Here is a 121,696-nt window from a genome sequence, read left to right as displayed (position 1 = left end):
AGATAAGGCACTCCATTAGGATACTACTTTTTATGTCTTGGACTGAGTTGAAAAGGAAAGTTTTGAAACAAACCAAGGGAAAAGCATTTCGTCCAAATTAGAAAAACCCAGGGAAAAGCGTTCTAATATACGAGAGCAAGAGGGATACGTAGACTAGGCCTAATGGGGTTTATTTAGGATCACACTTGGGCTTGAAACACCAATAATCGACCACAGACAAATAAAATAAAATATGCAAATTTTAAAAAGATTTTTTAGGTTTTAGACATAAAAAAATTTTCACTTTTGAAAAAAGCCAAAGCTTTTTCAAAAAAGACAAAAAAACCACTCAACTTTCAAATCAAAGACATGCAAATGTATTGGATTCCTTAGAAATCTAAAAATAAATAATGGCATTTTTGTCCATTTTTGCTTCTTTTAAAATTTTTCTCTCTCCTTTTGCTTTTTCCAAAATGTCCCAATTTTAAAGAACTTGGGCAAATAGCCCACAACTGTTGAGGAACAGTGGAATAACCACTAACAAAAGGAAAGGAAATGAAATATATTTAGAAACGTTTAGACGGTACTTGCACATTGCATGAAACCTAGCTGTGTGAAGACTTGTATCTCCAGTCCAATACTTAACCACATCCATTATAACAGCAAAGAAAAAGTCACTCCTTTGAACCTGTTAACTGGGAACTTCAGATTAAACGAACTCATAACCTTGCAATTTGTTACACGAGCCTTAACCACTAATTAAACATACCACTAAAACAGAGTCAGACAAAACAATCCTGATAACCATAATACAGCCCTACAACCATGCTCCATACAAATGGTTGAAAAAGATACACATTCTAAACGCCGCACAATTTGTGCAATTTGCTATACGAGCATTGACCACTAAATAAAACTACCACGAAAACAGAGTCAAACAAAACAATCCTGGTGACCATGAAACAGCCCTACAACCGTGCTCCACACAAATGGTTGAAAGAGATATGCATTCTAAACACCATACAGGCCTAGCAAAATTAAGAGCACAAATGTACCCAATTTGAATGAAATAGATCATTCAAATCCTTTCAGACACATAAGAGGTAACTGAACATTATATCAGGCAGGGAACATGAAATTTTCACAAGCACTGAAAGTCAAAACCTATGACAGTAAACAAGCATGTTATAGATAACAAAGCGAAAGGGCAGGAAAACACTTCAAGAATAATATCTAATTTGAAGATGTAAATGATATCTGATAATGTCAAACAGCAAACTCAATTAAAGCAGAATCAAAACGCAGCACTGTCATACTAAGTTCAGAACGATCCTAACAAAATTAAACATTTAAAACCAAACCTAGATAACTTGACAATAACAACAGCACCCATTTCTTTTCTTCCATGAAATCAACCTTCAAAGGCTCTCTTGTAGATAAACTAATAAGAGTCAAAAGTGTTCTGGGCAGAGCATCAGTCCCCCTTCCTCCTGAAAGAGCAACCCTCGGTGAGCCTGGCACGCCCACCAGTAGGCTGGCACAACACTGTCTGGCAGTTACCACACACCACAACCGTTTGCGAGTGACTGAACACAGTGGTTCTGCAAAAACAAATTTCAATTGTTTCACCTCCAAACAACAACAAAAATTCTTCCTTATATTTCAAATTCAAAGCATATATATATATATATATATATATATATATATATAGTGATAATAGTTCAATGAAAACAACACAAGGAGCTAAAACTTACATGTTAAAGCACCCCTGGCACTTGACGTCCTATGCAAGTTTAAAACAATCAAAATTAGCATTATCCCACTATAAAATGAAAATTAATTTAAACAAATAGGTAGTCCAAAAATATATTAGTATTTATACCATGAAGAAAGAGTTGGGAGACTGCACAAGCCTCTTGAGCTTGTGCTTCCTCTTCTCGAGCTCAGCTGGTGGATGAAGCAAATCGATATCGTTCTGAAGCACCTGTTAACAACCAGCAACCAACATCGATTACAACAAAACCCATTTTCTGAAATGGTTAACTTATTTCTGTTATCTCTATTTTCAGAGATTCATTTCATTAACACAGAATGAATGGCTAACAGAAAAGTGCGTTATCTTCCAGTTTCTGGGGAAGCAAACAGTGCATCTGAACCCTAAACAACGTTTTGGACCGACCCAGAAGAAAACGAACAGCGTTACAATTCGCTAGCCCTATATATTTCCATTGCCTTCTTGTTCCAAGAGTATTTAAACATATATAGCTAGCTGTCTTCTACGCTAACGCAAATGATGAAAACGATAGAGAATTACAGATCAGAACAAAGGAAGGTCTGTTGGGCTTACCATCTTGATTGATAAAGAAGATCGTAAAAAGCAAACGGCGACCGCGGAAGAGACTCTAGCGAGAGAGAGAGTACGCGCAACGATGGCTGGTGAGAGGGGATTTAGGGTTTATAATTAAGGGTGAATATAAACGAATGGTTCAAAGATTCTGGCCGTTGGATTTAGAAGTTCAGATCTCAGCCTTTCACCTCATTTAGGGGTATTCTCGTCCGTGTATTCTAAGTCTTATATTTCGTCTTTGGCCTTTGCGGTATTATACTTTTATTATTGTCACATTTGCACCAAATGGTCCAAATCAGCCTTCGCTCTTTGTTGTTGTAAATATTGATTTATGAGCTTAGTAAATTACTAAAACCTCGTCTTCATAGGTGTTCTCTTGAAAGACAAAAAATAGGTGTTCAATAATAAACTTTTTTTGTTTAGCAGAAGTAAAAAAAGGAGCTAAGTTCTTTTTCTTTTATACAAAGGAGCTAAGTTCGAAATTATAGCTTTGAGTTACAAGTTATGAGAAGTAGTCCATGAACGTGGCGGATTCATTATTTGGGGAGCTTTAGTTTTAAAACACAATATAGTTTACTAATTTGGAAGATAAGAATACAATTTCATCTAATTAGCATAAGGCCAAAGACCAAATGCAGCACCTAATTTTACAAAAATATCAAAATTACATACAATGCCACTCCTTCTAAGGTAAGCATATTATGCCACATGTCCATATCTAGCTAACCACCACCGCCCACCTGTCGTCGGCCACCACCGTCGGAATCCCGCCCCCGCCACCACTGCTAGAATCCCGCCGCCACCACCGAATTCGCCGCCAACACCACCCGCCGCCACCACTGCCACCACCGCCGCCCGTCACCGGCCTGCCACCGTCTACAAGGGACCAACTCCATTGCCCTTTATTCACCTTAAAAAAAAAAAGGATTTTATGTCATTGAATGGACTTGAACCTTGACCCTCAAAGGAGGAAGGCTCACTCACAAACCACTACACCAAACTTGATTTTGTAATATTTATTCAGTTATACAGTATTTATATAAACAATCAACGGTTTTAAAAAAAAAATCATTTCAACACTTGTTCACACAAAAACTACAAATAAAAACAGAAACTGCAACAAAAATACAATGTAGATATCAATTATATTTAAAAAAACAAAAACAAAAACAAAAACATCTACAAAAATAATTGTAATTAAATGAAAACTGCAATGCAGTTTCCAGTTTCCAAAAGTCCAATTTTGAGTTCCTTTGCTCTTGGGTAGTTCTTGCCCACCAAATTCCTCATTTGGGTTGCCTATACTCTTCAAATTGGTGAGGTTGAAGGCTAAGGAAATAACAAAAATCAAATTGTAACTAAATGAAAACTGCAATGCAGTTTCCAATTTCCAAAAGACCAATTTTGAGTTCCCTTGCTCTTGGGTAGTTCTACTTTTCTCTTGCCCACCCATTTCCTCATATGGGTAGCCTCTACTCTTCAAATTGGTGAGGTTGAAGGCCGAGGAAAGAACAAAAATCAAATTGTAATTAAATGAAAACTGCAATGCAGTTTCCAGTTTCCAAAAGTCCAATTTTGAGTTCCCTTGCTCTTAGGTAGTTCTATTCTTCTCTTGCCCACCCAATTCCTCATATGGGTAGCCTATACTCTTCAAATTGGTGAGGTTGAAGGCCAAGGAAAGAGCAAAAATCCAATTGTAATTAAATGAAAACTGCAATGCAGTTTCCAAAAGTCCAATTTTGAGTTCTCTTGCTCTTAGGTAGTTCTACTCCTCTTGCCCACCAAATTCCTCATATGGGTAGCCTCTACTCTTCACATTGGTGAGGTTGAAGGCCAAGGAAAGAACAAAAATCTAATTGTAATTACCAAAACTGCAATGCAGTTTCTGAAACTGCAATGTAGTTTGTGCAAAACTACAATGCAGAACCTGTATAAAATTTCATTGAACTGAAGCTTAAATGGTATTGCAAGATATTATATGACAGTGATGGCATCAACCATTTCCAAATCAAGACAAATGCATAGTAAGTGAGCTTTAGTTGCAGCTAAATTAGATCATTGCCTGACCTAATTATGTGCTATATAAAACGACGTTTGTGCTATATAAAATAAGACCAAATTATGTACAACGAACAACGATCATAGAATAAGATGCGTCAACCTCCAAACTTGAGTGATGAGTACATGGCCTAAATAAAAGGAGAAAATATATTTGAAATAAGCAAAGGGCAAGTGGCAATCCTTGTATTAGAGTTGTATCAAATTGATTTAATAAAAAAGAATTATAGCTACGTTCTTTGTCACTTGCCTGCCCAGCTGGATTACTAGTAACACTAAGCATGCTCATTGAAAAGACATTGGAACGTGCAATGGAAACATATCAAGGTAACAAAAGTTCCTTCCATTTTCTGCGTTGCAATTTCTAATCAAGTTGCAACCACACTAACAAAAAAAACAAACCAAAAGGCAAAGCCATCATGAAAACAAGCAACTAAACAAAGTCAAAAAGACATATTCATTGATGACAATTGTATAATTTCCATTAACTTCAAAAATCATACCAATATCCAATGATAAAACAATTTAGCCAAATGTAATTAAATGGAAACTGCAATGCAGTTTCTGTTTTCTGCATTGCAATCAAAACAAATTACCACCAACAATCCTACCAGCACAACTCAAATATATGATTTTAAAAGACAAAAACCAACATAAACAAACAATTACACAAGAACACAAAAATCCAGTGCAGTGCAAAAATGTTGAAAATGCATCAGAGAGATTCCAATTAGACTGAGTCATCACCCTCCAAGAGTTCAGATGTCCCTGTCTGCTTTATCATCACTTGTAATCAAAATCGCAATGCAGTTTCCAGTTTTCAAAAGTCCAATTTTGAGTTCCCTTGCTCTTGGATAGTTCTACTCTTCTCTTACCCACCCAATTCCTCATCTGGGTAGCCTCTACTCTTCAAATTGGTGAGGTTGAAGGCCAAGCAAAGAACAAAAATCAAATTGTAATTAAATGAAATCTGCAATGCAGTTTCCAGTTTCCAAAAGACCAATTTTGAATTCCCTTGCTCCTGGGTAGTTCTCTCTTCTCTTGCCTATCCAATTCCTCATCTGGGTAGCCTCTACTCTTCAAATTGGTGAGGTTGAAGGCCAAGGAAAGAACAAAAATCAAATTGTAATTAAATGAAAATTGCAATGCAATTTCCAAAAGTCCAATTTTGAGTTCTCTTACTCTTGGGTAGTTCTACTCCTCTTGCCCACCAAATTCCTCATATGGGTAGCCTCTACTCTTCACATTGGTGAGGTTGAAGGCCAAGGAAAGAACAAAAATCTAATTGTAATTACCAAAACTGCAATGTAGTTTGTGCAAAACTACAATGCAGAACCTGTATAAAATTTCACTGAACTGAAGCTTAAATGGTATTGCAAGATATTATATGACAGTGATGGCATCAACCATTTCCAAAGTAGCTAGATGAAATTGAATTTGATTCTTCAAAGCAGCTTCTTTTTTCTCAAGTATTTTGATTTTCACAAAATTGACCAAAAACATAATCACTTGTATCAAAAAGAAAAAAAGAGAGGCAATTATACAGCAAAATTGATCCAACAACACCAAGCCATCTTTTCAAACAAACAAACAAACAAAAAAGAAAAATAAAAACCTATAAAATCGTAAGGATTAACAATATTTTCAAACCCCCAATTCCAAATACAAGCAAATGCATTAAAAGAGAATGAAAAAGAAAGAGACTCTCACAGGTGGAGGAGAGTCGATCTCCTTGAAATACCCAAGCATCCTACACACACACACAAAAGAAAAAACTGAACCAAGTATCAATTGACTGCTTCAAATAGCCTTATTAATCAAAAAATAGTAATCTTCTTCGTGGAGTAGGTCTCATCCCAAATGGGAAACAAATAGAAATTGTTAGTTGGGAAGAATAGCATCTTTCAATAGATAAATAAAAAATTAATAAATAACAAAGAAGTGCAAATAAAATAAAATATCATAAAATCGTAAAAGATAAAACATAGGAAAGAGCAAAATGAAATGGTGTCCAGGGTGGGGGTTTGATATTTTCCTAAGTTTACACAAAACAAGAATTCCTTTCAAGTCTTTTGACAAACTCAAAAGAAATTATTTCCATACCTAGACCATGAGCAGCAACATCTGTTGCAGTCATTAGCTTTAAACTTAGAGAGGACCCAATCCCTTTCTACTTGACTTTTGTCTCCTTGAATTGAGAGAGCAGGCCAACCATTCATGCGGAGCTGTCTAGTGATCTGATCACATCCTTTCTTAGTATCCATGAATATCAGTATTCTGATGTCATCCATGATATCCTCAAGCAACTTTACTAGTCTGTTAAATTGAAAGAAATCAGATATATAACCTGTAGAAAATAGCTCAAGTCTAACCGTATGAAAGTTAGAAACCATAACAGCATAGACTGTACCCTACTTGTTACCAGTCGTCATCGCAGGTGGCCTAAGAAGCCATGATCTGAGGCAGTCGCTGTGCTGCGTCTGTCTAAGAGAGAGAAAGAAATGGTGAGATCTGATTTTGGAAGGGTTTTAAACAAAAAGGGTACAAATGTATTTTACCTTTATAAATTTGATAGGCCCAATGAATCTGGGCCTCCTCTTTGGCCTAATCCAAAATAACAATTCTTTTTTAGGTATTAAAACCCAAACAAAAATGCCCAATGTCTCAAATACTAATTAGTAAAGTTAATTATGTCTAATATCTAATTTTTCTTTAAAAAAAATACACATAGAGGGAACAAAAAATAAATGAGAGAATCATAACCAAAGATTCTTGTTGGATAAGTAGTAAATTAATCAAGACATATATGCACACCTATAATTTACATATCATATTTCCCTTTGAGTTTTGTTTTTTATGTTCTCATTTGCTGTGTTTTTTTCTTCTTGTATGTGTTTGTACTTTCAAAAAATAATATGACTATCAAATCATTATTGAAAAAATAAAATCTCAAGAAGAGAAAAAAAAAAAAAATTAGAGTTGTAATGCACAAAGGGTAACTATATAAAAGAGGAAACTATAAGAAGACTATTGTATGCTATTAAACTTTCCCAGCATTAAAAAAAAAAATATATATATATATATATACTATTTTATTGCCTTAGAGCATTTCCAGCAAGGGGCCCAAGGGGAGGGCTAGAGGGGGCAAACCCAAAATGGCGTTTCCAACAACAAAAGTCTGTCATGGCAAGGAGTGGGGCCTAGCGAACTAGGCTGGCCCGAGCTCCACCTGCCGGCCGACATCGTGTTTCTGTTTAAATATTTTTAACGCTGGCGCGTGCCAACGTTAAAAATTTGACACGCCGCTCCCAACGGCTCTCTTCCACGTGGCTCTGGGCTCGTCGATCCCATTTTTCCAGCAATCCAATCGCAGCCAATTTTTTCCCAATTAAAAATCGGAAAAAGTTTATAAAGCTACAGTGCCCCCAACGGCTCTCTTCCACGTGGCTCGGCTCTCCGATCCTCTTTTTCAACAATCCAACAAGAGCCAATTTTTTCCCAATAAAAATTGGAAATAATTTTAAAAAACCGCTCATAAAGGCCCCAACATGCTCTCTTCCACGTGGCTCTGGGCTCTCCGATCCCCTTTTTCAAAGAATCCAACAAAGCTAATTTTTTCCCAATAAAAAAAAATATAAAAAAATACCCAAAAAATACTGAATTTTTTTTCTATAAATACCAACCCATACTCTTCACTTTTAACACCAACTCCTCATACATTTTCTTCTCATACTACTATTATTCACTTTCTACTCAATATTTTTTTAGTTTCAAGTTTTTTTTTTTTTTTTTTGGTATCATATTATGGGTTCTTCTAGTGAAACCGGAGGGGCATGGAGCATGATGGAAGATGTTAGCTTGTGTGAGTCTTGGCTCCAAATTAGTCATTGTCCCGTAACGGGCAATGAGATGAAATTCTGTCATATGTGAAAAAAAATTCATTAGGATTTTTGTGAAAGGGTAATTGGTTCGACCTGTACGGATCAAGCATTATCTAGTATGTGGAAAATTCTTAGTAAAAAGTTGGCGAAATGGAGAGATGCCTTGGCAAAAGCGATGAACAACCATAGAAGTGGGGAAAACCTTAGCAATGAGGTAAATTATTTGTAATTTTCGTTTTATTAATTTCTATGTCATATTAATTTTTATTTAAATGTTTCTTACAATTTATATATTTTGTTAATATTTCTTGTATTTCCAATATTAATATGAATGTTTCTTGCAATATTTATATTTTGTTTTGCATTTCTAATAAATTGTTAAAGTTTCTTGCATTTCCATTTTTTTTTAATACTTGTTGTATTGCCAATATTTTTTAAAGTTTCTTGCATTTCCATTGTTTTTTTTTTATATACTTATTGCGTTGCCAATATTTTTTAAAGTTTCTTGCATTTCCAAATTTTTTTTATAGATTATGCAAGCACAAATGTGGTTTGGTGCTATTGGGCAAAGCAAAAAAGTTTCAACCATACCCTATGTTGGGAGGTGGTGAAGAATTGTAAGAGATTCTAAATTATTCCAACGGGTCAGATGATAGTCTTGAACGAGACGCCACTCCATGAGACACCGGCATCAGATTCACCTACGGATTCCTCAACGAGTCAAGACTCACCTATCGAAAATATTCCAAGGCCTATTGGGAGGAAGGCGGCGAAGGTAAAGAGAGGGAGTAATTCTACCAAGAATGCATCTAAATTTTTGGAGGAACTTTCACAGATGCAAGCCATGAGAATTGAAATGGACATGAAACAACAAGAGCACGATAGGGCAATTGAAGTAGAATATGCAAAAGAAAGGGAGTATGTACGCCAAGAAAAGATTGAAAAAAAGGATCGGGAAACAATGGCCATGGATACAAGCCATATGTCCCCTGAAACAAAACAATTTTGGAAGCTAGAACAAAAGGATGTTATGAGACGAAGACTTTTTTGTGATGATGGACCTAGCAACACGGATTGGTTAAATGATCAAAACCATTAAGTTAGTTTGCTTGCCTTTCATTTCATTGTACCATTAAGTTAGTTTGCTTGCTTTTCATTTCATTGTATTTTTTATTTTGTTTGAAAAATTAGTTTCATGTATTTTATTTTATGAGTTGTATTGGTTTTCTTTTAGTGAATAAAGAAAATATTCAACAAAATTCTTTTTTATTCAAAACATTCCATACATAAAAAGCAAACCATAACCAAAGCATAAAAAATAAACAAACCACAACTAAAGCATAAAAAAACAACAAAGCATAACTAAAAATACAACATAAACATAATACATTAAAAAAACATCTTCACTTCACTTCATTCACCTTCATTGCCTTTCACCGCCCACAAATGCTCCATCAAGTCAACTTGATGGTGTTCATGAATATACGACGATTGCATCTCCATGTAGCGCTCAATCATACGAGGTATGAAACTACCGTCTCTAACCAACGGATCATGCTACACTGGTTCTTCGTTTGGCTCCATGGGTTTTTCATAAATTCGTGTTAAGGCCGTCTTCATGGGATCTGGTTCATACACTTCATCAGCATTGTGATCATACTCATCTTCCATAATCATGTTGTGGAGGATGATACAAGTCATCATTATACTCATAAGCACATTCTCGTCAAATAGACGTGCCGCGCCCCTAATAATAGCCCACTGGGATTGAAGGATACCAAAGCACCTCTCCACATCTTTTATGTACCCCTCTTAATAGGTAGCAAAAAAAATTTCCTTATGGGATCGGGGATGTGGAATTGATTTCAGAAATGTTGTCCACCTCAAGTAGATACCATTAGCTAGATAATACCCGTTTTGGTTGACGGTATTATTGATTTGATATGTGATATTTGGGCCTTCATCTTTTAGAACATCATTGAACACCGAAGATTGACCCATGACATTCAAATCGTTTTGAGAGCAGACAACTCCAAAGAAGGCGTGCCAAACCTATGTATTAAAACCAGTCTTCGAGGATGATGCTTTTCTGCCCTTTCCGATTGCCATAATCCCCTTGCCAAGCAGTTGGACAATTTTTCCATTGCCAGTGCATGCAGTCAATGCTATCAATCATTCTAGGAAACCCACGAGACTCACTTTTTGTAGAAGCCGTTGCAGTCCTCGTGGGTAGGTCTACGCAGTAGTCTCTGGTGTGAGTTTTCACTGCATCACAAAATTGCACCAAGCTCTCCAAAATAGTGGACTTCCCCATCCTGGCAATCTCATCCACCTGATCAGCAGATGACCCATACGCCAACATTCATATCACAGCTGTGAACTTTTGCTCGGGAAGAAGCACCAAATTTCCAGCACAATTTTTCTTTTGAACAAAGTATTCATCATAATTACAAATATTATGCATGACTTTATTGAACAAATGAGGTTGCATTCTATATCTCGCTCGAAAATGAACATCAGAGTACAGAGAATGTGGGATAAAATAATCTTCTAGAAGATTCTTACTCCAAGAATGTCTATATTTGTTCACATTCGGGGCACAGTCTTCTCGTGAACCACGGCAGCTCTGGTTTTCTTCCTCCAGCAAAGCAACGGCCATGCCAAGTTGCTCATCTAGTTCTCTCTGCTTCCTTTTGCTTGCAGCTCGTCGACACATTCTTTCTCTCCTTTATCGCTCTTGCCTCTCCAAAACCTCTTGCATATCTGCCATTGAAAATGGAGAATGAAATCTAAAATATGAGAAATGGAAATGTAAAGAAGATCTAGTGTATGAGGTATGAGCTGAACCTTTAGTTTTATAGAAAAATTTAGACAGATAGATATGACACGTGGCGCAATCTTAGAGGGTGAAAATCTTATCAGAATTTTGAAATTTGAAATTTATCTGAAATTTGAATTTCGAAATGTATCTTAAATTTGACATTTTGAATTTATCTGAAATTTGAATTTTGAAATGTATTTGAAATTTGAAACCGAAAATCTTATCCGATATGAATAGTATTGATACGTAGGAACCCAAAAATCTTATCCGAAAATATTATTCAAATTAATTGTTTAAGTAAACAAAGTTGTAAAAAAACAAAAAAATGAATAGTATTTGTCATGACAAGCCTAAACTGCTGGAAAAACACTTTGCTGGGAGGGTTAGGGCAGCCACTATTCAAGTGAATAGTAGCTATCCTAGGGCTCCTCTTGTCATAGCAAGGGGCTAACTGGTGGAAATGCTCTAAAAGTAGTGTATGTACTCGTGTCATCAAGTAAGTACACTACCTTGATAAACTGACCTAACTTATATATGTTGCACGTATTCATCCTTTATGATGGTTTGCGGATTTGCATGTCATGTACATATCGTAGGCTGGAATAACTAGTCTCATGCGCTTGGGATGTGATGTAATCATGCAACCACCTCCAAAGAAAATGCTTTAATTTGGCTAACAATACCCGCATGGATGCGTGACCTTTCTGGGTTATATAGACACGCCAAAAAAATCAAATGTTTTACATTATATATAGAAAAGGACCTTTCAACCAACAAGGTTTATGCTACTTTTTAGTTTGCATATTAATGCGTTTGTCAGTGAGGTCGAGTGTGCCTTTTAGAGCATCTCCAGCGCCCAACCCAAACTGGGTGAAAGGCTGCCAGAGAGAGCCCGAGGAAGCTCCAGCAGGCCCGTGGTTTTGTGGTGGGTCCCACGAGCCCGAGGAAGCCCAAGGGCAAGTCTTGCTGGTGGCCCGAGTTTGGTGACGCTGGCGGTAAAAATTTGACTTCCGTCGCTGGCCGACGCCACCACCGACAGCCTCAATGGGCGTTTGCCACATGACGGGACTCTCGGATGGCTTTTTCCAGAAATCCGACGGTCCTCGCTTTTTGGCTAAAAATTGCAAAAAATCGAAAAATTCTGAAATTTTTTAAAAAATACCCAAAAATTCTGTATTTTTTCTCTACATATACCTAACAATTTTATTTACTTTCCACACTAAATCTTCATACAATTTCTTCTCCATCCAATATTTTTTACTCTTTACTCACATTATTCACTTTCCACACCAATTCTTCATACAAACTTTTCTCCTTCCAATATTTTTTATCTCCACTCACATTTTCACTTCCACACCAATTCTCCACACAAACTCTTCTCCTTCCATTTTTTACTCTCCACTCACATTTTTCTACTACTTTTCATTTGTATAAAAAAAACGAATGACATCTTCTATTGAAGTCGAAGGCTCGTGGTCAACGAATGAAGATATTGCGTTGTGTCAATCTTGGGTGAACATTAGTCATGACCCCATCACGGGCAATGAGATGAAGTTTCATCACATGTGGAGCAAAAGTCATGGAGAATTTTGTCAAAGATCGGGTTCTATTCGGACCGAAATGGCGTTGTCTAGTAGATGGAAACTTCTGAATAAAGAGTTAGGAAAATGGAGAAATGCCTTGACAAAAGCAAAGGCGAACATTCAAAGCGGTCAAAATTTGACCGATGAGGTAAAATATTTATAATTGCCATTTTAATCAATTCAATGTCACTTTTTTTATTGCATATTCTATTTGTTTTTCTTGCATAATTTTTTTCTTGGTGCACCTTTAATTTGTCTATATTTTCTTGCATAATCAATTTTATTTTTGCATTTCAAAATAGTTTATATTTTCTTGCATAATAATTTTTGTTTCTTGCACTTCCAATTATTTATTTTTAATAGATGATACAAGTACAAATGTGGTTCGGTGCCATGGGGCAAGGCAAAAAAAGTTTCGTGCATTTTCATTGTTGGGAAATTGTGAAGGATTGTTCGAGATTCAAAATTATTCCCACCGGTCCACCGGTTGTGATGAATGAGACGCCACTCCACGATTCTCCATCAACCGATTCTTCATTGGACTCCCCAATGGAAACGGAGTCACCATTTGTGCCACGTCCGCCAAGACCTATTGGGAGAAAGGCGGCAAAGGCCAAGAGAGGGGGCACTTCGACCAATGAATGTGTACAATTATTGGAGCAAATAGCTAAGAGCACCTCACTAAGAATGGAGAGAGACTTGAAAAGAGATGAAATGGACATGGCACGAGAGGAAGCATTTGTTCTGCAACAACAAATGGCACAAGAAAAAGACATAGAGGATAGAGAGATGAAAATCATGGCCATGGATACGAGCCATATGTCTCCCGAAACAAAGGCCTATTGGACGCTACGACGAAGAGATGTGATGAGAAAAAAACTTTTCCATGACGACGGACCTAGCAATACGGATTGGTTAAATGATGAAAACCATTAGGTTGTATTGAAACATCTTTGCCATATGTTGTATTGTTGTATTATCCTTTAATTTGTTGTATTGTTTCCTTTTTATTCAATAAAAAAACATTAAATAAAATGACTATTTATTAAAAACATTTGAGCATCAAAACAAATATTAATTAAAAAAAACCTTCATTTATTGCAAACAACACACAAAACAAACCATACATAAAAGCATAATAATAAAAAGCATAATTCCAAAAAAAAACCATACACAAAATAAAGCATAATTAAAAACAAAGCATAATTCCAAACAAAGCACTAATCTTGACTTCATCCATTGTGATTGTCTTTCATCTCCCACAAGTGCTCGACCAAGTCACCTTGACGTATCTCGTGAACATATGAAGATTGCATTTCTTGATACCGATCAATCATGGGGTTGTTGAATTGACCATCCCGAAGTAAGGGTTCGGGCTCCAGTGGTAGTCCATTTGGTTCAATCGGCCTTTCATATATTCTTGTCAACGATGTGTTCATTGGATCGGGTTCAAACACCTCTTGAGCATCATAGTCATACTCATCCTCCAGAATCATGTTGTGAAGGATGATGCAAGTCATCATAATACTCCGCAACACCTCTTCATCTAGCATCCGAGCAGCACCTCTTCATCTAGCATCCGAGCAGCACCTCTAATAATTTCCCAACGAGCTTGCAAGATACCGAAACACCTCTTCACGTCTTTCCTGTAACCTTCTTGAAAGGAAGCAAAGTTTCTTTCCTTCTCGGATTGGGGATTCGGAATTGTTTTCACGAATGTCGTCCACCTAGGATAAATTCCGTCGGCAAGGTAGTACGCACCAGAGTAAACGGTTATTGTTGATTTGGTACGTGACCTGGGGGGAATGACCTCGCAATACCTCGTCGAACACCGGGGATTGACCAAGGACATTGAGGTCATTCTGAGATCCGGCAACCCCGAAGAAGGCATGCCAAACCCAACAATCGAATGAAGCTACGGCCTCCAAAATTATACTTTTTTGGCCCTTTCGATTCCCGTACTCCCCTTGCCAAGCAGTAGGATAGTTCTTCCACTGTCAGTGCATGCAATCGATGCTTCCAATCATTCTTGGGAAACCTTGAGCCTCGCCTTTTTGTAGAAGCCGTTGCAGGTCTCTTGGCGTGGGTTTGCGAAGGTACTCCCTCGTGTACAAATTTTCCACTGCATCACAGAATCTCACCAAGCACTCTAGGACAGTAGATTTTCTCATCCTTGCAATCTCATCCACCTGCTCTGCAGATGCCCCATAAGCAAGCATCCGCAAAGCAGCTGTAAGTTTTTGCTCCGGGATAAGACCTAAAGCTCCAACAGCATCATGCTTTTGAATGAAGTATGTGTCGTAATTACAAATATCATGCATGATTTTTTGGAACAAATATGGTTGCATTCTATATCTTTCTCGAAACTTAGAAGCAGGATATAACGAATTTGGGATAAAATAATCCTCCATGAGATTCTTACCCCGAGACTCCCTACGTCTGTCCACATTCGGGGCACGACGACGACGGTGTTGCCTTGATTGATCCATCATACACACCGCTGCTGCAAGCAGTTATTCCTCTTCTTCATCGGCGTCCCAATCTTCTTGAGCACGTCTAGACCGGATTTCTTCTCTTTGTTTCTGTTGCCTCTCCAACACCCTCGACAAGTTTGACATTGAGAGTAGAATGTGTTTTCTAAAATCTGAGAAATGAAGGAATAGATAAGAGATGGTGTGAGAGGTATGAGTTGATGGTGTAGTTTTATAGAGGGATTTAAAAGATAAAGATGACACGTGGCACAATTTTAGAGGATGAAAATCTTATCTAAAATATGAGATTATAATTTTTTAAAAATATCTGAAAATCTTATCTGACATTTGACACGTGGCACAATTGTAGATGGTGAAAATCTTATCTGAAATATGAGATTATAATTTTTTAAAAATATCTGAAAATTTTATCTGAAATCTGATATTATAATTTTTTTTTTCAATATCTGAAAATCGTATCTGACATGGGACAAGTGGTACAATTTTAGAGGGTGAAAATCTTATCCGAAAATTTAATTACAAAAGATTATCAAAATTAATAGTTTAAAGTATAAAAAAATAAGAAATAAAGTACGATGAATAGTAATTGCCTTGCCCTAGACTTTGCCCTTGTGGGTGGAACCACAAATGCAAAGGCTGACACTATTCACGTGAATAGTGGCAGCCCTTGCTTGCCATTTCCTTAGACTTAGCCCTTGTGGGTGGAGATGCTCTCATAGTTGCCCTTGTGCCGATGCTCTTGCTAGCATGGCCTGCAGCACAAGAAGTTGTCCATGGTCAAGAGGCCTTGGGGCAATGCCTCACAGTTTGCTTCCAAGAAATGACTTCATGCATGGATTGGTGTTCCGACAAAAGCCAAGCACCAGATGCGGAGGAAAATTGCTATAATGAATGCATCGATTATAACAACGGGTGCATGGACAATTGTACTGGCTGATCATTATCCTCTACTCCACATCCATGATAATGAATTGATGTAAGATTGTGTCGCATTATTACTCTAAATTATGTCACACATCAAATAAAACGAAGGTTGCATGTCCCAAGCTTTCATCAAAGTATGGTCAAATAAAACTATCAACTATCTAGCTCTTGATATGGTGATATTTATATTTTTCAATTATTAACATATGTCACGGATCACATTGTTTGATTATGGATTTTTAGATTTATGTGGAAGTTCAAAAAGCCTTGTGAACTGTGAGTCTTACATGTATTGTTTTGGATTTGGGTCGTGAGTGTTGTTGTGTAGGGTTTGTGTGCTGGTGGGCTATCAGAGTTGGCTTCCTGTTTGAAACCAATTGTGGGCTACATTAGAATAAAGGTTTGGACCCATGAAGTACATCCATACGAGTCAACCAAAACCAATTGTGGGCTACATTAGAATAAAGGTTTGGACCCATGAAGTACATCCATACGAGTCAACCAAAACCAATTGTTTGACCCCAAAAAAGGAACCCAATTGAGATTTTTCCTAATCCTTTTTGTTTTTGTTTTTTTTTGTTTTTCTGAAAACATAATGAGAAAAACTTACTATATCTTTTCCCATAGAATGCAAATATGGTGGCGAAAAAGGGGCTTTAAAGAATCAATCCAACGTTATTTTTAATATTTTAGCATAAAGGAAATCCCACGGCCAATCTCAAAGCAAATATTTTATATTTCAATCCCATGGCCATGCAAGTAGAAAGCCAATCAACTAATACTTTAGCTTTATTGGTCACCCTTTCATCCCAATGAAAGGGCTTCCAGTCCCATGGCCAATGCGCCACTTCCACTCTTAGAAAAAAAGACCTTTTGTTATTTGACAAGTGATAATACACTACTTTAATGTATGAGAAGAGGGATTGAACTCAAGTACAAAGAAATATGCACTCACAAAAGAGAATTTAACCATTTGTTTGAATAAAGGAATTGAAAATTATATAGAATTCTAAAATGACGAATTTATATTTCCATCATTTCGATTTTTGGCAATTGAAAATTTCAGTGTTTGGATTTATTTATATCGAATTTTGTAAATGACACTATGAAAATTGTGAAATGACGTCCATTTAGGTGGAAATTAAACTCTAAAATTTGATGGCCCAATTTCCACTATTTTTTTTGCTTGTCATTTAATAAATATGTATTGCCAAATAAGGGAATTGTCAATTTCTCCTCTTAAATTCCTGATTCTTAGTTAAATTCCGAGTTATTTTTCTTCATCCAAACGAACCAAATTCAAGCTCATGCGGGCTTTTGAACATATGTGCGTGTGACATTATGTACAAAATTATGCAACCCTACGACCCTATATATGCATGATTGTATCACCTTTTAATTATAAATCCATCTCTTGAATTATGATGCGCAAAAAATATTGAATTTTATTTTCATTAATGGAAGTGTGACATATTCCCCCAAAAATGTTTGAATGTCAAAGAGGACTGCATTGACCATCACCGTCCCGCCCATTAATATATGGGATGGGCCGCCCTGATCTCATGTGATCCATTTCCATGGATGGGTGTTTTTTTAACTTACTCATGTTCTGGCCCAAAAAAAATTATAAATTATTTTGACATATATTATGCATATATTAATTAATTATTAATATGATGTAATCTCCAACTTGGAGGTTTTTAATAATGGCTTAATGAGAGCCCTACTGCGTGGTCTTGGATCTGCTGCTTTGCGTCAATGTCCCGCGCTTAAGATATTGCGAGTAAAATTATGTCAAACCACTCATTGACGCAAGATTGAAAAATAATGTTGTGATGCAGGAAGGACTTGAGGCCGGCCCTCTTGCCTTCAGGCATATGATAAGGTTTTTGTAATAATTCCACATCAAGATTAAACAAGGATTATAAGTTAAACAAGGATTAGGCTACATGTTCTGCCCCATTAACTTAGTCCCAACTTGCTAAACGATAAGGTTTTTCGGTAAGCTTTTGAGTCAATGGCGCGTATTTGCTACAGTAAACAGCCGACAAACATGTTTTTATTAGTGCTTAAGCAACACTTATACAATTATGGCCTGCCTCAAATCGAATCTTCCTTCATTAACTTATAATAAAACAATACAATTAAATATCTCTGGTGGAAAAGGTAGAGCTTGGTTTATATTAAGAACTTGGAAAAGGTGAAATTGTGTTTACTTTTTGGAATCACATGCAATGATATGATACATATTTGACAATCTCTTTGCTTTGAAATGAAGTGATCAGAGATCGATGTACTCTTAGTTGTAATGTCAAACAAAATTCAACAAAAGAAAAATGTTGCTCTTGCTCATGCCAAATTTTGTTTGCATGAAATTAATTATGTGGGTTGGCTTTATTCTTTGGTTGGAGTGGGGATTCGAAGTTGGAACACAGGATCTCGGATGTATGAGTAATTAATTTAGGATTAGAAAGAGAAATATCACTATATTATAAATTCTAAATTCTAAATTACTCTTAAGCATTTGAGTTAATAAACCTTTTACAGATCACTTTTAACATTAGAAAGAGAAGTATCACTACATCGAGAGCTGGAAACATCTTCAATTTTGCATATATAATGTGCATGATATTGATATAGGTAAATAGCTCACTGTGCTGTCATTGACTTGGTCATTAGAATAAATGGAGGTTGGTCAAACAATTGATAAATATATGATGGGGAAAGTGGAGAGCGATCTCACTCTTCCTCCTCTGCTATAATATCCCTCCCCACCCTTTCTTTGCTCCTCTTCCCCTGCCCATTTCAAGGGCGGTCTGTCCCCCAATAAGACACCTACTTTGTTTTATCTTAAACATGAAGACCTAGAAAACCAAATCTAGCAAATCCCGATCAATATGTCCTAATATACTGATTAGCATTTATTTTATCATTTTTCCTTCCTCTCCAATCTGCGTACCGAACAACTGCTTCCTAATATTCAATTGCGTCCTCAATGTGCTTGCATGACGGCCTACTCTTTTACCTGAAAGAGCCAAAGCCAATCTATGTGAAGTCGTGGATGTTTCAAGACCAGAAGGGAATTTGCATTCCCTTTTTCTGGGCCTAACTTCTAAAACAGCAAACTGTATCTCCTGCAAGTCTGCAAGTATCCAACGTAGCCAGTTCATAATTTACAATAAATAAATAAATAAATAACTTCTCATTTTACCAAAAAAAGAAAGAAAAAAAAAAGTTACAAAGCCATCAATTTTGTATGGTGTTTTGTGTGTAAATTACCTGTATGTTATTGTTAATCGAGTTTTGACTCTACCCTTTTAAAAGAAAAAAAAATACTTTTCTTTTCTTAGGACATGAGTGGAGCCTATGAAAGATTAGAATTTTAGCTGTATGCTGGGTTGTGTGCATGACAATAATTTACTCAAAACAGTACTCACTTTGTCCTCAGATCCTACAATTACCAGGTGGGTCAGATGCAAGCCAACAGTTTCTTGACTGTATATGTAGTCCAGATGTTTATAATCCCAACATGGAGCCAGAGGCGGCCCATGGGATGTGAGGGGTGTGCGACCGCACAGGGCTTCTAAAATTTAGGGACCTCTAAATTTTTCCAAGTCAACCCATTAAATTAACTAAAACATGAAAATAAAAATGAAATATTAAATATCACCCCACAACACCACATGCAAGGTACCAAAACAAAAATTGAATTGAATATTAATTATCAACAAATTCTACGACTTAGAGAGTAGATGCCCTAATTTAATTTATTTTCCTCTTCCCAACTCTCACGCTGCAACTCTTCTTTTTATTTATTTATTATGGTTTGAAACCTGTGTTTTCCTCTTCCCAACTCTCAAGCTGCAAAACCATTCTAATATTCTTTTCTATTTCAGTAAGTCTTTCTCACTATCCTCCATCAAAATAAAGTCATTTCTCTTCAGTACTAGTGTACCACCCTCTTCCATCAAATTTTGGATTGTAAAAACCCAAGCTTTAGCCCTTTCCCCAAAATCATAGTTCTTTTCTCCCTCCCTTATTCACATGAGAATTCACCAAACATTGAAATTGGAAAATCAATTTATCAGCTCTGTGATTTGGAAGGGTGACTAAAGAAATTTTTCTGGGAAACTCTTTCCGAATGTGTTCTTCCCGTATCAGAAATTTTTGTTTCTATATGGATTTTTTTTTTCCTACTTGTATATATAGGGTCTCGACATCCATATTTGCACAGGGCCTCCAAAATCAATGGACCGGCTCTGCATGGGGCTTTACTAGTTTGGATCCTGAAAAATTTGTTCCATTGGTTGGCCCAATCATAATTTTGGTGATTTCAGAGTATGGTCCTTGAAATGACATATGATTCACTACTCACTACCGTTGTAGACATTGTCTACGTATATATATATGTACAGTTATTCTCTCATCCGGACGTCCGCACGTTATTATCGTGTTGATGCCAATCTCCCTTTCTTTCTCCCCAGGATTGAACTATTCATAATACACCTGATATGTTTGTGTTCATGGCTAAAACAGAACATAGATGAAGAGGGTACATAGATTTTAATATTGTTACACAGTTGTAATATTTGAAATATAGTGACTTAAGCACCTCCTCCTAGTATTAGATTAGGAATGAGATATTGACTTGAGAAAACAATGAGGAAACAAAGTCATTAGCCTGAAAAGATTTCATTTTCTTTAGAGCCACAAAAGTCTTTATGTGGGTCAAGTATATGCCTGGTGGTGGAAACTTCCAAATCACCCTATGGGCAGCTTCTGTGAGCTTGAAATCAGTTTATGGTATCAGCCAAAGAAAAAAACCCTCTTGTTCTGGAGCATAATCAGCCTATCATGCAGATCATTAGCTTTCATGTATAAATGCCACCAAAATAATGTCTGCCAAAATTATCAAACCATGACTAAAATCTATCAGCCATCCTCTTGAAAAGATGTTTCCTGATACAATAATCTCTGTGTCTCTCTGCAGATAAAGCTGTAAAGTGAGCATCTGCATGATTGTTGTTTTGATTGGCATTGTCCTATTCTTCTTGCAGGGTCTTCTTGTTATAATTTATTCTCCTTTTGCTGAGAAAAAAAAAAATTAAATAAATAATTATTTTTCATTCCATCTGTTTAACTAGACAATTAATAGCTAGGTCCTTGGCAGCAGTTGTGGTTGAATGCTTAAACGCAGACCAAGCTTATCTTAAGCATATATACAAGCTGTTGATTTGAGTTTGAAATTCTAAAAAAATAATTATTTTATATAATTGGCTGTAGGAAAAAGAGGTAAAAATATTGAAGGTAGTTTTGACCAACCTTTTTATATTTATAAATATATTCATCAGCTTACCAGACAAGGCCACGTGTGTAGGACCTCCCCTAGCCTCAACTTCCCTTACATTTCCTTCTTTCTTATTTTAAAGATGTTTGAATATACACCATTTCCCAAAATCCCCTCCAGAATCTGTTATTTAATCATTTCCCTCCACCCCCTCTTATCAGCTGCTGCACAGAAACACATTCAGACAGAAGCCTTGTATTATAAGACAATGGCTCATACAAATATGTAGCACTTTCTCTTCCTTTGTTGTTTAAGTATTTTCACTCTTCTTCTTCCCTTTTCCCCTTCTGCAAGGCAACTTTACAAATTATAAAATTCAGTTCAAAAGGAAAAGAGAGTCTGCCTTTCTAAAAGTTTCAAGGTCTTTTCTGATCAATCAGCCTGCAACTTCAATTAATTTTTTTTTCCATTCTTTGCATGTGTGCCAAACAGCTCTCAGTAAATAACATGTCCCAGAGCCACCTCTGAACCAAAGGTTGCATATTAATTCTCCTTCCTAATGTTGCCAAGGATGATTCCCAGCTATAATCCAAATGACAATGAATATGGTTTGAAGCTTTTGGAGGACCTGACAACAAATGCATATGAAGTACAGCAACAGGTTTTAGAAGAGATACTTACAAAAAATGCAGAGACAGAATATCTCAGTGCCTTTCTCAATGGCCACTATGACAGGAAAGATTTCAAGAAGAAAGTTCCTGTTGTGAGTTATGAAGATGTCAAGCCTTACATCGAGCGAATTGCGAATGGAGAGCCATCAGATATCATCTCAGCTCAAAAAATCACTGAGCTCCTCACAAGGTGCGGAAAATATTGTTCACAGCTCATTTTCTATATAGTAAAAAATACAATTTCTTTTTCATGAATTTTGTTGTAATTAGTTATCTCCCTTGCAGCTCTGGAACTTCAGGAGGGCAGCCTAAGATGATGCCTTCAACTGTTGAAGACTTGGACAGAAAGACATTCTTTTATAATCTCCTTGTGCCTGTGATGAACAAGTGAGAAGCTTAGTTTTTTTCTCCTTTTGTTGTGTCATATTAAATTTCATTGATGGTTCTATTTTAATGTAACAGTGAAAACAAGGAAACTGAGCAATTCTGTTATTCTGAATTTCAGGTATGTGGATGGCTTGGACCAGGGAAAAGGAATGTACCTCTTGTTTATCAAACCAGAAATTAGTACTCCTTGTGGGTTGGTGGCAAGGCCTGTCCTAACCAGCTACTACAAGAGCAGTAACTTCCGAAACCGTCCTTTCAACCGGTACAACATCTACACAAGCCCAGATGAGATCATCTTGTGCTCAGACAGCAAGCAGAGCATGTACTGCCAGTTACTTTGTGGTTTAGTTCAGAGGGATGAAGTCCTGAGGGTGGGTGCGGTTTTTGCATCCGCTTTCCTAAGGGCTATCAAATTCTTAGAGGACCACTGGAAGGAGTTGTGCTCTAACATAGGATCAGGTCATGTCAGTGATTGGATCACTGACCTCAGTTGCAGAAATGCTGTGTCCTTAGTTCTTAGCAAACCAAATCCAGATTTGGCCAATTTGATTGAGCATGAGTTTAATAACAAGTCATGGGAAGGTATAGTCAAGAGGCTTTGGCCTAGAACAAAGTACATTGAGGTTATAGTCACAGGGTCCATGGCTCAATATATCCCAACTCTTGAATTCTATTCTGGTGGATTGCCTTTGATTTCAACAATGTATGCTTCCTCTGAATGCTATTTTGGGATCAATTTCAACCCACTAAGCAAGCCACATGATGTTGCTTACACCCTCCTTCCTAACATGGCCTACTTTGAGTTCCTACCTGTGGAGAAACACCATGAAGAGGTAGCCCTTTGCAATGGTGTTTCTGATCAAAGTTGCATAAAGGAGGAGGAAAAGGAAAATCTAGAAACAGTTGATCTAGTGGATGTGAAGCTTGGTCACTATTACGAACTTGTCGTCACAACTTTTACAGGTATTTTACTTCCTATCTTTAGATCTGACCCACATGCTTCATGTATTTTATGTTTTATTTCTTAAGCAAAGAAAACCAACCTATCTCAAAGACTCAAACATCCAAAGAATTTTTTTACCATTGTAACTACATTACCCAACTGTGAATTCACCATCCAACTCACCTCATCATAGTTGATTAAACACATTATTCTCTGAAACACCAGACTAATTTGTCAGACTGTTTTGTTTATTTGTTTTTTTGTTTTTCCTTGTATGCAGGCCTATACAGGTACAGAGTTGGTGACATTCTAATGGTGACTGGTTTCCACAACAAAGCTCCTCAGTTCAGATTTATGCACAGGAGAAATGTGGTTTTAAGCATTGACACTGACAAAACCAATGAAGAAGACCTTTTAAATGCAGTGACAAAAGCAAAGCTCCTCCTGGATCCCCTTGGCTTCCTCCTGATCGAATACACAAGCTACGCAGACACTTCCTCAATCCCGGGCCATTATGTACTGTTTTGGGAGCTTAAAACCAAAGAAAAAAATGACCTCATAGAGCTTGACACTAATATAATGGAGCAATGCTGCTCCACAGTGGAAGAATCACTGGACTCTGTGTATAGGAGGTGCAGGAGAAAGGACAATTCAATTGGGCCACTAGAGATAAGAATTGTGAAGCATGGAGCTTTTGATGCACTCATGGATTTTTCTGTGTCTCAGGGCTCTTCTGTTAACCAATACAAGACACCCAGGTGCATTAAATCTGAGGAAGCCATTAAGATTTTGGATTCAAGGGTGGTGGGAAGATTTTTCAGTAAATCAACTCCTCTCTGGGAGCCATTTAGAATGGAGACTAAATAAATGACAAGAAAAAAAAAACATGGTGAAATTTACTTTGGTCTTCTTTTAGACTCTGGCATTGGCATTATGTGGGCCATCCAGGATTAATTTCCCTAGCATTGTACTAAGAACCATTTATGATTTGATCTGTAGAAGTTCTAATATCATTCTGTGTTTTCCCTCTCATTGTGTATGTTGGATTTGGATTAAAATTAGAGTACTTTTAGACACTTCTGTCTCTGATTGTAAAACCACAAATCTGTCCCTTGTGTACTAAAGTCTGGTTCATAATTCATATGAAGCTTGCATGGCAGTGAAATTAGTACAGTTTCAGGCATAACAGGTACTTCCATTGCTGTAGGGGACTAGTACAAACACATGAGGAAAGTGATATATAAACATGCTAATTAAGTAGTCCAGGGAAACATTTAATGATTCACATGAAGAAAAGGGGATCAGACAACGGAGTTCAATTATCGTTTTCGAATACCATCGTTTTCCAGTAAATCAGGTGGATAAATATACATCAAGAAAATTAAAAATAACATGAAACAGAACATTTAGAGGATCAAACTGATATGCCCAATTGTTTCTTTATAAGAAAAAAGAAAGAAAGAAAAAAACCAGTTGATTAGCTTGCTTAAGTTAGCACCAGATGTGTTCTGTCATCTAATATTCTTACAAATATCTGATATGGACATAAATTTGGCAGCTTGGCAGATTCAATCAGTGCTCTGCTCATTCAAGAATCAAGACATCATCTAATTTCCTTGCAGTAGAATCACTTCACACACTAATATACTAACTTCCTATTTTTTCTTAATGGGAAAACTAATTTATATGTACTAATTTCTTCAGTTAAAAAACATGGACATAAATGGAAAGGGAAAACAACAGACATGGGCTTAGCCAAGTTTAGAGCGGACGTACTCTCCATTATGCACCCGAGTTCGAATCCCCCTCCCATAGTTTAGTAAAATATTGTTTGTGTGAAAAAAAAAATGGAAAGGGAAAGCAGTTGAGAATTCTTTTTACAGAACTCAATTATCATGGCGTTCCCAGGCTGTTCCTCTCATGCTAAAAGACAAGTAAATCGACATCCATATTCCATATAGCTAGCCTACTCTTGAAAAGGGTATGCATATTACATATACTACCAGAAGCAGAGGCACCAGTACGAGTATGACCAATCGAATTGACGTCCACGTCCTCTTACAAGATATCTTAAATCACAAAATAGGAGCCCCCTTCTCTTTTTTCTCCTGTTTTTTTTTAATTAAAAAGAATAAAACAGTGGTGAAGGCAAAATAAGGCTAAAATGCAGCCACGCCTGTGGGAAATTAGGCAGAGATTGGAAAAACGACCACGGAGATAGCCAAGGGGACAATGAGAGCAACCCAAGGAGACATAAGGAACTGTACAAGCAATGGGGGCATATAAGTCTGTATAAGCCAAGGCCTTTGGATCTTTCTCTTACATTTAATGGGGAACATGTGGTCTTAACCACCACCAGCTCTACCCCATTTTGCAGCAGAGGAGGGAAGGGCCTGGACACTCATCTCACTCTCCTCTTCGCTTTGGTTATAAAGTTCTGTTCTTTCTTTTTCATTTCAAAGTTTCTGCTAGGCTGCTAGCTAAAACTATCAATTATTAATTTATTAGTTGACGGGGTCTAGTCTAATGGAAAAAGTAATTTGCAGATTAGTGGTCTTAAGTTCAAATCTTCATGGCACCTTGGTAGTGTATGTATGAAAAATCTCATCCCCTTGTAGTTTAGACTATCGCTTGTATTTATTAAATAAAAAATAAAAAATTATTGAATTAAATATGCGGTGTTTTCTGTTTTGTTTTTTCTATTATTTATGAGGACAGTGTGGAGAAACATTAATGAAATATGATGCAATCAATCTGTATGTACTATTTGTTTAGGCACAAATGGAAATTTTAATTTACTTGAACTGTATTTTCTAACCTGGCATTTTATGGTCTGAGTCTTTCATGCATGCATTTGCGCATGGACAAGAGCAAGCTGACATGACATGACAACCTTTGTTTTGTGTAACCCAATCCTGCCTGTCCTAAATACGTATCAAGTTAGGCATAAGGCGGCTGATATGGCAAATGTGGTGAATGGACATCTCTAACATTGTTCTTGGGAAGTTTTGAAAGAAATTGAACTAATAGAAAGAAAAGCAAGCAATAATGAAGAAAGAATATTGATATTTGTAATGGAAGGAAGAATACAACAGTGATTGGATGTTTAAAATGGATAGGAATGGAAGGAGACATTTTAATCAACCGCCATGACTTAATGTGCAACAATTATCGATTGATTGACGATATGAGTTTCAACATGAATCACACGTCAACTACCAACTCACAATCATGACGACTTAACGTGCAACAATCATCGATTGATTAACGATATGGATTTCAACATAAATCACACGTCAACTAAAAACTCACAATCATAATGACTTAACGTGTAATAATCAACGATTGATTGACAATACGGGTTTCAATATGAATCACACGTCAATTAACAGCTCACAATCACTTACACAAGCAAAGTAATCGTATTTTGTTAAAAATGGGGTAGTAAGATGCATTAATGAATGTCTAAGGCAGAATGAGATGGATGTCACTCCCCCCCCACATATTGTGAATGAATGTGGTTGGCGTTTGGCAGCTAGTAAAGAGAGAGGTCCATGAAGAAAGATCACACCAGCCAGACACACGTGTGGTGGAGTGACGTTGGGATCCATTTTGGGAGAGAAGAGGACAAGGCTCTGTAGCTGTCTTTGACTCAAACCCAGAAGGTTGTGCGTCCTTTCTATAGCCTTGCAACCCCACCCCCCCTTCCCCCTTGCCTTCATGGCAGAGCATGCAAATAGAATTGAGATTGGGACTTTTCCTGGCTGCGCTCTCTTTGGGGATAAGGTCATGTCATTTTGCCATGTTGAGAAAATGAAAGGACTATGAGCATGGGTCCTTGATGGTTCCACATATCATCTCACTTGTATAATTTGGCTGATAGTAAAGTATGTGATAAATAGGGATGGGGTTATGTCACTTCGATATAGGATTGAATTGGATCAACCAGGTTAAATCATAAAATTTACAATCACACAAAAAAATACTAGTGTTTATAAGTTCACTCAACTCAATTTGAGTTTCAAATTACGTCCATTAGTATGTAATATGTATTTCACTAGAGTAAAGTGAATGCAGAGAGATTATCATGAGGGGTGAGGTTATAATGAGCGGAAGAAAGATCTCACGTTGGGCTTAAACTTGGACTTGAACTTATATTGGGCTCAGACTTGGCCTTTGCCAATCATTGAGCCAGTCGAATAACAACACAAACACATAGAAAAAGACTAAGGAGTGCAATGCATCAAAGCGACTGTAATAATAGGTTATAATGAGGGGTACTTAATAGCCATATGATTAATTACGTAGTTATTATTGTACATCATGACTAAATATCATTTTGGTTATAGGTATATAATAGGGTCCTATATACTATTAGCCCAAATCATTTATTCTTTTTTTTGGCTGGAATAGCCCAAAACATTATTATTATTTTTTGAAGGTCAATATAGCCCAAATCATTTGGGTAGAGTAGAAATATCATTTTGCACGGTGGACTACAATTTGGCGGGTTATTTTAGTCAAACAAAATGGCGGGTTATTGGGTCCAAAGTATGATTGGCCCAAAACAACAGAGTCAAATCCGTGGAGAAAAGTCCTACCTAACCAGCGCCCGTATTGGCGCTCTCCAAAAGCCCATTTAACACCCACTGGCAGTAGCAGCTGGCGCACGCCGCACAGTCACGGAGACTCACCCTCACCATTTGTAGCCTGCACTTGCAGCCACAGCCTCCGGTGGATCTGATCCAACGGTTAGAAATCGCCCAATACACGTCACGACCTCCATTTCCAAAACCTCCCCAAACCTAACACAAGAAATGAAGTGAAGATCAGTGACTCGGAAGCCGGAATTGTCTCTCACACAAAAACGCACACTCTCTCAGAGGAAGATCAGACAACAACAGTCCTCAGAGGGACAAACAATAGATAAATAAATTTAGAGAGAGAGAGAGAGGCTGAAGCTGAAGCAAGCCACGGGCGAGCGAAAATGATGCCGCCGGAGCTGCAACCGCGGTTCTTCCGTCCGTACATCACCACTTCGGCGAGCACTTCCTCCTTGAGCAATGGCTCCCCAAACCCTAGCCTTAGCCACAGCCCCAGCGACTCAGTCTTCAACAATGGCGGAGGCGGTCCTTCTAGATCTCTCAAGAACTCTCGGTTCTCGCCCTCCACATTCGCCCACAACGCCCGAATCGCCGTCGCCCTCGTCCCCTGCGCCGCCTTCCTCATCGACCTCGGCGGCACGCCGGTGATCGCAACCCTAACCCTAGGCCTCATGGTCTCCTACATCGTCGACGCCCTCAACTTCAAGTCCGGTGCCTTCTTCGGCGTCTGGCTCTCCCTCGTATTCTCCCAGATCGCCTTCTTCTTCAGCTCCTCCCTCCGCGCCACCTTCTCCTCTTTCCCCCTCGCCGCCCTCGCCGCCTTCCTCTGCGCCGAGACCAATTTCCTCATCGGCGTCTGGGTCTCGCTCCAGTTCAAGTGGATTCAAATCGAGAACCCTTCGATCGTTCTCGCGCTCGAACGCCTTCTCTTCGCCTGCCTCCCCTTCGCCGCCTCCTCCCTGTTCACCTGGGCCACCATCTCCGCCGTCGGTATGGCCAACGCTTCGTACTACCTCATGTCCTTCTCTTGCCTCTTCTATTACCTCTACTCAATTCCTCGCATCTCTTCTTTCAAAACCAAGCAAGACCTCAAGTACCATGGCGGCGAGGTCCCTGATGAAAACCTCATCCTCACCCCACTGGAGAGCTGCATCCACACTCTTTTTGTCCTCTTCTTCCCCCTCCTCTTCCACATCGCCTCTCACTACTCCATTGTATTCTCATCCGCGGCAGCAGTCTCTGATCTGTTTCTCCTCTTCTTCATTCCTTTCCTTTTCCAGCTCTACGCCTCGACCCGGGGCGCGCTCTGGTGGGTCACTAAGAATCCGAACCAGCTGCGCGGCATTCAGGTGATGAACGGTGCCGTTGCTTTGGTTGTTGTGGTGATATGTTTGGAGATTAGAGTTGTTTTCCATTCGTTTGGGCGGTACATTCAGGTGCCTCCGCCGTTGAATTACCTTTTGGTGACAACTACGATGCTCGGAGGTGCAGCTGGAGCTGGTGCTTATGCGTTGGGTATGATATCTGATGCTTTCAGCTCCATGGCTTTCACTGCTTTGGCTGTTGTAGTTAGTGTTGCTGGAGCTATCGTTGTTGGGTTTCCTGTTTTGGTATGCATTTCCACTCATTAGCTTCTCTATTTTACATGTCTATAAACATACATGCATTTTTAGCTATGTAGCCTAAAATGATAGCTACTGTTGTGAGAAAGGGTTTGCAGAATACATGGTTAGACTAGACAATAAAACATTGCAAGCGACTAAGTCCGTCATTGGGACTTTCACTGTGCTGTCAAATTTGTTGGCATAGTTCAGAACAAGCAAAATGCCATTTTGATGTTTCTTTGTGCAATTGTAATGTATGAGCTTGCGTTCTGTTTGTACTTGGTTAGAAAGAATCACAATTGGTGTATCAATATTTAATCTTTGAACATCACTCTAAATGAAGTTTTGGCATGAGTGATACTGTGTTTCATTAGTATGTGAAAACTCCAGTTACCTGCGTGGTGGTGCAGTCTTACAAACTTGATGATAGTAATGTATTTAGGCAAAATTCACCAAACCTTGAATATTGTATTGTTGTACGAATATGCTTGTTATTGGAAAGGGGACTTTATGAGTTTAATGCATTATTATGTGCCTCGAACTCTAATTTAAACGTTGAACAAGTAATAATTGTTGGTCATCCATTGTCTTGCAGTTCCTTCCGCTGCCTTCGATTGCCGGCTTCTATTTGGCTCGGTTTTTCACAAAGAAGAGTGTTTCATCATATTTTGCTTTTGTTGTGCTTGGGAGCTTGGTGGTCACATGGTTTGTAGTTCATAATTTCTGGGATCTAAATATTTGGATGGCAGGCATGTCCCTGAAATCCTTCTGCAAACTTGTAATTGTGAATGTTGTCTTGGCCATGTCTATTCCTGGTCTAGCGCTACTTCCTTCAAAACTTCACTTTTTGATAGAGATTGGGTTGATTGGCCATGCATTGCTTGTTATGCACATTGAGAATCGGTTTTTCAATTACTCTGGCATATACTATTATGGGTTTGAGGATGATGTAATGTACCCAAGCTACATGGTTATAGTGACAACATTTGTGGGTTTAGCTTTGGTGAAAAGACTATCTCTGGATCGTCGAATTGGTGCAAAGGCAGTATGGATTCTGACGTGTTTGTATTCAGCTAAGCTGGCTATGCTTCTTATTTCATCAAAGTCTGTCGTTTGGGTGTCAGCTATTCTATTATTGGCTGTAACGCCACCGTTGCTTCTTTACAAGTACTTATTCTGTTTTCACTTGATTTTTAGTGTTTCATAGGTCCTTAATCTGTAAGGCATCTACGTTATTAATTCTTTGGTTGTTACGATTTTCAGGGATAAATCAAGAACAGCCTCAAAGATGAAACCTTGGCAAGGTTATGCACATGCAGGTGTGGTTACCTTATCAGTCTGGTTTTGCCGTGAAACAATCTTTGAAGCCCTCCAGTGGTGGAATGGAAGACCCCCATCTGATGGCTTACTCCTGGGTTTCTGTATTGTTTTGACGGGCTTGGCTTGTGTACCCATTGTGGCTCTCCACTTCTCTCATGTCTTGGTAACATGTTTTATTTCTTTACTTTTCTTTCATTGTCTTTAAATATAATCTACTGTGTAGGTATGGAAAGAAAATAAAAGTATTTACATCTGATATCCCACCTAAAGTTTTGGGCAGCTATGTATTTTCTCTCCCCATTCAGAGTTTATATATGGCTATAATGTGTGATTCATTGCATTTTTTATTCACATTGATAGTGCATATCTTCTTATAGTACTACTGTTGTATCAAATTAGTTATTGATAGTGCGTATCCTCAGATTTCTATAATGTGTGGTCAGATTCTTTCTTGATCTGTGAAGTTTTTTTGGTCTAAATAATCAAGTAAGTTCTATCCGTGTAAACTGATCATTTTCTACTTTTTCTGTGCAGTCTGCCAAGAGATGCCTAGTGCTGGTGGTGGCAACTGGGTTGCTGTTTATCCTTATGCAACCACCGATCCCAGTATCATGGACATACCGGTCTGACCTAATTAAAGCTGCTCGGCAGACTGCTGATGACATCTCCATATATGGCTTTGTGGCACAAAAGCCTATGTGGCCATCATGGCTTCTTATTGTGGCAATCCTGCTTACTCTAGCAGCTGTTACATCTGTCATACCCATTAAATACATGGTTGAGTTGAGAGTGTTTTATTCTATAGCTATGGGTATTGCTCTAGGTATCTACATATCTTCTGAGTACTTCCTTCAGACAGCTTTCCTACATGTTCTCATTGTTGTCACCATGATCTGTGCTTCTGTGTTTGTGGTTTTCACCCATTTTCCATCTGCCTCAAGTACAAAGCTGCTTCCTTGGGTGTTTGCTTTACTGGTAGCTCTCTTCCCTGTGACATATCTTTTGGAGGGCCAAGTGAGAATTAAAATGATCCTCGGAGATAATGGATTTGGAGATATGGGAGAAGAAGAGAAGAAGCTCACAACTCTATTTGCTGTTGAGGGGGCAAGGACATCTCTTCTCGGTCTTTATGCTGCAATTTTTATGCTGATAGCTCTGGAGATAAAGTTTGAACTTGCCTCATTAATGAGGGAAAAGGCTACTGAAAGGACTGGAATCAGGCATAGTCAATCTGGTCAAAGCACCTCTACTAGCTTTGCTTCAAGAATGAGATTTATGCAACAGCGTAGGGCTTCTACTGTTGCATCCTTCACAATCAAGAGAATGTCTGCTGAGGGAGCCTGGATGCCAGCAGTTGGTAATGTTGCTACTGTGATGTGCTTTGCAATATGCCTCATCTTGAATGTCAATCTCACAGGTGGCTCAAATCGTGCAATATTCTTCCTGGCACCAATTTTGCTGCTTCTCAACCAGGACGCTGATTTTGTTGCTGGATTTGGGGACAAGCAAAGGTATTTCCCTGTTGCAATTGTGATAACAGGCTACCTAGTCCTGACTGCCCTCTATGGCATATGGGAAGACATCTGGCATGGCAATGTGGGTTGGGGCTTGGAAATTGGTGGTCCAGATTGGTTCTTTGCTGTCAAGAATTTGGCCCTCCTCGTTCTTACATTCCCCAGCCATATCCTTTTCAACAAGTTTGTGTGGACTTGCACAAAGCAGACGGACTCAATGCCATTGATAACCATGCCCCTTAATCTGCCATCTATCATAATAACAGACATGCTGAAGATTAGGATATTAGGGCTCTTAGGAATTATTTATTCCCTGGCCCAGTATCTAATATCTAGACAGCAGTACATCTCAGGATTAAAGTATATTTAGACAAACACACACTCTGTACAATATGTTTTAGCAATTTTCAGATCAGGAGTGAAAGTTCAGGTTTGTTTCTCACTTCTTTTCACCTGTTCTTACCTTTCTTTGGGATTTTGCGTGCGCCGATTTGCCTGAACTGTCATCTGCCTTTTGAGTCATCACAACCAGTAAATTCCCAATTTGGCCATGCAGCAAGAAGGTGCTAATTATTTGATCACCTCATATGACCCACATTGAATGCCTTTGCATCTGGCCAGACTGTAACATGCATTTAGACATATAAAATGACGCGGGATATTTGCTCCGAATTACCAGCTTCAGCAAAGTCTGATGCTGTGCACTGCGACCCTATGTGTAGAAACTTGTTATGATATTTGCCTTTGAGTAGTGCAGGTATGAATTGTTGAGCCCTTACCAGGGAAATTATTATTCCTACTGCAGAAATAGTTTGACATTGTTGTAGACTTAGTATTGTTGTTAAGTTCTAAACTCTCATAAGTTGAACTGTGCTTGTTGGAGATAATGGGATGCATATTGCGTTTTGCTAATACATGGAAAAGGGGTAAAGAAAAACAGCAAGTACCCATAAATTCCCAAAATGACTGAATTATTTTACTTACCCACCAAAAGTAGCCAGTCTAGCATGAACACTCTTTCGCAACGGCATCGGCTTTCATTTCTTGCCTTAGCATCACCTGACTGTAGATTCTTGTATGACCATGAACTTCAATGCAAAAATTGTTTCTTTCACCATATGAATCTGAAGTAGCTTAATAGAATTTTCTAAATTTGATGAGAAGTGCTAAAACAATAATTTTCAGAGGCACCAACCTTTTTCGAACATATAAATCTGAAGTAGCTTAATAGAATTTGATACACCTGGTGCCAGTGGCAACTGTGGTTAATCATTCACTGGAGGTTGCGATGAAAAGAAACAGGAAAAAAAGGATTCTCAGAGGAATATTTTGATTGTTTTACAGAAACTTGTAGTCTGCAAATTTTTTTGGGTCAAACTTGCTGAAACTCTCCATTGCTCAGATTCACTGTGTTTTGGGTCAAATTTTTTTACTAACCAAACCCCTGAAAAATTAAAAAAGAAAGGACACACACGTGGGCCCAATGGGCTTTACTATGCACACCCAAACTAGAGCCACGTCGCCTCATTTTATTTTATATTGGATGATACAAATGCAATCAAGAAGAAAACCGTCATCTACCACACGCGTCCTTTCCTTCTTTAAACAACAATGGCTTCTTCAGTGGCCAAAGCCATCACCACCACCTCCTCCGTCGCAATCCTCCTCCTCATCCTCCTCAATGCCTCTCCCTGCAACTCATCGATTTCAGACGAAGACCCATCGCCAACCCCATGGCCCCACCAATTCCACTCCATTTTGGTGATGAACTACACCGGAACCCTCCAGCTGATCGACCTCTGGTACGACTGGCCCAACGGTCGAAACTTCAACATCATCCAGCACCAGCTGGGTTCGGTCCTCTACGACCTCGAGTGGAACAACGGAACCTCCTTCTTCTACACATTGGACTCCGCCAGAGAGTGCAGAACCGTCCAGATAGAAGTGGGTATTCTCCGACCCAACTGGCTCGACGGAGCCAAGTATCTGGGTCGCCGACACGTGGATGGGTTCCTTTGCGATGTTTGGGAGAAGGCCGACTTCATTTCGTATTATGAGGATGTTGCTACCAAGAGGCCTGTCCATTGGGTCTTTTACACAGGTGTGACACACACTAATAAACTAATAATTTCTCTTTGCAATTTCTAACTTTTTCATTTTGTTTTAATAATTAATTAGTTCATATGCCACTTCTGCAATTATATCATATATAAGTGTTTTTGACTGAAATGCTCCCCCAACTCAACTATTGTTGTTGCTCGAGTATCATTTTGGTCCATGAACTAACTTTTTCATTTTGGATCAAAAAGCACCTCATGGAAGCTGCATACAGGATTTCTCTTTAATTTTGCTGTGAAGGGATGGACACAATTGGAGGACTATTGAAATGAAAAATTTAGTTCACGGATCAAAATGATACTCGAGCAATGGATGGGGATCATTTTCGGTCAAAAACCCTATATATAAGAACATGTTTGCAAATTGAAATTTTCTTGTTCCTCTATCATAATGTGAAATCAATATTGTGCAGGGAGGGAGGCACACGTGATGACATTTGAGGTTGGGGCAGTGCTTGAGGATGCCAAATGGCAAGCCCCTTTATACTGCTTTGATAAGAAAACTGAAACTCACCCACAACCAGAACCAGAAGCAGAGTTTTCCATCACTGGTGGTGGTGCTTCTTCAATGGTTGGATTTCTCAGAGGTTCAAATCAATTGGGATTCAATATGTAATGCTGTTTGTTCTGTAATTTTTGTTCCCCTGTGATCCGATGGTACTCCGTGCCTGTATATATAAAAATAAATTATCTTATAGTTAATTAAGTTAAGCAGCATTGAATCGATTTCGACTTCAGTTTTTAAGGGGTACTGAGTCACCCTCATCGTATTATTTGGCCAAGTGTAATCTGGACATCAAGCCTTCGAAATCAGTATTCTTTTGTCGTGGTTTTGTACCTAATCCGTTCAATGAATGTTAGTTTATCATATCTAGCTACCTAAACAAAACAACTCATTCCAATCCATCTTTCTATTCAATGTTTTATATTCTGTAGCATTGACGATTTTTGTTTCTTTCAATCTTTTTTTCACTTAACCGAGAAACAAACCGGTTATTGGTCTTGTAGTATTTCTCTTTCCAATTTTCAATTGTATCAATCCCTAGTTTTTTATTGCATTACGAGTCACGACCACATCTTTTTGCCTTATTTTTTTAAATGTTATGTGTGTTAATAAATTTTTATCACAAGGCTGGTCCCCTAGTGAGTTAATAATATGCGGCGTTTAAAATCAAATGTAAGATTTGCAAATTTCACACTTAACATACGGATTTTCACGTGTAATATACATTTTGTGTGTGCTTATTTTTCAACAATACACATATTATTTGTATTTTATGAAAATTACAAATAAAAATTATTAAAGTATTTGGGTATCGTATTTTTTTTTAATAAAAAAAATATCAAATGTATGTATTTTATGACGTATTATTCCAGATCCGTATTTTACTAATTATGGCTGGTCCCTATACATTTCACCCATGAGTCATGATGACTGAAAATCCATAGAATCGCTGTGTGTATATGGTAGAAATACTAAAGAGCAGAGTAAAGAAGCTTCTCAATTTCATCATAAATAATCTATTCCGCTGTTTGAGGCTTTAAGCCTACCACTCTATAATGTTCCCAAAACCAAAAACCATTTGCGTGGACTCTCAAGTCTCCGTCTTCCCTAAGCCCTACCTTACCTTCTTCTGATCAGACGATCTTCATCGCTCGCAATCTAATCGCTTATCCACAGCACAACACAAGGTACGCTGCAGCTCCGAATTTTTAACCTTTACTTGCTTTCCCAATTTGAAAACCCTAGAAATTTCTGGGTTTCTACTGCAATTCTTGAAATTTTCTGTGCAAGGTTCAGTAATGTAAATGAATAATCAATTGTTCAGCTAAAACTATGTCTGGATCATCGTAAGTGTCAAAGATTGATGCTCTTCTTTTATATTATGTAATGTATACGCATGGGTGCATTTGGGAGTCTCTCAATTGGGGGCTTCTCCGCTTGAAGGCTACTTAAGTGGGTATTTATTATTGTTCCCACACCATCAACAGATTGATGGTGTGGGAAGAGAAAAGCATTCTTCCCTGTGCTGTATTTATCTTATTGTTTTTGGCATCACTCAGTATTTTGCTGACATTTGAAAAGATTGAACTCCAGGAACTCATATACATTGGAGGAGACGCCTTGGTGATGAAAGTATAGTATTTGTCTTTGCAATTCGTTTCGTGGACCCTTTGGTATTTATTGGAAAAGCATAGAGATGGGTGCTCTTTGCTGCTGTCCTTGTAGTGAGGACTTTGAAGAATATGCTCTTCCAAGCAATTCAGTATATAGGCATTGCACATGCCTAAGATACTTCTTCCATCAGCTATTCAGTGGGTATAGTGCACCGTTTCAAAGGCTTGATGGACGGCCACCTTCATCACCTGTCCCAGGAGCTACTTTGGTATCATCCGGAGTAGGCACAGCACTCCCGAATAATTCCTTGAATGATACTCAGCTCTCAGTGTCCAGGCCATCACCCTTTGATGCTGATCAAAGATACTCGCGTTTGCAGCGTGATGGATTGGTCTCTAGGCGCGATAAGTCAATGACTCATTTGCAAGAAGATGCGCAACAACTGAGAAGAGGCAGTTCTGGCACAGAGTCCCTGGGTTTTGGGAAGAAATGGAATGGAGATGATAATGAAGAAGATTGTAAGTTTGGCCAATCTGAGACCTCGGAAAAGGCTTTGGCAACAAAACTGGCATATGGACTAACTTTCGTGCAACCCTCATCTGAAGATGAAGATGTTTGCCCTACATGCCTGGATGGTAATCTAAATATGCAAATGTCATAGGATAGCTAATAACCAGTGGGCATTGCTAGTATATGGTTTAAGTTATCATTGTGAAGTCATAATATATGTTGGTGCTGCAAAATATAAAGATACTTGCTTGACTGGTTCTTTCCTATATTGATAATAGTTAATTTATTTCCTTGCAGAATACACTACAGAAAATCCTAAAATCACAACAAGATGTTCTCACCATTTTCACCTTGGCTGTATTTATGAATGGTTGGAAAGAAGTGAGAGCTGTCCAATTTGTGGCAAGGTAAGCTGGACTGTGAAATGTAGTATAGATCAATTATCTCTTATGAAATGTGCGCCTATGGCATTTTGCACGGTTGTTTTGCAGCAGTTCTTACATTATCTAAATTAAGAGTAGACTTCCTTAGTAATTCATACTTTGACTGTTCATTTCTGGATTGTCAGGAAATGGAATTCTGTGAAAGCCCTTAACTTTTCTCTCTGATTTCAAAGCAATAGAGCAAATATATATGGAGCGGCTATGAGTTTCTGTAAATAAAGTTGTCATGTTTATAAAGGGTTGCATAGAGGGAAGCAATTGTTCATTTTGTGTCACTAGTTTGTAATACTTGTGGTGTTTCTCCATGCTTCATGGTTGGTTATCTTACTTGTTGTATAGAACCTCCACAGATCTGTGTGGAACCTTATTAAGTGATTGTAACATAATTGTTATGAAAACATCTGAAGGGCTCACGCCATCCATTTCTTTCTTGCTTGTACTGCTTGTGATGGAAAGTTCTCAAGCCTTCACCAATTAATAAATCTTTCTACCATGGAAAAGCAATCAAGGCAATTTCTGTATTGCCTGCAGTTCTTATGATTTGACATGAAAAAAAAGGTGCAAGAGTTATTTCACCCTTTATTTTCCCACAGCTGTTTGTCTCAGATCTGTTCTGTTGATTTTGATAGTATCATTGACATTGCAAGCTGTGTTTGTGATCCTTTGGGTGTATTTATCTTTTTGGTCTGCACAAGCTCCAAGTATGGCATTTGAGCACAAACATAACATATGGTTACAAATAGATTGTTTAGCTGATCAAAGTTTTAGGTACCAGTGGCCCTGCCAATTTAATGATACTTTCCCATAATCAAGTAGCTGTCCTATAAATCTTGTAGACAATGGTAGGTTTCTTGTTTCTTTTTTCTTTTTCTTTATAATGCACACCAAATTTTAGCTGTAATTCTGTACTAAAAAAGGTGGGTGGGCAGCAGTAAATTGAATGCGATTGGTCCATTGGACCAACCAATCTTTAAGGGGGATTGGTTCATCCTCATACCCTTACTCCTATAGTTATACGCACTTCAAATTGAATATTTTGTGAAAAACAAGTAACCTTCTGGTGACATAGTGACAAATAGATGCAAGTACAACTTGTTGCCAAATAACCAACCTATGATGCTAAACACAAACAGTAATTCCTGATTGCTTAAACACTTGCTTACATGTAAATCTGGTTTTTTTTTTTTTTTTTTTTTCTAACAAGTAGCAAAATTGAAAGCTAGGAATATAGTGGGAAAACGACATTTCATCCCATTAATGCTTATCTATCCACTGAGGGGTTGCTCTTTTATGTTGGCTAGAATCTGCTTCTCCATCTTAACCCCCTGCTCTGTCCTGTACTTGTACCTATGTGCGCAATATAGAAAAACGCAGAAATTGATGACACTCAAAACTGTGAGCAGCCAGTAAAAATAATCAAATCTGCCAGTATTAATGTTCTGGGACAGCCAAGATGGCTTCTCTGAGCTTCCTGTGACAGATTTGATGATGCTGTTCAATATACTGGCTGCGAAGCAACCTAAACCCCCGGCTAGAGCAGCGTAAGCGGAGCCTATACTTTTCATGGCATCTGGGGCTTCTTCATATAGAAATTCTAGCAACCCCACAATGCAAAACACTTCAGCTATGCCAATGAGGCAATATTGGATCAACAACCAGAATGCACTGAGGTCTGACATTGGACTTAAGAAACTACCCTCATATCCATGCTCTATTGCATAATTTCTTCGGTACCTTTCGAAAATTGCAGCCCATGCCACAGATAGGATTGAGACTGCCAAGCCTATGCCCACTCTCTGAAGCTGAGAAGCTCCATGAGGGTGACCGGTGATGCGCCGAGACAGCGGGACAAATGTAGAGTAATAGAGGGACAGTATAAGAAATATGCTGAGGCCAGGAAACACTGGCATGCATGTTACTGGGAGTTTAAGTTGACCCATATGGGTGTTTAAAGTGTATGCCTGCTGGACTGAGAGAGTCAGATACTCTGTCAAGACTGCACTCAGCATTATTGTGCAAGCTGGTATTGGAATAAGTTTCAAAAGGATCTTCACTTCCTCTACTTGAGTCACAGTGCAAAGCCTCCAAGGACTTGGGTCTACACCATCCTCCTTCAACTGCAGAGCTGCTTTGTCCAAACATCTGCAACACAGAAAACATCAGATGTTATACAACTGAAGAGACGGAACATAATAATAAGTTAATAAGTTTTGCTTTGAAAAGCCAAAAGTAGGATTTAGTGTGGAACAAACAAGGAATTAAAATGATCTCACATATCTAACTCAGAAAGAGCAGTAAAAAGTAAACGAAAAGATACCTAAAATCGTTGGTGTGAGCTATCTTTCCACTGCCCTTTATAGCAGATTGTTTTCCAGGAACCTCATACAAGCCTATCAACTCACTGCTAGAAAAAGGCGCGTTCCTCTTCCTGTATGCAGCCACCAAAACTTGAGCAACGCGCGTTAGAGGGCTGCCTCCTGGAAGTCTATGCCTGTATAGAGGGGTACCAACAAAGAATACCAAGTTTGATATGCCCATAGCTAATGCCAGTGACCCAAAGGCAAATCCCCAACCAAGTTTGATTTGGATATAGACTACCGCAGTAAAGGCCACAATTGCCCCAATGGTGACAGAAAGGTAAAAGAAGTTGAAAAATCTATCCAGGTGAGACTTATAATCTTTACTTCTTTCATCAAACTGGTCTGCCCCAAAAGAAGAAACGCATGGCCTTATACCAGCAGCTCCAAATCCAGTTATGTAGAGAACAGTGTATAGGTACATCATCTGCCATGGTTTTGCAGGCTCACACTCGCCCAAAAGGAGGGCCAGCTGATCACAATGGTCTTGTTTTGGCGCCAAAATGTCCATTGTAGCACATAAGGTTATTCCTGTCAAGCCCTCCATGAAAACAAATAGAGAAAGAAAAATGTGGAAATTATCAGCTCACTATTGAGTTTAATTGAAGACAACATAGCATGACCAGTATATAGAACTCTGTAGCTTCAGCATATGATTGGAAAAGTAATTACTTGTTAACATTTCATATGTTCATATATGGCTACCTACCGCAAGGTAGATGGTTGTGAAGATTGCTATTGTCCGATATCGGCCAAGATATGCATCAGCCAGAAACCCACCAAGGACAGAGGAAGCTTGTGATATCCCAAGGAAATTGTTAACCGCATTTGATGAACTGCTGAAGGGCCTATGCATAACATAGAACATGAAGGCCACCATGTTAACTGAGAGACCGAAATAAGCCATTCTCTCTGCCATTTCATTTCTGGAGAAATTAGAAGTACTTTGATTGTGATCAATGCAATCTATTGGACTAAGCTGGAAGAGGATATTGATTTCTTTTCCCTCAACTTTGGAAGCAACCGAATTAAGAACTATACAGAAACAAAATATGAAAATTATGCTTATTTACCGAATATGAAGAAGGCAGCAATCCAACCACCCGTTTTTGAAAGATCAGCAATAGGTTTGCCATGGATATTAACTGGTGTAGTTCCTCCAGTATAACCCCGTCCGAAAGCCGTCCGTCTGTCATCGGATTCAATGAAGTAAAGTCCAAGCTTCTTTCTGTGATTTGAGTCAGGATTTCCATCTAAACTAGCTGGTGTCACTAGCCCTCCTTCAGGTGATTTAATTTCTCTGGTTCCCATTTTCTAACTCCCTGCAGGAATCCCCAACAACCACAATATTTTTATGGTATATGCTTTATATACAATGAATATCAAAACTCTAAAGTAGGTTTACACAACAAAAAAAATGAAGAGTTTCTTGTGAACAACAAAGATGAAATCATGAAACTCTAGAGCTTAGAACAAAGCAATTTCTTCACACCTAAAATACTATAATCCTCCACTTTGAGAAACAAGCAATCCATGGTAACTTGAAAATACAGAGTTTTGGGAACATTCTGAAATCTTTTCCATTTTCTAGGGGAGTGGATTACAGAGAGGGAACAGAACATGTGAATATGTGAAGCATGGTCTCCAAACCCTTTGAAACTAATCATCAATTCTACTCACAAACAAATGAAACGACAAAGAACAAACAAAGTACTACTGAAAAAAAAATCATATACGGCTGATTCATTGTCATACAGAGGGCATGTTATGCATGATCTCTGAACTGTTGAACCTGCAAAGTCCTACATATTTCATGAACAACCAATTTAAAAACAGAAAATAACACACCCCCCATCATACCCTGATTTTAATTCTCACCCTTATGCGCATATGAGGAACTGTCTGAAAGATTGAAGCTTGAAACTGTGTAGATAGAAAGAATTAACCTTGTGGGTTTGCGAGTGATGAGATTTTAGACCAAAAAGGGAAGCGGCAATAATAAAGAAGATCCAACCAACACGTGAAGATCTATAGAAATGGATCCAAAGGCAATAAATGGTACTAAAAAGATTTGAAATAAAAATACAGAGAGAGAGATTAGAGGATGCATTTAATGGCCAACTGTGTTGGAGGTTGTGTGTGAAACAGCCACACTGCAATTGCTGCTGAATGAGAGGACGTACAGCTTCATTTTCTCCATATCATTTAAACCCAACTAGCCTAGTTAGCTTGGTTTTGAATTTGATCACCACACCCCACAGCTTTCAGCTGTACTATCTGGCATTTGAACGTGAAAAATATGGGTAGCCATCGATATCTTTCGAAGGTGTTGATGTATGGTTAAATGCCGTATGGTCTGCTCTGTTCAGCTGCTTTTTCCTAGTTCACTTTCTGTTCCACCAAACAGGATTTAAGAGTGGCCAGGCTGTGGGTCAAGTTTCAACTCAATTCAACCGAGTCTTTAAGGAAGAACAACAAAAAGGAAGATGGAAGTTGGAGGATAGGGTTTGATGTGACATCAATAATTAATCAAATATAAATTCCAACCCAAAAAAAAATAATGCAAATAACTCATTCCTTAGTGTAAGTGAATAAAATTAAAGTGGGGAAATCACCACTCTTATTTTAATCTCTCTACTATCTAGAGCACTCAAAATGGGATCGATCAAGCTCTCCACTAGGGTGATCAAATTATGAAAGTTCGGAATTGGACCCTAATCTAATTGAGTTTCTATCTACCGCTACATAAATACTTAGGTAAAAAGTCATCATCATCGCTGTAAGAAATTTTCAAATGCATTTTAAATGTAACTTAACACAACTCAAAACTCTTTTTTAGACAGAATCAAGAATGTAATTTATATTTCAAATTGTTTATTTTTCAATGCCCTACCTAAGATCATTTATAACAAAAATGAGCCAAATCATAAATGAAGAAATCATCTAATTATAATTGAATAAATAGATACACAAGTTTTATTTGATAAAAATACTAAGTATTATGATGATAATCAAATAGATGATTGATTTCTCATATTAATGATCTTCGGTAAGGATGATTTTTTTAATATCGCGAAGTTACATTGTAAGATAGTCCCCAATATGATAATTTGTGTCGTGTTAAGTTACATACTGCTTTCGCCTCAATAAAAAAAAGAGTTTTTATTGAAACTAGCCAAAATTTACCTTATATTTTCATAAATATTAATTTATATAAAAAAAAAATCAAAAATAGCTAAAAACTCAGTTAAATAGACTCAAATGCCCTCAAAACTAAAACCCACATAAACCTAAAAACCAAAAAGTGTTTAGGAGGTTAACTCAAAATCAAGATGATACTCCAGAAATTTTTTCTTTTTTGGCCAAATAAAAAAGAGATGGTAATATCAAGTTTACATCATGTGCGACAACCATGCTGGTCCAACATTCTCTCAATTGCACTCCAACTCACCCAAGAAACAAACGCTGCCACCAAATAAGCCAACTTTTTGTTTTGATCCTCAAACTTCAGAGATACCCATGGAAACATAGTCCATAAGCCAAAACTACAACTTTATTATTGGCTTACCAAGAAGCAGATGACAAACTTTGGATTACAAAATCCAAAATGACAAGATCATGCTATGGATATGGTTTGGTTGAAAGACAAAAGGGTTGAAAACCTTCAAAATCCTCACATCATACACTGGTACAAATTGCCCTGCGTCCCTAGAGCTAGCTTTGCTGCAAAAGTAATATTAAGGTCTTCTTGTTGGGTGTAGCTTTTTATTTATTTATTTTTTTTCTTTTTTTCTTTCTTACAGTGATACTAGTGAAAGTATATCCACTAGCAATTGGGATTGTCAATACATATCATTATAAATAAATGACATCCCACATACATTTGTTTTAGAAAAATGTTGGACATATTTTACTCTATCTATTTCTCGCAAGTGCACGAACCAATTGTAGTATAGGAATGTAAGAACGAGGTCGTTACACAGAGACTTGGATGAAAGACACTTATTAACTACTACTTAGACTCACAAGTAACCTAAGACTAAACATAATTTAAATGAGGTTGAGTTTAGTTATTTTGGAGAGAAAACTTACAAAAAGGGAATGCAAAATAGAAAGCGACCAACAAGTAGATATTTAGAAAATTTAGAGACAATGAAACAAGCACTAGGGGTTCAACTTCACCATGACAGTCCAATTTCAAGCTACAAGTTAAAATCACCTAAGTTGATTAATTCAATTTATGGGGTTCGTTCTTTCTTATATATGATTATCCATATGGTGTTTGGTTTTAATCAAGTACTCAGAATACACAATTTAGCTATGATGTTGTAGGGGCCTTTTTCTTCCGATAGCTACAAATGAGTTAGTAAAGAGCAAAATGGATGAAATTTCCCGTTGTGTCTGAGTTCAAAGATCAGACGCCAAGAATGTTTTGAAAGGATAGTGCAACCTTAGGAAACACCCTAGTCACCTTCACCAACAAAAACAATGGCTGCTTACAGATGAATTCTTAGTGCTTACAGGTAGAATCTTAGCTTGACATGAGAGGCTTGTGGCATGGAAGCAAAGTTGTCATGAGTTTAGCCTTAAAGGGAAAGAGCTGTGAGTTTCTATGAAAAACAAGGGTTCTAAGGAAAAGGAGGAGAGGATTATCAGAGGATTTGGCTGAGAAGAGGAGAGAGGCTAAGCAATGGGTGGCTTAAGTGTTTTTCAGCTGACGGAGGTTCATCAAGTATTAGAACGATCTGCCAAGAGGAAAAACAAGGGGAGAATAATGAATAGAGCACGAATTTGCTGGGTTTTGCAGGTGAGAGAGGAAGCTTGCTCTCTGGATGTAGTTGATTGTTGTTGGGTAGAAGAGGCCTCATTTATAGTCGTTGGAAGCTATTCTTTTCCAAGAAACCCTAATGGTTTCTATCCTAATTTGGCCAAGCTTTTCCCTTTCTTTCTTCTCCCATTCCTTTGATTTATCTTATAATGATAAAAATCCCCTCTTCAATCTCACAAAATTAGGGATTTTGGGAGCTCAATGCTCTTCCCACAGCTACCCTAGTGGAGAACTCCTATTCTCAGCCATCCCATTTCCTTTCTTTTCTTCCTTATTTCATGGTCAGATTTGATGAAGGAAAGAAATGAGTATACATGCTGGTTCGAAGGGTGCCTGTTAGGGGTGGGCATAAAAACCGATAAACCGATCAAACCAACCGAACCAACCCAAACTGAACCGAAAAAGAGTGTTTTTTGACCAAATTGAAAAAGTCAAACCTGGACTGAATCGAATCGAAAGTCAACGGTTGGGCCTCTCGGGTCAAATTTTTAGAACCAAGAACCTGAACCGAACAGATTAATATTTAATTATATATATATATATATATATATTACACGTGGCGTCATTTGATTGGCAAAAAAAAAAAAAAGGCTCAGTGAGCCTGCTTGCAGCGTATCCTCACTTTTGAAAAGAAACTCAAGCATAAATTCACAAATCAAAGATCATGTACCATTACAATTACTTAAGTACTTGTTTCCTAATTCCTACAGTTCATAAATGCCTAGAAATGGCACTAAAACTGACCCAATCCACAGCTTGCCATCCTTCTCTTCCACTTCACTAATGAATCTCATACTCTTTCCCCCACAATCTTCCAAAACTTCCAAAATTTCACCTCTCTCACTTAACTTGATAGCAGTTGCATGGGCCTTCTCTCCGACTAGTAGTGAATGCAGTTGTTTAAAATCAAGGGGAAGCTCTAGCAGTGACTTCCCAACCAATCTGTTAGAGACAAACCACTTAGCGAAAAATTCCCTCTTTGCATGCAGTGCAAACCAAAACTCCCCTTTCGAGTTCCTTCTTATGTTGTCTGGGAATCCTAGAAGCTCTGCAAAAGTATTAGTATTTCTAGCATTTGGACCATGAAGCCAAAGCCTCAAGATCCTGCAAGTAGTTGTTTCAGCCACTAGCACAAAAGAGTGGTCTTTGCTCAATGCAACACCGTTGGCAAAGGCAAGACCTCGTAGTAAAACCGTTACTTCTTTGTTTGATTTATTGTATTTGAGTAATCTGCCAGTCCGGTCTCCATTCAAGATTGATGACATGAATTTCCTGCAAGCCCACAAAAGCATGGAATTCTAAACTTTGAAGTAATTTTAGCAAAGAATTCCTAAGTATGGCAATGGAGTAATAAAATCCAAATGCAGACAGATATTAGATTATGGAAATAAAGGATAATGATGGCGAAAGAGAACAACAAAACAAGAAAAGGGCTAGCATTCCCTTTCAACTCAATCTGGCACTGTTGATTTGGTATCCAAATTTTCGACGAATCAATTGGACACTGTAGCTTATAGAATGCAAAAAAGAGACCATAACACCGAAATATAACTTTTGCATAGATATTTCTACTGGATGCTTTCTACAGGCAACACATCAAATATTTTACACAGGTTTTTTCATATTTGAATCTTGATACATCTGGTCCAGATGATTTGGAGCCAAAATGTGTGACCATTGAAGTGAAGCAGACTACAAGTTATCTAGAGTTTGAAATTGAAAGAGCTTAAATGCCAAATTATCCCAAGAAATGTCTCTCGAACACATTACTCTTATGAAATTTGAAATTTTAATTTGCAAATTAAAATGTTGAAGGCTACATACTTTTGGCATGTCCTACCATTCCATCCACATTGTTCTCTTACAAAAACTGAAGTGGCTGGTGAAAGGGAAATTCTACTTCAAATCACTTTTAGATGCAACCCTAAAGCCTAAGGAGATAAAGTAAGTCTTTGTGCTTAAATTACCTTCTGTGGAATATTGTGCTTGAATTTGTGAAGTAAATCACATCCTTATGCTCATCAATGTCCATATCAATGGTGAAGCGAAGTGACTGACCTTCCGGAGGATAACCTATGCATGCTGCCAGTTTGTGGATATTAATTGTGTTTTTAACATTGTTGAATTTTTTTGGGAAACCAACAATTTACAGGAGACTCTGCGAATTTTGAAGTCAAACTTGAAGTAAATTTTGTTGTTGGTTAGATGGGAAATTTGGTCATTTGTGATCGGCATCCGCCAAGTGTCGGACACGCATAAGGTTTGGCTCAAATTCCAAAGCGAAAATTGGGTCGGGTCCTGCCAGTAGTGGACTTCCTCATCCTACCAATCTCATCCACTGATCGCAAATGAACCATACGCCAGCATTCGTATAACAACTAAAAGTTTTTCTTAGAAGCCCCAAAACCCTAGCAGCATCACACTTTTGAACGAAGTATGCATCGTAATTGCAACATCAAGCATGACTTTATTAAACAAATGGGGTTGCATTCTATATCGCCCTCAAAAATCAATTATTAGAGTACACAGAATTTGGAATAAAGTAATCTTCCAAAAGATTATTACCCTGAGAATGCCTATATATGTCCACGTTTTGGCCACGACCGATTTGTGAACCATGGCGGCGATCTTGACTTTCTAAATTGAGCAAACCCACTGCCATGACAACTTGTTCATCCTCTTCTTGCTGCACCCTTTTTTCTTCAGCTCGTCTACGCCTTCTATCTTTAATTTCTTGCTCTTACCTCTCCAAGCATCTCCTCATGTTTGACATTGAGAGTGGAGTGTGAAATCTAAAATTTGAGAAATGAAAAGATGGAGAAGATCTGGTGTGAGAGGTATAAGTTGAGCCTTTAGTTTTATAGAGAGATTTAGAATATAGAGATGACACATGGCGCGATTTTAGAGGATGGAAATCTTATCTGAAATTTGAAATTTGAATCTTATTCCAAAAATTCATTCGAATTATGAGATATGAATTTTATAATAAATATTGATGGGTGGGAATCGAAAATCTTCTCCAAATTAATTGTTTAGGTTTTTTTTTTTAAAAACGAAAAAGTGAATAGTATTTATCATGCAATAGGTGGAAACACCTTACTTTTTGTAAATTGCACTATTCACATAAATAGTATCTCATTTCCTCTCATTAATTTTTGCCATGACAAATGAGTGGAAATGCTCTTACAATGAGACCAAAGTTCAAAATTATCAAGTTGGTTTTATTTGGGTTTAGTCCACCCAATTTACCTACTTCAAATTTTCCGAAAATAATAATAATTAGAAGCAAAACGTGGCTTAGACTCCTAAAAAAATTAAATTTTAAAAATAATAATAATAATGCAACAACGTGGCGGGGGTGATTTCGTCAAAACTGGAATTGGGGGTTCTGTAATTCTTCCTAGGGCTAGGGCGGTCTCAAGGCCAAAAAACGCAAAAGTTTTGCGTCAAAACGCTAACTGTCCCTTGTTTCTTTGCCGCTCAATCTTACACAGGTACTCCTCTTCTTCTTGTACTTCTGGGGTTTAAGCTTGCTCAATCTGAAATTTTCTAATCGGTGAAGATGGGTTTATGGTGTTCGACAAAAGGTTTGAACTGGGGTTGAGTTGATTATATTGTTTTTTCTTCTTCTTTTATCTGCAGAGGCACTGCGTGAGTTTGTGAACTGAGCTGGGTGGTAGACGGAGGCAGGAAAAATGGATGCAGATGCTAAGGACGAAGGTTACAAACTTCCACCAGATTTTCAAGAAAATACTAAAGAAGCACTTTTCGATTTCACTGTGACCGACTCCACAGAGCTTTGGCTCATTGATTTGCCTAAAGATCAAGTATGTTTCTTTTTGGATGGGGGGCTCTTTTCTAATACTTTGTATCAATGCCAGTTTATAAGTTTTCAGTATAAAGAGAAAGACCAAAAATATGCAAGCTTTAATAATCTGTCCAAGTCATTACACTGTTGTGCTTTTCTCGCTTGAGAGGGGAGTGATTATGGAAAGTGCTGTTTTTAATCTGGGAAGAAGTTTTACACTGAACTAGTTGATGACCCAATTTGTGTTAAAGGAAAATGGGAACAACTTAAACCTTAACTAGCAGTCCGGAACTGACTTCGATGGCCTCAGGTCCTTATGGTGGAAAAATAGTGATCATGTCACTAGAATTTAGCAGTATTGCTATTTTTGTTTCTTATTTTGATCTTTGCCAGTCATTGAATTTTGATGATGATTTTTGGGTATTGCAGAATCCTGATTTTAATGGTGTAGAACTGTCGCTCAAGCTTCATAATGATGGAACGTTGGGCAGTTTTGAGGCTCCATCAGGTAATTATACATAAACTTTGTTAATAGAAGAGCCAAACTTAAGTGATTTCATATCCAAAGAAGCTAATTTCTATATGACTCTGCAATGCCTGATTTCTTATTTACTATGGATAGCTGATACGATCTTTCTGATGTTCTCAGGGAAAGAATATGAAGTGGTCAGTACTGCAGCTGAGCAAAAAGCTACAGTTTTTGTATCTTCTGCATCGGACACAAAAATTGGTACACTGGAAACCTATCATATTAAGAATCTACATGCTTACCTTTCAGTTCCTTATTAATGTTTTAAAATTGGGACTGAGCCTTGGCATCACAGTTTGACGTTCTGTCAAAACTTCAACAACCAACTTGAATTTAGTTGTTTTAATTGCTATACATTCATGATTTGTGCCCCATCTCTTCCTAAAACCTTGATATTGGGCTCACATGCTAGCAGAATATGTTCGTGTTTAGATTCTCAATATTTGTTATTTTCCAAACAAGTACGGGTGATTTAGCGAGTTTTATTATATGGTTATGTGAAGTTCTGTTACTAAGGTCTAATTTTAAGTCTTTCATTTGCTGTATGGTCATTTTAATCATGGTAGGTTGAAATGATAAAATACAATTTTATTTGACCTTTTTCTTTGTTTTTGTCTCTTGATAAAATTGTTGTTCTTATTACAATTGTTGCTGTTGTTTTGTTGTCTTCACTGGCAATGGTCTTTGAGGTGTCTTATTTTTTATATTGAATTGATTTATATCTTGGCAGCTGGGAAGATTTCACGGAGAGTTTCTTTTGTGCATTACCCAGAGCCTAGTGAGCTTAAAGAAAGACTAAATTCCAAAAGATTGAAAAAAATGTATCAGGAATTACCATCTGGAGTGTTGACCCAATCTTCCAACAATTTTGCAACTCCTACACGAAGTTCAGTGCCGAGAAACTCACAATCAGCAGGTGGACGTTCAGCCTCCACTCATAGTAGCAGACCTAAAAGTTCCATACATAGTGTTGGCGAGCAATCACAGCATCGAAAGAAAAGGCATACACCTGAACCTAGTAGGTCCATGAACCGGTCTTCCCAAAACTCAGGACGAGGTAGTGCAGTCAGTTCCTTAGGACAAGGTAATAGTGGAATCAGTTCCTTAGGACAAGGTCATAGTGGGGCTACTTCCTCAGGACAAGGTCATCATAGTAAATCAAGGAAGAAAGTAAAAGATGAGAATTGACATCTCTATCCGAGGGTTCGAAACACCTCCTGCACAATGGATCTTGATGGAGGATGAAGTAATCAGTCCTCTATATTGCTTTTCGGTTTGGCCAGACACTTGAAGCAGTTTTACAAAGTGCCAAACCGTTTGTGCTATCCTGGCTTCTTGTTGATTATATAAAGCTTTTAGTTAAATTTGTTTCTGGGATATTTTAGTTGAAAATTTATTCCAGGAGAACACGTACATCAAATATTCGCTCAACTGGTTTAATTTTATCTGTCTCGATTCTTCATTCCCAATTTCAAATTTCCCTCTTAATTGGTTCTGATGTGTCGGATCTCACCTGCTCAAAAATGTAATCTTCCTTCCATTTATTTCTTTTTGTATTACAGCTGCTTATGTTTTCCAAGATTGCAATTATACCTGAATATCCAGAGGCCTGCAACATGAGCTCAAATTTGCCGAGGCCCATAGAAAGTCTAGCCCAACCGCGAATAGTTCACTCAGGGCCGTTTAAGCAAATTGGTTACTGTCGCATTGTTAAAAGATTGGTTACTATCACTCATGTAGAATTCATATTACATTTGTCACTAAAAGTAAAATTGGTTACTATCACTCATTGATGCATGTAGAATTCACATAACATTTACAACTAAAATTAAACTGCTTGTTTGTGTCCAATTGTACCTAGTGAAACTGATTTGCATTATTGCGTGTACGACTGTCTTTAGTGTGACCGATCTTTAAGCATAATTGATCCGCATTATTATTCGTTATCCTCGGGCCATGGCCCAAAAGAACAATAAGGGGAGAATCTCCCTTCACTCATGGATAGTCCACTTGTCCTGACAGGCTGACACAAAACTAGTCTGTCCCGCCATGCACTCTCCGCTCTCATCTATCAAAGCTCAGTTTGTTTTGGTGTTTCCGACTTTTCGTCCCCTTCCTTTGCTACCCAACTTGGCATGGCACGTGGTAAATTCATATAAAATTCCAGCACCAATCAAATTCAAACACGTGTACGACAAACCACCTTTGTCATAGACCCACCGTTTTCTAGATCCAACGAGCGCAGCCTTACACTTGTATCGTTTTCCATACAAAATTAGGAGCACCAATAAGAGATTAAATATTAGTATTAATAATGGAAATTAATCTGAATTTCCCATACAAAAATAAACAAATAATTAATATTTAAAATCTTAGTGGAAGCGGACTAACCAGAGTTGAGAGAGAGTTGTATTGCATCCACACACGACTCAGCTCAATTTTAATCCCTTTTAAAATCTCAAGCCTTTAAAACTGAATTTCACTTCACTACTGGACTAGCTTTGGTGTTTTCTTTGACTGTTTTTTCTCTCTCTCTCTCTCTCTCTCTCTCTCTCCACCTATCCTTTCTGCGTTCCAATCTGCAATCAGGTACAAAACCCTAATTGCTGCTTCTTATCTCAAATTTTCATCCTTCATGATTATTTTAATCTCTCTCTAATTAATAGCCATTGCTGTTTGTGTTTATATTCTGTCATGCATTGTCTTTCTACTGCAGCTTTTCATCAATCTGATATATTTCTTTCCCGGATTCTAGTTTTCTTTTCATCCCTTGTTTGGTTGCCGTGAAAATCGAAGTTTCTATTCAATTTTCCAGCAACCAGACGGAGGATTTATATAAATTGGTTTTGCTTGCTGCTCAAACTTAGATCTCATCCAAATCTACTATTAAAAGTCGTAATTTTTTTTGTTCTGTTTCCGTCGGAATTGGTGGTCATTGAAAAGCTGCTGATTTTCTACGTTTTGTGTGTGAATTTTGCGATTAGGTCCCTGTACTTGCACCAAATTATGGTGACAATGGATGTGGATAACAAGCTTTTCAGTGTGGGTCTGATGATTGTGGCCACTCTAGTGGTGGCCAAGCTTATCTCATGGCTTTTGATGTCCCGATCTGGAAAGCGTCTCCCTCCGGTGGTCAACACGTGGCCTGTGATTGGGGGACTGCTCCGTTTCTTGAAAGGTCCCATTGTGATGCTTCGTGAAGAGTACCCTAAGCTTGGGAGTGTATTCACATTGAACCTACTTAACAAGAAGATCACTTTCTTGATTGGTCCTGAGGTTTCTGCTCACTTCTTCAAGGCCCCGGAGTCTGATCTTAGCCAGCAGGAGGTCTACCAGTTCAATGTGCCTACTTTTGGCCCCGGAGTTGTATTCGATGTGGATTACTCAGTGCGGCAAGAGCAGTTCCGGTTCTTCACGGAGGCTCTCAGGGTGAATAAACTTAAGGCATATGTGGATCAGATGGTTACTGAAGCAGATGTAAGTGTTTGGATTGAATATATTTTTTGTTTATCTAATCTGCTTCAGCCTTCAACATGTTTAGTAATTTATTCACATATGTCTAGGAGAAGACCCCCTCCGTATTCTTAGGCAAGTAGCAATATCAGATGCGACTCTAAGTCACAATTCTTTACCACATGGCCTACACTAATATCCTGGGACTTGCAAGTTTTTCTAGTAATGTTGATTGGATGAATGGCCTTCTCCAACTGGCATGTGTTTCTCTTTCATGAACTTTAATTTGATTAGAAAGACAAAAGCAAAACAGTAGCAGTTAGCCTGAATTTTTTCGAGTTGGAAGTACAGTATTGCATTAAGAGTACTTTCCATGAGCTTGATTTATCTGGGAAGACTTATTTAGATTCTCGTTTTATGTTTTTCCTAGGGTAGTAGTCTGAAGTTTGGGTGACTAGCATTGCATGCTTGTTAGGACGTATATACTTTCTTTTCTAAAGAATCAGTTCGCCAGGTTGTGCAGACAATATGTCAAATATATGATTGTTTATTTATGAGAGAAAAATGCAACCATTGGCTTGTCTATTCATTAAAGACTGCTCCTAAATATTGACCAAACAAAAAAGATTGCTCTTTAATCGGAACAATTGAGAAGCCTTTAAGACCTGGTTCTTTTTTTTTTCTTTTTCTTTTTTATTATTTTTAAAAGAGAATAAATTGCCACTAAGCATCAATTAGATGCTGGCAAGTCTGGGGCAACTTCAGCTTTCATCATTTTCCTCTTATACTATTGTTCAATTCAAGCACACAGGCAGGCACAAACACACTCACAAAGACATGCTTGTGCTGTTTATTCTAAAGTCTCAAACAACTTGTTGGAACTTTCACTTGTGCTTGTGCCTTGTTCTAGAAAACTTATACCTAGTGAACAGACATCTATGGTGTTAATCCTTGTCCTCAAACTGTACTTGGCAGGATTACTTTTCCAAGTGGGGAGACAGTGGCGAGGTGGACTTAAAGTATGAGCTGGAGCATCTGATCATCTTAACTGCCAGTAGATGCCTCTTGGGTCGCGAAGTTCGTGATAAACTCTTTGATGATGTTTCAGCATTGTTCCATGACCTTGACAATGGCATGCTTCCTATTAGTGTCATCTTCCCGTACCTGCCCATCCCAGCTCACCGTCGCCGTGACCAGGCACGCAAGAAGCTTTCAGAAATCTTTGCAAGCATCATAAACTCCCGTAAGCGTGCTGAACAGTGTGAGAATGACATGTTGCAATGTTTCATTGATTCGAAGTACAAAAATGGCCGACCAACAACTGAATCTGAGGTCACTGGCTTGCTTATTGCTGCTCTCTTTGCTGGGCAACACACTAGTTCTATCACTTCTACTTGGACTGGGGCCTATCTCCTCCGTCACAAGGAATACTTATCTGCTGTGTCAGAGGAGCAGAAAAACCTAATGAAAAAGCATGGGAAGAAGGTTGATCATGATATATTGTCAGAGATGGATGTCCTGTATCGTAGCATCAAGGAAGCTCTGAGATTACACCCTCCACTAATCATGCTTCTGCGAAGCTCGCATAGTGATTTTAGTGTACAAACCCGTGAGGGAAAAGAGTATGACATTCCGAAGGGGCACATTGTTGCCACATCACCATATTTCGCCAACCGGCTTCCTCATATTTACAAGGAGCCAGACACGTACAATCCTGAGAGATTTGCTGCTGGGAGAGAAGAAGATAAGGCAGCAGGGGCATTCTCTTATATCTCATTTGGAGGTGGCAGGCATGGATGCCTTGGTGAGCCTTTTGCATACCTGCAGATAAAGGCTATATGGAGCCATTTGCTGAGAAATTTTGAATTGGAGCTGGTGTCACCTTTTCCCGAGATTGATTGGAATGCCATGGTTGTGGGTGTGAAGGGAAAGATGATGGTGCGATACAAGCGACGGGAGCTCTCCTTCGATTAATGGCAATTACTTTTTTGGGTGATCAGCAGGTTTTTTTTTTTGGATTAAGTGGTCAGCAGGTTTAAATTATTGTTCTCTAGGATGTTTTTGTCCCCTCTTCTTATGTGTTGATTTTCTTCCCCGTTTTGCAATTAAATGTTGATGATGCGTACTTTTACTGGATTGTGTCTTGTTTAGTGTCATATTTATGATGAAGATTGTAGCTTCTGACTTGACTTCAGATTTACTCCAGTTTCATGGACTAGCGGCAGTTGTTTTTAGTTCTCTTATCTTCGAAAAAAAAAAATTTGCTACATGTAGAGGAGCAGTTGATGCAGCACAATGCCAGCTTTTTTTTTGGGTCGAAAACACATCCATTACGAAGAGAAAACAAAGAGGAAAACAGCACAGGCGCTGCACCTCAAAGACATAGAGGTCCAGTCTCCACAAAACGCCACAATGCCAGCTTAGGTGATTCAATTTAATGTTTCACTTACAGATGTACTGCATGAAAAACTTGAAAAGTATAGATTACAAAAAGCTTATCAGACAGAGAGAGAGAGGACAGGCTTGAGACAATTAGCTACTTGCCACACATTTTCATTTCAACTCTCGGCTTCATGGAAAGAAATCTTCTCCCTCAAGATTAATGGTATATAATCAAAGAAACCGGCTTTTCTCAGCTAACCAAATATCTTCTGGCATCCTGAATAATAAACTCATGATAAATAAGCCGCATTTTTTATAGCCAGCTAAGTAATTTCCTGTGATAAATGTTGAATTTCAGAGGAAATTCAGTTGGGTATGATCTTGATGAGCTCAATATCAAACAGAAGAGTCTTGTCTATCAGCCCCTGGTTCCTCAGCACAAAATCCAAGGCTCGTTGGCCCTGTGAAACATCGACATTCCACCTTTATAAGTACAAGCAGAATTTCATTACAAGAATCACCAAAAGGACACAAGAATTACCGAAAATGTTGTGGGTCTTGGTCCACTTTTGTTGTAGTCATTCTCAGGATATCCCAACTCTGGGGGCACTATGATCCTGCATCACTGTGAACTAGATTGTGAAATTTGCATATAATATGTGATGTATTAAACTGCTCATTCAACCTAACTTCTTGAAAATTCCTTAAGCAACTGCTATATGCTACAGAAAAACATGCAGCACCTTCTAATGCCACCAAGAGCCATGCCTGAAACAGCTTCCTCAAAAGCTGGTATTACCTGAAGATTCAAGGACCAAACTCCACCATTAGAGCCCACTAATCGAGTATTTGAGTAATTACATGCTAACAAGCCAGTAAACAACTCAAGATCTACGGTTCAATTTAAAACAGCAATTTGTCCTCCTCACTCTTCCAACTGAATCCTAATCTACAGAATTGCACAATATTGTATTATTAACGACCTTCTGATGTAGTGTTGGACAAACTATGAGACAAAACACATGAGACCATGGAGAATCACAAAGCGAAATAATAAACAAACAGCTGCAACAACCAAGATTGTCTGGTTGAATTGGTTCACAAATCTCTCACCTCCTGAGATCCTACTCTAAATTTGAAAAAGGCCTTGTCATCACCCTGCATTTGAGAAACCATGGAATGGAGTCTGTCAATTAAGCTCATGCAACGCTACGAAGTCCACAGTTAAGGAATGAGAAGTGTTCCATACCTCAAATGAACCGCCCTTTGTCTTATTTCGAGCTTCAAAGATACGTCCATAATATCCTATGGTGTAACCATCCCAATCAACCTGGAACACATCCAAAAATCAAAAACCACAATAACGACCAAACTTTGAAGATAAAAACATTTGCAAGCCTGCACGAGTCTATGTTGACTTCATCCAAAATTTCCATCCAAAGTAAAGGAAGTTCGTTCTATAGATTTTCATATAACAGACAAATCCATTTATACAAATTGAACCTAATTTCAAACAGACACCTTATCTGAATGTAAGATTCCCACTTAGTACATGAAAAGTGAAAACCCAAGTAAAAACTTGAAAGCATGCCCTCAAAGAATGGGTGGCTTACCACTACTGTCTCTCCCATTTTGGGTTTGGGGCCATCTCCTAGTCGTAAGTCCTGCATTAGATACCACAAAATAAAAATAAAAAACACGCTGAAGAGCTGTGAATTTAACTAAACCAAGGAGGTATGGTTAATGTTCCAGTAGGTGACCTTATACTGAAGACCTGATGCAGTTTCTGTGTAGTCTGGATAACTCATTTTCGACTTGCCATAGTCCTTTCCCCTAAGTGCTGGCACTGTAAGTAGTTGAAAACAATTCAGAATGAAATCAATGATATGAGAAAAAGCAACAATTTTCAACTGTCAGCAAAAAGCAACACAGTGACACAGTACACAGATTATATAAACATGTATAATATTTGACCCATGAGCAGCATTAGGAAAAAGAAATTACTAACTGTCAGCAAATTGAGATGCCAGGGCTACTCCATCTTTCGAAGCATTGCAAAAGGTTGCAGCTACCATTCCAATGGATGAAAAGACAAAACTTCTTCGTTCAATAGGATTGCTTCCACCTATCAAAGATTCAAACTTTATTCAATTGATAGCAAAATACAATCTTTGAATCTCGTGGGTCAAGCCCAATTTAACTAATCAATAAATATCTCAATGGTTAATTTACTAACCGCCTGCACCTGAATCAGAAAATTTCTCCGGTTCCGGAAGAAGAAGAGATTGAGGTCCGCGCTGTCTCTGGCGCATCAGGGAGAAGGTAAGCGCAAAACGACGTACCGGGTTTGAAGATTTTCCGACAGGTGAAGAAGACAGCGGTCGGGGTGGAGACCCGACGGCTGAGATTGAGGCCATTTTAGCTATGGTACTACTTGACTTGGGAGAAAAGGGTGAACTGTGTGAAGTGGTGACTGGGGGCCAGGAAATGTGTTTCGCGGGAAGATAACGGCCTCAACTAGTCAAGCTCAAGCCTTCTTTTTTTTTTTTTTTTTTTTGGTTCTTTCGTTTTTCCCTTATAGCTTTCTTATTTTTCCCTTAAATAGTTTCCATCTTGTTTCATTTTTAGATATGGTGCGACATGTTATGTCCATAACACAATCAAAATTTGATTAACATATTTCAACAACAATAATTTTTATTTATTTATTTATACAAATGACAATCTAAGAGATAGCCAAGAAGGTGGGGGCCTGTTTGGAAATACTTTTGAAGGGGCTAAAAACGCTTTATGACAACTAAAATTGCTTCTCACAGCATTTGACATAAAAGTTTAGAAGTACTTATGAATCACAATCCCAAGTGCTTTTCTATGAAACACTTCGATTTGTTATGAAAATTTCATCATCTTTATAATAAAAGTGCTTATGAGCAAAAGTACTTCCTACAGAAGTAGTCCTCAAACAAACCCACACAACCATGGCTACTAGCCTAATCCAGATCTGTTCAAACTGTTAATTTGTTGACATAGCATACTATTTCCTTCAAGTAGCAAACCAGTAATTAACATTGACCATCATCTGCTCGTTGGCCCATAATTCAATTTTATTCTCAAATCCAAATGAAAAAGTACTCGGGGGTCAGGTCGGTCCACATATCCCATGTTATTCATCTGGCCACTGAATAAATAGCAAACCAGAAAGGCAGTGTGCATCAGATGTACATTTCTGTAGGTTACTGTCTAAATAGCTTTTTCATAGGATGGGGAGAAAACATTGCCGAACACCAAAGCAGGAGCAAAATGTAATCTCTCTCTCTCAACTTGAAGCTGGTATGAACTCATCAAACGTAATTAACGTCTTACAAAGCACTCAGCCTAAATTTACAGGAAGACAAGGCCCCACCCACCAGCTTTATTCAACTCATACAAGTAGTTCTCACAATCTTACATCTTACAGACTAATCAATTTAAGAGAGTTGGCCTTCTCTTGCAGAGTATCAAGCAGGCTGTCAAAACTCTTCTTGAAGGAATCCACTCCTTCAATTTCAAGTTGGTTCCCAACGTAGCTCCAGTCGATTCCTAACTTCTCTAGTGCACTGTAAATGCCTTCAGCCTCGGAGACATTGGAGTCGATTGTCCTTGAAACAGTACCGTGATCGATAAATGCTTGGAGAGCTTGGTCTGGCATGGTTGAAACCTGAGGAAAGTTGGCATCAAACATTAAGCCATATTGATTAACAAAACAATATTGAAAAAGTTGGTATTGAATTCTGAAGTCTATTAAATCATGATAAATAATACCCATCAAACACCAGATATCATATTGGACTCTAAAATGACTCACCGTGTCAGGGCCAATGAGAGGAGCAACATATAAAGTATCAGGGTAGGCAGGATTCTTGACGCTGGTTGAGGCCCACAGCAGCCTCTGCTTCTTGGCACCTTTTTTCACCAAAGCCTCCCATCTAGGGCCAGAGAATTTCTTCTGGTAGAGTTGGTATGCTAAAGCAGCTTGAGCTACAGCAGCCTAAAACAGTTAACTCGTGACATTAGCAAATCTCTACCTTCTTGGTTTTTGTTAACAAAAAGAAGTTGAACATGTGATTTTGATTTACCTTTCCTCGAAGGTCAAGGGCTTCTGGAGTTCCAATCTTTTCAAGCAACTTGTCAATAAGGGTGTCCACCCTACTGACAAAGAAGGAAGCAACACTTGTGACTTTGGAGAGGTCATTTAATCCAGATGCCTCAAGGCCGTCCAAGTAAGCATCAATGACTGCCTCATATCTAGTGAGAGAGAATATAAGCTGTGCGCACATTAAGATAAAGTAAGAGTCAAAACATATAAAATACGTAATTGTAAGATCATTATGTAAGGAGGCACACAAGTTAAAATACTAAAGAGTTCAAATGAATTAGAGATGATGCCAACACTGCCCGAAAACTTCCTCTCATGATAGGGGCCCAACAAGAACAAAGATCAGTCTACCCGCAAGAATTTATGACAGCTATAGCACAGCAGGCAGATTTTACTCGCACCATGTAAACAATCACTCAGGCAAGTGGGTCAGCCAACCCACCACACCGAATAAAAATTCTACTGAGACATACTTTTCCAACAACTATATTGGCCATCTATTCTGACCAAAGCAAAGATGAGAATGGAATTTTACCCTGCAAAGAAAAGGAAAATCAAAAAGATAAACAGAACTATACTTACTGTCACATTGACACTTATGCCATTTGCTATGACTTCCTTAATTGAAGGGACACATGGAGCAGTAGCAGGGATTTTTATGTAGACATTGGGGCGGGCAACTACTTTATGTAGCCATTTTGCAGCCTCGATAGTCCCTTGAGTGTCATCAGCAAGTTTGGGAGAAACTTCAACAGAAACATAACCATCACCAGCATCAGTTTGATCATAGATTGACTCAAAAAGTTTTGAAGCATCTTGAATGTCCTTCACCACAAGTTCCCAATATGCACTTTCAATGTCTTTTCCTGATTGTACAAGTTCCCTGCAAAGTCCATTAATTTAAGTTATTGACAGATAAACAAAGTGTATCAGGTGGTTGCTACTTAAAACTTTTGGACTAGAAAGCAAAGAACAACACGTCCACCTTCCTAGCCCCAGATGCCCAGGAGCCTAAAACCACCAACTCAAATGATAATGAGTTGTGTATACAGTCTTTCTAATGAAGTACAAAACTCTACTAGAACAACTGATAAATCCATAAAAATATCAAACATCCCCCAGACACAACCCCTCCCGACCAAGACAATCATTGAACATACCTGAATTGATCATTATAAGCATTTGAAGTGGATATTGCTTTCTGGAAAATCTGCAATCATAAATTATAAAGAGCTAGTTAGATCGGATCGCAAATAATACACGAAAACCACAGAAGACGCATTTAAAGAAACAATTTTTCCAACATTTTGATCATTTCACTTCCAAACCCATTTCTCATTTGATCTTAGATCAAGAAAAACATCTTCCATACATGACAGAACAGTAAACATGGTTCAAAAAACGCAGGAGAAATGTAATAAAAGAGCAAATCATTTGTAATTACCGCTGGGTTACTAGTTACACCTCTAACCCCACTTGCAATAAGTGGAAGCAGATCTGTAACAGGTCGGCAGAGGTTATCATACCATGGACTCTGCCCTTCCTTCTCGTAGAGATCATGGAGATATGTTCTCTTTGCTGGACTTCCATTTCCATCACCTTGAGAACATCTCACACTGCAAAAAGCAATGTTCCGTGAACCCAAATGAGCAACGTTTTCGATTCACAATCAATTACTAACCACCAAGAACACGAAATAAGAAAATTTTGAACACAAAATACGAAATTAATGAAACAAACAAAGCTCAAATCCAGCTTTCTAAAAACCCAACAAAGCATCGGAAAATATTAAAGATATGCACGGACCATAATCAAGAAAGCATATATATATTACCAGAGAATATAAAAAATCAATAACAAAAACAATAGACCCAAAAGAAGGAAACATACACCAGAGAGCCCTTGAGAGACGACTTGCTTCGTATGGACAACTTGGAAGAAGAAACTTTGGAGCTGAAGTTGGTGGTGGTGGTGAGGAAGCCGATCAAGCACTTGGGCTGGGAAGCTCTAGGGTTGAAAGTGGACGACAAAGAAGAAGCAGGGCTGGGATTGGAGAGCTTGGAGATGGAAGCCATATTAGATCAGAGGGCACTCGCAGAAAGGGAGAGTAAGAGGGGGAAGGAGACAAAGCCAATGTGGGGGTTGGTGGAAGACTGATTATTGTGGAAAGATTTCTCCTTTTATTTACGATGCGATACAAACGATGATTTTTTATTTTTTATTTTTATTTTTTGGGTTAAAAGTTTTTGTGATTTTTGGTAGACCCCAAACGGCAGCAGGTAGGGGACAACGACTCTCTCTCTCGATGGAACTGTTGGCACTTGGCGGTTGGTGGTAGCTAGCTGCGACATGCCAATGCCTAGTCAATGCTGACGTCATAATCCTAATTAGATAGATTTTTTTTTTTGGTTATTTATCACCTTCTTCTGACCATGGCCTTACTTGTTGTACAGGTTGGTGGTCGCCGTGGAATTGATGGCTTGAATTGAATAGAGAAAAAAAAAAACGTATTGTAGACAAAGTAAGTAAATCTTGGCTGGATTTTGTACCATTTACTATAATAAAGTATAGGTGGTTAAATCTAAAAGTCAAGTTTGGAAATGAATCTTCCCTTAAATTTAACAAAATCGATGATACATGGTTTACATGTGTTATGTTGTTGAAGAATGTGGTACAATATTATAAGAGAAAACGAGTCATGATGCTTTGCAACCATTGCCAGAGTTTTTTTTTTTTTTTCAATCGAAGATTAAATTTGAGTGAACTACACTTGAAATTAGCAATTTTTTTATTTATAGAAAAAGGTAAAAATATAGATTGTATTTTTTTTTCCCCTTAAAGGCTACCTACCTTGTAGGTGGCTTCGCCACTACTTACAACATATTTAATTTTGAATTATAAAGATATTAATATAATTATTAAATTTATTTACTGACTTTTTTTAAAGGTAAATACTATGAGGTGTCCTTACACACGAAGGGTGAGATTAATCCCCACTCGAGGTTCGGCTTGTCCCTGGTTATAAAGTGCTCCTAAATAATTTTGAACCTCTGGCATTGAGGCATCAGGCAGTTCACCAACTTGAGGTGCAGTTTGCAACCGCATCACACCTTTTGGTTTACTAAGTGACCCTTTAAAGATTTGAAACATATGCTTTTATCCGTAGTTAGACTAAAGATTCTTAAATATATGGAGAAAAAAAAAGGGCAATGATTTCCCCACTCCTATTTATCCACTTACACTTTTTATATAAAAAGGAGTGTAAGTGGATAAAATAGGAGAAAAAGGAGTGAGGAAATCACCACTCAAAAAAAATTGTAGCTTATGTCGTTAAATGCAATTACTACACATGTGGGTTACACCAATATCGCTTTGTCCAAAAAAAAAAAATTGTAATTGACTCCCCCTTCCCTAATTTTTGTTTGTATTAAAACAATTGTCAAATAAGCAAACTGAATTGTATCTGGTCACAACTTGCAAGCGTTACTTTAAAGCTAGACGCAATTTCAGTGTTTGATCGAGATGTATAACCATGTATACATTGTGTCGTGCAAGCAGAAAGAAGAAGAAGGAAATTTTGTATCGTATTCTGCAGCCTCTATGTATATCAGATTCAGCACTTACTGCATATGTAATTAATTATTAGCTTGTGAGCTGAAAACTTGAAATGAACTCTCTCCAAAATGTAGAAGAGCAGATAAAGGGTTGAAATGTAGAAGAGCACACTCAAAATCACAGCAACGTGATGGTAGGTGGTAGGTGGATTGAAAGTTGGATATAAATTTCAGATAGTTAACTTGTAGAGCCAAAATGGGTGAAAAATGAGGCATTGCTTTAACTCGGCTTACCCAATTAAACAAATATTTTACTTTGTTGCTTGACCCCCATCAATCCGGCTCTTAAGGTAGCTCAAGGGCTGAACTTATTTGTTATGTTGCTCAGGAAATAAGTCGCTGCGACATCAATCAACACAGGGGCCTATTTGTCAAAATCAAATTGTAGATTTTGACTACAGCGGCAAAAAAGAATATCCAAAAGGCATCAACCATTCTGCAGCAGAGAAGAAGCACGCATGTTTGCATTTTCAGTTCAACTATTTTGCATCCAGAAAGAATCTGCTGAATGTCAGCACCTATACAAAACTCAGCAAGGAAGAATAATTTTTTTACATTTTCAGTAAAGTCCAGCCCAGCAGCATATCCTCCTCAATTTGGTACTGGGGACTAGACAGGATACAATGCAAGGCTCTGCTCAAAAAGATATATACTACTTCCATTACCATGGTTTCAAGTCTCCCACTGGACCTTCTGTCCAATTTAAAATCTTTTGCCCACCCTTCAAGTAAATACTTTGAGCATGGGGCAATTTGCGAGCCAGCCCGTTTAGTATCTGATGGAAAGCATCCCCTGGTTGTGCAGGTTGCGGGAACATCATCGCCCATTTCATCGAAGGATTTGCAAGTAATCTTTGTTTCCTGAGGATTACTTCTGGTGGAATAGAAGTGAGAACTGTGTCCAGGTTAGGGACATCCTCCTCAGCTAGAAAAACTCCAATTTCTTCCCATGGGATAGCATCAGCGAAGGGTAAGACAATATCATCAGCTATAATAACAGGGATGCAACCAAACACCACTGCTTCAACTAGCCTCGGACTCCATGGGGCCCAACCCAGAGGGCATAAACAGAATATAGATCGTTGCATGTCTTCATAATATGTAGTTGGATGGTCAGTGGAGATATCAAACAGAGGATTGTTCTTGAAATTCTCCCAAACAGCTGCCCTCGCACCTCTGTCAGTCAATTCAAAGGGTCAAGAGGGAGTTGCATTTGACTCAAGAAGATCATGCATGAAGGCCAGATACAGAGATAATCTTTCATCATTCACGTCCATGTTATTCCCATCTCATAAAAGAGTATACAGAAAACATGTTCATAAAATTCAAAGGTAAAACACTTTCCTGATAAACGTACCTCGCATAGTAACCACCTTCAGGGTCATTATTAATGTCATAAAATAGACCACGGAAGTATACGAAGATGGACCGTGGAGTCTCTTGGGGAATCAGGTGGGCCTGCATCTTTTGTGGTGGAGCATATGGAGGAATTGTGATTGAACCCTCCTTCAAGCATACATGGTTTCTTTGCCCAAAGGTCTGAACCAAGGTGGCACGCTGGAGCAGTGGAAGAATCCCCCGTTCAATAGCTTTCTCTTCCTATAAAATGCCAGTAGTATAAACCTTATATTAGCCATAACCAGTACAAGTAACCTTTTCTTGTTTTTGTGATTGAGCTAATTGCATAAATATTCTTCACAAAAAGTTTAATTTTCCCCTCAAATTTTGGGATGGATGAATTCATACTCTATTTTGCAGTGTGCACCTGTACAGGACTGCTAATTCATATAATTTCTCATATTCAGATTCAGCTTACTTTTCTTTAACCAAAGGAAATCATGCTTAGGTACAAAGTAGAAGGGTCCTACCTGGTAATGAAAGCAGGCTCCAAAGTCATGAGGCACAACAAAGAAGTGATCAGCTCCTTCTGTTCGATTCCAATAAGGCCAGTTTGTAGATATGAGCTGTATTGCACTTCTCATCATCCGCGGAGATTTGAAGGGCAACGGCAAGCCAGTGGGGGTAAGGTCACAAGTGGTGTAGATAGGGGTATAAAACCAATCTGCTTCCTCAGGATTGAAGGTTCTAACCGGGCTGGATAAGAGGAACCTATGCATGAAGATCTCAGCAGCAAACATATGGTTGAGACATCTTGGGTCTTTCTGAAGGATTTTCTTGTTGTATTTGTTAGGCAGCTCATAAACATAAACTTTCAACCTTCCAGTTGGATCATCCTCCAAGACATCACCAGCGCTTCCTGCATCATTCTTCCATTAGTCAATCGGAAAAAGAGTATGCATCAAATAGAATAAAATGCTACGAAATGCTTATGGATAAAAATTTACTGCTCGTCTTTCCAAGAACCAATTGGAGCCCCCCTTTTCCACTTTCCCGAGATTAATCTTTGATGTAATGTTTGTGAAAAAGGATAAAAGAACATCTACCAGTGAAACAGATATGAGATAAATAATCCTAGTTTGGTATCTCATATACAAGTTACAGCATGAATTTCATATAAAATCGAAATGCAACCACTAATCATCTCGGAGCTGACCAAAACTTGTGCCTCCAATTTGGACCCTACAACGAAAGTCATCAAAAGAAATTCCAAAAATTCTGAACCTCAACTATTCTGAACTGGGACTTAATGGAAACAACAAAAGGGCATTTCTTCAAACACCTGAGCCTATATGGGGCAAATGTAGCAAAAAGGAAACTGCTTTAGAAACCAATTTGAAGCGAACAATGACAGAGGCATACCTGAAATCCTCTCTGTAGGCACGTTCTGATCCGCACCAACTTCCCAAGCAAACCCAAAAACAAAAAGAAGAGCAAGAACCCACATGCAAGTTCTCATTTTGACCCAACTGAAACCCACTCTCGGATTCCTAATTTGACTGAAAATCGAAATGGGTCTTCCGGTTTTCGTATCATTGAGGTTGTAGAGGCAGTATATATGAAGAGTATATGGTTGGGACGTCGCGCGGGTAGTAGTTGGGAAGCTTTCTTAGACTCTAGGTTTGTGGAAATGGAATAAGAAACGGAGGTTTTCAGGTGAGCATCGATAGAGAAATGCAGAGAGGAATTGCTTGAAGAAACAGTGAAGGCGTGCATTTTTCTTTTTTATTTAGATTTCTTAAGAAGGATTTTGCAGCAAACAACATGTACAAATCCTTGTGGTTAGTGAAAGCTGTATTTGTTTTGCCGGTTTGATGACAAGTCCATTTCAGAAAGCTGAGTGTTAGATAAATAAAGCGCCAGGCTCTTGAATATATTAATTAATTCCCGCGCTTTCCCTTTCTCCGGTTGTTGCGCAATGACTCTAGTGTTAAAAGTCACCGACAAACAACACTTGGATAAATGTGTAAATGGGTAAACATACACTTGGATAATTATGATCAATCGACCCAACTAGTTGAATACTCATACCACATGATACACTAATTCCTTGCTTATAACAAATATGAAGTCTGATTTTAATTTATAATTCAATTATGACTTGAATTCAACAATCCCTTAACAAATGAAATATGAATTAAGTCCAACCATATAATCATTAGCCAGAAGGCTTACAATAGAAGGGGGAAAACTCCACAACATTAGGCCATCTCCAGTAATAGGATTAAATGTAGTCCAGGATTAAAAATTTTGCCAAAATATTAATTTTTTAAAGAATAGTGCAGAGCTAAATTTTCCCATCTCCAGCCATGCAGGGCTATATTTTAAGGTTCTTCATATTTTATTATTTTGAAAAGGGAGTGGGGAGTGTCTTTAATGATTGGTTGTTGAAAAGCACATGGATGAGGCCACTATAAATTTGGCCTAGGCCAAAGCTAGCTACATTTGGCGGTTGGAGGGCTAAATGGCCAAATGTGGCCTCCAAATTTAGCCAAAATTTTATTTAGCCCATGGCTGGAGATGAGTTTTGCATTAATTTAGAACTATATTTGGGATATAGCCCATGACTGGAAATGGCTTTATAACCCAAATTGGAGTATGTGCTAGATGATCTGCTCTCTATAAACAAGAGAAATAGTACTGTCATTAGTAGCTCCTTGCAGTCATGAATGAGACTAAATAGAGGATGACTAGCATAATCTCACTTTTAATCAAGGAAGCAATAATAGAGCTATATTCCACTTTAATTCTTTGGATACCTTCATTCAACATAGGAGAAGGAGAAAAATTTAGTTGCAATGAAGATAACACTATTTTGCTATCCTTGATCAATAATGATATGCAAAGGCGGATTCAGGATTCTTAGGCCATGGGGTTGCAGTGTAAAAGTTCCGAAACTTTTTTTAGAAGAAAATAAAATTGAAAAATTAAATAATAGCACTTTCAACTAATCAAAACACAAAACCTACTTTCCACTTGAACGGAATTTTTCTAGCCTAGTCAAATTGTTCTCTCTGTTACAATAAACAACAAGAACAAGTATACTGAAAGAATGAACTTCACAGGGAAGAGTTTTGATCAAATTAGCATACCATCATTGCACAACTTGAGTACATCAGGTAACATATTACATCAAGCCCTATTTAGGGTCAACTTGGCATTGTTGTGCTGGGAAAATAATCGCTATCAGATTTGTCGTGAGAGAAATCAGTTGTGAGATAAAAGTAGTTTGGCATTTGGTAAACTTTTTGTTAAGAGTGTTATTGGTACTTGTTGGGGTCTTTTTCCTTCAGAAGGCTCATCCAGGCTTGTTGATTCTTGGACAGCCATAGAGTAGTGAATCAAGCCTTCGTTGCCCCTTTTTCTGAGTTAGCGAGAACTAGATCCAAAGCATCCCGAGGGAGAAGCAGGTCTCAGAGGAGTACTTTGTTCTTTTTCCAGCGGCTACTTGTTTTGTCTGATGTTTCCGACAGCTTGACGAAGAGTTGCAAATGGTGCATTGATGTTGCGCAGGCTTGGCATGAAAGTTTGCTTTGGTGAATTAAGACACTATTAGGCTTGGCATGATAGGCTTGTGGCGTGGGAGCTAAGAGAAATGAGTATAAAGAAAAGATTAAGGCTTGAGATTTTGGGTGTTTTCAGCAACTAGACGAAGAGCTTGCAATGTCTGCGTTTTCTAGGGTAATGACTATGGTTTCAACTTAGCTTGAGAGAATGGGTGTTTCAGATTTGGGATGGAGCCTTTTGAGAGAGAGAGAGAGAGAGAGAGAGTCTATTTTCAACCGGTAAAAGAGAGCATTGGGACATTTTTATTTCCAACAAGTAAAGTTAGGCATTGGAAAATAACTATTTCTTATGGGCAAAAGGAAGTGTCGGACTTGGCTTGTTTCCAATGGGTAATAGGGAGCACTTGAAGAGTATCTCATTTGCGCCACATTGGAGAACTCCAAGTAATGGGCTTAGACTTTGGTGCTCCTCAAGTAGTTAGCCCAAAATCTCCATTATTTAAGAGCTTTCGTGGGCCTTATGGACATCTGTAACCTTCCACACCACAATCCCTATCATGCAAGTCCCTTAAACCACATGACTTGAGTTCATATGAGCTTGGTAGGTGATTGACATATAAAAAATGTATTATTGGCTTGGCATGACATGCACACTATTTCTATATTTATTTAATGAATTAATTCTCAAAATACAGCTTGGATTAGCGCATGACCAACATTATATGTTATATTGGGCTTTAAATGTCTTTGGGCTTCTCATGATTTTTTTGGGCCTCAACAGTACTAATTCCCGCATAATCAAAAAATGATTCCAAAATAATCATTAAACCTAGCGCCTATTCGAAACTAATTCCCGCATAATTCAAAAATAAAAGTACCTCATTAGCTGTTTTTCCTTATAGTTTTCTCTCACGATAATTTTTAACAATAAGTGATTTTCTCATAGTTTACCAACAGACTGGGCTTCCCAAAATTTTAAAAAATCACTTATCACCCCAAATAAGCAATGTCAAACGGGCACTTACATGGTATGTATTTGAAAATCAAAATACAACCTTATCAAATAAAGTTGAACAAGTCAAAAAAACAGCTAGCAAGCCTTAGCCAAAGTCGGGAATGAATTTGAATTCGAAACCACAGATAATGGTTGTCTAACATATTGACTACCATTCTATGAAATAATTTGGGAATTAATTTGGGTGTGTGGAGTCGGGTAAGCAGGGTGGCGTGGGTGAATTTTTTTTTTTAAAGCCTGGCTTAAAACAACGTAGTTTTGAGGCCAGATCATTAAAAGAAGTTGGGGAGACTACATCACAATGTAGTTTTCAAGGTGATTTATAAAATTAAAAATAAAATAAAAAAGAGCATTGCTTCTGTGCTGCTACACACAAAGCTTCGTGGCTTCTCCTTTGGGACTTATCGAATAGCTTATGTGCACCTTATGAGGTTGCACCACCAACAAACAAGGGCCTCCAAGCCTATTGCCATGGCTACTATGGGGTCATTTGACTTTATTGACCTCATGGTGGCTCCGCTCCTATTGATATGACATGTGAAACTGTTATCACGTATATCAAGCATTATTGATCGAATATAGTAAAATAATTATATTCCCATTTCATAAAGTCTTTCTCCAAACGAAAAGCACTTTAATTATTTAGCTTATTATCACAAAGCGTCCCTTAAGGTTTACGAAACTATCGATTGCATCCTTAAAGTTTTTTTGTGTCACTCATGGTTTCAAGGTTAGTATGTGCAATCACAAATAATCCATATTAGGTTTGTGGATGTATACATATATATATATATAAAAAACATTTCTGAGATTCACACACCTATCATAAATGGCCCCTACAAATTTTTTTAATTTTTTAATTTAAAATTCATAAAATTTTGGTTTTCTTTTTAAAATTATTTATAAATGAAAAAACCATTTATAGAAGGACTTTAATCTTGAGGACCATTTATGAACCCTAAACCCTTAGTTTTTTTTCATTTTATAAATTTTAAATTATTTTTAAAAACTCTATTAGTTTGTTGATGTGGCATATATATGTAGCCCATATCTACAATAATATAGTGTCACATGTATTTAAAATATAATATATATTTTAAAATAATTTAAATTCATAAAATTTTAAAAAGAAACAAAAATGTTATGAATTTTAAATTTAAAAAATTAAAAAAATTTATAAGGACCATTTGTGATAGATGCGTGAACCTGCGGGATGTTTTGTGATATATATATATATATATATGCCACGTCAACAAACTAATGAGTTTTTGACGGAACCTAACGACATGAACCATTTGTGATTATGCATACTAATCTTGATAACCACGAATAACAAAAAAAAAAAAATAAGGAATATAATCTGATCGTTTCGTAAACCTTAGGAACGTTTTGTGATAATAAGATACCTTCATTCAAATGTAATACAATATTTGATACGTGTACAAGCCAAAATAGTAGTTACATTTACGAGTTACCAGAAAAAGAAAAAACATAATGATCACTCCAAAAAATACTATAAAATTATGTTCAGTCCAAACAGAAAAATCAATCAATCGAGAAACAGCTTTTGCTGAAACGAATGGACCCACCTGGTGGCCCTCCTTTTCCTTATGACAATGACATGTGTTTGGTTAGTTGGCCCAACTCCAGTCAGTGAGACCAAGCCGCGCAAATAAAGCCCAATTATTATCGAACCGGTAACGGAAACAGAAACGGACGTTTGTCAACGAACAGAAAGGAAGAGTCAAGTCAATAGTGGAGTTCCAAAGGAAACATTAAAAAGTCTCTATCTATAGACTTTTCGTTAACGGAAGGTCACGAGTCCGTTAAATTCCGCAGGTCGGCGACTAGCTCATCTCTGTTTCTCAACTGCCTTCGTTCAAAGTCCATCTCTTGATATTTATTATGAATTTGGAAAGCTGGGTTTTGTCGTAGGAAGTGGGAAGAAAAGGAAAGGAGGTTGCTTGAACATAACAAGAAAGAATTTTTGGTAAAAAAAAGAAGAAGAAGAAGAGTTATGGAGTCATCCAATGGGAAAGAGAGTGTGATGAGCATGCAAGTAAATGAGGGGATGGAAGTAAATGAGGGGATCGAAGAATCAAACTTTGAAAGCAATGAGATTGAGAGGAACAAGATGGGCATCATGAGAGCTCTTGTGGAAAGGGAAGATCCCTCCTCCAAGGTTGGAATTGGACAACTCTTCCCACTCTCTCTCTCTCTCTCTCTCTCTCTCTCTCTCTCTACCCTTTCCTCTTTTCCTGTTTGTCACTTTACTTTTGTTGACAATTCCTCTGATTAGAAATTATTCTAAATTTGGTCTCACTTTTTCCTAATAACTTGCTTTGCTTAGCCCTCATCTTCTATCTAATGATACTACTAGCTTAGATTGTTAAAGCTAAAATGGTTGCGATTTCAGATGATAATGATTAGGGTGATTGAGCATGTATGGTTAATTGGTTTGGTAGGAGATGAAGCTGGTTTCAATTGAACTGTTTTGTGCTCAAACTGCTGATGGATTAATGTTGATATTCAAGGAAAATTAATAAACTTGTCCTTTCTATATACACAATCTATTTTTATAACAAAAATTAGTGTTTAATTTAAACTTTTGCATACCCAATTTCAAGATAGGCTACATTGTTCTCATACTTGCATGATGCTGGCATGCTATGCAGGATGTGGATGATTTCATGATCCGGAGATTTCTGCGGGCGCGTGATCTGGATATTGAGAAGGCTTCTAACCTGTTCCTCAAGTATCTGAGTTGGAGGAAGTCATTTGTGCCAAATGGTTCCATCTCAGAGTCAGAAATTCCAAGAGAGCTTGCTCATAACAAGCTGTTTATGCAAGGTCTGGACAAGACGGGACGCCCCATCGTCGTCGTTTTTGGTGGGAGGCATAAGCGCACCAAACTAGAGGAGTTCAAACGTAAGGCCTGCTATTCTAATGAAACCAGAAAAGTTCTTGCATTCAGTTTAAATTTTGACCGTCTCCTTTTGCAGGTTTTGTAGTCTATAGCCTTGACAAAATAAGTGCCAGGTAACTCACATGTTAGTTATGGCAGTTGATATTTGGTACTTCAGTCAGTTGAATATGATAGTTTTAAGGGGTTATCGATATTTTAGAATGTGCCCTGAATAATTGTAGCCATGTCATATGCTCTATGTTATGTTTATCTTTCAGAATGCCAGCAGGCAAGGAAAAGTTTGTATCCATTGCAGATCTTGAAGGATGGGGATACGTCAATAGCGACATTCGTGGATACTTAGCAGCTCTGTCGATCTTGCAGGTTCGACTTTCCTCATTACATTCCATCAAACAAGTTTCCAAATGATTGTCTTTGATCGAGTAGGTGGAACAGATGCAATTGGAATGTGTAGCATCTCTGTTCAACTGTGGCACATTGGAATGACATTTACGTTTTAACGTCACTCAGACGAGGTAATAATGGTTACTTGTTTTCTTGGACAGGATTGCTACCCAGAAAGGCTTGGCAAGTTATATCTTGTTCATGTGCCTTACGTTTTCATGACGGCATGGAAGATGGTTTACCCATTTATTGACAACAAAACCAAGAAGAAGGTAAAAGTACTTCTTTACCAGGAAAAACAGGGTCATCTGCACATCTTGCTACTTTTACACCGCTAACAACTACCAAGTGATCGTTTAGTTTAACTCGATCATCTGTTTACCGTATAATCTTGCAGATAGTTTTTGTTGAAAACAAAAAACTGAGCTCCATGCTGCTCAGTGATATTGATGAGAGCCAACTCCCAGATACATATGGAGGCAAATTGCCGTTAGTTCCTATCCAAGACTGCTAGCTTTTTGGCTCAACTCTAGGCACTTGCCAATTGATGTTGGTTAAAGGCGGCCCTCAGATACATATGGATGCAAAGCTCCCATTACTTCCTATCCAAGATTGCTTTGCCTCTTATGTTCTCCTACTTACAGGCACAACATAATAATTAGAGTTTACAAAACAACTATCTATATTCTTCCCCATTGGGCATATGCCAATTGCAGCGGTCTAACATTTGGAGTTCCAGCTACTTTTCTACCGCTTAGCATGTTATCTGTATTAAATTCTTATAGTTCAATTGCCCACATTATTGGACCTTCGTCCACAAATCTGCAAGGCAAATGCAAAATGTGCTACTTGTTAACAAAGTTTCTGGAACATTTCATCTGGCATTGCAAGATATTGAGATGGAAGTCATCTTGCTTTTGAGTAATTTGATGGCTCCAAATAATTGCAGGGCCAGCCGTATCCTGCCAAACTATAGCCAAATTGAAGAAAATTTGCACTCATTTTAGGTAGCACATAGGTCGGTAGTTTTGGGGCTTGTGTAGGAGCGTGTATCATGGAAATCCATAAATGCATGATGGATCTCTAAGATATAGTTTAATTGTGTCCCCCAAGTCAACTATGCTTTCAAAAAGTAAACCGTATACTCAAGCATCAATTATTCAATTGAATCAACTGAAGTACCATGAAACTCAACATAGTAAACAAAAATGTAATCGTATTATTCAAGACATCGGAACTCCAACCAGTACCGATTGCAGGATACAAAATCCAACATATGTAAACCATGACTAGAATAAAAATTGAAGTTTGCAAACATCACATTCCCTGATGTAGAGGAAGCTATGAATAATGAGACCTCGCGTAAAAATGATGCACCTGAAAAAATAAAAACTGCCCAGCAATGCTCATCCAACCAGCAGCTTGTTCTCGCTCAAAAAACTGTAAGTGGGTACCTCTAGATTGTATGGTGCAGGTCCCTTGCGGATCCTGCCAGAAATGTCGTAGTGTGAACCATGGCATGGGCAAAACCAACCACCAAAATCACCAGCATTTGGCAAGGGGATGCATCCTAAGTGAGTGCAGACCCCAACAACAACAAGCCATTCTGGATTCTTAACCCTCTCTGCATCCTGTTGGGGGTCACGAAGGGACTGAACATCTACACTATTAGCCAACTTGATGTCATCTTCAGTCCTGCGCCTAATAAAAACAGGCTTCCCTCTCCACTTCACAGTAACAGTAGTACCAGGCTCAATGCTGGACAGATCAACCTCAAGGGAAGCAAGGGCAAGGACATCTTTGCTGGCAGACATGCTCAGTACAAACTTGAGGACCAGAAGCCGGATCAAGGAGGCATACACAAATCTGCCACCTGTCAAGATGAAATAAGCAAATGCACGCTTGCTGGGGTCACCAGGTGGATATCTTTCATGGTTGTACTCATCATATACAATTTTTGAAGAAGGATTCTTCACAGCTGCCACAGTAGCTGGGATTTCTGAAATAAGACCAATATCATGTCCAGGAGCAAGGGCTTCAGAGGAAAATCCTGAAATGAGGAACCAACCTTTCAACAAACAAGGTTCCATAGAACAATTGAATCTCATGCAAATAAGTTTCAAGACTAACATGTGAAGAAACATCACATTTTCCCCTCTACACAATGAGACAGGCGCATCAGCAAGGCATTTTCCAATCAAATAACTAACTAGAGGCATCTATCAAGAAACAAAGATAGCTAGAGTATAACATAACCTAACTATCAACCCCAGCCAAAAGAGTGCAAAGCATATGAAATATCCGTAGCAAAGCATATGAAATATCCGTATAGTACAGAAACTAAACGCAAGTTAATAACTCTGAACAGAAGCTACTGCCTACATTTTTTCAAAAATTCGACGGACCTATCTAGATATCCAGCAACTAACAATTTAAATAAACGCCACGTGCACCCAGGTCTTGATATTGTGTCAGGGTATCAACTGAGCTTGTGTAGTTAACCATAATCCTTAACGAAATGAGATTTATTATAATCAAAGAGTTAACGACAGTTTTTCCAGAATCCAGACAATGCATAAAAACAAACAAAGGTTTCATAAATAGACTGATTTTTCTGTCCTTTCATTATCGCGGACTTATTTCAATCTCAATAAATGAAGCACAAATTTACTAAGAAGGATTCAAAGCACAAAATTGATTCAGCAATAGAATACCAAAGCAAGTATCAAAATCAAATTAAAAACACATCGATCTGGAGCAAGCACAAACGCTATGCTTTAACAAATCATAAAATCCCAGGTCGAGTGACATGTCACATACTCAATTAAAACTCTGAAATGCCCATTTCGATTTGACCAAAGATCCTACTACGGAAATATTGGATTGAAAATGACAATGAAAATAAGCAAAAATGAGAGAAATGAAGATTACATAAGCATTATGAACCAATTTCAATTTCTGAAGTCTAAAAAATTAGAATCCTGACCGGATGGAACAAGCAGCCCTACACAATAAAAGCAATCAATTGTAAAAGAAAAAAAAACCCTAAATAAATCTGAAGCAGAAGGTGGGGGGATTAGGGCAGACCTCTGATCAGAGATGGAAAATGGGAATGGAAGAAAAATTGATTGGGGGATCTCGAAGGGCCATCGGAGGAAGAGTCGTCGTTGTTATTGAAAAGCGGATGAGATCCAGAAACAAAGGCTGGGGTTGTCTGCGACGACCTCCAAGCCACTGCAGAAGATGAAAGCCTTCTTCCCGCGATTCGCAGCATCTTCTTCTCTTTCTTCCTGCTATCGCTATGGCCTCAACCCCTCGACACACGAACTAAAAAGCCTACTTCTGTTTTTCTTTTATTTCTTTTTCTGTTGGTTACAGCGAACAAAGCTATATTTGACCGTAGCAAAGTCCAACTCCAATAACAGATAAAGATTGGACCAAATTTCGCAACTCCAGGTGCAGGTGTTACGACGCCGTTTCATTGACGACAGCTCGCAGTTCATAATATAAAGACAATTTTATCCTGTGAAAAAGAAAAAATTGGGATTAATGGTGTGGGAATATTAATAATTAGGATGAATATTATAGTTTGTCTTTTAAAAATTTAAAAAAGGAAAGACAGTCGAACATGAACCTCTATGTTCGAAACCTCTTCCTGGGTTTGAAATTTTTATTTTGGGACATTATGATCTCCCAATTATTTTCTCTCATGTGCCAAGGGATGAGTAATGCTAATGACAATAAAATTGTGCACCAAAATCACATGGCAAACAATGCTTCCGGAGTAAATAAACGACTACAAATTTTACTTGCTCAAGCACATTCAGGCTGAAGTCATACTTCTGTCATTGCACAACTTTGCATTGCAATAGTAAAAGTACAGGGAAAAGAAACAGATAGATGCTACACACATTCAGAAAAAAGTATCTCCCCAATTAGTTGGTTGTGCTTCATCAACCTTGTAGGCTTTGTATAGTTTTAAAATTTCCGACTTAAAACTATAGTATGTGGATCCTAGTAGTGTTAAAACCACCCTAGATCTACTCATCCGCAGATGCAGAAGAATGATGGGGAAAAGTCGCCCACACATCGGCCCAACTCCTCAGTCCCTCGGTTACCTCCTTCACAACAGATGCTGCTTCCTTCACATCAACACGGATTTGATCCTTGCTGTCTCTCTCTCTGATTGTCACAGACGATGTAGTATCAACCGTGATTGCAAAAGGTACACCCAGTTCATCAGTTCGTGCATAACGTTTCCCGATTGAGGTACCTGATCAAACAAACAATCACAGTCAGAAACTCAAATAATGATTGGTAATTTAGTGGAACAATACAAAACAGGATATACTTAAGCTACAATGGGGAATTAAAACGAGATAAATCTCTCATTTACATACCTGTAATATCAATTTTATGAGATATGCCAGCAACAGTCAATGACTTGGAAATGTCTTTAGCAATATCCTCATACTTTTGATTTTGGACGAGTGGGAAAACCGTACACTTAATAGGTGCAACAATTGAGGGGAAAGCAAAAACATTTAACTGTTCATTCCCAGCTTTACTCGCCCGTGTGTAGTATGAATGCTCATAAAGACAATATATAATCCGCCCAATACCAAAAGAAGGCTCAATTACAGAGGGCGTGAATACTCTTTGGTGTTCTTTCTTTTTCTCCTTTGAAATTTTCACCATGTTCTTCTTGATAGATACATTTTTCCCTAGAGTGCAGACATAAAAATCCACCTCCCCTTTCGACTCTAAATCAGCTTTCAATGCGAAAGCTTCTTTTTCTTTCATGGACTGAAATGCATGAGGTAATACATCAACACAAAAACATATTTATTAAAAGTGAGAAGATGATAAACCAGAAGACAATATTCTATATTCACCTCCAAAGCTTCAACTACATTCTTTTGGCTCCCTTTGAAAGCAAGGCCGATCTCTTTCTTTACTGGAGATATAACCAATACCTGAAATTATATAACAAGTCAAAAATGGTAGACTCTTCTTACAGACGAAGTCAGGAAATGTGTTTACTGACAGATAACATCAACGATGTACATGATCTGCATGAAACTTTACCTCTACTTCTCTAGGTTCTGGAAATTTTTCATGAGCCACAAGTGCTTCGCCACTTTTCTCCTATCATAAAACAAGAAACAACACTTTTTAAAATATAGTTTTCTACACCAAAGCAGAATATACACTCAGCATCACTTTATGTTGTAAATCTTCTCTCGTGATGGTAGAACTGTTTCATTCTTAAAAATGAAGTTCTGAAATTGGCAAATAAAATACTACTGGACCAAAACACTACCAAATGAAACCAAAAATCAATCAATATACATTTAAAATGCTACCATATCAGCATAATGATCAATGAAAAAGCAGTCTACAGTTAAGCTTTTTAAATTAAAAATATCTATCAAGTCCTTACCGAATGAGCACGCAAGTCATATGCTGATCTATCAGCTATACCAACACACTCAATCCAGCCATAGGAACTCTCAATCTCAGCATCCCAACAATCAGCGGCATAGTGAGCCATTTCATTTGCAAGATGCTGGCGAAACCTCAATCGTTTCTTGTCTATACCTAAACGAGTGAGGAAAAGATACACTCTGCCAATGAAGTAGCCCAAAGTTTGATTGTTGACTATTCCCTAAATAATGTGAAATTGCACCATCAAACTAAGATATAGAAAACATATATAAACATAAAACAAGGTCAGATAAAAGTTGGCGGAACCCAACCTTAGCTACTGCTTCATCCAATCGAATTGCCTTTGCAGATTTGCCCGACATTTGTAATTCCCTTGGGAACATCAAAAACTCCAACTCTGCAACTTCTGAAAACTTTGGGGTGAGATTTATCTTCAGGATCCACAAAGTGCTCAATCTCTGCAAGTGTGAATTCCCGAACTCTCAAAAGGCCTTGGCGAGGAGATATCTGCACATTATAATAACAAGTTAGGAATTGATTATGGATCACACAAGCTGGAAATTCCATGATGGCTTAACTTCAATGGGAAACTAGAAGAAGACTGGGGACAAAAACCACTGAGCAATAACAGAGCATGACACAAGTTACATGACAATTTTATATATAAATATATATATTATTTTGTAGGTATAGATGTAGTATTATTGTTTAATGATAAAGCTGATAAACCACACACAATTTTCGTGCCTTTCAGTCCCAATAAAGAGTGAAAGACTATATTAGTAAGAAGAATAAATAGTGAAAGACCATGTCTGTGAATGCCCTGAAAAAATCAAGCATGATCTTATTTCGGAATCACAGGGAAGGATTTATAACCTCGTTCCTAAAAGCCTGCCCAATCTGAGCTGCAGCAAATGGTAGCTTGTTGCCATTGTAATAATACAGGTCTTTAAAATTCACAAAGATGCCTTGTGCAGTTTCTGGACGCAAGTACCTGCAGAAAATGAGGTAACACATAAAATAAGAATGAGCAAGGCAAAATTCCATGGATATTGATACTAACATTACAGAAAAAGTTTTGATAATATGTTTATGTGTCTGAAATGCTCACCCAGGGATCAAGCCAGATGGACCAATTGAAGTTTGAAACATTAAGTTGAATGGATAAGGATCGGATAAAGGATTCTTTGTGTCAGGGGATACAATCCCATACTCCTTTATCTTTGCACCTAGTTCTTCAGCTGAGAAGTCGTCTAACATTGCAAGTACATGTTTAAGCTCTTTGGCCTTCTCTGCAGCAATGTTGAGGTCCTTCTGGAGCTTATCATTACAAAAATCCTTGAGCAAGTGATCGGCCCGGTAGCAAGTCCCAGTTTCCTCGTCCTTAACCATAAGATCAGTGAATTTCTCGACATGTCCTGATGCCTTCAGAACCACCTCAGGTGTCACACAAGGACAGTCAACTTCCAGCATGTTCTCCTCAAGCACAAAATGCTGCAAGACGATAGAAAAAGGCTCAAATCATTGATTATGCATTCCTTTCCCTAAGCTGTAATGTTCTTCACACATACCTCCACCCATGCACTCATTTCTTCTTCTTCTTTTTTTACTTACAACCATTCTTGAATTTCAAAAGCTTGTTACCAATTCCTTATAAGTAAATTGTGAAAATAAATTACACATAAATTTAAATCCCTTCCAGTTGGTAAAAAAATCCCATGCAGACTCCCATAAGCAGATTATTGAATTAACAACTTAAACACGAACTAGTCTAGAGTTTTCATCCAATCGAAACAATAAAAAAGTAGACAAATTAAATCAAACGAACCTGACGCCAAAATGCGAGGACGTTGGACTTGACGGCGCAACCGGGCGGACCATAGTCATAGAGTCCCGCAACGCCACCATAGATGTTGAAAGATTTTATGTAAAACAGACGCCGTTCCAGCGTATTAGATACCGCTTGGCGGAACGCCTCCCTGTTGACCGAGCCATCGGCGCTGCTCAATGTGGCTTGAAGGTCTTTTTCGATCGAAGCCTTCTGGAGCTTCAACGCGTTCAAGGCTTCAATGGCGGCATCAATCTCCGACTTGGCCGCCTTGCCAGCTTTGAGAGATCGGACCTGGTTGCCTTGGTTCTCGACCTCCGATTGCTTATCGGCAAGGGCTTTGCGGAGCGAGTCCTCTGGAGCAGCCATTGTTGGTGTGAATTGGCGCCTGAAGCAGGGAGCTAGAGATGATGTTAGGGTTTTGTGTGAGTGGCGCAGAGTGAGCCGATGGAAAAAACAGGGGCCAAAAGAAGTCGATGAGGAAATGAAGGCGGAGAGTGTACGCATGCGAATTTGTCCACTTTTGGTGGTGAGTAACTAAACCACTCGTTCTGTTTAGGGTTTTAGAAAAGGCAAAGTCAAATCAAAACAACAAATGGAAAGTTTGCTAAACGGTGTCGTTCTTCTTGAATATCCTGATGTGTTGTTTCTGGACCCGTAAAAACACTTGGCCCCACAAAGTTATGTCGAGATTTTGTCACAGGCTAGCGGCCCATGGTGACGTATATTGGGCTGAATTTTTGGCCTCGTTTGTCGGGTACGTAGTAGGATTGCTTAACCAATGTCATGTTTGGTGCTCAAAAATGCATGTAGATAATATAAAAGATAATCTCGTGATAATCCAGTCATGTGCATTTCGTATAATAATTTATCTCATAAAATAGATGGGATACATAATTCCACTACTCTAACTCTTTAACCACGTATTTAAAACCCAAGAGCCGGGACATGACCGCTAGTGCTAAATTCCAATCCGATTGACATGACCGCTAGTGCTAAATTCCAATTCAATCTTAATCGCCAAATATTTGGGAATTATTCTAATGCGATTTTAAAGGGTAAAAGTGGAATTTGAATTTTGCAAGAGAAAACCAAGAGAGGAATGTAGATCCTAAAAGAGTCCCCCCGTCTTTAATACAGTTTGACACGAAGCCATGCTGGCGTAACTACAATTTAAAATTAGGTGGGTTAGCTTTAAATGTGCTGAAAATGGGGGCTGAATCTTACATTTTCTGGGTGGATATTTTTCCTTTTCAAGAGAAATTAGTAAATTGCTTTCCTTTTCTTTATTTATTTTGTCAATATACTTTCCATCCATGACGTGTAAGCTACTTTCCATGTATTCACAAGTGTACTATCACGCCGGTCACGTTTTTACTTATTTAGTATTCAGCAATTATTTTCTTCTTTTTTATCATTATTATTCAACAACTATCATTTATGAGATGATTTTTTCCTAAAAACTCTGCATTTTATTTTTAACTTTTCCAATCAATTCATTATGAACATCAAAACACTAAAAATAATAAATCAAATAATGCAAATTTGTTACATTGTAAACCAAATATTAATTATCTTTTGCATTATAAGGGGAATATAACTTTTGTTCTACTTCATCACTCTCATTCCACTCATGCAAGTTAAGCTATGGCTTGTCTATTAAGTTGTAATTGAGTGAGTTGGAGTTAGAATTCGTAATCCCAATGAAGCTACTTGCTAAACTATATGAAATTTGAGGGAGAGTGGTCGACACAAATTCAATATAAGATGTTCATTAACCCTCTGTTTGGATGAATAAATTGAAAATTGTATAGAATTCTTAGATGATTGAATTTGGATCTCCATCGTTTAAATTTTTGGAAAATAATAATTTCAGTGTTTGGATTTATGTATATCAAATTTTTTAAATTACAGAATTTATAGTAAAAAATGAATTCCTACTCAATATAAATTGTGAAATGATGCATCTTTTGGCTGAAATTAAACTCTAGAATCTCAATCCCAAATTTCCACAATTTTTTATGCACGTCATTTAATAAGTTCCATGCTTAAGTGGTCAAACAATTGAAATATCAATTTCTCCTCTTCAATTCCGAATTTTAGCTAAATTCCGAGTTATTTTCCTCCGTCCAAACTAAGGGTAATATAAATAAGCTAGATTACTAAAATTTTATATTTATAAATATACTATTTTACTTGGTGAATTAAAGTGAATGGGAGAACTTGAAATTTTAGAAATTGTGTGAATGGTATAATGAATTTTTTTATTATATATATTTTAAAAAGCCACTATTGAATGGATTGTTTCTTCATGAACCACTTCACTATCAAGAGTGCAATTCCTCCAAAATCAATAGTTCAATCTTATGATATTGGGTGGGCATCATTTATGCTTTCATTTTCACATGATTAATAAATAATTTGCATAATTCGTAATAGCAATTAAACTCCTTATTGTGATTATGATTATGAATAAATAAACATGTCATAAGACTCGCTGACAGATACTAAATGTTAATGTAACTTTGAACAAACGCTTATGTACCTTTGATTCCTATGAAATAGTTTGAGCACAAACGCTTATGACTACTTTTAGATATTACATCGAATGCTTCGATTGTCAAATTAAATCAACATTCATCCTTTGATCTCAGTCAGCAGTGCAACTCAAACGATAGTTAAAACAAAATTAGCCGTTATATCGCATCTAACTGCACACACGCACTTACAATTCCAATCATACTTTTTTAAGGTAATATGTCAGGGTAGTTGGGTCGTTAACCAACAATGAAGAATTTTTTTCCGAAAGTGAATAGATGGAGCCTTGTGGCGCGAAAGTGCCATGTACAATTTCAAAAGGATATGATGTCTCACCGTATATCAGGTCCGGTGAATGGTTCACAAAGCTGCTTCTTCACTCATCTCGTTCCAACACATAGCTTTCTACATGTATTGTTACTCTGCCCAAAACTTTTTAGTTTAAAAAAGATCTCAAACTTTGTTAAAACAAATTAGGTTACATTTACAGACCTTCAACGGGCCTGACATACAAATATCGGTGAAAATATCGATATTTAGCATCATTTCTGGTTTTTATCCTTGTAGCCAAACAATAAATAAAGAAAATTAGTTGGAATTTCTTCCTTATCTTTTTCTCTCCTCCTTAATTTGGTAAATATCCCTCCCCTCTCCTATCAATTTTTGGTGGTGAAATAAAGTTTTGGAGCGTGACACTTCAATGTGTGCCGGAAATCTTCCCATGTATAGAACACACAATGAACAAGAGGGAAAATCGAAGAATTCAAAAAAATCGTACCAAATACATTCTATATCGACCCCTCCGGCTGTCCTATAAATACCCATTCTAAATTCCTTACTTCCTCACCAGTCAGCACTGTCACTGTCAGGAAGAAGAGAGAGAGAGTATAGTTTTCAGGTCCAGTATTTTGACCTTTACAAGTCAAACACTCGCCACTCTTTTTCCATCACGATGGCCAACGTCAGCGTTAGAGTGCTCCCCTGCGACGGCGACGGCTTTTGCATGGCCTGCAAAACGAAGCCGTCAGCCGAGGAGACGCTCACGTGCAAAACCTGCTACACCCCCTGGCATGTGGCTTGCCTCGCCGTCCCACCCGAAACCCTTGCCGAGACTCTCATGTGGGACTGTCCCGACTGTGCTCCGCCGTCTGACGACGGACAGATCGCCGGTAATACGGTAGCCGACGGAGGAGATGCCGGAAGCTCCGGCGAGCTGATCGCGGCGATCAGAGCCATCGAGTCGGACAAGTCTCTGACCGAGCGGGAGAAGGCAAAGAGGCGGCAGGAGCTGATGTCTGGAGGCGCGCGACCACAGTCCAACGGCGTCGGCGCGAATCCAGAGAAGGACGACAAAACCGTCGGTGAAAACGATGGCCTCGATAATCTCGAGGTCGATATCAAGTGCTCGATTTGCATGCAGCTTCCGGAAAGACCGGTTACGGTTCGTCATCCAAACTGACACCAACTGTCGTGTTCTGAATTTCCGTTTCAAAACATTTTTCTTCTTCTCAACTGCCCATTTATTATCCATATATTATTTAACTTAGAAAATGGAGAATTAAAGTCTCACTTGATCGGAAACTGAGCCGATTAAGAGATTAGATTAATTTAAAGTAATTTAGACTATCATTACAGAATTGTGTTAATTGATTTTATCTCACTTCGTCCTGAAGTGAGCCGTTCTGTCAGGGGATTAGATTAATTTAAAATTCTCTTAAGAGATTAGATTAATTTAAATTGTTTAAGAGTATCCCTTGTATTAAAAAAAAAAAAAAAGAATTGCGTTAATGAATTTTATCTGCTTCTGTGTTTAATTGTTTCAGACACCTTGTGGTCACAACTTCTGCCTCAAGTGCTTCCAGAAATGGGTGAAGCAGGGAAAGCGAAGCTGCGCGAATTGCCGCCGCGCAGTCCCGCCGAAGATGGCGAGCAACCCTCGCATCAACTCTGTGCTTGTGGAGGCCATCCGCATAGCGAAGCAGTCAAACGGCTTCATCGGAGAGGAACAACGAGCTAAGGTGGTTCAATATGTCCAAATCCAAAACCAGAACCGGCCTGACAAGGCGTTCACCACAGAGCGAGCCAAGAAGGCCGGCAAGGCCAACGCCGCGAGCGGCAGAATCTTCGTGACCATCCCGCCTGACCATTTTGGACCCATTCCGGCCGAAAACAACCCTGAGAAGAAGACGGGGGTGTTGGTTGGGGAGACTTATGACGGCAGGATAGAATGTAGGCAATGGGGGGTTCATTTTCCGATGATTTCTGGGATTGCCGGGCAGTCCAAACATGGGGCCCAGTCGGTTATTCTCTCTGGTGGCTATGAAGATGATGAGGACCATGGCGAGTGGTTTCTTTACACAGGGAGGTAATTATATATAATTATTAGAATAATTAGAATAAATTAATTAATAATGATGTTTTAATTAACCTGTTTTGTCTTAATTAATCTTTGGTTTTGTGCTGAACTGTACAGTGGTGGAAGGGACCTTAGTGGCAATAAGCGTACAAATAAGGCTCACACTTTTGATCAGAAGTTTGAACTGAGGAATCAGGCACTAAGAGTAAGTTGCCTACAGGGTTACCCTGTTCGAGTTGTCAGGTGAGTTTTGTGTCTTTATCAAATAGAAAATATCTGATGCGAGAACAAATTTTTGTTTTCTTTATCGTTTAGGTTGAATCTTATGTGTCTTAGCCAACACTAACTATTCTTTTGGGCAGATCCAAGAAGGAGAAACGCTCCTCTTATGCCCCGCCAGCAGGGCTACGATATGATGGAGTTTACAGAATTGAGAAATGTTGGACAAAACATGGCAAACAAGTAAACAACTCTTCATAATTGAATATGTCAGATTTTGATTCATACTTAATATGTTCATTAACAAGAGTTTTGCTCTTTCAGGGTTTTAAGGTATGCAGGTATCTTTTTGTTAGATGTGACAATGAACCTGCTCCTTGGACAAGGTATATATGAATGTCCCCTTTTTTTTGTTTTTTTGTTTTTTTTGTTTCTCTCTATGTCTCTCTTCACTCTTAATTTTTGGAAAATCAATCTGCAGTGATGTTCATGGAGACCGTCCAAGGCCTCTGCCAGTTATTCCGGAGTTGGTGAATGCGATTGATGTAACAGAAAGAAGGGTAGAACCTTCTTGGGACTTTGATGTAAGATTGTTTCATTGCTAATTTATACAGTTTTAGCTGTGACGATTTATATTGATTTAAGAATGTCAATAAACATGTTATTTGTGCATCTCAGGAAGAAAAAGGTTGCTGGATGTGGAAAAGGTCTCCACCGCGTAGCAAAATACCGGTGGATAGTGGGAACCTAGGAGATAAGAAACAAACTAGGAAAGTTATCAAGCGAAAACAGAAAACAACTGTTAGCAAACGGCTTCTGAAAGGTATAGCTTTATGATTATGATAAAATGTGTGTAATTCCTGCCATTTTATTACTACTGCTCATGTAATCACCATAACTCCTTGTTTCCTTAATTTTAATGCAATATGTTTAATAAGCAAATTGTGGTCAATGCAGGGTTGGAATGCTACCTCTGTCATAATGTTATGACTCTCCCAATTACTACGCCATGTGCTCACAACTTTTGCAAAGATTGCTTGGAGGGCGCCTTTGCTGGCATAAGCGCAATGACACAGCGGACATGCCAAGGCAGACGTACATTACGGGCAAAGAAAAACGTGATGAAGTGTCCTTCATGTACGAATGACATAGCAGATTTTCTTAACAATCCGCAGGTATGTAGTCTGCTGCATATATGTTTGGGTAGTCCATATTGAAGTTCACTCCATACTAAAGTGGATGCATCTAATCTTAACCTTAATGCTTGACAAAATTGTACAATACTGTTAAGGCAGGTTTGTGTATGCTACTTCTGTCTGTTTGGTGCAGTTGCAGTTTTATTTTGTTATCCTACTGTGTTTTCAACTCTGATCAGTAATGACTTCTTATTATATGGTTCTACCCTAACACCTGTTTCAGTGCCCAATAAATATTTTAATCAGTTGCAATTTCTCCATTAATATATGTTAACATCTTGACAGGTTAATACAGAACTCAAGAATATCATAGAATCACTCCAGGTGAAAGCTGTTAAGTCAGAGGAAGGTGCTAAAGAGTCAAGTAAACATACTGATGGCTCACATGAAAAGCCTGATTTGGTTGCTGAAGACCTCGAAACTCGCAATGCAAGTGAAATGGCTCTGGATGACGCCAAAGAAAGTGCTGACATTTGTATGACAGAAGCAGAGAGACATGAGGGCAAGGAGCTCTTTAAGCAGCAAGATTCTGTTAACAGTGAGGTAGAACTTGGTCCGGTTGAACCTGCAAAGGCCAACAAGAAGGAACTGCAAGCAACTGCAGTTAAGAGAAACTTAAAGCAGACTCGCAAGCGAAAAAAGGTGAACAACGGAGGTAATGCATTGGATGTCGGGGCAATGACTAGTAGCAAGAGGGGTAAAGTGGAAGCAGCTGCGTGATTTTGCTTCATGAATCGGCAACCAATTCAATTTTTATTGTCTTTAGGAAAGGGGGTCCGCAGCAAAATGGCTGTGTTTTTTTTTCTTTTTTCTGTCGAACAATTGCTGGTTTTTTTTTTTGGGAAGCCAGCCATGGTAAGCATTTATGCTTGTTAATAGTTGTCACTGTTTATTAATATGACAGTGTCAACTATAAAAAAAAATTATTAAATAAAAGGTGTGCCGTTATTCCAATTGCTGCTAATATGTTCTTCAATTCAATAGGAGGCCATATTAATTTTTCAGTTTTAGTGATGATAATGTCTTTCATTGCAGATTTATGTTTTTTAATCTGTCAGCAATGGCTCTTGCCAAATCTTGACTGGCATATAAAATTATATTAAATAAATAAATAAATATTTTGGTAAAGATAATCTAATTAGTTATTGTTCTTTTGAATTGAAATGACATGGTTGCAAGGAAAGAACTCTATAAATATGTAAGTAGCTTTAGAAAAGTGTCTAACACTCAGAGGTTTTGTACAGTATAATCTACCTCAAAATTCTTTTCCAGTAGAACTAGAGACTAAAGAGCCTCTGGGACTCAATACACCTAATCGAAATTCTGACTAAACTTCTCTTGCTCAAGCTTCTCAATCACGGCTTGCTTCTCATCTTCAGGCAGAGAATTGAACGTGAAGACAGACTTGTCACCAATGTCATCCTTGAATTGAAAGTGAAGGGCAGTTCATTACCAAATGTATTGGCCACTAATATTAATCCCAAATGGTAACTGAAAATATATATAAAAAAGGGATTTTTATACAATTAAGTCAATTGGAAAACTACCTTAATTGGTTGAGTGAACTTTCTTCCAGAAAATATCACAAACAAAGCCATCCATAATCCCAGCAAAGAAAGTTTTGTTCCATCATCCATCAAGCCACTCTGTGTTTCAATAAATTCAAATGAGCATGAACTTCATTAATGCCAAGATAAAATAGGATATAAAAGCTAGGGTTCAACTTTGAAACATGAAAAGGATCAGTTTTTAACAAGATATACGCAAGATTAACAATATACCAGGTGCCCAAGAAGGGTGATAGGTATAATGAATGTGAGAATTCCAGCTTCCAATTTCCCATAGCATAGACCTGAAATAAGCACTCTATTTAAATATACTGTGCTAAGGCTTGAATTAAATACAAGGGAGCAAGCCAACGTGATCTAGCCCAGTGAAAAAAATCTAGCGGGGTAGCAGGGTCTAGACTATCGCTTGTATTTAAAAATAAATAAATACAAGTGAGCAACAAGGCAAAAATGTTCACATTTGAGCTCTCTCATTACCTTCCTTGAAAACTAGTCCTGTGAGTGATACAAAGAGAGGGCCAACAAACCAGATAGCTATTGGGTTATCAACAACATACTGAACTAAGCCCTCTCCAGCTGGAAGAGCCAAGCTTGCATATGCAGCCACAGACCCAACAACACCAAGCCCCCAAAATGCTTGCAGAGTGCGCTTAATTTCAGTCACATAGATGTGAATCAGAAACAAAGACAAACCCAACCCACCAGCTCCAATTGCATAGACAAAATCAAGATTGTGCTTCACAATTCCAGTCAAGAAAAAGCTATCAGGCAAGAAGGCAGCAGAGGCAGCAATCACAAATGATGCAGCTGCTGTCACGAGTCCTGACCTGTACAAAATCACCTGCAACACCAACGCAAACCCCAAAAACAAAGATGGGTTAACATAAAAAATACTGGGTTAAATGGAATTAATTAACATAATAATTAGAAAGAGGTACCTCTCGAACGTCGGTGGAGTCAACGGTCCAAGGACCGTAGATTCCTTGATAAACAGTTTCGGCCAAGGAGGTCTGAGGCTGAGAGCTTTCGCCGAGAGCTTTGCACTTGAAAGATTGAAGCCGGACTGATGAAGCCTTATCTGAAGAACAAGACAGAGAGAGCTTGGAACCAGTATTTGTATTGGTAAGCTTCGCAGAAGGAGGAGGAGGGGTGACGATGCCTGCACACAGGCATAGCATTTTTGAAGCCATATGCGTGTGTGTGTGTGTGTGTTCCTTTTTTCTTTTTGGGTAATTAATGCGACTTGAGAACCAAAGGGAATTGCTAATTTTCAGTTATTTTACTTGATGCATAAAAATAAAAACAATCCTTTTAGCCTTCTTCATCAGATGTGTGGATGTCACAAGTGCAGTGGGCATTCCGTACTCAATACGAGAGGAGAAGCTTGTCCTGAAATTCTATTATTCTCCAGTTGATCTTTTGTATAATAGCCTTAAGATGTGAAAATCTTTCAACAACGTTGAGATGGCCGAGTTGGTCTAAGGCGCCAGATTAAGGTTCTGGTCCGAAAGGGCGTGGGTTCAAATCCCACTCTCAACAATAATGTTATATTTTTGTCTCCTTTTTTCTTTTTCTTTTTCTTTTCCGAGGCCAACGGGCCAACAGGCCCAACACTAGACTGCTGAGAGAGAAGCAATGGATGGCCCAAAGAACTCGCAACATAAGGCGACCTTGTTTCCCTAGGCCACCTTCATTTATTCTCATTGGACCACACGACCACGCATTCTCATTGGACCAGCCAAACCACTCATTCTCATTGAACCAGCCCAACCGCTCATTCTCGTTCAAATTGGTTTTCTTAGAGGGGAGGGCGGCAAGACTTCAAGACACAACTATCAACAACCAAAAAACCAGAAGTTGCTGAGTGCGCAAATTATCTTTCTCTTTAGGAACCACGTAGTTATATCAACAAAGTATTTGTTGCTTGGAGCATCATCTAATTTTATCCGTTCATTCAATATAGCAACTTACCTTTGATTTTGAAGGCGCTAGAGCACCACCTTTGGGTTTTATCCATTCATTCTATATAAGGACCAACCTTTGCATTTTAGCAAGGCGTTGGAGCATCATCCAAATCCAAAACTCGGCGAGAGACATTATTTGCCGATTTTTTTGTTTTATTGTTATCATTGTAAAAATATTTGTTACTAACGTATGAGAACCAGGGTCGGCCTTAGAGGTAGGTGAGAGGGACGCCCTTTAGGGTACCCTACAATTTTTTTTTTTTCCAATGATCAAAACCATCTATTTTTTAGGTCTTCATTCATAGATCATCCTTACAAAAAATTAGACAAATCGGAAACCGTTTTGACATCCAATTGTGTCCTACAAAATCAATGAACACGGTGCTTCAAGAAAGTACTAAAATTTTAATAACTCAATTGAATGGTCAAATGATATCGGATTCAAGTGATTTTTTGTAGAGATGATCTTTGAATGTGTATCTACAAAATAGATGGTTTGAATTAGTGAAATACAATCCGAAGTGGGCCCTACAAGGGGTGTCCCTCAAATAAGCTTATTTGAGGGATCCCTCAATTGAAGCTCTTTGTGTATATATATATATATATATATATATACTATTGTCCAACTTTTATTTTATTTTATTTTTAAAAAGTCACCAATGAAATTAAATGAGGAAAGCAATTCCTCTTCCCAGAAGCTCTTCGTTTCCCACGTAGCCAGCAACAATGCCTCTCCTAATTTGTTTCTCCATGGAACTCTTTTTAATCCATTGATCTCTTTATAATCCACCACCATTTTTTTCTCTGTTTTCCCCATCTCCCTTCAATCCATATCCATTATTTTCAATTTCTCTAATCCCTCTTTTCTCATATCATATTGTAATCCTAAGAATCAATCTCACACTAAAAAGCTCACAAATTGTCTTTGAGATTGATGGTGACCAAGAGGGGAGGAGCATGAGAAATTGAAAAGGTAATCATATTGATAATTTTTTCTTTATATTTGTTCATACCCAGCAAACTATTGTTTCAATTTCCAATGGGAACAAAACATAGAGAGATACAGAGTGGTAATCAGATTAATGAATACTTGATTGAATTGCATGTATCTTATCATTATAGATATGCATGAATCAGGTGGAGGTACGGAGTGGAGTTTCTCAAATTTTAGTTTCAACACAGCTAGCCTGAATAAAGCTATGCAAGATTGATGCTTTTTTATATAAGCTTTAACCATGTTTTATTGCTCTTTGTTTGCTGCTTGATTTTAAATTTTTTTTGGTAACACTTTAGTTCATTAGTTGTGTTTGCTGTGCTGGTTGTGTTTGGTGTGTTTCTTTTGTTCATTGGTTGTCTATTTTTCACTTTCTAGACTTAAGAGTTGCACTAGAAAAATGGTTAGGAAACATGAATCTGGAAGTGCAAAAAGAAATAAACGGAGAAAAATAGAAAAAATGATTCAAACTAAAAAAGGAGCTCTTGATAAGTTTTTTAAAACTAGTTCTCCAATTGAAGATTTAGCTGATTATTTACTTAATGAAGGGTTCGGTGATCTCAGTGAGAAAGAAAATAATCTGGAAGAAATGATAGAAAATGATATAAATGAACTGAATGAGGGTGGTGAACTTATTGAGAATGAAAATAATAAGGAAGAAATGATAGAAATTGATAAAAATGAACTAGGGGTGAGCGCGGTCTGGTTCTCATGTAACAACCCAAACCTAAAATTAATATTTAATTATTAATTTATTGGAGGAAAAGACTAAAATGCCCTTAGAATTTTTATTAGGTCAAAGGTTGACTTTTTGACTAAGAAGGAATTTGAGAATTTCAGTTATACCGTTGCGTAGAGCGCAGCGAGATGAATTCGTAGACACGTAGTGGGCCCAAATCCGAGTTGTATTGAAGGAGATACAGTCAAAATAAGTTCAAGGGCAAAATAGTAAATTTGGAAGGTCAGTTTTTTTAAAAACCTTCATCTTCTCTCTCTATCTCTCTGCAGACCCGAGCCCTCCCGATTTTCCCTCCAGCGGTGGCTTCCAAGAGCCACCGTCGCCACCACAGCCACGGGCCATGGGACCGGACTCAAACGGATGGCCTCCCTTCCTTTCCGGTCAAACCCCACCGCGAAACCGCCAGAACCGCCGGAATTAGCCCAAGAAAAGCCGGTTTTTAGCAGAATTTTGAGCTTCCGTTCTCCCTCCTCCGGCCACCAAATCAGTCGAGTAAGGTATGGATTTCTAGCTATTTTTCATGATCTAGTTGATGGTTGAGTAGGATTTGAGGAATTTATAGTGTGAGAGGGTTAAGTTCGAACCTAGGGTTCGGCCGGTTTTGAGATCACGGTTTCAGCCACTTCCGGCCACTTTTTGGGGTAGGTCCAAGAATAAAAGTGGTTCCAAATAGGGTGTTTTACCTAGGGTAGGAGTCTTGAGCCGAGATGTTGAGTTTTTCCGGCGAGGCGTTATCGCTTTAGGCACCACGCTGTCAGCGTGTGGCGGCGCGTGGGCAGCAGGGTTGGGACCACAGTCAGTCCTAGAATAATCTCCTAGTCCCCACGAGCACGTAGGATTTCGCGGATCTTAATTCGGATAACGTTTGAACCCCAAATGGATCTCGCCTAGTATGTGATTTCCGGGTTCAGCAGGTTTGAACCGTTGGATCGTAGTCATGTTCAGGTATGTTGATCTAGGTAATTCCAGGATCGTATAATATTTGACGGATCATAAAACGGAGTCTCGGATACTACAGGAATGCCAACCCTAGAACTTGGTTTACAGAAACAATTTAGTTACAGATCGGAACAAAGAAAGAATTACGTGTGGCTTGATCCTCGTAAAGGTACGAGGCAGCCTACGCTATCGTGCAGCCACGAATCGAGTCCTCGGTTATGGTTTCAGGACATTTTGGTCTTTACGACCCACGGTTACCAAGTGTCAGCTTTAAATCGACCCGCATTCCAAAGTGGAAATTGGTTCAGTCGTTTCAATTGGTATCGAGCATTAGGTCAACTTCTGTAGACACTGCATTACATATGCATCCGTATTTTCAGAATTGCTGGACAATTATTAGGTTGTTTTATTCCAATTGTTATTCCAATTGTTATTTTATTATGTTATTTTATTTTATTGCATTGGTGTGACTGAGAAAACAGAAATCCAGAAGGATTTGAAAAATTTGTTGAGGTTTTCATAGGAAAAATATATTATACAGGTTTTTGTATATATATATATATATATGCATATGGATATATTTTAAGCTCAATTGAGAACCAGTTTATTGAATAAGTTCAGTTGAGAACCAGTTTATTGAAAGTTTATGTAAATAACAGATTATGGTTTTCAAACCCACCACACTACCCTGCCTTGAGACAATTATTTTGCTCCACGAGTTCGGGACGCTGAACTGTGGTGCCGATATCTGATCGCTTATTTTGCCCCACGAGTTCGGGACGCGACCGTGTGATGCCAAAGTTGCGGCTCGGATTGAGAGGTTGTCTTCGAGACCGCCAGCTTATGGATCAGGCTAACTAGAGTCCCCTAAGTCTGCTGCCATGGCTCTTGACTTTGTGTCACCGAGACCGCTAGGGAATTGAAGGATAACAGAATTGACGGAATATCAGGAATTGACGGATCAGATATGGGGTACGCCTAGGTGGAGAGGATTTTATACAGTTACCATTATTTTCTTAAGCATTACATCTATATATATATATACACACACACATGGTTATTTATGAATTTTAAATGAGTTCGATGCAAGTTTATTCAAAGTTTGTTTATGTTTATTTTATTTTATTTTCATCCAGGTTGCTTTAATTTATCTTATTTTATGTTATTTAATTGTTGACTGTAATTTTTATTGTTGGTTATGATATTAAACAGTTCAAGTATTTCTAGCATAATTTGCCCCACGAATCTTACAGTTATCCGCACTGTGGAGCTGATTGCTGATCAGTTGACAGATGTCTGAGTCCAGCCAGGATTACAGAACATGATGAGTTATACATTCAGTATTTTTTTTTCAGCAGAATTATTATTTGATAAGTCATGCATGAATAAGAATGCACAAATTAGCATGTTGAATTGCCAGAGTATCTTTGTTGATCAAGAAGTTGAGATGAATTTTATTAGCAGATTGATTTATTTGAATTGTTGTGACCTGAGGCCAAAATATTATGATGCTTGATTATTTGGATATGATTTAATGCATGCTGGCAGATGAGTTATTTTACAGGCCGAATATTTTTGGGAATGTTCATTTACGAGGAGACTGCGAATTTTGGTAGAAGTCGACTTGCATTTCGATTAATTCCAGTTAAGAAGGGCAAATTAGTCTTTTGTGCCCAACATTATCCAGTGTCGATACTCAGAGGGAAAAAGGATTTTAGTGATTATCGATTAAGGGTAGCAGAGTTTTAAGTTTATCGTAAAGTCATTAATTAGCAGATCTTTTCGAGTTTTATATTTCCTTAAGCCACCTCAGGTATTCAGATATAAATGTGTGGCCCTCAGATTTTATTGATTACCCTATAGATACAGTTATTGAGCTCCCGGATTTTATTATTCGAATTATAGATGCAGATACTCAGACCTATAGTTGCAAACGAGTAGCAATTGTGGGTCCAGTACCCTCACCCCCTCCGATAGAGGGAAAGTAAATTTCGAGGACGAAATTTTATAAGGGGGGAAGATTGTAACAACCCAAACCTAAAATTAATATTTAATTATTAATTTATAGAAGGAAAAGACTAAAATGCCCTTAGAATTTTTATTAGGTCAAATGTTGACTTTTTGACCAAGAAGGAATTTGAGAATTTCAGTTATACCGTTGCGTAGAGCGCAACGAGATGAATTCGTAGACACGTAGTGGGCCCAAATCCGAGTTGTATTGAAGGAGATACAGTCAAAATAAGTTTGAGGGCAAAATAGTAAATTTGGAAGGTCAGTTTTTTTTTAAAAACCTTCATCTTCTCTCTCTCTCTCTCTCTCTCTCTCTCTCTCTCTCTCTCTCTCGCACTGAGCCCTCCCGATTTTCCCTCCAAATGGTGGCTTCCAAGAGCCACTATCGCCACCACAGCTACGGCGGGCCATGGACCGGACTCAAACGAACCGGGCAGTTTCCCCCTTCCCTTTTCGGTCAAACCCCACCGTCGAAACCGCCAGGAACCGCCGGAATTAGCCCAAGAAAAGTCGGTTTTTAGCAGAATTTTCGAGCTTCCATTCTCTCTCCTCCGGCCACCAAATCAGTCGAGTAAGGTATGGATTTCTAGCTATTTTTCATGATCTAGCTGATGGTTGAGTAGGATTTGAAGAATTTCTAGCTTGAGAAGGTTAATTTCGAACCTAGGGTTCGGCCGGTTTTGAGATCACGGTTTCAGCCACTTTCGGCCACTTTTTGGGGTAGGTCCAAGAACAAAAATGGTTCCAAATAGGGTGTTTTACCTAGGGTAGGAGTCTTGAGCCAAGATGTTGAGTTTTTCCGGCGAGGCGTTATCGCTTTAGGCACCACGCGTGTGGCGGCGCGTGGGCAGCAGGGTTGGGACCACAGTTAGTCCTAGAATAATCTCCTAGTCCCCACGAGCACGTAGGATTTCGCGGATCTTAATTCGGATAACGTTTGAACCCCGAACGGATCTCGCCTAGTGTGTGATTTCCGGGTTCAGCAGGTTTGAACCGTTGGATCGTAGTCATGTTCAGGTATGTTGATCTAGGTAATTCCAGGATCGTATACTATTTGACGGATCGTAAAACGGAGTCCCGGATACTCCAGGAATGCCAACCCTAGAACTTGGTTTACGAAATGCTTAGTTACGATCGTAAAAGAGAAAAACTACATGCGGCTTGATCCTCAAAAGGGTACGAGGCAGCCTACAGCTTATCGTGCAGCCACGAATCGAGTCCTCGGTTGTATTCTTGGTTTCAGGACATTTTGGTTTTTACGACCCACGGTTACAGTGTGTCGCTTTAAATTTTAACCCGCATTCCAAAGTGAATATTGGTTCAGTCAATTCATCTCACCTCAAACCAGAATCGGAACCGATACTATTTAACAGTCCGGTTCGGTCGGTTTAGGCAAAAATTTCAAAACAATGGTTCTCGTCCGGTTTTGAACCAATTATTAATTTATTATTAATTTAATTTTTTTAAAAAAAATAATAAATAACTTATTTTTTTGGCTTAAAAATTAACAAATAATCCAATTCATACATTTATAAATTTTTTGAAGTTGAACTTGGAATAATAATGATTATAAAATTTAAAATATGGCATTAGATTTTAAAAAATTGTAAAAATAAAAAATATGACCGGTCCGGTTCGGTCCGATCCGGTGCCGTGTGGTGTAAAATCGAACTAGAATTGGTTCGGTCCAATTTTGGTTCCAATTGGACTTTTTGGTCAATGGTTTTTTCACCGGTTCGGTTCGGTGTTCTGGTTTTCCGGTCTCGATGCCCACTCCTAAAATGAACTGAATAAGGTTGGTAATCTAATTGAGAATGAAAATAATAAAGAAGAAAAGAGAAAAAAATGATACAAATGAATTGAATGAGGTTGGTGATCAATTTGAGAATGAAAATAATAAGGAAGAAATGAGAAAAAATGATACAAATGAATTGAATGAGGTTGGTGATCAATTTGAGAATGAAAATGAAATAGAACAAATAAGTCATTCTTTAAATATCTATGATTCAAGAAATTAGGATAACATTGATAACAAAACAAAGGATCTTTTTAGTAAAAAGGGTCCTATAAGAGAAAGTAATCTCAAGTTTCCTGTGGATGGGTTTTCTCGGCATTTTTCATATTCATTTTATACAACAAAGTTACCAAATGGAGAGAAACATGATAGAAAATGGCTAGTGTACTCAAAAGATGTGGGCAAAGTATATTGTTTATGCTATAAGTTGTTTAAATCTATGCAGAATAAAAGTTTGTTAGCAAATGAAGGGCTTAATGCTTGGAAACATTTAAGTGAGAGGCTTAAAAAACATGAGAATAGTGTTGAGCATATCACTAATGACAAGACTTGACCCATATTCCACTTTGGAATCTGTGTCGAACCCTGTGCTTGTTCAACACTGGCAGTGCCAGGCACATTTGACCAAATTGCCCTTTAAACCAAAACTCAAACATTCTTTTAAGATTTGACTTCTGCCAAACAATCGGCAGAGTCTCCCCTATAAATTGTTCGTTTCCCAAAATTTACACATGTACAAAATGCAATTCATATATCCACAAGCATTCAGCATGCACAATGTTAGAGCACACACAATTCAACAGCAAATCTGTGTGGCCTCAGACCTTGCAGAAATCATAGGGCAATATCAGAGCCTACTAATTAATTTAATTTACAAAAATAGTATAGTTACAGTAGAATATCCTACACAATGGAAGTAAATGAGTGGTGGGTGATGAATGCCCGGTGGTGGTGCTCCGATACTCGATTATTGCCTAGGGGCCCAAACATTAAAAACGTGAGTAGACAAAAGAAAGTTTTGCAAAATAGAATATCAACATACTAACCCCACTATTAAAACCATTTGAAATTTCATTTAATACATGTTCTATATTCATACAAAAATCAAGCATGCATATCTATATTCATATAACTGATCATACATTCCATCAAATCATCAAAACCATTTGAAAGCGTTGAAAAATAATAATTCCTTTCCACCTAGGTGCACCTTTCATAAATCCGTCAATTCCATGATATTTTTATTTATTTCTCACATCATACCGTCAATTCCAAGTGTCACATAAGTGTCACATAAGTGACACATCCTCGTTAACCCGAGCCGCATTCCTCGCAGAACTTAGGAGACACTTGGTCACCTGAGCCGCATGCCTCACTCCTTACGGTCTGGGTATCCCTAGGACTCATGGGGCAACTGTCAAACGCGCTGACTTAATGGTTTATAAACCTTTCCTGGAAAATTATAATATTGTTTCTCACTAAATCCTTAAATCCTATTACCATGTCCTTTTCTACTTTCCAAGCCATTCACATTTAATCATAAACAAAATTTTATAAAAGCATTTGAATTCAAACTGTATGCTTGAAAAGCAAAACCCATAAATAATTCATTCATGATCAATTAATAAAACTTTTACTGCATAAAATTCATTTATAAAACAAACGTCCACCTCACTGTGCATCCAAGCTAGCCTGAACCTTATGGGTTCTTTCTATAGGTTTGGTGGAGCCCAAGTATCTACTTAAGCATTTAAAATATTTAATTAATAAAATAGCTCAACCACAAATATTTAATCAAAACTCTGACCTCCGGCCCTAAAAGTGCATGTGCGTAACTTAAGAAGGTTCCTAGGCCCATTTTCAACTGTTCTGACAGTTGGAATGATCTGAAAGACTTGAGATTAAATATACAATTAAATTCTTATATTGCTCAACCTGGTCCCCCGTGGGGTCTACGACTTCCGATTAATAATCCGAGAGTTCCTACAAGTTCAACAAAATTTACTAATGACGTTCTGCAAGTTTGGTTTAGATTGAGTGGTTCGATTGCTCACGATCGCATGATCGGACGGTCACCATTTTACATAATATTTGAATCATTGATTTGGAGTATCCGAGACTCTGACTCTCGATCCGTAAGTTCTTACATGATCCTAGAGGCTCATAGATCAACATATTTGAAAATGGAGTCGATGGTCAACCCGGTCCCCCGTGGGATCCACGACCTCCGATTAATAATCTGAAAGTTCCTACAGATTCAACAAAATTTACTAATCACGCCTTGCAAGTTTGGTTCAGATCGAGTAGTCCGATCGCTCACGATCACAAGATCGGACGGTCACCATTTTATGTGATTTTTGAATCATTGATTCGGAGTATCCGGGGCTTCGATTCTCGATCCGTGAGTTCCTACACGATCCTAGAGGTTCCTAGATCAACATATTTGGAAATGGAGTCCATCCAACAGTCTGAACATATTGAACCCGGATATTGCCTAATATGTAGAAATTCGTTCGACCTTCAAACGATAACCAAATTTGAATCTGAGCATACCGTCACACTCAGGACGACATGGGGATCATTTTTGGACCAAATGGGCCACCCAAACTTGGCCCACGTGCCTCCACACCCGCAGGCAGCTTGGGTGGCTTGAGAGAATTTTGGTGATCTGGAAAATTCTCAAAACACCTAACAATACCTATGCTTACATGATCAGAACAATTAGTGGAGCAACTTTTGTTCTTGGGCCACTGCCAAAAAGTGGCTGGAACTTGCTAGAAATTCGAGTCGAAAACAGGTCAAAACTTTAGATCGTAAATCGAGCTTCAAAACTTCAAAATCGATCCTAACCAAACCAACCATCAGCTAAGTCACCTTGAAAGGAATTGCTTAAAACGACGACGGAAAGTTTTGAGAAAATTGGAACTTTATCGAGCTACCGCCGGCGAAGGACCAGATGGGCTCGTTGGAGATGAGGAGGGATAGGTAGAGGGGGCATGACAGGTTTTAATGGAGGTGGTCTCGTGGCCAACGATGGCAGAACGGAGGAGATAGCAGACCAAACAGTGGCGGTTGTTAGTTTCGCAAGGAGAGAGGTAAGGTTGCTGGAGAGAGGGGGAGAGAGAGAGAGAGAGAGAGAGAGAGAGAGAGAGAGAGAGAGAGAGAGAGAGAGAGAAGAAAATCTATTTGTTTTTAAAATCTAACTTTTAAAATATTTATGATTGTACCACTGCATTGATCGTAACTTCTTCGCTAAAACTCCGATTCGAGTCCACTACGTGTTTACGTGTTCATCCGTTTTGATTTTAATCCTATGATGGTAGGGTAAAGTTCCCCATGGGCTTGAAAACTATTGATGATCAACAAGTCAACTTTCTTTTGTGTAGGAGCGTGCAACTACTAGCAATGAAAGCCTTAGCAAACTTCTTAAAAATAGATAACCTATGCCCCAAGTTATTGATTTCTAAACAAGCGATTGTGAATTTGGGTGAGGAATATCTCCAAAGTAAGTTCTTTTCTTTGCCTCAGACCAGTGAGGACATCATAATTTTTCATAGTACAAAATGGGTAGTTCGCTGAATAGACAAAAAGACAAATTGTTTTAGGTAGAACGCTTCACAGACTAAAAATGAAATGACAACTCAAGCAAGACAAAAGGATGTTGGACATTCTATTTGCTGGATAATCGCCTCAACCGCTAGATTGATGTGTCTGTGATGGGATTGTCAACACCTTCAACCGATGAGTTTCACTGGAAATCGATATGAACGTTTGAGTTTGGCGAGCTTCAATTTATTTCGGCTATGGAAGGCTTGTTGAATGGGCAGAATTGAGGCCTCTTCATCGAGAGGGCAAAAGTGGTCGATTGATGATCAGAGCCGAGTTGCGCTATAGAGTCGCTTGACCAAGGCTTTCTATAAATTTGATGAGGTTTTCATATTTGTAAAGAAACCCGACTCGCTTGACTTGGTTTTGTATCAACTAAATTTGTAACGAGAGAAATCTCGCTTTGTAAAATTTTGGTTGCAAAGATTCAAAGAAGCCTTCCTTTTATATCCGCCTTCATTAACTCTCTCAACTCCTCTGTGATAATTGAAATTTTTGACTTTTTCAAAGTCAGCAATACATGGGACTTTTATGGGAAAACATTCTTTTAGTGAGGAAAGATCTACCACTTGCTTTTGAGATTAAGGGGCAAGATTTCTTCTGGGTTTAATCTAATTTCTTGGAGGTTTTGACGTGCTTGGTGATGAATTGCCATCTAATTGGCAATTTTATTGATTTATCTATTCATTTTTTGTGTTCTTAAAGCTTTGCCCTTTTTTTTGAAAAAGACGTGGCCTCCAATGTTGATTGGGCTACTTCCCTTTTCTTCAAAGCCCAAGACTATTCTTTTATAGTCATTTTGACAAATTCTGGGCTGGGCTTGCAGATTTTCGAGAAACTAGTATGGGCTTTGTCTATTTTGGGCTGCTCTTCTTCTTTTAAACATCAAGCCCAAGCTGTGCTCATGTTTTTGGGCTTCATAAATAGGCTGGTTTCGTAGAATTTAGGCCCAAACAATGCCCCATAAGTTTGAATCGTTTTGGAATGGTTTCAGACTTAATGATTGGCCATTAATTGTGCGCGCCATTTCCTTCCATTGCTACTAGCCCACGTTTGCCTATTCAACTAGGCTTCGTGTGTAAGTGGTCAGTTTCTAACGGCTAATTTATTTTGATTAAAACTTGTTCCACTCTCCCCACGATCTTCTTCCTTTAGTTTATAAAACTTTCTAACCTCCATCACTGTTCACTTGCAACCTAGTTCTGCTTTCAGCTTTCATTTCCTCTTACAAATTCCTTTATTCTTTGGTTCGTTTCTTCAACCCTTCCCTATTCTTTTGAATTAAAAAATGTCTTATCCAAACACTCTGCTAAGGGTTCTTCTTTTTCACGATCTCCTGCTTACCTCACTGGAGATGGCATTGATAATCATGCAATAGAGGTTCGAAGCAAGCTTCATCCATTTGCCCAAAAGAATCTGGATGAGAACGTCTTCCATCTGTTCAAGAACACCCTCGTTCTGGGTCCTCATTGGTTCGCCATGTTCTTAAGGAAATGGCAGCTGTAAGCTCCTCTGTGCTTTGAGCTCTTTTGCCTTGGCTTCTCATACCTAGGTAAGAATTTGAGTCGCTCATATCCCTCCTGAAGTGAGGAACATCACGGTGAAGTGGGCGATTGAATCAACAAGCTTCTTCTAAGATATGAAGCTCACGAAGAGGGCCTGCTCTGTGCTTCGAAATCATACCCAAGTCCATGAACAGAGATAAGAACCTTACGCTCTTGCTTATGGAATTCTCGCAACACTTTGGACTTCCATATTGGCCCAATGACTCCAACCCTCTGGACATGGCTCAAAATCTTGATTCGGGCCCCATGGAAGGCACTGTTGGTGATTATCACGAAGGAAGAACCAAGAAAGATTGGCAAAGCCCTTCACTATCTCTCCAAAGAACAATCAACCGAATGCTCATTTTCTAATTACTCAAGAAATTCAGCTCAGAGAAGGATAAGGATTAACATCACATGATGTTCCTCTTATACTGGTTGAAGTTCATTTTTCCAAATTGTTCATCGATAGCTTCTACTTGAATACAAGCATCCGCGAAGCTCTGCACAATCACACCGATGTGGGGCTTGGACCCATAGTTCGCTTATCTGCTCAAGAATCTCCATACGCAACCTTGGAGAATCCTCTAAATTTGTTTGCTCTTGATGCTTTTTGGATGATCCAGATCTGGTTGCAAGTGTACTTCCGTAACTTAGGTTTCGGATGTGGCTCTGGTTGAAGATCAAGTTCGCGCTTTCTTTGATGTCGCAGTGCCTAGCGTCAATTGAAGAAAACTTGATGTTCTTCGAGCCTTGCACCAAGAGGTCTCTTGCTCAATGGAAGGTGGTGCTCGTAAGGACTTATCCTTGATTCCGGCTGGAGTACAGTTTGAAAAGGAACCAAGAAGAGGAAGCTAAAGCGAGTTCGTGAAGAAATTCCGAGTGTGACACTACCCGACCGCCTTTTGGAGGTGGAAGCCTCCCAACTATCACTTGGAGGCGTATGTATCACCCTAACTGTGCAGGCTTGGTTGCCCTCAGCTAATCCCACTCAAATCTTAAGGCTGCAATCGGACCACTTCATGGAGAGATTCAAATGATTTGGAGGTGCATAAGAACTATAAGTGCTTGGTGAACAAGTTTAACAACAGTGTGGACGCTCTCTATCCATCCTTGGAGCCTAATCCTGCAGTTCTGCCGAGTTAAATGCTTGGTGGAAAGCCGATTCCATAGTCGCCTGCTTTCATTTACGCCACCAAAGTGCTTTTTGATGGCTGGAACTCTTCGACTGTTTACGCAAGGGCAAAAGCTAAGTAATTCATGGTACAGATGATGAAGGACATCAATGGACAAGTGATTGAAGGTAGAGTCTCAATTCTGCCTTTTCCTATCTTGTTTTATCATATTCTGCCTGAGTGGAAATTTCTAACCCTATCTTGTCTATTTGTGGCAGATCCTTCTATGACAAGGAGCATTGGAGGACAAGATGTTCAAGCTGGGAAGTGATTGGTAAGTTTTCGAGCTTTGTTCTTCTACCCTTTTCTGCTGGATTGTTTTCTAACTCTCCGTTTTCTGTGTAGTTACTTCATCATAGCTGCTGAGACACTGGAAATCCCTTATGAGGATGAAGGAGAAGATCAAGAAACCTTGGCGAACAAAGAACCGTCAAGCAACTCCTTCGCCGGAAGGAACAAAAGGAAGGAAACCGCCTAGGCTCGGGATAGTCTTTGTCACCAAAAACCTCATGTAAACTTTGAGAATTTGAACTCTCTTATTTTATTATGCGCTATTCTTTTGTTCTAATCCTTTATCTTCTGTCCTTTGCAGCTGAAAGTGCTCCTCCCCCTCCTACTAGGTCAAAAAGACTTAGGAAGAGAGCTGTCAGGTAGAATACGAGCCACAGATCCGCAGCAGCTCCTACAACCACTTCGGGACAGATGAAGGGTGAGAGAGGCTTTTGTGGCTGTGGAGTAAGAAAAAGAAGCAAAAGTCTCGATAGAAGACAAAGAAGAAGGCAAAGAAGTTGAAGAAGAGGTGAGACTTTGTTATTTCTGCGTGGAACATGATTGTCTTGCGTTTGTGCTATCTCTAATTTTGACTTCTATCCATCTGTAGGAGGAGATACATGCTGAAGTGATAGCAGAAAGCATTGTGTTGGCCAAGAAACAGCAGGAAGCTCAAAGGGTAGAACCCACAAGATTAGAATTGGCTTTCCTTGATGATGTGGAGGTAGAACATTCTCACTGCTATTCCAGATTGTGAGGTGGAGGCAGAACACTCTGTTGCTATCCCTGAGCCTGAGGTAATTTTTGTTTTGTCTTGACTCTGTCTGGTCTCTATAGTTATGTTCTGTCTTGTTTCTAATGCTTCATCTTTTCGTGGAAGAATGGGGTTCTTCAGTAGTGATCAGTCTTCTCAAGCCTCCTATTGTAGCCGTAAGTATTACTTTGTGCTTTAGCTTTTCTTTGATTTTAATTATGCATGAAACTAACTTGAGTTCTTTATGCAGATGCCCACCCATTCTGTCCCTGGTTCATCCACTACGGCCTCCTTTGTTGATCCAAAATTGTCGGAGTTTGAAGCTATGGACTTGGATGCTCAGCTGGATAAGCTCGAGAAATTTGGATCTACTCCTAGCAAGGCTAAGTCCAAGGCAATGGATAGAGTGAGGATTTGGCAGTCAAATGAGCTAGACTTAGATTAATCAGTTGATGAAGGACATGGACTTACTGCATAGGGAGAACATGGCTCCCAGGCCTATCCTTGAGATCAGTCTAGGTTTGGCCAGAGATGTGCTCAACCTCCACAACTGTTATGAAGATCTCAAGCCCTCTTTCAATGCCTCTTAGTTATGCAAAGCTATCCATGTAGCCAACTTGGTTGACTATTAGAAACAAAAAAGCAGAACTGGACATGATGGTTGCAGACTATATGGAGGCCAAGACTGCTGCTAATAAGCTGGAGAAACAAATTGAAGAACTTCAAAAGTAGCTAGTGGGTTGAGGGAGAGGCAGAACATGCTTGGGGCTGGATTGGGTACTAAGGCCAAGGCAACCTTCCTCGTGCAGAATATGGTCTCAAACTTCTAGGCCAGATTGAGATTGCGAAGCTTCTATCCACAGGGAGTGCTTCTCCAAAAAGAGATTTCCACCAAGAAGACCGAATTGCAAGAAACCCTTAGAAAACTAGGACTTTGAAATTCTTCCAAAATGTAATAAAACTTTAGTCATAGCAAATGACTATATTTAAATAAAAATCCTAACTATTTTGTGGAATCTTTATTTTTTTATATTTCCTTCTAACTTAGATGAAACAAACGAGGGCAAAAATAAAACACACACTAAAAGTAAAATTCTTGTACAAATCTGAATGGAAAATCAAACAACAGTTCCGTCCTTTTCCCCCTCAATTCCAAGGTCTGTTTGTACTGCCTGTGAATCCCACATAGTTGGATAGAACTTCTTCAATCATTTGCCATTAATTGGCGCAACAGGGATGTCTTCATCTTGGTCCTATAGCCTGTATGCCCTCAATCCAAGGACTTGCTTGACTATGAAAGGTCCTTCCCATGTAGGTGACCACTTTCCATAACCAGCAATGTGTGTTCCAAGGGGTAGAACTACCTTCTAGACAACTTCTCCTTCTTCAAAACTCTTGTTTCTAACTTTCTTGTTATAGGCTCTTGCCATAGCTTGCTTCCCTGCTAAAAGTTTGTTGAGCGTATCAATTCTGCTGGTATCCAACCCTTCTAATTCTAGCAGCATTGCCTGTGAATAGTCTTCCCCAACCAAATTATGTTGTTGGGCAATTCTGATGGACTGAACTGCGATTTCCATGGCAGAATTGCATCATGCCCATAAGTCAAAGCATATGGAGTCATGCCAGTTGCTTCTCTTTTTGAAGTTCTATAGGCCCACAAGGTTTTTGACAGTTTTTCGTGCCATTGCCTTGGATTATCCTCAAGCATTTTCCTGATAATGTTGATAATCACCTTGTTGCTTGATTCTGCCTGTCCATTAGCCTGGGCACAATAAGGAGTGGATTGAAGTAGTTTGAACTTGAATGCTTCTGCCATGTCTAGCATTTCCCTGGATATGAAAGAATTTCCCCTATCAGTGGTATTGATTCTGGTATGCCAAACCTTTGCATAATCTGTTCTTTTATGAAGGCAATGATCTCTTGAGATGTGGTGGATTTGATTGGCTTAGCTTCCACCGATTTGGTAAAATAATCAGTAGCCATTATGATAAAATATAGTTGCTTGGTACTGGCTGGATAGATTTTGCCAATGAGGTCCATTGCCCATCCTCTGAATAGCCATGGCTTGAATGGATTCATGAGAACTGAGGCAGCTTGCTGGATTGGACCATGTCTTTGACAAGTTTTATGTCCCTTAGAATATTCTATACAGTCCTTCATCATGGTAGGCCAAAAGTAACCATACCTTCTAATCAACCAACACATTTTTTTTCCACCTTGATGTGCTCCACAGATACCTTCATGGACTTCTCCCATGACCTTCATGTATTCTTCTTTTCCTAAGCATCTCAAAAGTAGCTCATCTTTGCTTTTTCGGACCAAATCTCCATTCCACATGAGGTAGTTTAAGGCCATGATTCAAATCCTTTTTTAGAAGGAAAGGTTGGATACTGCAGATAATTGATTATAGGCAATCTCCAATCTTCTTCAGTCATTATGGCAATATTGAAATCTATCTCCATTCCTCTGGTCAGAACATATGGTAGGCTTTTCTTTCCTACCTTAACGATTCTCTGTATGCAGTCTTCAGGCATCTGTACTGTTGCTATCTGGGCCATCTCATTAGCTGCAAAGTTTTCTTCTCTTGGGATATGTTCCCAAGTGGCTTCCTTGAATTCTACCAAGAGATTTCTGGCTGCTACTAGATAGATAGCTAAAGAGGGGCTCAAACATTTGTATTCTCCAGAAATTTGTTTCAGTACAAGCATGGAATCTCCTAGAATTTCGACAGATTGGATTACTAGTTCCACTAGCATTTCTAGTCATATAATTAAAGCTTCGTATTCTGTTTTGTTATTGGTGCGCTGGAAATCTAGATGGAATGAATAATAATGTTTGATTCCTAGTGGATCTTCTAACACAATTCCTGGCCTAGAGGCTAACACAATCCCTGCCCTAGAGGCTAAGTCTGTTTTAGATCCATGAAAGTATAGCTTCCAGGGGGTGAGATGGACTGAGTAAATGGGATTATTCAGATAGGTGTGAGCTCTAGTTAGCAGGTCTGCATTGGCTATATCCATGGAATCTATATTCTCAATTTCTTCCTCTGGATGATCTGTCAAGAAATTTGCAACAGCTTGTCCCTTGATGGACTTCTAAGGAACATATGAAAGCAAATTCTGATAGGGCCAGAGTCCATTTACTAATTTTTCCTCTCAACATTGGTCTTGTTAGCATGTACTTGATCAGATCTGTTTTGGCAATGATGTAGGTGGTGAAAGGTAACATGTAATGTCTGAGCTTTATAGTAGTAAAGTATAAAGCCAAACAAAGTCTTTCAACTCTAGAATATTTCCTTTCTACTTCGTCAGAGTTCTCGCTGTAATAGGCTGTCTTGTGGATGTCTTATCTTGCCACCATTATTTGATTGTACCCTGCATTGTCATCCATGAATGATAGCATGTAATTGTGAGCAGCTCCGTCTAGTAGCATGTTTGCCATGGGCATTGGATACTCGTATTTGGGAGATGCTTCATTCAGATTTCTGTAGTCCACACATATTCAGACTGCCAGTGGCGGATCCACATAGGGGCAAGGGAGGACCAAACTAAAGTCTCATGCTGTCCCAATAGAGAATAATTAAAATATTATCGTTTCATTTTTTTTGTTCTATTTTGTGTATAGTTTTTTTACCTTTTAGATGTTGACTCCTGTAAGGAAAATTCCTGGATCCACCACTGCTGATTGACCATGTTTTCCTCTTAAGGACTGGTACAAGATTGGACAACCAATCAGCATAAATGGTTGGCTTGATAAAACCTGCTTTAACTAGCCTTTCCACTTCTTCTTTGACTTTTAGTTCTATCTCCATAGACATCCTTCTTCTAGCATGCTTGACTAGCAAGTATCCTTCTTTTATTGGCAACTTGTGCTCCAGCAGTCCTCTATCCACTCCAAGCATTTCATGGTAGTGCCCATCTTGATCAGCAACCTGTAAGGTAGAAGATTAATGGCTGCACCTCAAAGTTCATAGTGATGAACAAAGGTATGAGATGATTGGCCATTTCCTTGGTAGGTTTGGAAAAGCGTAGCTATTCTGCGGCCAATTTCATGGCGCTCACTGCTGTTTTGGCAGAGGTATTTGCTGTTCTGGCTCCTCTTCTATTTCTGCCAATCTGCACTCAAAAGTTTCTTGGGAGAGTACATCTCATTCCAAAGTGTTCTCTTGTCTTTCTGTTGCCTTGAACTTTTCTGGCAGGATAAACACCATATTAATGCCTAGATCACCTTATAACAGGCTTTCTAATTATGCACCGAAAGCCTTAGTTTCTTCATCCAGTTCTCCATCGTACTCCATCCATTTTTCTCTATATTATTCTGTCTAGTCTTCTTGCTCACCTATTTCGAGGAGTCCAGTCTGGTCATCTGTAGATGGTTCGTAATCCAACTACTCCTATTCATATTCTTCAATCTAACCTTCTTGTCCTTCTACTGGAGTAGGTCCAGATTGACTTTGTGACTGTGAAGGTTCTAACTGATTGATTGGGGTGAGGTTGGATGGATAGCAGGCTTGCTTAGAACCTCTGTCTTTGTCAGCTCCTCTAGTTGATATGTTGTATGTTCTGCCTGAGAATCTACTTCTAGATTTTTCTCTTTTCGCAGAACTGACCTCTGAAGTACATGTGTATTATCTTTGTTCCCGAGGAAGGTGTGATTGCCTTTGAACTCTCATTTTCTGTGTTCTGGTTAGCTCCAAAGTTGGTATGCTGCTCTTTCTAATGTAATATCATTTGCCTTCTATGATAGATGCCAAGAGCTTATCATTTCTGGGCATCTTAACTGTATCTCCTTCTTTGGTTACTCTGTCATTTTTCTGTTGCATTGGGCAGACCTTTGATAAGCCCTCACCTGCTATGTCTCTAAGTGGAGCCGTAACTAGGCCCTCACAGTATGATGTTCCAACTCGCCAAAAACACTAGTCTGTGGGTTGACTTTGCCCATCCGCAGTTTCCTCCAACTCACTTTCACATTTGCACCAGCTGCACAGAACTACCCCTGCCGAAATGGTCACTTTTGGTCTCTGATTAGCCTCTCTTGTGACTCCTCTACCTATGTTAGGGCTAGCTTCTGTCGTTAGTTTGCCTTTCTTCGTTCTAGCCAATTTAAGTTGACCATGTTGACTTGAGGTTGGTTAAAAAGGTTTGTTGTCACCGAAGGAGGTTTCTCAGCTAGTTTTAGCCTTCATGCTGTTATTCCTTCTTGTATGACGTCCCTGAAAACAACACAACTATTGGTGGAGTGGTTCCAAGAGTTGTGCTATCTGGAATACTGTCTGCCCTTGAGTTCCTCTGGCTTGGGCAGCCTGTGAGGTGTTTCTATTGCCTTATGCAGTAACATCTCATCAAACAGAGCATCAACCTTAGTTAAGTTGAAGGAATAATGGCTAAACAGATTCATTTTTCCCAACCATTCCTCAACATTTCTACTTGAATACAGACATCTAGCAGAAGCTCTGCACAATCATACAGATGTGGGCCTTGGTCCTACAGTTTTGGCTCACCTATGCAAGAATTTGCATATTGCTACGTTGGAAAATCCATTGAACTTATCTGCTCTTGGCACATTCTGGATGATCCAGATCTGGTTGCAAGTATACTTCCTAAAATTGAGGTCTCCAGATGTTGTTATGCCTGAAGATCAAGTTCTGGCACTTCCTTTAATGTCAGCAGCAGTGCCCAAGAGATCGATTGAAGAATATTTGATGTTCTTCAGGCACTGCACCAAGAGGTCTGGTGCTCAATGGTAGGTGGTGCTCGCGACCTATTCTCTGGTTCTAGCCCGGATACAGCCGCTGTTTGAGAAGGAACCTAAAGAAGAAGAAGCCAAAATCGAGTTCAGGAAGAAATTCCTGAGTGTGACACTACCCCGGGATTTGCCTTTTGGAGGTGGGAAGCCTCCCAACTATCACTTGGGGGCCGAAGCGTATGTACCACCCTAACTTCTATGCTAGGCAGCTTGGATGCCCTCGCTAATCCCACTCAAGTCTTACATGTAAGCTGCAATCGGGCCACTCACGGAGAGATTCAGATGATTTGGAGGTGCACAAGAACTGTAGGTGCTCGGTGACAAGATAAACAATAGTATGGATGCTCTCTATCCATCCTAAAAGCCTAATTCCTGTAGTTCGTGGAGTTCGATGCTTGATGGAAGGCCGATTCCATGGTGCTGCTTCAGTTCTACCACCAAGTGCTTTTTGATGGCTAGGACTCTTGGACTGTCTACACGGGGGCGAAGCCAATCAATTCATGGTGCAGACGATCAAGGACATTAATGCACAAGTAATTGAAGGTAGACTCTCAATTCTGCCTTTTCCTATCTTGCTTTTATCATATTCTGCCTGAGTGAAATTCTATTTGTTTTTGGCAGATCCTTCCATGACAAGGAATATTGGAGGTCAAGGTGTCCAAGCTGGGGAAGTGATTAGCAAGTTTATGAGCTCTACCCCTTTGTTTCTCTGTTTCTGTGCAGGTCACTTACTATAGCTGCTGGTGACCTAGAACTTCCTTCCAGAGATGAAGGAGATGATCAAGAAACCTTGGCATAACCAACAATTGTCCAAGAAACTCCTTCTACCAGAAGGAACAAGAGGAAAGAAACGCCTAGGCTCAGATAGTGTCTGTCCAACCAGTAAACCTCAGGTAAATTTTGAGAAATTGACCTACATGATTCTATTCTCAGGCCTTTGTTCTAATCTTTTATCTTCTATTCTCTGCAACTGAAAGTCCCCCTCTCCCTCATACTAGGTAAAAAGACTTAGGAAGAGAGTAGTGGTAGAATACGAGCCACAGATCTGCAACAACTCCTACAACCACTTCGGGACAGATGAAGAGTGAGAGAGGCTTTCGAGGTTGTGGAGCAAGAAAAAGAAGCAGATGTCTCGATATGAGGTAAATAAAAGGGCAAAGATGCTTAAGAAGAGGTGAGACTTTAATCTTGCTACATGGAACATGACTATTTTGCGACTGTACTCCTTCTAACTTTGACTTTTGTCCATATTTAGGAGGAGATCCCTACTGAAGTGATAGCAGAGAGTATTGCCTTGGCCCAACAACATCAAGAAACTCAAAGGGCAGAACCTATGAGCTCTGAATTGGCATTATTTGATGATGTGGAGGCATAACATGCTATTGCTGCCCTAGAGCCTGAAGTGGAGACAAAACGTTACTCTTTGTCCTTGTTCGTGAAGTAATTTCAGCTTTTTCTTCATTTTGTTTAGTTTCTACAATTCTGTCCGTTCTATCCTTTTTATTGATGTTCCTGTTTTTTTTCTAGGTAGAAGAAGATAAAACTGTTGGACCTTGGCTGTAGTGACCAACTCTTTCAAGCCCCCTATTGTAGCTGTAAGTATTACTTGTTCTTGAGCTTTTTATTTTAATTCTACGTGAGACTAATTTGAGTCCTTTTTGCAGATGCCCATCCATTCCATTCCTGGTTCATCAACCACAGCCTCATTTGCAGATCCAGAATTGGCAGAGTTTGAAGCCATGGATCTGGATGCTCAGCTAGACAAGCTAGAAAAGCTCAGCTCTACTCCTGGTAAGGCTAAGTCCAGAGCAAAGTGGATGAGGTAGTGGACAAAGTAAAATCGGCAATCAACCAAAGGACTTGGATGAGAATAGTGAAGTCGTTAACCAATCGATGACGGATCTTGACCGCTGCATAGGGATAACATGGCTCCCAGACCTATTCTTGAGCTCAGCTTGGGCCTCACAAGAGATGTGCTTAATCTCCACAACCATTATGAAGACCTTAAGCCCTCCTTCAAGGCCTCCGAATTTTGCAAGGCTACTCATGAAGACAATCTAGTTGATTTCCAGAAACAGAATGCATAATTGGACCAGATGGTTGCAAATTATAAGGAGACCAAGACTGCTGCTGACAAGTTGGAAAAATAAATTGAAGAACTTCAAAACCAACTATCTGGCTTGAAGGATGTAGAACAAGCTTGGGTGGGTGGTTCCAGGACAAGGTGACTTTCCTTGTGAAGAATATGGTCTCAACTTCTAGGCCAGCCCTGGAGATTCCAGAGGCCTTTCTCCGTCAAGGGATGCTTCTCCAACAAGAAATTTCTACCAAGAAGACCGGGTTGCAAGAAACCCTTAAGAAACTAGGGCTTTATATTTAAAAATTTGAATGTGATAAAACTTAGTCATGGAAAATGACTATATTTAATAGAAGTCCTATTTTTGGTGGAATTTTGCATTTTCAATTTCTTTTAATGAAAATAAAATAAAATAAATCAAAAAATAAATCACACTTAAAAATAACACTAAAAGCACAACCCTGAACAAAATTCAAACAGCAGTTCCATTTTTTTCTCCTTCAATTCCAGGATATGTTTGCATTGCCTGTGAATCCTACATAGTTGGATAGAACTTCTTCAACCATTTGCCATTGATTGGTGCTGCATGGATGTCTCCATCTTGATCCTGTAATCTGTATGCCCTCAATCCAAGGACTTGCTTAATTATGAAAGGGCCTTCCCATGTGGGTGACCATTTTTCATAACCATATGTGTGTCCCAAAGCGAAGCCTTTCAGACTATTTCGCTTCTTCAAAACTCTTGTTTCTAACTCTCTTGTTATAGGCCCTTGCCACAGCCTGCTTCCCTACTAAGAGTTTGTTTAAGGTGTCAATTCTGCTTGTGTCTAGATCTTCTAGTTCTAGCAGCATTGCTTGAGAGTAGTCTTCTCCAACCAGTTCGTGTTCTTTGAGCAATTACGAGAGATTGGACTGCTATTTCCATAGGCAGAATTGCATCATGACCATAGGTTAGAGCATATGGGGTCATGCCAGTTGCATCTCTCTCTTTGAAGTTCTATATGCCCAGAGAGTTTCTGATAATTTCTCATGCCATTGTTTTGGAGTTTTCTCAAGCATTTTCCTGATAATATTGATGATCACCTTGTTACTTGATCCTACATGTCCATTAGCTTGAGCATAATAATGAGTGGATTAAAGAAGTTTGACTTAAATGCTTCTGCCATATCTAGCATTTCTCCATATACGAAAGAAGATCCCCTATCAGTTGTGATTGACTCTGGAATACCAAACCTTTGTATAATATGTTCTTCTATGAAGGTGATGATCTCTTGAGATGTAGTTGATTTAACAGGTTTGGCTTCTACCCATTTGGTGAAATAGTCTGTAGCTACAATGATGAAACAGTGTTGCTTGCTACCTGCTAGGTAGATTTTGCCAATGAGATCCATTGCCCATCCTCTAAATGGCCATGGCTTAACCACTGGAATTCATGGGAACTGAAGACTGCTGGATTGGACCATGCCCCTGACAAGTTTCACATCCTTTGGAATATTCAATGCAGTCTTTCATCATAGTTGGCCAGAACTAGCCATACCTTCTAATTAACCAGCACATCTTCCTTCCACCTTGATGACCTCCATAGATTCCTTCATGGGCTTCTCCCATGACCTTCATGTACTCTTTTTTCCATAAGCACCTCAAAAGTAACTCATCTTTGCTCTTTCAGACCAAATCTCCATTCCACATGAGGTAGTTTAAGACTATGATTCTAATCTTTTTTTTTTAGAGGGAAGGGTTGGATATTGTAGATAATTGATTATCGGCAATCTCAATCTTCTTCAGTTATTATGGCAGCATTGACATCTATTTCCATTCCTCTGGTCATGACAGATGGTGGCTTTTCTTTCCTACCTTGATGATTCTCTGTATGCAGTCTTCATGCATTTGTACTCATGTTGCTATCTGGGCCATCTCATTAGCTGCAAAGTTTTCTTCTCATGGAATATGTTCCCAAGTTACTTCCTTCAATTTTGCCAAGAGATTTATGGCCTTTACTAGATAGACAGCTAGAGAAGGGCTTAAACATTTGTATTCTCTGGCAATCTATTTTAGTATAAGCATGGAATCTCCCAGAATTTCGACAGATTGGATTCCTAGTTCCACCAGCATTTCTAGTCCTATATTAAAGCTTCAGTATCCTTGCCCCAGAGGCTGAGTCTGTTTTTAAATCTATCAAAGTATAGCTTCCAGGGAGTGAGATGGACTGAATAAATGGGATTATTGAGACAAGTGTGAGCTTTGGTCAATAGATCTGCATTGGCTATGCCCATGGAATCCATATTCTCAATTTCTTCTCCTGGATGATCTACCAAGAAGTCTGCAACAGCTTGTCCCTTAATGGACTTCTGAGGAACATATCTGAAGGCAAATTCTGATAGGGCCAGAGTCCATTTACCAATTCTCCTTCTTAACATTGGCCTTGTTAGCATGTACTTGATCAGATTTGTCTTGGCAATGATGTAGGTGGTGAAAGGTAGTGTCTGAGTTTTATAGAAGTAAAGTATAAAGCCAAACAAAGCCTTTCAATTGCAGAATATTTCCTTTCTACTGGCTGTCAGAGTTCTGCTTAGGTAATAAACTGCATGTTCCTTTCTTTCCTTGTTATCTTGAACTAACAGACTCCCAATGGATACTTCTGATGTAGAAACATATAACTTGAGTGGTCTGCCTCTCTTTGGTGGGGATAAAACTGGTGGATTCGAGAGGTAATGTTTAAATTCCTCAAACTGCTGTGTCTTTGTTCTTGCCTGAAATGCCATTCCTGCTTCAATCTTAACAAGGAGGAGAAAGGTTGTATCTTTCATGCAGAATTGGATATGAATCTTCTTAGAAAGTTGATCTTTCCTAGGAGACTCTGCAATTCTTTCTTGTTCAGAAGTGGCAAAGCTTCCATGATAGATTTTGCTTTGTTCTTGTCGATTTCTATTCCTCTTTGGTGGACCAAGAAACCTAAGAAATTGCCAGCTTGAACTCTAAAAACGCATTTCTTGGGATTCATTTTCAACTTGTGTTGTCTCATTCTTAAGAATGCCTTTTTTAGATTTGATACATGATCTCCTTTTTCTGGGGATTTAATCACCACATCATGTATAAAAACTTCTAGAGAATGACCTATCATGTCATGGAAAACAGAATTCATTGCTCTTTGATAAGTGGCTCCTGCATTTCTCAAGCCAAAAGACATTACAGTGTATTCAAAAGCACTTATATGTCATGGACACATGAAGGCTGTCTTATGGATATCTTCTTTTGCCACCATTATTTAATTGTATCCTGCATTGCCATCCATGAATGATAACATCTTATTGTGGGCAGCTCTATCTACCAGCATATCTGCCATGGGCATTGGATACTCGTTTTTGGGAGATGCCTCATTCAGATTTCTATAGTCCACACATATTCTGATTGCCCCTATTTTCCTCTTAAGGACTGGTACAATATTGGACAACCAATCAAGCATAAATGGTGGCTTTGATGAAACCTGCTCGACCAGCCTTTCCACTTCTTCTTTGACTTTCAATTCTGTCTCCATAGACATTCTTCTTCTGGCCTGCTTGACTAGTAAGTATCCTTATTTTATTGGTAACTTGTGCTCCACGAATCCTCTATCCAGTCCATGTATCTCATGGTAGTACCATGCGAAGCAGTCTTTGAAATAATGCAGAAGTATAATGATTTCATTCTTTATTGGCTCTTCTAGTAATGTGCTTATGAAAGTAAGTTTGGGATCTTCTTCTGTCCCCAGGTTTATTTCTTGCAAAGGATCCTCTACTTCTGGCAGGAATCATCCAGTGCTGCTGATGCAAATTCCAATTCCTCATCTTGCAAATTTCCTTCATGTTCTTCTATACTCTCATGCATGAATTCTGCCATGTTAATGGTTGGACTATGCATAGAAAGCTTCATTTCTTCCCAATATACCAACAATCTATTTGTAATGGATCAGATTGTTGCAGCTTGATCCATTTCTTACTGATTTGAGCTAAACATCAGAACTCTGAAGGTTGAGAACGCGGGGTCTATTCCAGATCCTCTAGAGAGCTACCGGACCTTCTTCAATGAGTTTGGGCCTTGACACCATGCGGAAGACCGTTTTGGTTAACTCCAAAGAAAGTAAAAGGACCAAGGTCATCATGATAATACCAGCCTCAAAACATAATGCAGATGGCAGAAATGGCGGTGGGTCGGCCTCTACAATTTTCATAAAACCCTCTTCATGCCGGAGGGCCAACAGTGTCGAGTGGAAGGAACACACAGTAATCTGGTAGATCCAATCTCTACCAAGCAGTGCATTGTAAGTGGTAGAAGTGTCTACCACGAAAAAAGCAAGCTTCAGCTTCTTGGTTCCCACTATGACATCCACATCTAGTATTCCATGAGTTTAAGTGATGCCCTCAACAAAATTGGTGACCGTCAAGCGTGTTGGGAGTAGATCCTTCTCTGTTTTGCCCATCTTGATCAGCAACCTGTGAGGTAGAAGATTAATGGCTGTACCTTCATCTACCATTACTTTGGGAATATGAACAACCCCAAAGTTCGCTGTTATGAACAAAGGTTTAAGATGATAAAAGGTTTACTTGGAGATTCTGTCTTTGTCAGCTCTTCTGTTTGATATGTTGCTTGTTTTATATGATAATTTGCTTCTAGGCTTTTCCCTTTTCTGGCAGAACTGGTCTCTGGAAGTACCTGTGTGTCATTCTTGCTCTTGAGGAAGGTCAGATGTGCCTCTAAACTCTCTTTTTCGTGTTCGTTATCTCCAAAGTTGGTCTGCTGCTTCTTCCAACATAATACCATCTGCCTTCTATGATAGTTAACTGGTATCTCCTTCTTTGGCTGATCTGTCATCTTCCATTTACATTGGGCATGCGTTTGATAGGCCTTCTGCCTAGCTATGTCTTTAAGTGAAGCTGAAACTAGGCCATGTTGGTATTATGTTCCAACCCTGTAAAAAACATTAACTATGGGCTGACTTTGTCCATTTAGAGTTATTTCCAACTCACTTTCACATTTACACTTGCTGCACAGAACTACCCCAGCTGAAATAGTTGCCTTTGGTTTTGATTAGCCTCTCTCGTGGCTCTTTTGCCCACGTTGGGGTTAGCTTCCACTGTTAGTTTGCCTCTCTTCTATTCTGGCCAATTTAAGTTGACCATGTTGACTTGAGGATGTGGAAAAGGTGCATCATTCTTGAGGTGGAACAAACCCTCACAGCAGAATGGTGGGGGCTTACGGTCCTTTGGTGGCTTTGTCGAGCTTTGCAGCGATGAGATGTTTCAACTTTACCATTTACGCCGCAACTTCCCTTTCTTGAGCTTTCTGTGCCTTCTTACGATTCTACCTCAGCAGATGCACTAAAGAAGATGGGGTTTTATAATATATGCCTTTGGAGGAGTTCCTCTTCTGTTGTTCTTCCCTGAGCAACTCCTCGTATTTAGATGCTTTATGTCTGCTGGATTACTCGGTCTCCAAACAACATTCCATCAAATCTCTTCCTCAGAGATATTTTAAGGGTGGTTTAAGCCATTTGAATGAAGTGTCTTTCTTCCATAGGGATTCGACATTTCATTTTGAGCTTTCTGAACCTGGTTATGAAGTCTTGGGTAGGCTCATCTTCACTCTGTTTGAGGGCAGCAAGATCACTTATGGTGACTTCTGGCTGAATCCTAAAATAGTAGTCATGGAAGACATTTTTCATATGTTCCCAAGTTTGAACAGAATTGGCTGGTAAGCTAGTATACCAGGTGAAGGTTTGTCCGGAGAGAAAGTTTCCAAAAAGCCTTAGTTTTAACAGAGGGTTATTTTCTATGGCTATGCATTGGACAGAGAATCTACCTATATGCTCAACTGATGAAGCACGGGTGTCCTCTCCGTTGAACAAGGTGAAGTTTGGTACCTTAAAGCCCGGGGACAGAGGTATTTGATCAATATAAATTTGGATGTGGCTTTCTGTAGGTGGGCCTTTCTCCTCTTCTGGCCTCAGGTTCCATCATCTTTCTTATCATCCTCTGTAGTGCTCCCATGTCATTCAAGGCATTGACAGGATGCGGATTTCACCCATGTTCTGGCTAATTGTGTTCAATCCTCCTGTTCCATTTTGTATGATCTGTGAGCTTCCTCCCTATGTTCTTCCTTTTCTTCGAAATCTAGGTGATTCCTCCAATTTGCCAACGGTCTGTTCCTGTCATTGTTGGCAAAAGTGTTGATTCCCTCTCTACCTCTCCTGCCTCTAACTAGTGGAGGGAATGGATTGGGGTCCATCATTCTAGGTCTATAAGGCAACACAGCTGGTTGCTCAGTCAGAAGTGTCAAGGGCTAATCACGTAGGACCACCAGTTGTGAAATGGGTGGAGGTTTTGGGGGGCCTGAACTATTGCAGGGCCTTTTGGAAGGACTAGAGCTTCATGTTCTTGGACGAGAACGGTCCTCCCCTATGTCCAACTTGGATTTCTCCATGTCTTGGCTTTCCAACTATTTGTGCAATAGGAGGATTCTCTTGGTATGGCCATGCTAGTCCTGGTGGAGGTCCAAAAGGGAGATCTAGCTGCTAGACCACCATATTTGGGTTTGAAATTCTAGCAATAGACTTCACGGTCCTTCTGAACTACAGTTGACTTGTCATTGCATGACTGTCATGTTGTTTAGAGTATCCTAGCTCCTTTGTGTTGTGGCCTCTTGCTTTGGAACACTGACCTATTGTATCTGGTTTAACCTTGCGGAACCCGGACACTGAATGTCGACTCCTGGTGCTCCATGAGCCGTTTTAGATTTGTTCCTGTGATGGTAGGGTAAATTTTCCCATTTGCTTGAAAACCATTTATGGTCAACAAGTCAACTTTCTTTTGTGTATGAGTGTGCCACTGCTAGTAATAAAAACCCTAGCAGACTTCTTTGAAATGGACAACTTGCGCCCCAAGTTATTAATTTATAAACAAGCGATTGTGAATTTGGGTGAGGAATATCTCCCAAGTAAGTTCTTTTCTTGCCTCAAACTAGTGAGAACTTCACAATTTTTCACAGTACAAGACTAGTAGTTCTGGCCTGAATGAATGATAAGAAAGTAAAGCTGTTTTAGAACTCCCTTTACAAAGCCCAAAAGGAAAGACCAACTCTAAAAAGACAAAAAGGACATTGGACTTCAATTTTTATGCGGATAGATGCCCGATCCGGGCTAGGTAGGTGTGTCATGCTAGATTGGACTATCAACACCTTCATTGTCAAGTTTCATTTGTAAATCGATGTCAACTTTCGAGTTTGGTGAGCTTTAATCTATTTCAAGCCTGAAGGCTTTTTGAGCAGCGGTGGAACCTCTTCATTCGGAAGGCGTAGTGGTGGATTAGATGATTACTGAGCGCAGCTGTAATACATTCGCTAGATCATGGCTCTCCATAAATTTGTTGAGGTTTTCATACTTGTAAAAACCGGACTACTGCTTGATTTGGCTTATGTCTTGAACTAAATTTGTAACGAGAGAAATCTCGCTTTGTATAAACGACCCTACCCAAATTCCACTTTGAGATCCGGGTCGAATCATTTAAAGCGACACTGTAACTATGGGTCGTAGCTGACCAAAATGCCACAAGCGATAACATAAACCTGAGCCCTAACTTGTGGTCGCTTTGATAACTATAGGCTGCCTACGCCTTCGAGGATCAAGCCACACGTAGTTCTTTCCTACTCTCGACACATGGCCCATTTATGCAGTAAAAACTCTAGGCTGACCATTACAGAGTATCCGAGGACTCCGTTTCACGATCCTTCAACTACTATACGATCACGGGAAAGTCTAGATTAACATACTTGGAATTAACTACGATCTAATGGTTCAAACGTATTGAACCGGGAAATCGCTGAGGCGAGACCGTTCGGGTTCAAACGATATCCGAATTAAGATTCGCGAAATCCTACGTGCTCGTGAGGACTAGGAGATCATTCTAGGACCGATCGTAGTCTCCACCCTACGCTCACGCCGCCCACGCGCCGGCGCGCGTGGTGCCTAAAGCGATAACGTTTCGCCAGAAAATCTCAACATCTCGGCTCAAGACTCCTATCCTAGGTAAAACACCCTATTTGGAACCACTTTTGTTCTTGGACCTACCCCAAAAACTGACCGGAAGTGGCTGAAACAGTGATCCGAAAATCTGCTGAAACCTAGCTCGTAAATCGAGTTATCTACGCTGGAAATTTCTGAAATCCTACCCAATCAGCAGCTAGAGCATAAAAAATAGCTAGAAATCCATACCTCACTCGTCCGATTAGGTGGCCGGACGACGGAGAACGAAAGCTTGAAAGTTTTGTCAAAAACTGTCCAGCACCGCCTGTTTCGTGGCTGTTTCCGGTGACTGTGACGGCGGATCGAGGCGGTAAAGGGCTGGGGTTGGAAGAGGGGAGTTTGGTGGTTCGTTTGGCACTGGTCTTGCCTGAATCGGAGGTCGGAGCTGAGAGAAAACAGCTCTCAAAGTCGGCTGGTCGCACTGGATGAGGAGAAGAAAACTGGGTTTATAAAATCTGAACTTCGAAATATTTACGGTTATGCCACTGAACTTCTTTTGATCGTAACTCCTTCGTTACAATTCCGATTTGAGTCCACTACATGTCTACGAACTCGTTTCGTCGCGCTCTACGCAATGGTATAATTAAAATCTCCAAATTCCTTCCCGGTCAAAAAGTCAACTTTTAAACTAATAAAATATTCTAGGGGTATTTTAGTCTTTTTCTCAAATAAATTAATAATTAAATATTAATTTTGGGTTTGGGTTATTACAATCTACCCCCCTTACAAAAATTTCGTCCTCGAAATTTTACTTACCCTTCATTGGAGGGGTGAGGGTCTTGGACATCGCTATTTGGGTTCTCAAGTCTGCTCTTCTAATACTGTACTCACCACTTGCATCTCAATAACTGTATCTATAAGGCAATCAATAAAATCTGAGGGCCACACATTTATATTTGAATACCTGAGTGGCTTAAGAAAATATATAAAAACTCTCTGAAATCTCTGGTAATAACTAAATTATGTTAAATCTAGAACTTTGCTGCTATTATTATGATATTTAACTAAAAATCCCCTTCTTCCTCTGAGTGTCTGACACTGGCTAATGTTGGTCATAAAAGACTAATTTGCCCTTTTTAACTGAAATTATCTGAAATTCAAGTGTGACTTCTACCGAAAATTTGGCAGAATCTCCCCTGTAAATTGAACATTTCCCAAAAATATTTTATCTGTAAAACAAGTATGTATATTTATATAACTCATCTGCCAGCATGCATTAAATCATATCCAAGCAATCAAACATCATAATATTTTGGCATCATGCCACAACAATTTAAATAATTTGATCTACTAATGAAATTCATGTCAACTTTTAGATTAGCAATGATACTCTGACAATCTCAAACATCCAGGACTCATGCATTCTTACTTATGCACGACTTAACAAATAGTAATTATGCTGAAAAACATTGAATGTAAAACTCATCATGTTCTGTAATCCTAGCTGGACTCAGAGACATCCGTCAACTTTCGATCCATAATTACACTGCTCCACGGTCGAATAATTGTAAAACTCGTGGGGCAAAATATGTTGGAAATACTGGAACTGTTTACTATCGTGTTCAATAATAAGAATTTCAGGTCAACAATTTAAATAAACTGAAATAAAATAACTAAAAGCAGACTGGATTAAAATAAAATGAAATAAACAAACTCTGAACAGATCTAATAAATTTAAAACTCTGCTGCCATTAATCTGCTATTTAGCTAGAATTTCCTTTTCCTGTATCCATAAAGGATATCCCACTCGACAACATAATTTAAACGAAGAACTAAAAACATTTATATCAAGTAATCATGCTCGTAAAACCATAACCATCAATTCCTCGTGACACCAAAGGTGACACGTCATGACCTGAAATCCTCGCTCCCATGGTCTGGATAACTCTAAGACTCGTGGGGCAAAATATGCTAAAAATACTTGAGCTGCTTAATACCATATTTAATAATAAAAAGATGAATATCAGCAACCTAAATAAAATAAAATAAGGTAAATTAAAGCAAACTTAATTAAAACAAAATAGACAAGCTCTTGTATTGGACTCATTAAAAATTCGTAAGTAACCATGTGTATATGTATATATTTCCATATAGTACTTGTGATGCTGAAAGAAAATAATGACAACGGTATAAAATCCTTAATTTAGTTTAAAAGCATCTCAAACTGAAATCCTCTCCACCTAGGCATACCCCATATCGATCCGTCACATTCGATAGCAACCGTCAATTCCTGGCAGTCTCGATGACACAAAGTCAAGCAGAGCGCATAAGCGCGAGATTCAGAGACCGTAGTCGGCTGATCCATGGGCGTGTCTCGGAGACACCTCTCAATCAAGCCGCAAAGCGGCACCCACGATCAAGCGTCCCGAACTCGTGGGGCAAAATAATCTGACTATACACTGGCACACACGGTTTAGGCGTCCCCGAACTCGTGGGGCAAAATAACGTCTCAAGGCAACTGTGGGGTATCCTATGGTGGGTTTGAAAACCATAATCTGTTATTTACATAAACTTTCAATAAACTGATTCTCAACTGAACTTAAAATATATTCATATATACATAAATATATACATATATTTATATATACCAAAATCTGATGAAAACCAAAAATTAAATTTCTTCATTTTCAACTCCTGAATATATGCATGAACTACTTTATACTCTGACAACACAATGAATTATATGAACAATTATAAATAGGTGATAAAGAAACAGATAATTAAATACTCATCTTGCTAAACCTCAGTTCTCGACATAGGTGTGTATATACAATAACATGTATAACATGATTTTTATATGAAAACCTCAACAAATTTTTCAAATCCTTCTGGTTATTTGTTTTTCCAGTCACACCAATGCAATAAAATAAAATAACATAATAAAATAATAATTGAAATAACAATTGGAATAAAACAACCAAATAATTGTCCAGCAATTCTG

The 121,696-nt window shown here is 38.7% G+C and overlaps 16 protein-coding genes, 2 non-coding genes and 1 pseudogene across 24 annotated transcripts; 9 read left to right on the top strand and 10 right to left on the bottom strand.

Annotated features, from left to right (window-relative positions):
• Positions 1-1,198: 1,198 nt before the first annotated feature.
• Positions 1,199-6,896, bottom strand: LOC103322162 (uncharacterized). Its single transcript, XM_008224049.2, is given in 9 exon segments — positions 1,199-1,580; positions 1,734-1,762; positions 1,862-1,963; positions 2,327-2,356; positions 2,358-2,381; positions 3,054-3,236; positions 6,095-6,134; positions 6,488-6,700; positions 6,800-6,896. Coding segments are annotated over 9 exon segments (765 nt in total). The 5' UTR covers positions 6,817-6,896; the 3' UTR covers positions 1,199-1,453.
• LOC148919903 (small nucleolar RNA R44/J54/Z268 family) lies at positions 5,094-5,178 on the bottom strand. The gene has a single exon (XR_016124853.1). It is a non-coding gene; the product is annotated as a small nucleolar RNA R44/J54/Z268 family (small nucleolar RNA).
• A 14,605-nt stretch (positions 6,897-21,501) lies between the features above and the next one.
• LOC103322161 (indole-3-acetic acid-amido synthetase GH3.17-like) lies at positions 21,502-24,447 on the top strand. 2 transcript variants are annotated; one of them, XM_089047305.1, is made up of 5 exons: positions 21,502-21,657; positions 21,865-22,233; positions 22,329-22,430; positions 22,549-23,393; positions 23,654-24,447. In XM_089047305.1, the coding sequence occupies exons 2-5, from the start codon at positions 21,932-21,934 to the stop codon at positions 24,238-24,240; spliced, it is 1,836 nt and encodes a 611-aa protein (XP_088903431.1). In that variant the 5' UTR covers positions 21,502-21,657; positions 21,865-21,931; the 3' UTR covers positions 24,241-24,447. The 2 variants fall into 2 exon arrangements, with proteins under 2 accessions (XP_088903431.1, XP_008222270.1); XM_008224048.2 differs by having other exon boundaries at positions 21,530-22,233.
• Positions 24,448-28,032: 3,585 nt separating this feature from the next.
• NEF1 (no exine formation 1) lies at positions 28,033-33,329 on the top strand. The gene is made up of 4 exons (XM_008224047.3): positions 28,033-29,587; positions 30,177-30,748; positions 30,845-31,064; positions 31,436-33,329. The coding sequence occupies exons 1-4, from the start codon at positions 28,361-28,363 to the stop codon at positions 32,783-32,785; spliced, it is 3,369 nt and encodes a 1,122-aa protein (XP_008222269.2). The 5' UTR covers positions 28,033-28,360; the 3' UTR covers positions 32,786-33,329.
• A 640-nt stretch (positions 33,330-33,969) lies between these two features.
• LOC103322158 (uncharacterized protein At4g14100-like) lies at positions 33,970-35,234 on the top strand. Its single transcript, XM_008224046.3, has 2 exons — positions 33,970-34,516; positions 34,946-35,234. Exons 1-2 carry the CDS (start codon positions 34,027-34,029, stop codon positions 35,146-35,148), a joined length of 693 nt encoding a protein of 230 aa, XP_008222268.1. The 5' UTR covers positions 33,970-34,026; the 3' UTR covers positions 35,149-35,234.
• A 766-nt stretch (positions 35,235-36,000) lies between these two features.
• Positions 36,001-38,030, top strand: LOC103322157 (E3 ubiquitin-protein ligase At3g02290-like). Of its 2 annotated transcripts, none has more exons than XM_016792121.2 (4): positions 36,001-36,224; positions 36,619-37,286; positions 37,459-37,568; positions 37,730-38,030. In XM_016792121.2, exons 2-4 carry the CDS (start codon positions 36,734-36,736, stop codon positions 37,754-37,756), a joined length of 690 nt encoding a protein of 229 aa, XP_016647607.2. In that variant the 5' UTR covers positions 36,001-36,224; positions 36,619-36,733; the 3' UTR covers positions 37,757-38,030. The 2 variants fall into 2 exon arrangements, with proteins under 2 accessions (XP_016647607.2, XP_008222267.2); XM_008224045.2 differs by having other exon boundaries at positions 36,002-36,224; positions 36,631-37,286.
• A 608-nt stretch (positions 38,031-38,638) lies between these two features.
• Positions 38,639-42,404, bottom strand: LOC103322156 (Major facilitator superfamily protein). Of its 2 annotated transcripts, none has more exons than XM_008224042.2 (5): positions 41,822-42,404; positions 41,035-41,283; positions 40,671-40,888; positions 39,922-40,502; positions 38,639-39,746 (listed from the first exon to the last, which is right to left on the bottom strand). In XM_008224042.2, the coding sequence occupies exons 2-5, from the start codon at positions 41,270-41,272 to the stop codon at positions 38,870-38,872; spliced, it is 1,914 nt and encodes a 637-aa protein (XP_008222264.2). In that variant the 5' UTR covers positions 41,273-41,283; positions 41,822-42,404; the 3' UTR covers positions 38,639-38,869. The 2 variants fall into 2 exon arrangements, with proteins under 2 accessions (XP_008222264.2, XP_008222265.2); XM_008224043.3 differs by having other exon boundaries at positions 41,840-42,404.
• A 3,016-nt stretch (positions 42,405-45,420) lies between these two features.
• LOC103322215 (protein STRICTOSIDINE SYNTHASE-LIKE 10 pseudogene) lies at positions 45,421-47,451 on the bottom strand (annotated as a pseudogene). Its single transcript, XR_016123551.1, has 3 exons — positions 47,355-47,451; positions 46,757-46,871; positions 45,421-46,061 (listed from the first exon to the last, which is right to left on the bottom strand). The product of XR_016123551.1 is annotated as a protein STRICTOSIDINE SYNTHASE-LIKE 10 pseudogene (transcript).
• A 695-nt stretch (positions 47,452-48,146) lies between these two features.
• Positions 48,147-50,588, top strand: LOC103322155 (mediator-associated protein). The gene is made up of 5 exons (XM_008224041.3): positions 48,147-48,283; positions 48,432-48,616; positions 49,027-49,105; positions 49,247-49,327; positions 49,857-50,588. Exons 2-5 carry the CDS (start codon positions 48,485-48,487, stop codon positions 50,312-50,314), a joined length of 750 nt encoding a protein of 249 aa, XP_008222263.2. The 5' UTR covers positions 48,147-48,283; positions 48,432-48,484; the 3' UTR covers positions 50,315-50,588.
• A 628-nt stretch (positions 50,589-51,216) lies between these two features.
• Positions 51,217-54,710, top strand: CYP51G1 (CYTOCHROME P450 51G1). Its single transcript, XM_008224040.2, has 3 exons — positions 51,217-51,715; positions 52,111-52,603; positions 53,555-54,710. The coding sequence occupies exons 2-3, from the start codon at positions 52,133-52,135 to the stop codon at positions 54,551-54,553; spliced, it is 1,470 nt and encodes a 489-aa protein (XP_008222262.2). The 5' UTR covers positions 51,217-51,715; positions 52,111-52,132; the 3' UTR covers positions 54,554-54,710.
• Positions 54,711-54,975: 265 nt separating this feature from the next.
• Positions 54,976-57,544, bottom strand: LOC103322153 (FKBP-like peptidyl-prolyl cis-trans isomerase family protein). Of its 3 annotated transcripts, none has more exons than XM_008224037.2 (9): positions 57,207-57,541; positions 56,970-57,086; positions 56,722-56,807; positions 56,575-56,625; positions 56,211-56,291; positions 56,075-56,119; positions 55,705-55,760; positions 55,503-55,578; positions 54,976-55,422 (listed from the first exon to the last, which is right to left on the bottom strand). In XM_008224037.2, the coding sequence occupies exons 1-9, from the start codon at positions 57,376-57,378 to the stop codon at positions 55,327-55,329; spliced, it is 780 nt and encodes a 259-aa protein (XP_008222259.1). In that variant the 5' UTR covers positions 57,379-57,541; the 3' UTR covers positions 54,976-55,326. The 3 variants fall into 3 exon arrangements, 2 of the variants coding, with proteins under 2 accessions (XP_008222259.1, XP_008222258.1); XM_008224036.2 differs by having other exon boundaries at positions 57,198-57,540; XR_016124519.1 differs by having other exon boundaries at positions 55,258-55,422; positions 55,503-55,586; positions 57,198-57,544.
• Positions 57,545-58,194: 650 nt separating this feature from the next.
• TRA2 (Aldolase-type TIM barrel family protein) lies at positions 58,195-61,274 on the bottom strand. Its single transcript, XM_008224035.3, has 7 exons — positions 60,987-61,274; positions 60,541-60,712; positions 60,257-60,306; positions 59,679-59,979; positions 59,077-59,265; positions 58,806-58,988; positions 58,195-58,658 (listed from the first exon to the last, which is right to left on the bottom strand). The coding sequence occupies exons 1-7, from the start codon at positions 61,169-61,171 to the stop codon at positions 58,413-58,415; spliced, it is 1,326 nt and encodes a 441-aa protein (XP_008222257.2). The 5' UTR covers positions 61,172-61,274; the 3' UTR covers positions 58,195-58,412.
• Positions 61,275-63,126: 1,852 nt separating this feature from the next.
• LOC103322150 (putative beta-1,4-xylosyltransferase IRX10) lies at positions 63,127-65,870 on the bottom strand. Its single transcript, XM_008224034.2, has 4 exons — positions 65,470-65,870; positions 64,578-64,966; positions 64,067-64,308; positions 63,127-63,885 (listed from the first exon to the last, which is right to left on the bottom strand). The coding sequence occupies exons 1-4, from the start codon at positions 65,564-65,566 to the stop codon at positions 63,372-63,374; spliced, it is 1,242 nt and encodes a 413-aa protein (XP_008222256.2). The 5' UTR covers positions 65,567-65,870; the 3' UTR covers positions 63,127-63,371.
• A 4,637-nt stretch (positions 65,871-70,507) lies between these two features.
• On the top strand, positions 70,508-72,810 carry LOC103322149 (uncharacterized). The gene is made up of 6 exons (XM_008224033.3): positions 70,508-70,810; positions 71,304-71,556; positions 71,631-71,667; positions 71,812-71,917; positions 72,100-72,210; positions 72,336-72,810. The coding sequence occupies exons 1-6, from the start codon at positions 70,646-70,648 to the stop codon at positions 72,450-72,452; spliced, it is 789 nt and encodes a 262-aa protein (XP_008222255.1). The 5' UTR covers positions 70,508-70,645; the 3' UTR covers positions 72,453-72,810.
• Positions 72,811-73,061: 251 nt separating this feature from the next.
• On the bottom strand, positions 73,062-75,324 carry LOC103322148 (cytochrome b-c1 complex subunit Rieske-4, mitochondrial-like). The gene is made up of 2 exons (XM_008224032.3): positions 75,026-75,324; positions 73,062-73,988 (listed from the first exon to the last, which is right to left on the bottom strand). The coding sequence occupies exons 1-2, from the start codon at positions 75,210-75,212 to the stop codon at positions 73,345-73,347; spliced, it is 831 nt and encodes a 276-aa protein (XP_008222254.2). The 5' UTR covers positions 75,213-75,324; the 3' UTR covers positions 73,062-73,344.
• A 399-nt stretch (positions 75,325-75,723) lies between these two features.
• LOC103322147 (glycine--tRNA ligase, mitochondrial 1) lies at positions 75,724-79,762 on the bottom strand. The gene is given in 10 exon segments (XM_008224031.2): positions 75,724-76,211; positions 76,339-76,744; positions 76,834-76,914; positions 77,027-77,086; positions 77,382-77,606; positions 77,698-77,805; positions 77,807-77,893; positions 78,263-78,380; positions 78,498-78,880; positions 79,215-79,762. Coding segments are annotated over 10 exon segments (2,208 nt in total). The 5' UTR covers positions 79,722-79,762; the 3' UTR covers positions 75,724-75,978.
• A 2,837-nt stretch (positions 79,763-82,599) lies between these two features.
• Positions 82,600-86,477, top strand: LOC103322146 (E3 ubiquitin-protein ligase ORTHRUS 2-like). The gene is made up of 9 exons (XM_008224029.3): positions 82,600-83,193; positions 83,576-84,117; positions 84,226-84,351; positions 84,471-84,570; positions 84,652-84,713; positions 84,809-84,911; positions 85,006-85,150; positions 85,285-85,502; positions 85,809-86,477. Exons 1-9 carry the CDS (start codon positions 82,705-82,707, stop codon positions 86,241-86,243), a joined length of 2,220 nt encoding a protein of 739 aa, XP_008222251.2. The 5' UTR covers positions 82,600-82,704; the 3' UTR covers positions 86,244-86,477.
• A 218-nt stretch (positions 86,478-86,695) lies between these two features.
• On the bottom strand, positions 86,696-88,404 carry LOC103322145 (integral membrane family protein). Its single transcript, XM_008224028.3, has 5 exons — positions 88,030-88,404; positions 87,569-87,932; positions 87,305-87,375; positions 87,071-87,169; positions 86,696-86,945 (listed from the first exon to the last, which is right to left on the bottom strand). Exons 1-5 carry the CDS (start codon positions 88,279-88,281, stop codon positions 86,835-86,837), a joined length of 897 nt encoding a protein of 298 aa, XP_008222250.2. The 5' UTR covers positions 88,282-88,404; the 3' UTR covers positions 86,696-86,834.
• Positions 88,405-88,549: 145 nt separating this feature from the next.
• Positions 88,550-88,630, top strand: TRNAL-AAG (transfer RNA leucine (anticodon AAG)). Its single transcript has one exon. It is a non-coding gene; the product is annotated as a tRNA-Leu (tRNA).
• Positions 88,631-121,696: the final 33,066 nt, after the last annotated feature.

The sequence above is a fragment of the Prunus mume genome, linkage group LG2, assembly GCF_029339155.1.
Source record: "Prunus mume cultivar Tortuosa linkage group LG2, ASM2933915v1, whole genome shotgun sequence".
In the NCBI taxonomy this organism is placed as follows: Eukaryota; Viridiplantae; Streptophyta; class Magnoliopsida; order Rosales; family Rosaceae; genus Prunus; species Prunus mume.
This window is presented reverse-complemented; position numbering and strand designations above follow the sequence as displayed.

Bases quoted from the DNA above. Each gene is read 5' to 3' on its own strand.
- LOC103322150 (XM_008224034.2), bottom strand. From the start codon at position 65,566: ATGAGAACTTGCATGTGGGTTCTTGCTCTTCTTTTTGTTTTTGGGTTT. The intron at 64,309-64,577 runs GTAGGACCCTTC...GGCATTTTATAG, and splicing joins GAGCCTGCTTTCATTACCAG to GAAGAGAAAGCTATTGAACG. The intron at 63,886-64,066 runs GTACGTTTATCA...ATTGACTGACAG, and splicing joins GAAGGTGGTTACTATGCGAG to AGGTGCGAGGGCAGCTGTTT.
- LOC103322153 (XM_008224036.2), bottom strand. From the start codon at position 57,378: ATGGCCTCAATCTCAGCCGTCGGGTCTCCACCCCGACCGCTGTCTTCT. The intron at 55,761-56,074 runs GTGAGAGATTTG...TTGAATCTTCAG, and splicing joins TTAGAGTAGGATCTCAGGAG to GTAATACCAGCTTTTGAGGA. The intron at 55,423-55,502 runs GTAATTCTTGTG...GATGTTTCACAG, and splicing joins CAAGACCCACAACATTTTCG to GGCCAACGAGCCTTGGATTT.
- LOC103322149 (XM_008224033.3), top strand. From the start codon at position 70,646: ATGGAGTCATCCAATGGGAAAGAGAGTGTGATGAGCATGCAAGTAAAT. The intron at 70,811-71,303 runs GTTGGAATTGGA...CATGCTATGCAG, and splicing joins GGGAAGATCCCTCCTCCAAG to GATGTGGATGATTTCATGAT. The intron at 71,918-72,099 runs GTTCGACTTTCC...TTTCTTGGACAG, and splicing joins CAGCTCTGTCGATCTTGCAG to GATTGCTACCCAGAAAGGCT.
- LOC103322155 (XM_008224041.3), top strand. From the start codon at position 48,485: ATGGATGCAGATGCTAAGGACGAAGGTTACAAACTTCCACCAGATTTT. The intron at 49,106-49,246 runs GTAATTATACAT...TGATGTTCTCAG, and splicing joins CAGTTTTGAGGCTCCATCAG to GGAAAGAATATGAAGTGGTC. The intron at 49,328-49,856 runs GTACACTGGAAA...ATATCTTGGCAG, and splicing joins TGCATCGGACACAAAAATTG to CTGGGAAGATTTCACGGAGA.
- LOC103322156 (XM_008224042.2), bottom strand. From the start codon at position 41,272: ATGGGAACCAGAGAAATTAAATCACCTGAAGGAGGGCTAGTGACACCA. The intron at 40,889-41,034 runs GTAAATAAGCAT...CTAATTTCTCCA, and splicing joins TGCTGCCTTCTTCATATTCG to GAAATGAAATGGCAGAGAGA. The intron at 40,503-40,670 runs GTAGGTAGCCAT...GTTTTCATGGAG, and splicing joins TCACAACCATCTACCTTGCG to GGCTTGACAGGAATAACCTT.
- TRA2 (XM_008224035.3), bottom strand. From the start codon at position 61,171: ATGGCTTCCATCTCCAAGCTCTCCAATCCCAGCCCTGCTTCTTCTTTG. The intron at 59,266-59,678 runs GTAAGTATAGTT...ATGTGCGCACAG, and splicing joins GCATAAGTGTCAATGTGACA to CTTATATTCTCTCTCACTAG. The intron at 58,659-58,805 runs GTGAGTCATTTT...AACTTTCCTCAG, and splicing joins CTCTCATTGGCCCTGACACG to GTTTCAACCATGCCAGACCA.
- LOC103322148 (XM_008224032.3), bottom strand. From the start codon at position 75,212: ATGCTGCGAATCGCGGGAAGAAGGCTTTCATCTTCTGCAGTGGCTTGG. The intron at 73,989-75,025 runs GTCTGCCCTAAT...TCCTCATTTCAG, and splicing joins TTTTCCATCTCTGATCAGAG to GATTTTCCTCTGAAGCCCTT.
- LOC103322161 (XM_089047305.1), top strand. From the start codon at position 21,932: ATGTTGCCAAGGATGATTCCCAGCTATAATCCAAATGACAATGAATAT. The intron at 22,234-22,328 runs GTGCGGAAAATA...TCTCCCTTGCAG, and splicing joins ATCACTGAGCTCCTCACAAG to CTCTGGAACTTCAGGAGGGC. The intron at 23,394-23,653 runs GTATTTTACTTC...CCTTGTATGCAG, and splicing joins TGTCGTCACAACTTTTACAG to GCCTATACAGGTACAGAGTT.
- NEF1 (XM_008224047.3), top strand. From the start codon at position 28,361: ATGATGCCGCCGGAGCTGCAACCGCGGTTCTTCCGTCCGTACATCACC. The intron at 29,588-30,176 runs GTATGCATTTCC...ATTGTCTTGCAG, and splicing joins TTGTTGGGTTTCCTGTTTTG to TTCCTTCCGCTGCCTTCGAT. The intron at 31,065-31,435 runs GTAACATGTTTT...TTTTCTGTGCAG, and splicing joins TCCACTTCTCTCATGTCTTG to TCTGCCAAGAGATGCCTAGT.
- LOC103322145 (XM_008224028.3), bottom strand. From the start codon at position 88,281: ATGGCTTCAAAAATGCTATGCCTGTGTGCAGGCATCGTCACCCCTCCT. The intron at 87,376-87,568 runs GTAATGAGAGAG...TGCTTATTTCAG, and splicing joins AGGACTAGTTTTCAAGGAAG to GTCTATGCTATGGGAAATTG. The intron at 86,946-87,070 runs GTAGTTTTCCAA...TTTCAATTCAAG, and splicing joins AGTTCACTCAACCAATTAAG to GATGACATTGGTGACAAGTC.
- LOC103322158 (XM_008224046.3), top strand. From the start codon at position 34,027: ATGGCTTCTTCAGTGGCCAAAGCCATCACCACCACCTCCTCCGTCGCA. The intron at 34,517-34,945 runs GTGTGACACACA...AATATTGTGCAG, and splicing joins CCATTGGGTCTTTTACACAG to GGAGGGAGGCACACGTGATG.
- CYP51G1 (XM_008224040.2), top strand. From the start codon at position 52,133: ATGGTGACAATGGATGTGGATAACAAGCTTTTCAGTGTGGGTCTGATG. The intron at 52,604-53,554 runs GTAAGTGTTTGG...TGTACTTGGCAG, and splicing joins AGATGGTTACTGAAGCAGAT to GATTACTTTTCCAAGTGGGG.
- LOC103322157 (XM_016792121.2), top strand. From the start codon at position 36,734: ATGGGTGCTCTTTGCTGCTGTCCTTGTAGTGAGGACTTTGAAGAATAT. The intron at 37,287-37,458 runs GTAATCTAAATA...ATTTCCTTGCAG, and splicing joins TTGCCCTACATGCCTGGATG to AATACACTACAGAAAATCCT. The intron at 37,569-37,729 runs GTAAGCTGGACT...CTGGATTGTCAG, and splicing joins GCTGTCCAATTTGTGGCAAG to GAAATGGAATTCTGTGAAAG.
- LOC103322146 (XM_008224029.3), top strand. From the start codon at position 82,705: ATGGCCAACGTCAGCGTTAGAGTGCTCCCCTGCGACGGCGACGGCTTT. The intron at 83,194-83,575 runs GTTCGTCATCCA...TAATTGTTTCAG, and splicing joins TTCCGGAAAGACCGGTTACG to ACACCTTGTGGTCACAACTT. The intron at 85,503-85,808 runs GTATGTAGTCTG...ACATCTTGACAG, and splicing joins ATTTTCTTAACAATCCGCAG to GTTAATACAGAACTCAAGAA.